Here is a 144,179-nt window from a genome sequence, read left to right as displayed (position 1 = left end):
TAAGGGCTTGCCACTGCTGACAATTCCAGGGTAATTCGCATTCCTTATTTTCTCTTAACCCTGCCTGTACCTCTGCAATACTCTTTTCATTAAACTCTCTTCAAATACCTCATTTGAGTGTGCCATTCTTTTCCTGCCAGGACCAGACTGATCCATTTAGAACATCCAGTGCCAAAGAATGCAAAGGGAGTCCCAAAGAAGTTTCTCCAATGTCCCTCTGATTTGGCGTGGTTGTCCTCCTCCAGCATGGATGAGTCAGGTCAATTAATGCTGCCCTGTTTTATCTGATGAAGTTTGTTATTGATGTCATGAAGATGTATTCCTTTCACTTCTGGCTCAGGAATAGCTAGCTGGGCACTGCACCTGTAGTTAATGACCCTGGATACAATTCTCAAATTAATCTGGGGTCAGCTGAATCTATCCAGCCTGTGAGGAGCCCCCCAGTTTCTTTTATTTTGGTTAAAAAAATTTTTTAAAACATCTTTATTGGAGTATAATTGCTTTACAACGGTGTGTTAGTTTCTGCTTTATAACAACATGAACCAGCTATAGGAGCCCCCCAGTTTCATGACCAAGGAAAAACCAAAGCCCCACCTGGGTTTCTGTGAATTCCTGGTGAATCGCTGCCTCTGGGATCCTCCTAACTGTATGCTATTTCTGCACCTCATTGCCCCAGGTGTGAATCATCTCAAATAATAACCCATTCACACGAAAGTGCTAGTGGGTAAATGTGGTGGGCAGCTTCTAGGGTGGCCCCCAATGACCCCTGCCGCCTGGTGTTCATACCCTTGTGTAACACCCTTCCCTGAGTGTGGGCTGGGTCCAGTGACTTGTTTTTAATCAGTAGAATGTAGCCAGATGTTGTCCCTGAGATAAAGTTACAAAAGACTGGGACTTCCTTCTTTCTGAGGCGCTGTGTCTTTGCTCACTCTGCTACATCCAGCCGCCATGTTGTAAGTGGCCCTAGGGAGACGCCCCGCGGCAAGGATCTGAGGGCAGCCTCTGCCAGCAGCTCATGAGAAGCTGCCTTCAGCCAACGACGTGTTCCCCAGCGTAGCCTTAAGATGAAACCTGGCTGACACCTTTATTGCAACGTGTGAGAGACCCTGAAGCGGAGGGGCCCCGTTAAGCCAGGCTCCAATTCCTGACCCACAGACACTGTGAGATAATAAAGATGTGTTGTCTTAAGCTATGAAGTCTTGGGGTGATTTGTTATGCACTGATATGTAGCTAATACAGTAATCTAAACTTTACTGATGATTGCAACGGAGAGACCAAAGTCGGATTTGTATTGCACATCTCGCGATGAATGACTGACTAACCCATCCAGCAGGCATTTCTCTGCATCCTCAGACCCATCAGTGCTGCAGAATCCTCTGGGTTTTTTTTTGCAGTACGCGGGCGTCTCACTGTTGTGGCCTCTCCTGTTGCGGAGCGCAGGCTCCGGACGCGCAGGCTCAGCGGCCATGGCTCACGGGCCCAGCCGCTCTACGGCATGCGGGATCTTCCCGGACCGGGGCACGAACCCGCGTTCCCTGCACCGGCAGGCGGACTCTCAACCATTGCGCCACCAGGGAAGCCCTGTCTTGTTCTCTCTTGATAGCACTCTTCAACTTGGCAGTGTCCAGCTTCGTTGACTGTTATCTTCCTTAGGGTTTTCAATTCTTCCTCTGTCCACTTTGTAGAGACTTTTAGTTCTTACTAACGTCTACTCCCAAACTCGTTGACAAACTCCTCCAGGTGTCCAACAGAACAATGCCTTCTCTGTCAACAGAGCCCATCTTTCTTGGGGAGCAGTGTGGGTTATAGATCTAGAAAATATCCGTACATAAGTCTCTCAGCTCTTTCTTGCATATATTGCTATTCAACAGCTCAAAGCTATTGAAAAATGCATGCAAACAAAATTTTCATCTAACAAAGAAAATGCCCTAATGACAGTGTTCGAATCATGTTCTCATGTTGCATGTGAAGAAGTACATGCCACTGGAGAAAAGCCTTTTAAATTCTATGCTTTTGGGGCTTCTCTGGTGGCACAGTGGTTAAGTATCTGCCTGCCAATGCAGGGGACACAGGTTCGAGCCCTGGTCTGGGAAGATCCCACATGCCACGGAGCAATTAAGCTCATGCGCCACAACTACTGAGCCTGCATGCCGCGACTACTGAAGCCCGTGTGTCTAGAGCCTGTGCTCCACGACAAGAGAAGCCACCGCAATGAGAAGCCCACACACCGCAACGAAGACCCAACGTAGCCAAAAATAAATAAATTAAAAAAAAGAAAATATGGTATATACATACAACGGAATATTATTCAATTTAAAAAATAAAGGAAATCCTGCTGTTTGCAACAACATGGATGAACCTGGAGGGTATTATGCTAAGTGCAGTAAACCAAACACAGAAAGACAAATACTGTATGATCTCACATATGTGGAATCTGAAAAAGTTGAACTTACAGAACCAGAGAGTAGAAATGTGTTTTCCAGGGGCTAAGGGTTGGGGAAAATGGGGAGATGTTAGTCAAAGGGTTCAAAGTTTCAGTTATGTACAATGAGTAAGTCCTGGGGATCTAATGGACAGTATGGTGGCTGCAGTTAATAATACTATATTGTATATTTGAAATTTGCTGAGAGTAGATCTTGAGTGTTTTCACTACAGAAAAGATGACTATATGAGGAGGTGGATATGTTAACTAGCTTGATTGTGGTAACCATTTCACGGTGTATACATCTATGAAAACATCACGTTGTACACCTTAAATACATACAATTTTTATTTGCCATTTATACCCTAATAAAGCTGGAAAAAAGTTTTACAAAAAAAGGGAAAAAAAAAAAAAAGAGTGGCTGACTAGTCAACAGATTGGGGCTTCTATTTGAAACCCGGCTGATTTTCTGTATTGACAGCATCTTGATGTATTTGCATGTGTCTCCTGATCAGAGAGGCCTGTCATAAAACTCCAGAGCATAACAATCTATCTCTTTGAGATTCTCCAGCAGCCCCTGAGGTGAATTCCCCATGTGCCCTGTGTCCTATATTTTAAATCGAACCTATCACAAACATAGCCCCTAACTTTGCTGGCAATCTGTCCAGCTATTTTCATATGATCCTATAAGACAGAAACTTAAATTCCAGATACTGAGGTTCTTTGGTGTTCATCTGGGCACCAGACGTGTGTTCATCTGTAATGTGACATTTTCTTTATCTCTGAAATAACTGTATGGTGCGCTTTACTGTATGTGTCTGTACATGTCAAGGGCTGAGTATTCCAGGAAATATCTGTACTTGAATTTCTAGGTAAAATAAGAATCAGAAAGAATGGGTCTTGAAATACATGGAACTGGAAGTTCAAAGTTGAAAATAAGGGTGAAGGCTGAGAGACAGTAGCAGGGAAGGGCTGGATCTGGGGACGGCTGTGGACAAAAGCCTGGTTCTCCCTACAGTGGAATGTGCATCACCTGGGGGTGGCAGACTGCAGGTGTGTGGAGTCCAGGGCCACAGCTGGCACCTATGGTTCTTCAGGTGAATTACAAAGAGGTACCACTTCTGTACAGGTGAATCAAAAGAAGTTCCTCCTCTCAGTAGAGTGGACCAATTACCAAAAGGCATCCCTTCCTTTGGCTGAAACTCCTTGGACCAAGCCAGGTGGCTTAACAAGTGATCCGAGGGAGGACTTGATTTCTGACCTCATTCATCACCTTGGTCAGGTGCCTTTGTGAAGTGCACACACAGTCCAACTGTGCTTGAAGGCCTTGCGGGTACCTTCTATTCCTCCTCATTACAAAACTCAGCCACTCAGCTGAGAGAAGCACTTTAAAATTTAAATGAAGTTAAGGTAAATTTGTGTATAAGTTACAAGGAATGCCATCCTGGTGAACGAGGTTAGATTGGTAATATCTACCTGAATCAGGGTCTAGAAGATTTACTTGAGTTTTCCTTCCTTAGAGAAAGAATTAAATTGTTTATCTGATTGAACCAGGGCTTGTGTGACATTTCAGCAGAATTTGAATGTATATGTGCATATTCTAAGGCTGATTTGGAAATTAACACTTGAATACTGTATATGTAAGAGGGGCCTACTTGGTTTGAAATAGTCTCTTTCATTCTTTTCAGCTTATTGGTAACTATGGGTTGATTTATCCCTAAATAGTTCAAAGCCTTTTCCGTTTTAGCTCTGGGAATAATGTTTTTCTTCTTTTCAAAGATGTAATATTTCTGCTAACAATACAGAAAGATAGCAAAGATAAGAACCTTCAGGGCTGTTTGAAGACAAAATGGTTTTCTGAATTGGACATTCATTAGACTGAAGGGATACACCTCTGAATCTGTGTTATATGATTTTGGGCTTGTTTGTTTAATGGATTTCTTTGCTTAAACTTCAGGTGCATGCGTGATAATTTTAAAGAGCAGAGAGATGGACAAATGCTATTTAATTTATAAATCTTTTCAAAGGCATTTAAAATTTCTCTCGAGTTTATTTTTCATAATCTTGGTTTAAGGCAAAAGTGATTGTACCCCTCCCTCCACATCTCAAAAGATGGGTTTTTTTTACTTATAAGTTCTCTGACCTCAGAGGAGGAGGCAAAGGTTTCCAGAAGGGTTAGAAATGAAGGTGGGGTGGGGAGACAGGCCCTAATTAACAAGGGAGTTGGAAACCATGTGGAAGAGCCACTGGTTTAGAATTGCTGGTTTAACAGTGGATTCTTTTTTTTTTTTTTTTTTTTTTTTTTTGCGGTACGCGGGCCTCTCACTGTTGTGGCCTCTCCCATTGCGGAGCACAGGCCCCGGACGCGCAGGCCCAGCGGCCATGGCTCACAGGCCCAGCCGCTCCACGGCACGTGGGAACCCCCCCGGACCGGGGCATGAACCCGTGTCCCCCGCATCGGCAGGCGGACTCCCAATCACTGCGCCACCAGGGAAGCCCCTAACAGTGGATTCTTTTATCTAACTCTTGATTGTGTTATGGGAATTAAGATGATGGACGTGCCCAGTGTTAGCTACTGTTGTTATTCTCAGTCCAGCTTGTGAATTTACCGGGCGTATTTGGGGACATTTGTACCAAGGGTTATGGGAGAACGAATTTGTGGTGGACATTTCAGTCCAGTGAACTTTCAGGACTTAGGCTGAGGGAGGTGGGGACGGCCCTGGGGCTGGCTGGCTTGGTGGAGGGCTCTTGCGTTGGGGTCCTGAGAGCCCCAGGGTAGGAGATAAACTTTGCCACAAGACCTGGGGACCACTGCTACCACTCAGGCTTCTGTGAGAATCGGCTTGAAACTCCGACTCTGTCAATGAGGTATTTTTGCTGCCTTGTGTCTGCCTGAGTGTTTATGTGACTTTCCATTCTGCTTTTGCAGCTTTGATGATCTGTGACGCATTTTGTTCCTCCTCAGAGCAAGCAGAAGTACGATGGCAGAGTGTTTCAAAACCAGATTTGCCATAATTAATTTTTTAAGTTGCATTTGCTTTTTCAAATTATAACCTCTCTTTTAAAACAACGTAAGATGTACAAGAGTTACAGATGTTCTGAATACTCGTCACCCAGCTCCCCCAACGATATTTATGTAATCCGATTACATTGTCAAAAACAAGAAATTGATGTTGGCATAATACTATTCCAATTGATTTTAAGCTTTAGTTATTTATTAATTACTTAATTGACTTAATTGGAGTATTGTCCAGAAGCAGCTACCACAAACTCTGTTAACTCCTGGCCCAAGGAGTTGCAATTAAGCTCTATGGGAACAGCCAACAACTTACATGTTAGAAATTTCCGTGATGACATCCCCTTGTTGTGAGGGAGCCGATATGATTTTCCTCATCAAGAGGGAGAGAGGACTCTTCCTTGAGAACTGTGTGTGGGCCATGAGCATATCCAGAATACCTTGTTGGAAGATATTTTATTCTTCATTTTCTTGAGTAAATAAATGCCCTAGCAACCATGATGGGACAAATCTAGCTGACCCACCTGCCATAAAAAATAATGAAAGATGAGGGACTGTTAAATAGATCATAGAACCTAAAGGACCTGCTGATGGTAGAGGAGAACCCAGCTCTTTGCTCAGCATCCCAGAAGAAATTGCCTTGGACGTGGACGTTGACGGTGGGGGCACTTAGGGACCGAGAAGGGGTAACCTCATTATTGCACAAATGGAATATAGAGAGGAGGTTTGGGTGGAGGTGAGTGGACGGGCAAAGAGAGGACAAAATCTAGCTCACCTGAAGAATAGTAACATTACAAAGGGCAAGGTTGACAATATGGGGCAAAAAGGGGATGATCATAAGAAGACCATTTTCGAGGATTACCCATTGATGCTCTCCGTTCATTATCCTCTTCAATCAGCACGACCACCTGAAGAGGTAAGTAGTGGTGTCCTCGTTTCATAGAGGAGGAAACTGAGGCTTGGATATGATGTTGGAGAGGGTCTGGAAGACTGGTTTCCAAAGGGGATGCGTCATATGCCCTGCTGTCATTCACGACACTCTGCCTCTCTCACTCCTCTGCTTCTGAACAGACGCTGTCTTTCCAAGTATTGTCTGTTGTCCCTTCAAAACCTACCTTTGATTCACCCACTTCTTTCTGTTTCCTGTGTCATCACTCCAGACTACGATCCTGTCTCAACTGTCCATGGCAGCAGCCTCTCACCTGATCCCTCCACTTTCTATTTTGTCTCCTGCCTGGACTGTTCAACAAAAACCAGAGAAACCTCAAACAAATAGATATCTGCTAAAGTGATTCCCTTCATTTTAACCATCAAAGTCTCCCTTAACGTTACCTTAAAACCCCAAACTCTAATCGTGGTCTGTGAAGCCCAGCATGGTCTGGTCCCTGCCAACCATGTGTTTCCAAAAGTGTTCCCTTCTGCTTCAACACTTTTCCTTCCACTTTGGACCAGTGAGATGACTTATCTTTCAAGTCTGTTGTGGACTAAATGTCTGTGTCCCCCCCAAATTCATATGAGACCTTACCCTCCAATGTGAGGCTATAAGGAGGTGGGGCCTTTGGGAGGTAACTAGAATTAGATGAGGTCAGAAGGGTGGAGTCATCATGAATGGCATTAGTGCCCCTATAAGTGTCACAAGAGAGCTTGCTGTCTCTCCCTGCTCTCTGCCGTGTGAGGACACAACGAGAAGTCAGCCATCCATAACCCGGAAGAGGACCCTCATGAGAATTCAACCATGCTGGTACCCTGATCTTGGATTTCCAGCCTCCAGAACTATGAGAAATAAATTTCTGTTGTTTATAAGCCAATGTCTGGTATTTTATCAACCCAAACAGACTAAGACATGGTCTCACTCTCACCTTAAAATATCACTTCTCTAACTTTCCAAATTAAAGCAGGCCTCCTATTCTCTTGTAAGAGTGATATATTTTTCTCGGAACACTTTTCACGGTATGTAATTATTTGTTTTTTGTGGTGATTTGTTTAACATCTGTATCTCCCTATTAGATCATAAGCTCCATGGGATCAGGGCCTTGTTCTTATTGCCCAGCATTGATTTTATTTCCAGGGCCCCAGGTAGCGCCCAGCATGTAAAGAGGCACTCGATAAATATTTGTTGAATAAATGAATGAACAAAAATATGTAGGATTGCTGACAATTCTAGCTTTTGGATTTCAGTATCATTTTTCATTTACTTTTTTTTTTTTTTTTTGTGCTACGCGGGCCTCTCACCGTTGTGGCCTCTCCCGTTGCGGAGCACAGGCTCCGGACGCGCAGGCTCAGCGGCCATGGCTCAAGGGCCCAGCCGCTCCGCGGCATGTGGGATCCTTCCGGACCGGGGCACGAACCCGTGTCCCCTGCATTGGCAGGCGGACCCCCAACCACTGCGCCACCAGGGAAGCCCTCATTTACTTTCTCAAACAGCAATATTTTAAAGTTATACTTTCAGCTAGAAGGTGTAAGAGTTTGAAGCAAAATCTCAAAATCAGTGACTTGTAACATGGAAGGATGGATGTCCACACAACCCAAAGTTTGTTTCTGACCTGGATACGATATGACTTTGCTTCTGAGTTTGCTAGTGAACTTGACCACAAAGACGCTGAGTGCACTGCCAGCCACAATCAGCAATCATCGAGTAGTGGGCGTTGGTGTCAATCTTAGAAACATGAGATATTCTTAGACGCTTATTTTTATAATTGGTTATATTATGGAGTTGCTAAAATGGGCCCAAACCATATGTCTCCGTCGAGAAAAGTCTGAGGACTGATTGCATGAAACAAAACGCTAGCAGAGACATTGAAAAACCAATTGTGTGACTTTGGAGGCAAAGCCAAGCACTCGTGTGTTTTGTAACTGAAAAGAAACGTCTTGGGTTGGAGCAGTACAATCAAACAGATAAAAAAATTGTCTCTTCATTAAAGGTCAGTTTAGAATCGCTGTGAAAGGTACCTGTGATAATAGAAAACCTAGTGGAGCCTGGAGCTGTAGAAATGGTTGAAATTATTTTGGGTCAAAAAGAGGCAGCCAAGAGGAAAAAAGTGCCCTTATTGAGTGACACCATCGAATGGGTTCAAAAGACACACTTGGGCAATTGGTGGAGAGACCCAGGGGCAGCCAGTGCTTTACATGGTGATGAAAGGGGAAATGTCAGTGGCTTGGGTGTTTCGCCATCTTTAAAATAATGAAGTCCATGACGACATGCTAATTTGCTCAGGCTGAATGGGATAGCAGCTGGTGAACACTTTTCATCAAGATATAATTTTTCTCCTTTTCTAGCAAGTATCGATACTTGCCATGTGGTTCAGAAATGTACTGTGTCTGTGTTCCTGGAGTCCTCTGACCCTGAGAGAAAGGACAGCACTGAACCTATGATGGCCCTGCACCCGGACAGAGCCCGCATTTTCTGAAATGGAAAGATCAGTGTAATGGTGTCTTGCTAATAATAATTCTGTGGGGAATTTTTAATTGGTTTTTCCTGATGGCAAGTAATTTATTCATTCATCAGAACAATTAAACAACCTCTTTAATGCTGTTCTTTTGAGAGGGGGTGTAATTACACGCACACGGCAAAAAATTTAAGCGGTATCAAGGATGTTCAGTGAAAATTAAGTCTCTCTTCTCAGCACCAGTGTTTTGCAGCTCCTTCCAGAGATTGCCCACACCTATCTGTGCACATAAATGCATTTCCCTTTTTATTAACCCAATAGTATCACACTCTGTTCTCTTTCTTTTTAAAAAAACATTGAGGTGAAATTCACATAGCAGAATTAACCATTTTAAAGTATACAATTCAGTGACAACATTGGTGGGCAACCAAGGCCTCTGTCTAGTTCCAAAACATTGTGTTCTCTTTCGCTCTTTATTATTTCTCACTTAACAATACATCCTGGAGACTGTTCCATACTAGGAAGTGCAAGTTTCTCTCTTTCTTCTTTATTTTATGGGTGACTCTTGCGCCAGACCTGCCTTTGAGAAAGGACTGGCTGCCCAGCTGCAAGGAGTGGGGAGCTGACAGCCTTAAGCTGGGACTTTTTCAGGGTCCCCCTTAGTGTCGAGTTGGGGTCACACTCTTCTTGGGGCAGCCTCCTACCCAGGACTGAGCAAGGTGGTGGTTCAAGGGCCTGGCTGTTTCTCTAATAGGCAATCTTGGCTTCCCTCTGGGCTGGTGGGGACCTAAAGTGGGCTCTGATGGCACCCTTCCCTCACCCACATGCTCAATCCTATTTCCTCTCCTTTTGCTTCATAACTGTCACTCCCCAATAAACCTTTTACACTCTGCCTGGCATCTGCTTCTCAGAGAACCCACCCAGAACCTACCGCCACATACCCACCCACTGCATCTCATGTATCCGGTCTTCTATTGATTGACACAGAGGCTGCTTCCAGTCATTTGCTATTACAGGTAGCGCTGAACACAATCCTTGCACACGTGCCTTTGTACGCACGTCCAGGAATATCTGGAGAACGAATTCCCAGAGGCTGAATTTAAATTTTGCATTTAAACTTTCGATACCTATTGTCTAACCACCCTCTTCTCCCACCAGGCTGTACCAGCTTACAGTCCCACCAGGCGGGGAGGAGAGAATTGTTTTCTCATACCCTTGTCAACAGAGTGTAGGATCACGTTTAAGAATGTTCCCAATTTTATAGGTGAAAAATATTATGGTATCGTAGTTTTAATTTGCTTTTCTTCTTCTTATGAGTGAGGTCGAACATATTTTAATGGCTTAAAAGTTATGGCGAACAAATGAAAACATTATTTCATATTAAAGCAAGCAGACTATGTAAACCGTTTGCATTGGAATTTTACAGATAAAATATAACACTTTAAAGAAATGCCCTGCTTGTGGAGGGCTACTTGGTGTTAAATCCCTAAACATCTTTGGGTACAAATTTTCTTTCCTGCCCACTTAAGGAAACTGTGATAGAAAAATTTGAGAAATCCTGCACGTTGGTGTAAAAAGAGCTTTTCTTAAAGTTCAGGAGACCAGCTGTCCACCTGTGTAAGGAATCTCCCGGGTACAGACTCTGTTTGGGTTAAGACATTAAGTATGTTTCAATTTAAAATGTAGAATGAGTTAAATATTTTTTTGGTATGAGTCATCATGAGTTGGTGATTAGAATGTTCTAATTCCTACCACTGTTAAACTCTGTCAGCCTCAGCAAGATAAAGGGTTATACCAAAAATGATTATGTGTCCTACTTTCCTGAGTGAGTCTTAGGAGGACCCAGGGCAGTAAGCTCTCACTCTAATGTAGAAGCTGCAAGGGAAAAGAACCACTGGAAATTTGTCATCTGATGACAGGAACTAGGTGGGGGAATGTGGAGAAGGAACATTGTAAGATTCTGCGCTCTGGTCACTGACCAAGACTGGTGGAGTTGATGTTCTATGTCCATCTCTTTCCTGACTCCCCCAGGAATAGGAGACTTGGTGAGGTGTATTGGTTAGACCACAGGCTGAGCTGCTGTAACAAAGAAGCCCTAAAATACAATGCCTCAGAAACATGATTAAAGCTTATTTGTTTTCCATGTTCAGGTCGAGGTTGGTCCAGGGTTGAGTAGGCAGCTTGGTTCCATGAACCCATCCAGGGTCTCAAGTTCCTTCTGTCTTATTGCTCTGCACCCCCTGGGGGTTCACCTTTATCCTTGTGATTAAAGTTGACTCACCAGCACCGCATCCTAGTTCCAGCTCATAGGAAAGGTGAGAGGAAATTGAGGACCAGTAATTTCCTTTTAAGGAAAGGGATGAAGATGCTGGTACATCATTTGCACTCACATTTCCTTGGTGAGAATTTAGTCATGTGGTGATACCCAGTTGCTGAGAAGTGAGATTCCAATAGGGTGGCCATGTACCCTGTTAAAACCCCATGGGGGAATATAAAAGGAAGAAGGAGGGATAGATGTTTGTGGACAATTAGCTTCCTCTGCTACATGGGTTCAGAGCCTGGCAGAATCATGGTCCAGGAAAGGCAATAATTCTATATCTGTCATCAGTCACATCCATTCCAAGCATCCTGAACTGGTGCCAGGAATGGATAAGATAGTAAGGAAGAAGAGGAGGTACCAATTTCTTCTTTGATCCTTCAAATAGGCTTTTATTTCTTTCCTTAAGGATCTGGTATTAAGGATGCCCAGTTGTCTAACTTGGAAGCCATCAGTCATTCATCAGATAATTAATGGAGCACCTGCTATGTGCCAGGCATTGCCTAGGTGCTGGGTACAGAGAGGTCCTCATGGAGCTTCCTGGAGACTGGAGGATGTAGACATTAAACAAAGAATCCCACAGGTAGATGTATAATTGCAAATTATGATGCATTCCTTGAAGGAAAAAGTAGAATATTCTGTGCAAGAGTATAAGATATGGATCTAATTTATATTAGAGATTGAGGGAGGTCTTGGCAGAAGGAGTATTTAAGCTGAGATCTAAAAATAGTTGTGTTAGAGTTGGCTGGTGGATGAGGGAGGGGAAAGAGTGATCAGGTAGAGGGATTAGAATAGTGAATGAGGGGGAGAGAAATGAAATATGTGGCTGGAGAGAGAGCAGAGAAAGTTCTCCTACAGCTTTGTTGGCCATGTGTAGCCGTATGCTGCATATCAAACTACTCCACAATGTAGTGGTTTGAAATGGCAGTAATTTATGGTTCATGATTCAGCAGCTTGGAAATTTAGGCTGGACTCAGCTGGGTAGTTTTTGTGATCTAGGCTGAGGTCCCTTTTGCATCTGCGGTCAGCTGTGTATCAGTAGGTGCTTCTGCTTCTAGGGGTAGGTTGGCTGTTGCCTGGGGCACCTGGGCTTTCTTCCATCTGGTCTCTCATCTTGCACTAGGCTAGCTCGGGCAGGCTTGTTCCCATGGTGGCAGGGTTCTAAGAGAAGGTGGAAGCACGCAAGACCTCTTGAGGCCCATGTTCAGAACTGGCATTCCATCATTTCTGCCACATTCTGTTGGCCAAAGCAAGTCACACAGCCACCCCAAACAAGGGCTGAGGAAATCGACTCTTGATGGGAGGAGCTGCAAAGCCACACTGTAAAGGGTGGGTTGCAGGGTGGGGTGCACAATTGAGGGCATGTTTGCAACCACGTAAGGAATTTGTGTGATTGGAAGGCACAGGAGATTTCAAAGCAGGAACTAGCAACAACAGGGCACATGGCCAAGGTGATTTGTGCTGCACTGTGGAAACTTTTGAGAGTTTATCTTGCCTACCATATTGGTGGCGGGTTCTTTGGAGGCAAGGTCTGTGGTATCCTTTCCCAGGGCTAGACACAGCGCCCATCTGCCGGCTCAACCCCTGCGGCTGGAAACAGGAATAAAAAGCTTTGTGTTCTCAGCAGCTCCAGGCTTTCCGGCGAGGTGCTGCCAGGTTTTGTACAGACAGCTTAGCTTGTTTGGAGTTGCAAAGCTAATACCCTCACCACAAGCTGAGCTGCGAAGAATCCCAGACTTGTCTAAATTATAATTTGTTTGTTGGGCCTTGAAGGGTTCTGGAAAGCGTGTTCCAACTACTCTCTCTCTCACAACACACGAGCATATTTGCCCAAACAGGCATTTATCTTCTGAGCATTTGTTATGGAAGTATTTTATTTTGCCAAGTGTGACCTGCTGGTTGTGAAGCTATTGTCTCTCAATTAACCCTTTCACTCAGCGATTCTGGGGCTGGGGATCTGGGAACCGCATTTCTCCTTTGCCAGCGGGAGGCTCTGTGAATAGGGAAACTGGAAGGAAGGAGGAAGGAGGAAGGAGAAGGGATACCTTTCTTCTTATTTGTTTTCTTTTCCCGCCAGTATCACTCCAGTAATGATTCTATACCTTGGCAGTGGCATTTGATTACACTAGCAGGTGTTCCAGTTTCCAGTTTCGTCGCCCACGCTCCCAGAACCAGCCTCGGGAGGCCCTTCACAGACACCAGCACTGTCTGGGCATCAACTCCTTCTCAGAGATCTGAGTCTCAGCTCCCAGGGTCTCTGCTCCCAAGCTTCTAGGTTCTCCATCTTCTTTTTAAAATTTAATTAATTAATTTATTTGGCTGAGCCGGGTCTTAGCTGCAGCATGCAGAATCTTTTAGTTGTGGCAGGTGGGATCTTTTAGTTGTGGCATGAGAACTCTTAGTTGTGGCACGTGGGATCTAGTTCCTTGCCTAGGGATGGAACCCAGGCCCCCCGCATTGGGAGTGCAGAGTCTTAGCCCCTGGACCACCAGGAAAGTCCCTCAAGCTTCTAGGTACTAATAACCCCATACACTTCCCTCTGTTCCTTCAGGATGGTAGCTGTTTCATGCAGTTACTATTTCTGTGTTAACTCAAGTGTTCCCTTTTTGCATTTTTAGTTCTCTGCTTAAAAAATTCTGATAAAATAAACTTGTTCAGTTTTTCTTGTCCTGCCTGAATCTTGACTGTTACATATGGTATGTAAGATTATCTTAAATGGTACTAAGTTGAACATTGAAAAAATATTTGAATGGGTATTTAGTATACTGTATATTAGGAAAAGAAATATATAACACACCAGACTCATTAGCTCTTAGATATTATTGCTTAAGATTAAAAATATAAGTCACAAATGACTTAAGAAACAAGGCTAAGAAAATAATAGAGTAAATGATACGTAGTCAAAATAGTGAAGGTGGTTTAATGGAAGTTTGAAAGCACTGAGTTAAGGCATGTGCACCTTGCCCATTGCCCTAATAAAATAACCCTTTAAGCAGGAAAATTACCTTGGTGCCAAAGAAGAATCAAGATAGAGGGCAGATTAGAAAAGCCGTAAAGTCAGATTTCCTGCATCTCTTAACAGTCCCATGTGTGCTGGGTTCCAATGGTAGCAGCCAAACCTGACCTTTCCCTTGGAGTACAGCCAATAGGTGACTTTTTGTTGGATCTAGAGGATGAGGTTTAGATATTCAGATCAACCAATGATTGAGAAGTTTGGCTGCCAGTTTGAAAGGCCGTCCCTTGGTTATGTGGAAGCAGACCTGCACTAAACAAACCAATGGGATCATTTAAGCTGGGGCCTCAGATTCCTGTGTTCTAGCATCATGAAGTTGCTGGACTCAGAGTCCCTTTTCTGTTGGCATTCTGGAGGTCAAATTTCAGATGTGGGAACACTGTGTAGCAAGGTCAGCAGAAGGAGGGCCACTCCAATGTCCTACCTGTAGCTAACAAGGGAATGACATCCTGTTCTGAGAAATTGATGCCATCCCCTCTTGCTTCAGTGACAAGGAGTTGAGGTAGTTATTTTTGTTCCAAGCAACCCAGATGGGGAGAAACTCAACCCACACAGTCTGGAGAGGGGGAATAAACCTTTAAATGAGAGACTTCTCAATGAATTACAGAGGTGGCTAGGCCTAATGAGGTCACTGCAGTGGAAGCTGTGTATCTGAAATACGACTTTTGGATTATGTGAAAGTGAGTAGAAGAGCAGCGCAGTGGAGGCTTGACGTCAGACAGGTGTCTCTGCAAACACTTCAGCAAAGGCAGACTTGGGCACATGTCCCTTCATGACTGACACTCAGTGTCATGGACTTTCATTTTATTTCACTTCTGAGAGACTAGTTGTCATAGGTGAACTACAGACAGGAAAGGAAAGGGATATGAAGAACTATTTCACTTATACCTGAATGTGACAGCAAAAACTTTTCAATTTAGACATTCGGTACTTTCCAGAGACTTCTTAATCTTTAGAGAGATTCTGATGTGCTAAATTTTTCTGGTTGAATGTTTTCCTTTAGGAAACAATCCTTTAGGAGTAGAGGTTCAGAGTTAGAGGTAAAAGCAATTCAGAACCACAGTCTTTCTAAGATAGCTAACAGTTCCACTGGAATGATCAATACGATATAGAAAAAAATGGTTCCTTGGTTTCTGCAGTGCTTTTAATCTTTTTGGAATTATTTCCACACATTTTAAGACACAGTGTCTTAAAAAGGATCAGGCTTGCTATTTATTGATAGGTTTTCCTGAATGTCTCACTACCAAAACTTTTTTAAAAAGCATTGTTCTCTTAATCACTAAAGTTTGCCAAGTGCAGGGACAAAGCACATGAGGGCAGCTTTCTCATTCCTGAATTCTGAAATATTTTTGACTTGTTCCTTTTCTCTGCCTTATGTCTAATCAGTTCTCAAATCCCCCATACTGGGGCCATCCATTCATTCAATAAATGTTTATTGAGCACCCAATATGTGCAGCCTTTTCCCTCGATCTGGAGATGTTTATCCTTTAAGTTTTCATTCAGTGTTTTTTATTGGGGGTTCTCAGGATCCTGTGACATGAAGTGTCTGCCATTGGCACGGGAAGTCTCTAACATCTTTGGCATCAAGGATAACACTTAGATGAATACACTGCCTCTCTTGTATCCAAGCATAAATATGATAACTATCAGGTTTACATATATCCATCAATTTAAATGGGGAAATAAAAGTAACACTAATTTCCATTTACTAAACACATAATGTGCCAGGTACTACTGTGGTTACTCTGTAAAGAGGACAGGGACTCCCCCCCACCCCCAGTTTAGTTCAGATATCAAGATTGATGAAAAAGGTGTATTGCTCACACAGAATGAGGCTTTCTAGGGAGAGCAGGGCAGACCCCCAGGCAGGTTCAAAAATGGCTTGAGAGTGAGGAAAGGAGACTGACAGTGTTTATGGTGGTTCAGGGCTGGGACTGGAGCGAGGGATCTTGTGTGAGGGCTGAGGCTGTGAACTGTGTACTGGCTCCAAAGGAGAGAGCATCTAGGCTTTCTTGTCAGCCTGCTTATCTGGGGCAGAAGGGGAAGAAGCAGGGGTGGGTTGGGAAGACGTCAGCAATCCAACATCAAAAATGGAGACAGAGTCTTTATTACAGTTCATCCTTGATGTTTGACTAATGACTGAAATGTGTTATATTTCATGTAATTGAATTTGAACTTGTTTAATTCAGCGATTGTGGTTGCTATGAGCCTGTATCTTGAGATCAGTAAGGGAGATGAAACTTACATTGAGTGACTCATTAAAGAGCCCAGCATTGTGTATGTTGAGAAGTGAAATGAGTTTTGGTCAAATTCTGAAGGGAGTAAGTTTCTTGATGAGGCCTTGTACTCTGGCTTTAGTAGGTACACAGACATATGGGACTTATATTTTGGGGATCTGTGAGGCAAGAGATTCATGGAGTTTTCTTACCCCAAAGGGGGCAAATATGGGTAAGGAATCATTGTTTCTGCCATCGGTAAGACCAGATGGCCGGACCATTGGCAGTGGTCCACGAGTCTGTAGAAGTGTGCAGATGGGGCTTCCAGCGCTGAAGTTCAACCAGTTGTACTGACCCTTGGGTCCCATCCTTTTGCAGGGATATCTTGGTTAGGGATGGAGACCAGCAGCTTTCTAGCATGTCCCATCACACACGTGATTATGACCTTGCCTGCAAAGATTGTGCACAATGACAGGGCTTTGTGATACCCCATGTGTAGACAGGTAAAGCTGTATTGCGTTCCTTTGAGAGGCTGTTAAAACAGGCACTGAATAGAAGAGATTTAGCCACATCTATGACTGCAAAGTATTTACCAGCTGCTGATTGGACGAAGTCAGTAATTGAAATAATACTGGGTGTAGGGGCCTCAATGGGTGGGATCATGAGACTAAGATTGCAGTATCCATGGTGAAGTACCACTCATTCCTTCCTGGGTTAAGAAAAAGGCAAATTGGGCTATTAAATGGAGCAGTAGTGGGGATAATCACCCCCTTCTCTACATAGGTCTTGTATAATGGGTTTCGATCTCAAATGCCCTGTTTTGATATATACTGGGTCTTATTAAATATTTTAACCAGGCGCAGAGAGGTCCATGGGGTCCCAGTTTTGTTAAGCTGATTGTATGCTTAAGACTTAGTTTAACTTTATCACACATTGAGTCAGAGCGTCCATGTCCCCTATGGGATATTTTAGGGCAATGGCACTTTGCTTATTAGGAAATCAGGCAAGGCAGTATTTCTGATGGGTTAAGGAGAGGCACAGCATTTTGTCTTCTATTTTATGTTCAGTAACTACCCTAAGATTATAGGGGTACCTTGTTTAAATTAAGTGGGATTCCCAGGTATGACTATAACTTGAGTCTCAGTGTGGATTAAGGCCATGAAGGTTTGCCGACCGGCGCACCTCTGTAGGTGTTATAGTTAATTCAGAACCTATGCTGTAGGGCTGCAAAAACCAATCTGCCCACGTTTATCTATTCATTGTACAAATTCTTGTAGTGAATTTTGGAATTCCAGTTGAGCCAAATTGTGGATCTCTGTTTCAGTTTCTTTGTTCCCTCCTCTCCAGGTGGCGCTGTTATTATTATTTGGTGGTGGTGACTAGATCTACTTTGGGAGGGGGTCCTCTCTATCTAGTTCATATTTAGAAATTTCTTCCTCCAGAGAATCTCAAATTAGTATCATCAGGTTTAGGGGTCTCCCCATGGAAGTGGTTGCTTTATTGGGTTTTACGGTCCACGGCTTAAGCCATGTTTGAATTAACCCTTTGGCTGTGGCATGGGGAGCCACGAGTGTTTTTTCCTATAACCATGAGGATAAAAATTTTTGTTTCATATGATGAAAGCAAAGGCATTTTGAGGGTCCTGTGGGCTGTTTACTTTTAGGAGTATGACCGTAACTCCAGATGAGTCATCACCCTGCAAGCATAGGGTATCAGTCTTGCCCCTGAGCCTTCCCTTAAATGGGAACTAAAGCCTGGTGGAGACATATACAACGGTCACAGGGTAAGAGCCGTTCCTTGCAGCCTAGTTGCAGTCATGTTTTATGCTGGGATTGAGACACACAATTCAATCTGAGACATGCAGATGGGTCCAGGCCAAGATCCACGACCCAGGGCTGCCTTAGGAAGGGCCCCAATCCCATACTCCTGTTCCTAAATGCCAATGAAATTTCTGATTTAGGTTGGTTAAATATAACAGAGGCTTGAAAGAACTCAGCAAAGAGCCCCAAAGCAGCTCAGCTCCAAGTATGAGCTAGCCAGGAGGCAGCAGCGCAACTCGGGAGCATGCTAGCCAGGAAGAGTTCCTAAAGCATGCGTTCCAGCAGGCAGCCGAGCCCGTGAGCAAGCCAAAGCAGGTGAGGATAGACCCTGCTTTGGTGGTGTCTGCAGTGGTGGTCATTGCCTAGACATCCCGTGTCGCCCTGAAGAAGTGGGATGAGCTCCATGACCCCAGGTTTGGTTCATATGTCACACCCCCCCCCAAGAGGTCTGACAGGTTTATTACTCACATGATGAGGCTTTCTGGGGAGAGGGGCAGCCTTCCCAAAGAGATCCTTGACAGCAAGGAAAGGAGACTGCTTTGGCCTTTATTATAGCTTGAGGGTAGGGCTGGGGTAGGTGTTCCTGTCCATATGTCAGGGCTGGTGTGGTTTCAACTTCTTACCATCACCAGAAGAAAGAACACCCAGGCTTTCTTATCAGCGTGCTCAGCTGTGCGGCCAAAGGGAGAGGGGAAGGAGTGGGGCTTGAAAGCTCTTTGTGGTCAAAAATAAAAAATAGAGTCAGACTCTTGATTCCAGGTATATTGTCTCCTTTAATTCCCATTTTGCAGCTGAGGTAACAGCCTTAGAAGGAGTAAATAGGCCATATAACTATTAAAGAGATAAAATAATAGTGGAAATGGGAGTCAAACCCAAGCCCATCTGACTTCCAAAGCTGTTCACTTGGCCATGGGGCAACACTGCCTCTCAGGAGGAAAGGGAAGAGCCCAGCTCTAACAACCTGGACTCCCCAGGATCCCAAAGGGAATCGCAGTTATCAGTGAAGAAACCTATAAATAGGGAGTTGGACAATACTAGAGTATAAAATGGTGGGAAATATGGGCCAATTTGGGCTTGAAATATATGTCGACTGTAGATGTCCGTCCCTCAGTCTGGTTGCCCAGAACAGCTCACCGCAATTCCATTTGATTATCCCCACTTGAAGGGCATGTCCCCATAGACTGTACAAGCATAAGTGGATTAGTCAATGTTAACTGCAGAGCTTCTTAACCTGGTGTAGGGAAGGGGGACAGATATGGGGCCAGTGGATGAGTGTCAAGTGTTCTATGAATGAGACACACACATACACACACATACACACACGCATGCACGCACATATGCACACAATGCTTTTCTCCCAGCTTTCTTTCTGTTACTTTGAAGTAATAGAAGACATCTCTGAAAAAAAATTTGCTGTCGAATTTAGTTGCTGTTTCATTCCAAACAATTGTGCCGTGGAATGGGATGCTTGCTTTGTAAGACAATATACAAAGTTTATGTTTGTTACATGTCAATGCCTGGATTAATTTCTCATTGATAGAAACTAAAGAAGGTACATTTTGTTATAATGCTTAAGGAAATCTTCAGCTTAGCTAGTTTGGGAAGTTTTGAGAAATAAAATCACAGAGAAATTTATGTATACCTTGGTTTCACTTTCATTACTGAACATAATGGGTCACCAAAGCCACAAAGTGTCTTGGAATGTGAATTTCTTGTCAAGGGGCCCATAAAACACACAACGCTGAAGGAGCAGCTTCCAGCCCAGCATCCCCCCATAGCATCCTGCAGTACAGGTGTGTTTCCTGAGGAGAAGGTTTGGAAAGGATGGAACTTCACCTGTATGTGCCTTTGCCTCTGCCCCGAAGTTGTATCTTGGAACACCCCACAACTTCATCTCTCACATTGCCAAACAACAGAGCATCTGTGCAACAAGGGATGTCTTAGAGAAGACCTGTGCCCTAGCAATGACCAGGCTGCATTATGACTTGGGGCAGAGATGCCAATCAAATGCCTCTATCAAATAACCTCACCTACTCTAAGAGATGACTCCTACTTCCTGATGTCTTGCAGCAGGAATTACAATTATTCCTCTTCCCTTCAGCCTGCAATTGATCAAAACTGCCTGTACTTTTCAGTGTGGATCTATGATTCTTCTTTCATTATATGTATATTAGTGTAATCAGAAGAAAGGTTTTCTTTTAATGGGTCACTTTGGAAACGTTAATGGCTGAAAACTCTTTTTTTCTGGCACGACTTTAACTGGAAAAAACATCTGGGCATGGAAGGGAGCATCTGGCATGCTTGACAACCCATGGCTTCCCTGCTTGGGTGGAGATGCTGCATGCTTCATTGCTGTCTGCGTTGACATCAAAGACTCCAACAAAATCTTTAAAGGAGTCTTGTCCAGTGGCATAAAACTGGTCTTTGAAGGAGTTTTTGTCACAATATGGATGCATAATATTACATTTTTATTTAAACACAAATGTGTGGCCTTTCCAGAAAACAAATCCCCGAGCTCTTGATTCAACACTGGACAGAATTTTCACTTTTAAAAGGGAAGGAAAAGCCCCCTTGCAAAATAATTTGGCAGCAAAGTCTTTCACCACTGGGCTCGCTTGGAGGAACTTATTAGCCACCTGAATGAAGCAGATGTTTCCATTCAAGGTCCTACCATGATGGATGTTGCAGAAAAACCCTGAGCTCTTTGGTCAGTTACCTTGCAGGTGGACAACACTCCAAACTTAACAAAGTTGAAAGAAAGAGCTTCTGCAGACTGGAGTTGAGAATGTTAGAGCCTTATCCATTTCTTGGTGTGTTAAAACCTGAAGATGTGGAGGAACTAAATACACTCTGGTACCAATTCCAGTGTGGAGGGGGTGTTCCCCACATCAAAACGCAATTCTCCAGACACAAGCTGGGTGTCCTACAATTATATATATATATTTTTTATTTTTGGCGACATTGGGTCTTAGTTGAGGCACGCGGGATCTTCGTTGAGGCGTGCGGGCTTCTCTTTGGTCGTGGAGTGTGGGTTTTCTCTCTCTACTTGTGGCGCAGGGGTTTCAGGGCACGTGGGCTCTGTAGTTTGCGGCACGCGGGCTCTAGTTGAGGCGGGCGAGCTCAGTAGTTGCGGCGCGTGGGCTTAGTTGCCCCGCAGCATGTGGAATCTTAGTTCCCTGACCAGGGATCGAACCCGAGTCCCTTGCATTGTAAGGCAGATTCTTTACCACTGGACCACCAGGGAAATCCCTAATCTTTTCTTTTCTTATGGATTTTTTGGTTTCAGGATTTTTGATCATTCAGGTGCCACTTAAATGAAAAATTGGAATTGATTTGGTATAGATACCAAAGACCACTCCACAATTCCAACTTTTTATTTAAGCCAAGAAATCATAGCAATTTCATACATGTGATTTGGAGAAAAATTGAAAATTTCTGTTTTATGTGCAATTTTAGATCTATTCCCTCTACCACTCAAATAGACCTTGAGTCTTAAAATAAGTTATAAAAAAAAAGAGACCAAGACTTTTTTTTTTAAAGATTGCTTTTAACTTCTCTTCACGTGCAGGAATACATTTCCAATGTAGAAAAAATTTAAATGCAAAAGTTTTGGTGTATGTATTTCTGTGCATTTTTCTGGGAAGGAGGGGCATAGCTTTCTTCAGCTTTTCCAAGAAGTCTGTGATGCTCAGAAAAGAAAGCATTGTAGCATACGGCCAGGTTGGGTGCTCTGGCCTCTGTTCCACCTGGTTTCAATCACTCCCAATCATTGGTCAGGCTGTTGAGTTCTCAGCACGCCTTTGCACCCCAGCCAAGCTACCCTTTAAAAACAACCCAGGAAGGTTAATCGATAGGGTCCGGGTCCGTGGTCCTTAAATCAATCACTGAAGTTATGCGTGAATTTCCCAAAGGTAAACAGATTTCTACTTAAATGTTATCGCTCTCATTAACATCAACTGTTTTCATTATAAAAGTGCTGAGATGTTTTCTAATCTAGTTCATAAGTTATGCTCATTACTTTGAGGTGTTGAAAAGAAAAGAATTTTTTTGGTTCCCAGTGTCCTTTTTCCTTTATGCCTTTAATTTATTCTTTTCATTCGTGAGGAGATTTCCCTACACTTCTCAGTGGTCCCTCTGCCTGTGTCCCCTCTGAGTCTCTGCTCTTATAAATGCCAGTTCTCCTTCTGCCCAAAGTGTGTCTGCTTTGACTCATTTACTGGCGTATTCTTTTTCCTTCCACAGGATTACATGGGTATCCTTCAAGATTCAGTACTAACCCTTCTGCTTTAATCTCTCTACTTTTTTTTTTTTTTTTTTGCAGTACGCGGGCCTCTCACTGTTGTGGCCTCTCCCGTTGCGGAGCACAGGCTCCGGATGCTCAGGCTCAGCGGCCATGGCTCACGGGCCCAGCTGCTCCGCAGCATGTGGGATCTTCCCGGACCGGGGCACGAACCCGTGTCCCCTGCAGTGGCAGGCGGACTCTCAACCACTGCGCCACCAGGGAAGCCCTCTACGTTTTTTACTGTAGAGAATTCGGCTACCAAGTTTCTACCATCCTTCACCTCCCCTGGACCTAGTCTTCTGCTCTCTCCACTACAAGCCGGCTTCTTGAGGCGTGGTAGGTATTTTTAGGTGGTATGTGGTTTGTTTTAATAGTTACATATTTATTTGATTGTTGGCATCCATCTATGGCAAGGAATATTGGTTTCCAGTTACATCAGTTATATGACGTTTCCTGTTTTAAAATGCATTTAGATTAAAAATGAGTTGATTGAAAGCAGAGGTCAACACACTTTTTCTGTAAAGGGCCAAATAGTAAATGTTTTGCAGGCAAATATCTCCATTGCAACTATTCATTTCTGCTGTTGTAGCTTGAAAGCAGCCACTGACAGACATTATGTACACGAATGGGTGTGACCTGTAGGCTTTGTTTGCTGACCCCTGATTGGAAGAAAATTTTTATGAAAACAAGAATTCAGGGAGTAAGTAGATACAGTAGAATTCATAAAGCTGGAATATAAATGCCTTAAGACTGAGACACCTTGGTTTAAAGCTGTCACTTTGTTCAATATGTGTTCTTTTTCACAACTACTCTGTCCATTCAGAATGCTGGGGGCACACATCGCCTCTCTTTAAAGAGCTTAGTCTACACAGAGAGACAGACAAAAGGACAGAGAGTTACAGTAGGCTGTGAGAGTGACCTCAGAAGTGCCGCTAGGGGTGTGTGTGTGTGTGTGTGTGTGTGTGTGTGTGTGTGTGCGATTTAGGAGGAAGAAGAGGGGCTGTGTTGGTCCAAAAAAACTGCCCTTTCTCATCTTCCCCAGACTATTCCCTCATACGTTATTCAATAATTTATGCCAGCCTGTGCCCATTTTACAGAGGAGGAAACAGGTTCAGAGAGGTTATAGAATTGCTGAAGGTCACAGAGCTGGTAAAGGGAGGGAGTGGGATTTGAACCAGACAGTCTGACTCCAAGACCCTTGTGCTTAACTACAATGCTACCCAGGCCCCAATTACCTAGATGAAAGAATTGGTTCCTCCCCTCGGGATGATTCTGTGTGACAGAGACCAGCCTCGTCTTTGGAAAGTTGTCAACTTACACAAATGCCCTTGATGCCCTCCTGCACACAGTCCCCCTGCAAAGGGGACTCAGGCAGCGTGCACGGGAGAACTGGGTCTCTTCACCTGCCCCAGAGGTGGACATAGGACTTACCAACCGGAAGCTCCAGGTTCTGTGAAGATGGGCGGTACCCAGTCTGTCCGTCTGTCAGCTGTTACTCAAATATGGTGAGGGATGCTTGCCTGCTTATGGGAAAAAGCAACCACAGCGATAATAATAGTAGTAATAATAATTAGTAATGAGAATGATGCTACATTTCTGTATGACTTGCTAGACATTAGACACTCTCGTGAGTACCTTGCAGGGCTTGTGTATTTAATTAATCCCCATAACGATGCTTTGAGGGTGTGTGTTAGTTTCCTGGGGCTGCCATAACAAATTGCTGCAAACCAGGGGGCTTAAAACAGCAGAAATTTACTCTCTCATAGCTCTGGAGGCCAGAAGTCTGAAATCAAGATGTCAGCTGGGCCATGTTCCCTCCGAAGACTGTAGGGGAGAATCCTTCCCTGCCTCTTTCATCTTCTGGTAGTTGCCTTGGCTAGTAGCTTCATCACTCCAATTTCTGCCTGTGTCCTCACACGGCACTCCTCCCTGCGAGTCTGTCTCCATGGCTCCAAATCTCTCTCTCTCTCTCTCTCTCCTCATAAGGACAGCAGTCATTGCATTTAGGGCCACCCTAACCCGGGAGGGCCTCATCTTAATCACATCTGCAAAGACCTTATTTCCAAGAAAAGGTCACATTCACAGGCCCTGGGGGGTTAGGACTTCAACTTTGGGGGATACAATTCAACCCACAACAGGTAGGTACTATTATTATTTCCATTTCACAATATGGGGGTCCAAGGTACTGAGAGGTTAAGAATCTATCCGAGGTCACACAGCTTTATTAGCGGAGCCAGGATTTGAACTCAGATATTCTGGGAGGCTGTGCCCTGAACCGCTGTGTCAACAACTACTTTGCCTGCAGAGCTGCCCGACATGGCACTTCAGACACTCGGCTCACCTGCAGCATCTGGTGACAACAGACACGCACTGAATTAGCTGAACATGTGGAAAGCCCCATGGCTGTGTCGGGTGGCTCCCAGGAGCCCAAGGACAGGTGAGGGGCTTGACAGTTGGTGGGGATTCTTGTTTATCTCAACAGGGAATCAGGCTCTCAGTGTGGCTGGGTGGGCACATGACCTCCTGCTGCCACCTGGGTAATTGGTTTTCTGTGTTCATGTCAATAATGAACAATATTAAAGGAGGCTGGAGATGCAGTGGAGATACAAGCATTGTGGAAGGAACAAAGGGATTTTAATGTGTTGAGTCTCGGTTGTGGGAAGATGAGGGGCACGATAATGAGCATGAAAACAGAAGCGATTATGCAGTGGTCCTCACACCATCCATCATGGCTCTCATCCGGGGCTGGTGGCAGAGCTGGAGACTTCCGAGATCTGGGCATGATCTCCGCTCTTTATTTACATCTCAAATCAGGTTGCACTGACAAGGAGAGAAAGGAATTCCAGGGAAGAAATGTAACTACATGATATATTTCCTACAGAAAGTGCGAACACAATACGGACTATCTGGTTAAATATATCATCCCAGAAACGATCCAACTGCCGAAAGCTTAAGTCTGCACTTTGTATTCTTGCTGAGAGATCATTAAAGTGGTCCCCCCTTAGCCACAGGGGATATGTTCCGAGAACCCCCGTGGATGCCTGCAACTGTGGATAGTACCCAACCCTATATACTGTTTTTTCCTATACATACATACATAGGTATTATGATCAATTTTAATTTATAAATTAGGCACAGTAAGAGATTAACAATAATAACTAATAATTAAACACAATTATAACAATATACCATAATAAAAGTTATGTGAATATGGTCTCTCTCAAAATAGCTTACTGTACAAGTTTAATGCCTTTTTTAACTAAGCACGTATCATTATTTGTGGCTGTACCTTTTGCAGTTTGTTGAGGTGCAATAGCAAAACCAGCGCGGATTTCTTTTTCTTTCTCACAGTTTCACGGATAGAAGATTTGTTCTTACCATAAGCAAACTTAATATATGATTTTTTTCCCTTGTTAAGTCAAGAACTTTCACCTTTTCACTTAAAGGGAGCACTTTACGGGTTCCCTTTGGCATATCCGAATTGCCAGCATCACTACTCTGTGCTTTGGGGCTACTATTAAGTAAAATAAGGGTTACGGGAACACAAGCACTGAGATACCAAGACAGGCAATCTGATAACCAAGAGCGCTTCCAGGTGATTAACGGGCAGGATATGCTGGGCAAAGGGATGTTTCTTGGGATGGAGCCGGAAGGCGTGAGATTTCATCACGCTACTCAGAACAGCCCACAATTTAAAATGTATGAATTGTTTATTTCTGGAATTTTCCATTTGATATTTTTGGACTGTGGTTGATCGCTGGTAACTGAAACTGCAGACAGTGAAACTTCAGACAAGTGGGGAAGACTGTATATACCCTCTGAGGCCACTGGCCTCCCCTGCTCTCCTCCTGACTGCACTGCATCTCCTCCCCTTCGCCCGCCCTGTTCCCCGGGTCTGTCTTCCACACCATTTCCTTCTCTCCACACCTGCCTGGACAACCTCATCTTCTTCGTGGCTTTGACTTGCGGCTGGCTGTGTGCTGATAATTCCAAACTGTACCTTCCCAGGTGCCCGACACCTGTTCTTCCCTTCTCAGTTCTTCACAGTCTTTATGACCAGGTTCTACATTTTCGTAGTTAAAACCGAGACAGTATAAACAGTCAGTATAAATTCTTCCTTCCTTCTTGGTCTTGCATCTGCCTAGTTCCTTCCTTCATCAGAGATCATTGCTGGTCTCTTATGACTCCTTCTAGAGGTACACATGTACCAGAAAATATAAATGGTAGTTTTTCCTCATTTTCCCTTCAAATGTGACACCAGTGAACTCTCTCTGTCTCTCCATGACCATGGAGGAAGGGCCATGTGAGAACAGAGCAAGAGGCAGCTGTCTGCAAGCCAGGAACTGACCCTGGCACCTTGATCTTGGAGTTCTAACCCCCAGAACCATGAGAAAATAAATGTTTGTTGTTTAAGCCCCCCAGTCTATGGTATTTTGTTATGGACCCTCAGCAGACTAACATACCCATATTGTTTCAATTAATTTTAGTTCTATAAGTAAGGCATACTTCCACTCTCCTTGTAAAAAAAAATTAAACATTAAAGAGTCTTTAACCAACACCTCCCATCTTGATTCTCCAGACCAGGAGTCGCAAACTATGGCCCACAGCCCCAATCTGGCTCTCTATCTGTTTTTGAAATAAAGTTTTATTGGAACGCAGCTCATTCATTTATATATTGTCTGCATTTGTACTCCATAAGAAGAGCTGATTAGTAAGACCTCGTAGGCCTAAAATATTAACTGTCTGGCCTTTACAAAGCAATACTGCTGACCACTGCTCTAGACCATGTCCAGAAATAAGCACTATTACCAGTTGGTGTGAATTCTTTCTGCACATATAGCACTGTATTATTTGGGGGTGTGTGTGTGTGTGTGTGTGTGTTACAGTCATGGTATCATCTCTTTCTGTACCTTTTTTTTCAGGCAACAATAAGCCTTGGATATTTGTCCACATTGGTAGACATAGTTCATTATTTTAACTGTTGCATAATATTCCAAAGTATGAACATACCAGGGTTTATTCCATGATTTTATTAATGGACATTCTGGTTGTTTCCAGCTTTTTCCACAATAAACAATGCTACAACAAATACCTATATACACCTCCTTACACATGTGTTTGAGCGATTCTCTGTGATTAATACTGGGATTGCTGGGCCATGATGCAGATACATTTTTAAATTTAGTCCTACTTTTTGAATAGGCCGTGTATTTACGTGATTCAAAAATTTAAAATGATGTACAAGATATACATTGCAAAGCCTCGCCTATCCCTCTTTTCTAATCTATTTCACCATCTGCCACCCCTATAGGTATTAGTTTCTTATACATCCTTTTAGGGTTTCTTTATTAAAACAAAGCAAAGAAGAATATGTATTTCTATTTTCTCTTCTTTCTTACCCAAAAGGTAGCATACTGTATATATTCTTCTTTATTTCACTATTTTTTTCGCTTGACAATATATTCTGGAGATCTTCCCATAACTATAAATCTTCTCATATCAGTATATAGAATGTGTGCTCATGCCTTTTTAATATAGCATTTGGTCTGTGTAGTATTTCTCTCCATCCATGTACCCTAGTTTATCTAACTTGTCCCTTACAGAGGCTCACTTTTTTCCTTTCTTTTGTGACTACAACGAGACATGAACATTTTAAGTGTCAGTAGATGGAGCCATGTTGCCCTTTAAAGGGGCTGTGCAGTTTGTACATCTACCTGGGCCCCCTTTTAAGGAGCCAAAACAGAGCAGACGCTTGCTTGTACCTTAAGCTCCAGCAGTTCCCAGAGCACGACATGTTTTGTCATGTGTCCTTACTATTCTCTTTGTTGGAAGCTCCCTTTCTACACCTTGTCAGTCTAGCTGACTCTAAAATCTTCCTCTAAGTTTTGACTTGAAAATCTGTGAAGCTATAAAGCCCTGTGGGAGAGTTGATTATTCCCTCTCTTGGACACTTGCCCACATCTCTATTTTTGCACTTCTCACATTGTTCATTTTCTTTTCTTTCCCAGTCTTGTCTCCCTTCCTTCGTGGTGGACTTCTTGAAGGATGAGACCACATCTTCATTCATCTTTTATTCCTGAAGCCTCAGGCAGTGTCTGTTGTGGAATAGTTGCTCAATAAAAGTTGGCTGAATGAATAAATTAACAGATAAGTGATCACTAAAAACAGAGATGAACCAACAGGATTGAATTTGGACAATGAATTCATGGGTGTGTTTATCCACTCATCTGCCAATCATGCAGATGAGCTTATCTGTGTCTGCCGATGGAATTTCGACGTAATTTGCATGCTGGAGGGGGAGGCTGCCAGTTCACAGAGAATTCTTCTAGGCATTTCTCATTCATTATAGAACATAAGCTTGCGTTGGAGTTTATGCAGCACAGCGTCAGCCAATTAGAGGAGATTGTAGCTTTGGAAGCAAACATCTGCTTGGTGCTGGGTAAATAATAGTTAGAGTCTGGTGTTTTACGACAGTGTGATTAATTGGAATCTCATGTAGTTTACTACTTGACCATGCGGGACTCACAGAGATCATGCCCATAACCCAAGTTACAGCTGCAAAAACCGTATCTGGGATTTCCTGCTATTGGCCTCAGGTACTCGGAGATGATTTCTGGTTGGTGTGACACCTGGGACGAGGGGTAAGAGTCCCGTTCAATGGGAGCTACCTCACTTAAACAATAGTAGAGACGGACACCTGTCTCCAAATTCTATCCTGAATAATCCTCTACAATCCTATCCCGAATAACCCTCTATCATTGTATCCTGGATAACCCTCTGTAATTCTATCTTGGAGAACCCGCCTGTAGACAATTCATAGAGTACTGGGAAAACATGAATGCATTCTGTTGGCCTTCGATCATTTGTCCAGGGGGAAGGAGGTTAAAAGAAATGTGGTAAAGAAAGTACCATCAATCAAGCTCCTTTTCTATGGCAGGTTCTTTTCCAGATGCTTTTCCCCCCCTTTTCCCCCTTTGCAATGCACAACAATATGAGGTCAGGATGATCAATTCTTATTTTACAAAAAAGCAAACTGAGTTGGAGGGACTGGCAGGTGGCCATGCTGGGAGTTACAGCTCATCTGCCAAAGCATGTGCTGCTCTCAGGACACCACCCTGCCTTCCCAGAGGTTGTGGCCAATGGTATTCGACAGAGCCGCTGGCTGTGACGTAGCTCCGATTCTCTGCAGATAGTGCTGGGTGGATTGGCTGTGAACTCTGCCTGCCTTGCTTCCAAATAAAATAATCAGATGCGCTGGCATCTTTGCCTGTGGGGTTCTCAATAACATCATCCAAATGCTTCGTGTGGAAAGATGAGGGGCCTGGTGAAAAGCTGGCTGCTGGCGGACTCGAGTGTGTAGCAAATGACAGCCAAGTGGCCAGGAATGCAGAGTATTTGCTAAGCTAATAATGCTGCCTAGCTCCATAACTACTACAGAATTGAAAAAATAATCAGGCCGCTGGTTTGCAACAGAATCATCTATGGAGCTCTGAAAAATCAGCATGTCTGGTCACCACCCACAGATATTCTGATTTCATAGGCATTTTAAGCAAGCCTTCCTTCTATTCTGATGCATAGCCAGATATTGGAATCTGTGGTCTAGTCGAATGGATCGTTTGAGTCCTCAGACCTTGAATAAGGATTGCTTTCTTTGGATACACCTTTTCTTTATCACATTAAGTCAATCTCTCTCTCTCTGTGTCTCTCTCGTATATTTTTTTTCTAGCAGTCAGAAATTCTTAAAAGCTTTTTGCCACTAAACCATCTGCTGGTGAAATCTCCCACTAGGTTTCAAACGCCAAACTGTTCCCGGTAGCAATTTTCTTTATTATTTTGGGGAAAAGAATGAATTACATTTCTTCCCTCTGAACGAAAAGCCTTTAAAAATACTCACATGGACCAGTAGCAGTTGCTTATATTTTTAAAAGAAATAGCTTTATTAGACACATGTTTTGTGAGTTTACTTCAGGTTTTCCTCACAAGCTTGATTCTTGCCTCGAGGACAGGAAGTGTGGATGGGTCCAGCACCGGGATGCCCTGGCCGGCAGTGGTGATATAGAGAATGGAGGCCAATTTGGCTCAAAGAATTACAGGATGTTTTATTGAGTTCCTGATGCCCGCAAGCTTTATGGAAGTAGCCATGCAATGCTATAAGCCTCATTTGAGGGTTTATGTGGCTGTACCCTTGTCACATTGTGTAATCCCCTCCCAATTCAAAACCTTTCCCCATTACTATAAAAACCCACATCCTGTGACAAGTAGCAGGAGTGTTATTAGAAGTCTTGGGAAAAATAAACCTGAACATGTTTCCTTTGCCTCCATTTGGAGATGGTTTTCTTTAAGAGTCTCATTAGATGATCTTCTAAGCCTTTGAAATTCATTCGTTATGGCAGATCGCCGGCTATCCACCCAAACCTCATGATCCCCTTTCTGTAGCATGAAGTTTTACTGGGAGGCAACTTCCCATCCAGGGACCACATGACGCAGCGCCCTGTGCCTCAGTGTGCGGTCCTCTGTTTAGTCCTGACCAATGGATATGAGCAGAAGTGATGTGTGTCACTTTTTTTTTTTTTAAAAAAAGAAGTGGGCACCTTTTCCATTTCTCTTTTTCTACCAACAGGATGCAGATAATTCCAAAGTCTTGGGGGGAAGTAGAATCATAACATGGAAAGAGGCTTGATCCCTGAATCACTGCATGGAAGAAAGTCGCCTGCTGACTAGAAATACCATCACTGGGCTTTCATGTGAATGAGAAGTAAGTTCTCAGTATGCTGAACTACTGGAGTTTGAGGTTTGCTCATTAACTATACTGATCAGCAGGGTGCTAAAGACCTTCATCTAGTTTAAGGCACTTTGACCTCCCGACACAGGAATGCTGATAAGAGCAACGGCTCCTTCTAATGTCCAGCATGGAACATCTGAGATCAGTAAAGAATTTTTATTCTGTGACAACCATTCTAAGAGAAAAGAGAATATTTGTTACCAGATAATGGTATGAATAGAAAAAGATATTAAGGATGAAAGAAGACTGTAAAAGTGATACCCACTGGGACAGGCAGGCAGATGAAAGATTTTTGGCCCTTAAGATGGAAAAATATTTCCTACCCTCATCCTGTTTTAAACCTCTGATAATAGGCTTTGTATCTTCCACTGCACTAACCCTGCAGACACAGTTCTGGCAGTAACCAGGGAAGAGGATCGCTTTGCAAATAACACGTTTCAGTACCAATAGCAATAAATATCCTTGAAAGTCTCCGCAAACTAGGCAGTAGGTTAGGTAGAGTGAGGACAAAAAAATAAGTCTGCCAAATTATGTCTTCAGAGTGCTTACAAAGCAGTTAGGCTGACAGAACATAATAATAAGAAATATTAAGGAACAAAGGCCAAGTATAAAATTAGTGGTAAGAAGGGAGCTGACACAGGCCTTCAGGAGGAAGCGACCACACTTGGGCGTGTGACATAGCATCAGGCAGAGAGTCCTGGGTAGGAATCTCATTTGGACAGCTTACATCTGGGTGAAATGCAAATAAGAATAAACAAGGTCTCTGAAGCACCATTTGCTTTAAGCTTTTAAAAATAATTTTTAGAATTTGTGTAAGCCTATAAAAGTGATTTATTAAATGTCATTTGACATGTGAGTAGTGACCACAATAAAAACTGCAAACCAGTGTCCTAATATTCTCCCTGCAGGAGAGTCATTATGCAATTCTGATTGGAGCCAAAGCCATGCTTTAAAAAAAAGGAATATAAATTTTTTGGTAAACTAGATATTTTAAAAATTAACAATGTGCCCAGCTTGCAAACTGACCAATCAGGATGGGCCCAGGCCTTAGAGGGGACCTGGAAGCTCCAAACTCTATGTGGTATTAACCTTTCACCTGCTGGATCATTGGTAGATTGAGGAAGATTCCTGGGGGAGGGAGTGCTTGGGAGAGTGGCTTTTTATAACAAATATGGAAGTATTTTATTATTTTAACAATCCTCAGAATTGCACCTATGCATACTGGACAAACATCAACCCAATAGAGAATCATTATAAAAAATGAAAACAGTGCTGACAAAGAATCTCACTCTGTTCCCACCTCTCAGAGATGATTACCGCTAACAATTTAGGGTATATCCTTCCAGACTTAAAAAGTTTTCTGTGCACACACAAACAACATCATACTATGCATTCTGTACCACAAGCTGTTCTTTTCTCCCCTCTCAAAAAAAGAATATAGGGCTTCCCTGGTGGTGCAGTGGTTGGGAATCCGCCTGCCAATGCAGGGGACACGGGTTTGAGCCCTGGTCTGGGAAGATCCCACATGCTGCTGAGCAGCTGAGCCCGTGCGCCACAACTACTGAGCCTGCACTCTAGCGCCTGTGAGCCACAACTACTGAGCCTGTGTGCCACGACTACTGGAGCCCGTGCTCCACAACAAGAGAAGCCGCCACAATGAGGAGCCCGCGCACCGCCCTGAAGAGTAGCCCCCGCTGGCCGCAACTAGAGAAAAACCCGCATGCAGCAACAAAGACCCAACGCACCCAAAAATAAAAATAAATAATAAAATAAATAAATTTAAAAAAAAGAATATATCGTGAGCACTGTTGTGTGATCACATGAAGAATTACCTATGTTCTTGCTTTTTCTTTATCTCCTGATGAGAAGTTGCAGACCTAAATCGATACCATTCTTGAAGTGTTTCGAGGCCCTCCCAAGCTTCAACCTCACACTCATGCAGCATTTTGTGTGTGCGTTGTTCTTGGTGCAGTGTTGCGGGAAGCCATAGCAAGGGTCCCCTCCTGCAGCTACTTCCCCCCCATTATCTTTCCCGGTTGTTTTTCTAATCTCTCTTATTCCATACCCTGCAGGGCTCACTCTTATCTTGACCTTCTAAGTGAACTTTAGTCTTTGGAAGGATCCATCGTGTGTCGTAATTTCTTGACCAGTTTCTTGTACTTTTCTCTCCCTTCATACTTTCCTTGTCCTAGTGTTCTTTCCTCAGTACCCTGTCAGATGCTGGAAAGATCCTCCTGGATCTCCTGCCCCTCTTTCTCCATAAGCCAGTCTCGTGGCCTTTCACCCAGGAGTCAGATGGTGGGTAGAAAACTTTAAGTTCAAGATTGCGCTGTTTGGGTTCCACGCTGCATGTAAAGGGAGCGGACCTACCTATTTTATGTTCCCGAAGTACTCTGTACATCTTCCCAATATCCAGTGAACTTACTAAAGTTTGTTTCCCTTATAGATTTTATTTCACAGGGAAGAAGCTGCATCTTTCGTGCTCTCCATGGTATCCCCATAACCACACCTGGCACATGGCAGGTGCTTAGTAAACATCTGAATAAACAACCAGGAGGAAAAGGACCCAGACTGGATGAAAACTGAGCTGAATGTCCTAGGACTCAGGATCCTGATGGTCCACAGGCTGAAGTGACCTAAGAGGCGAGAGTGACAAGTCTACAACAGCTGCATATTGCAAAGGAAAGGCCAGCAGATGTTCTGACTGCTTCTAGATGTTGCTGGTAGGCTGTGTCAGATGGGGCTGCCAGGCATGGCCTGCCATGTCAGGAGACCTTGGGAGAAGGAGCTGATCTCGAGCTATAGCAGATGGTGAGTGCTGTCTTTCGATTTTAACATTTAAGGAAAAGAACTGGGAATAGACGGTCGGCTCAGTGGCAGTTATGATGCATTTAAATAAGCCTTGCAAATCATTTACAGAAATGCAGATGCCTCAAAAATTCTTAATTGCCCATGGATGATTTTTTTTTTTTTTTGCGGTACGCGGGCCTCTCACTGCTGTGGCCTCTCCCGCTTCAGAGCATAGGCTCCGGACGCGCGGGCTCAGCGGCCATGGCTCACGGGCCCAGCCGCTCCGCGGCATGTGGGATCTTCCCGGACCGGGGCACGAACCCGTGTCCCCTGCATCGGCAGGCGGACTCGCAACCACTGCGCCACCAGGGAAGCCCCATGGATGATTTTGTAGGAGCTTCCTCTGGTCCATTTTTCTATCCTCAGTGTCTAGTAAGAGTGTGGCATGGAGTGAGCCCCCTGCACACTGGGGAGTGGGTAGAGGAAGGGGGACTGCCCTGCTGAAGGAATGCACATCCTGAGACATAATGGCATTAACTGACTGTGACTAACCTATCATCTTCCCAGGGGAGTCCCAACCCTAAGTGCAAAGACTGTGTCTTATGGTTTGTTTTTTTTTTTAGGTTTTTGACACTTAGCTGGATAAACAAGTTTATTTGTAAATTTAGTCAACATACATAATTGAGCTAAAAACTTCAATAGAAGGGTAAATTTTAAAACCACTTGGAAAGTCATCTCTATGAAGTGATTTTTCCCAGGACCTTATACCAGAGAACACCATTTTAACTGTCAGAGGTTCCATGAGCTGAAGCTGTGTGTCCCTCTCCCACAGCAAGTTTACCCTAAGGGTTATTATAATACAAACTCCACAAGGAAAAGAAGTTCGGTATTGTTCCCTCTTGGTAGAGAAAAACTCAACCTAGTTATGAGACCAACCACAACACAAAGAAAAGCTGCACTAACTACTATATTAGTAACAGATGATGCTGGTGTGTATAACTTGTATTATATTCTAGAGCCCTTATAAATAAATTCCCCCGTTAAGCGTCTGCATTATCAGCTAGAGGGTTAGTTAACATGTGGTAGAATGAGGACTTATGCAAGGTATAATGTGCAAAGCATTTTACTACGTATGAAGAACAAGTGCAGTCTAGTTAGGAGAAAACCAACCAGACTCTATATCACACACACCTTAATGACAAGACTCCCTACCACATGTGAATGTAAAACATTTAGTTTAAAAATGTTGACACTACAATATATAAAATAACTATTATAAATGCACATAGTGTATTCCATAGCTGCCAGGTTTACTTTGTTTTTTGTTTTTTTTTAAGGAGACTGTAAGTTACACTGTAGTTAAGACTTGTATCTTCACCCTTGAAAAAGCCCATATTCTGTCACAATGATGTATGGTCAGACTTAACAGCCTCAATTGTTAAACACTTGGATCAAGTTCTCAATCACTCCTGAACATATAAAATATTCATGAAGGGACTTCCCTGGTGGTCCAGTGGTAAAGAATCCACCTTACAATGCAGGGGATGTGGGTTCGATCCCTGGTCAGAAAACTAAGATTCCACATGTGGCGGGGCAACTAAACCTGCGTGCCACAACTACTGAGCTCATGCACCTCAACTAGAACCCGCGTGCTGCAAGCTACAGAGCCCACGTGCCCTGGAACGTGCGCACCATGACTAGAGAAGAGAAAACCTGCTCGCCACAACTAGAGAGAAGCCTGTGCACCGCAACCAATGATCTCACATGCCTCAATGAAGATCCTGCGTGCCGCAGCTAAGACCCAATGCGGCCAAAAATAAATAAATAATAAATCTTAAAAAAAATATCGTGAGGACATGAAATAAAACTGTTACTGTGCTGGAAGCATCGATCAAAAGGGTGATGTTTATGTAGCATTGTAAATTGGCTTTCTACAGTGAGATGTTCTGTTTGTTGGGGTCTATCTGATGAAATGTGGGTTGTGACAGCAGCTCCTGGCAATGACTTGGGGTGGCTTCATGGTCAGGGAACTGGGCAGCCATCTGACCAACAGGCTGGGGAGAGGAAGGAGGGTTGAAGAAGTCGCTGGGAGCTCTTGTGGTCCAAATTTCTTATCAGTGAGCTGTAGGGAGTACTCCGTCTCTCAGATTTATCAACAACTTTAATGAATGTCGTGTTTGAATAATGACCTGTATCTGGACTTGCACAAAGTCCCGAAAATACTTCTACAAATTGTGTTTTTATCTCAAGGACTGCAGTGATGTGTGACATTACCATTGATATCATCTACTGAGAACACTTTCCCAGGTTCTTTATTAAGATTTAATTAAATTTTATGTGTTATCAATTAGGATTAATCTACATTTAGTCTGAATTAGAGGGAGCCAATTATAAATAACACCACTTCTCATTTATTCGTGAATACAAAAGGAAGGTTTTTAAACTTCCTTTGGAAAAAAACCCCATAACCCTGATGAACCAAATATGCACTTTAAAGAGTTTTATGCCCAAGAGGTTAAGAGTTCTATTAAAATAAAGTGAAAGGATGAGAATTCCTGTAGAAAGGTGTTATAGACAGAAAATGGGAGTAGTGAGGGGAAAGAGAGGCAGCCCAAATTGTGAATAAAGCTGACATCTGGGAGGAGTTTCAAGAAACTTGCATTTTCTATTTTCACACTTTTAGAAAATATGTGAACACATAACCCCATGTATCGCAACATTTTGTTACTAATGGACATTTTGCTGTAGCTCCAGGAGTCCTTCAGACACCAGGCAATCTAAAGCATAATCCACTCTCCCACCCCTAACCATGAGTTCTACAAAACCCCTCCCCAAGTAGGTGCAAAGGACCTGCCCTGGTAGAATGATTATACTTGGTGGGAACACATCAAAACATTTTCCTTCTGAAACTCTGGCTGGATGTAGATTTATCTAAGTGCCATTAGCTATGAGAACAACAAAAGCAATAGAGATGTAGTCAGGTGTGTGTGGTCGAGGTAGAGACTTTCAGCTTTCCATTGTTAACCTGGAGTAGTCACAGAGAGAGAAGAAAGGAGGGGGCATCACAGTTATTCAAACTTCTCTGCTACTGGAAGAGGCCAGACCAGCTGTGCTTTGTGATTGTATTTGGTGAGACCAGTTCAAAGCAGTATAATATATTTCGTTATCTTTCTTTTACTTTTTTGTTTTGCGGTACGCGGGCCTCTCACTGTTGTGGCCTCTCCCGTTGCGGATCACAGGCTCTGGAAGCGCAGGCTCAGCGGCCATGGCTCACGGGCCCAGCTGCTCCGCGGCATGTGGGATCTTCCCGGACCGGGGCACGAACCCGTGTCCCCTGCATCGGCAGGGGGACTCTCAACCACTGCGCCACCAGGGAAGCCCCAAGTTATCTTCTTTCTGAGCACAAGTAGGATTGCACTCCACCTCTCCCTCCACCTTGGATAAGGGCATGAGACTTGTTTGGTCAATGAAATGCAAGGAGAAGTGATGGGTATCTGTTCCGTGTAAGAGGCAGCACACAATTCGCCGTGGTTTCTGCCTCCTGCTGCAGTAATCATGGAAACATGGTTCAGATAGAGCATCCACCAGCCTAAGGGTCTTCCCTGCCAACCTGCATTGGTTACGTAGCAGGAGCAATAAGTAAACTTTTATTTTGTTAAACCACTGAGAATGAGTTTCGCTGCTTTAGCTGAACATGCCCGATAGACCGTCTCTAAGCTTTGATTTCTTCTAAGCTTTGGTACCTACCTCATTGGGTTGTTATACGGGGGGAAAAAATGGAGTAATTCACAAAAAGTGTTTCACTCAATGTCTGGCACACAGCAGGTACTTAAAAAATGTTAGTGCTTGCTATTATTATTATTATTTTTAACATCTTTATTGGAGTATAATTGCTTTACAATTGTGTGTTAGTTTCTGCTGTATAACAAAGTGAATCAGCTATATGTATACATATATCCCCATATCCCCTCTTTCTTGTGTCTCTCTCCCACGCTCCCTATCCCACCCGTCTAGGGGGACACAAAGCACCGAGCTGATCTCCCTGTGCTATACAGCTGCTTCCCACTGCTTTCTATTATTGTTGTTATAATTGGGGGTGCCTATATATTATGCCTAAATGACCCCATTTGTGATACTGTGATAGTATGTTCCAAGTTTATTTAAACTATTAGCATTTTGGTATCTTGCCCTCCCACCTAATCAGAATTCCCACATCAGGCACCCTTGATTCCCCTCTGTTAAAATGGTTTCCAGAGTAGAGAAAGCCTTATAAGGCATGGTCCTATTTACTTCCTCTTCTCCCTACATCACTATCTAGTAATCCCACAATATATAGTTTAAGAAAGGACAAAAATAATCAACCTTATGATGACAGCCCATTTAGGGAGGCACTGTGTTTTCAATGAGCAGCTGGAGACCTAACCTGCATAGGAGGCCTTCTGACACATCTGTTGATTCAAGGACTCTTTTTCCACAAATATCCAGCAGTTCTAAGAGTAACTAGTGATTTCTTCTACAAATTTTCTGGCCTGGGTCTCAGTTAAGTGTGTCCAATCTATGTACAGATATAAACCAAGAGACTTGAATTCCATTGGTGACCAATAAACAGGTGTGCACTGTGAACTCTTCCCATGGGCTTGGTATGCAATTGTTCCAGAAAACCTTTATAGGTTGCCGTGTAGTAGGAAACCTGAGGGACACCCGGGAACAATGATCAGACCAGTTCAAATATTACCTGGACCCAGAATTTAGAATGTTCAGTTCTTTTGGATGGTAAGTTCTTGTTTCAGAATCAGACTGTGGTCCCAGTGTGTGCAAACTCACTACAGTCAGGAATGTTTTGGCTGCAAGCGACAGAAACCCAGCACAGACCGAAAAGGAAAGTTACTGGCTCTCTTTACTAAGAAATTGCAATGGCCCAACGCTCCAGCTTCAAGTATGGCTGTATCTGGGCATTCAGATAATGTCGTTATCTCTTTGTCATGCCCCACTCTGACTTACTTTCTCTGTATTTATTTTCTTTTCATCACTCTTTCACATAGTGACAAAGATGGCATCAGCACCTCTAGACTTTCATTTCTCTTATGCCAACGATCCCAGCAAAAATACTGTGCCTCTTTTTCGAGAGTTCCACGAAAAGTACTGAGGAGGGCTCTGGGGTTAATTTTTCTAATCTACAAAGAACTTCTCCAAATTGAAAAGATTTTTAAAATCCAATAAAGAAATAGGCAAAGGATAGGATTAGGCAATTTTCAGAAGAGGAAATGCAGATGGCTAATAAGCAAACTAAATTATGCTCATTCTTATGGGGGAAGGAAAATGTAAATAAAAATGACAATAAGATCATGTTAGAAATTCATCAGTTTGGCTTATGATTCATAATCCATGGCTTGTGATTGTGTGGGGTAAATAAGGGCTCTCATACTTTGCTGGAATGAGTAAGATTGCTTTAACCATTCAAAAAAGAAATCTGGAAGGAGCTACTGAAATTTAAAATATACATACTCTTTGACCCAGCCATTTAACTTGGGTAAACAGAAATAAAAATACCAGATCAGGAGAAAAATGTTTATTACAACATATCTGATACTTGCAAAAATCTGGAAGCAATCTGAATACCCAAAAATAGGGAATTATTGAAAAAATGATATTATTTCATGTTCTGGAGTTTTATGCAGCTATTAAAAAACAGTATATAGAGATACACTTATAATCTCTTTTTAAGTAAAAACAGCAAATTGGTATAGTATGATCCCATTTTTGAAAAAAAAAAAGAAGAAAATCCATTCCAGTGACTTTTTATGTATGAATGTTTGCATGAGCTCAGGAAAAACATGGAAAGATACGTACCAAACGGTTGATATTAGTTACTTTGAAGGGAAGGGGTTTTGTGAGCATATATTACTATTGTAGTTTGAAAAAATCATTAAAGTATATAAAAAAAGAACCAAGTGTTCCCATGTCCCTGAAACACATTATAACAAAGGACAGGTACAGAGTGGCATTAAATCTTCGGGTGGGCATATGGGCGTATGCATGTCTTGTCAAGGGTCTTTTCATGGAAAGTTGGCCAGTCTTGGCTATGGTTGTGTCATCCATTGACCTTGGTCATGCTGGACCTTCCAACTGAAGAATGGACACATTGGATGCATGGGGGGCCTGCATCTTACATTTCAGCAAATGTGATATATGCCATGCCTGCAGTTCATAGGTTCTTTTGCAGAGCTGTAGAGCCTGAGATCGGGCCCCGGTTGCCAAAAGGTCTTTGCTGTTCATTAGGTCTGAGCCTTGTGGTTTCATTTGGTTGTGTGAAGCCTCCTATTGTTGGTTAATGTTGTCTATAGCTCATGCATGGAGGCCTAATATTCAAACTGTGTAATGGACTAAAGGGCAGAGGACTTTTGACTCTGCTTATTTTCCCTTTCGCTTCATTGTTATTATTGAAATAATAATATAACAGCAACATTTTGAGACATAACTAGGGAGTTGACATTATTTTTGGGATTTATGTTTGTGTCATGATCAGTCAGCACATCCATCTAGCAAATATTCCCGGCATGTCGGGCACTGTGCCAGTGACTGGCCTTGTGATCTGTGTTTTTCACATTAATACTGAACAGCTATTACTATATGGCAATGTAGAAAAAAAGAACAATCTCCTAAGTAATTATTGAGTCAAAGGAGCAATAAAATATACAATCAAAGACCACTTAAAGAATAATGAGAATGTGAATAATACATATGAAAACATATAGGATATAACCAAAGCCCTTAATTTGCTTTTATTGTTGAAAATAAAAATGAATAAAGTTAGCTTTAAAATCAAGAAGTATGAAAATTGGCAAAAAATCTTAAGTAAAGAAAAATAAATCTTTTCAAGAACAAAGCAGAAATCCATGGATTTGAAAACACACAAGTTCAAGCTATGATAAATGCATCCAAGAGGTGACTCTTGGAAGAAAACCAATAATATGGATAAACCTCTGGCAAACTGACTGAAGAGGGGAAAAAACCCAAAACAAATAAAATTTAAAACAATGAGGAACTCTAGAAGGCACGTGAGAGATTTAAAAACCAAGATATTACTATGTACAACTCTTCATAAAGAAACGAAAAAAATCTCAGTGATGCAGATTCTTTTGTGAAATATGAATTACAAAAATTGACTCATGAAAAAGTATAAGCCCAAAGAGAAACATAACCATATAAAAATTAAAAAGTTAAAGTGTTACTAAATGCTAGCTCTAAAATAACCTCCTTGAACAGAAATTTTTCTATGTGTTTTTTTCACATTTTCCAGTAACAGATTATACCTATACTTGACAAATGTTCCAGATTATAAAAAAGCATGGAGAACTCTCTAATTCATTTTATGAGGATAAAACAACCGTGAAATCCAATCTCTTCTTTTTTTTTTTTTTGTAGTATGCGGGCCTCTTACTGTTGTGGCCTCTCCCGTTGTGGGGCACAGGCTCCGGACGCGCATGCTCAGTGACCATGGCTCACGGGCCCAGCCGCTCCACGGCATGTGGGGTCCTCCCGGACCGGGGCACGAACCCATGTCTTCTGCATCGGCAGGCGGACTCTCAACCACTGCGCCACCAGGGAAGCCCTGAAATCCCACCTTGAAGAATACAGTAGAAAAAAAGGAGAGAACAGCAGACCAAGGAACTAGATGAAAAACTATAAATAAAATAATAGCAAACAGAATTCAATAATACATTAATAGAATCATTCACCATGACCAAGTTGGGTTCAGCCAGAATGCACAGACTTTTGTTTTTCAGATCATTTTATTTAAAAAGAAATAAAATAAAATCATACAGGTTAGTTGAGGTGCCCTTTTGTGCTTCTGGACTCCATCCTCTCCCTCCCTTCCTCCAGTCCTTCTTGAATCCCTCCTCACCCCTTGCAAACACCAGCGATAACAACTATTTTGAAGTTGGTATTTATCCTCCTAATCTGAGTCTGGTATCTCTACAACTTTTATGTGTCCATAAATATTTAGCTACACATTATTTTGTATGTCCTCAAAATTCCATAACTGCTTTTATTCTAAATGTTTCCTTCCAGAACTTGCTTTTGTTCTCTTGGCATTACTTTCTTAAGATGTATTCACGTTGATACAAGCAGATCCAGCTCATTCATTTTATAAACGCACCATATTTTATTTATCTATTATTTTTTACACATGGACATTCATGTTATTTCCTTCTTTTTGGTGGTTATTATAAACAGTATTACAGCAAACATTGTGTACCTTTCGCCCTTGCTTGTTATAGCAGTCTCCTCTCCTATCAGCAGGGTGTGAGCTCTGTCTTTCTTCATCCTTGCTAACCCTTGTGTGGAATGGGATTTCATTCCCGTTTGAATTTGCATCTCCCTGATTACTAGAGAGGTGGAGATTTTTTCAACGTTCATTGATCAGAAGTGTATTCTTTTTTCTGAATTGTCTGTTTATATGCTTTTATCTAATTTATACTAGATTTAAAGAATCTTTTTCCTACTGATCTGTAGGATTTCTTTATATATTCTGAATGCTGATCAAGAACTATTTCATAACAGGAAATCTATTAACACATCACATCACAGAAATAGGTCAAAAGTACCCCATGTCAATAGATACCAAAAAGACATTTTCAATAGAGTTTGAGCTTCATTCCTGATAAAAAGCTCTTTGAACACTTAGGAATAAAAGCATGATAAAAATATTTGTTTTAAACAAGGTGCACATCAGACTTGCTGTTGAAACATCAGATGCATTCCCATTAGAGATAAGGTTGCTCACTGTTATGGGGTGAATTGTGTCCCCCAAATTCATATGTTGACATCCTAAGCCCCATTACCTCAGAATGTGACGGTATCTGGAGATACAGTCTTTAAAGAGGTAATTAAGTTAAAATAAGGTCATTAGGATGGGCTCTAATCCAATATGACTGATGTTCTTATAAGAAGGGAATATTAGGACACAGAGGGATGACCACGTGAAGACACAGGGAGAAGACAGCCGTCTACAAGCCAAGGAGAGAGACCTCAGAAGAAACCAACCCTGCCAACACCTTGACCTTGGACTCGTAGCCTCCAGAATTGTTAGAAAATAAATTTCTGTTGTTTAAGCCACCCAGTCTGTGGTACTTTGTTATGGCAGTCCTAGCAAACTAATACACTCACCTTTACATTGGTCAAGTGTGTTGTGACGTACTTGACCAATGACCATATGGTGTACAGAGAAATAAGAGACACAGCTATGAGAAAGAAAGAGACCAATGTACCATTTATAAGTGATATAAGATAAGAACTATAACAACTTCAATAGGACAGTTTAGGAGCGTAGTTGATATATAAATATCTAAAACTCAATAACCAGTAAGAAAACTATCATTAAATGTCTTACTTGCAGTAGCAACAAAATATAAAATAACCAGACTGTTTGTAACTGGAGATGGGCATGAAGAAAACTGCAAAAATGTACTGAGCAATACAGATGGTTAAAATAAAGAATTGTATTAATTCCTTGAATGAGAACCTAAAGCATTTAAAGATTTAAATTCCTCCAAAATTAGCTTACAGACTTAATCCCTGGAATTTACATTTTTTAGTAGCTTAATAAAATAATTCTATGGTTCAATTAGGACAGTGTGAGAAAAGAGTCATAACAGATGACTTGAAAGACCAGATATAATAACTTATTACAAAGCCCTAGTAATGAACCAGGATGTCACGGCTCAAGAATTCAGAACCCATGGACTTCCCTGGCGGTCCAGTGGTTAAGACTCTGCACTTCCACTGAAGGGGGCATGGGTTCAATCCCTGGTTGGGGAGCTAAGATCCTGCATGCCACACTGCGTAGCCAAAAAAACCGAAACCGGAACAAAACAGAACAAGAATTCAGAACGAGGTAAGTGGATCAGATACTTAACCATGTATAACTTTAACAGTCAGCAGAAGTGGTAAGTGGAAAACAAATGATGCAAAGATAATCTTTTAAAAAAATCAAAGAGGAGGGGCTTCCCTGGTGGCACAGTGGTTGAGAGTCCGCCTGCCGATGCAGGGGACGCGGGTTCGTGCCCCGGTCCGGGAGGATCCCACATGCCGCGGAGTGGCTGGGCCCGTGAGCCATGGCCGCTGAGCCTGCGCGTCTGGAGCCTGTGCTCCGTAACAGGAGAGGCCACAGCAGTGAGAGGCCCGCGTACCGCATCAAGGAGTGGAAGCTGGAGTAAAGGAACAACATAGAGCAAGTAAGGCGAGAACAGGGCGTGAGTACAGTTGCCCGACTCTGACCGCCATCTTTCTTTGCATCTATTCCTGTTGGCTTTGGGGCAGGGCTGCAAGATGGTCAGAATCACGCTAGTCGCCCTGTCCTTGTTTCCCCATCCCCCTGGCTGTGTGGAGTTTCTATGAGGAGCCCCCAGTGGAAAGGCTTCATGTAATAGAAATTTTGCTTGGGATGAGTGTTTCACCCAACTCACTCGGGTCAGGTCTTTATGGTTGGCTGGAAGAGTAAATCACGCCTGGGGGGTGTGTTCCCCCAAGTGAGTCTCTGGCTCATTCTCTCAGGTGTAGCACTGGCCTCAGAGGTGCAGGGCACTCACCCCACCTCTTCTCCTCTCCTTTAAACCACGGAGCAGGTTGAGGAGGAGGGATGGCAGGGGTTTTACCAGGCTAACTGTGGGAGTGGGAGGCAGCTGGGAAGTGGAAGGATGCTGGTTGCCTCATTCAATGATCTGAAACAGCCTCTAGCTTGTGAGTGGGGTGGATGGTGTGGAAGAGGCATGAAGGGTAGGAGGGTGAGTTATGAGGAAATACTCCCAGTGTAATGCATGATCTAGAATAGGGACTGGAAAGCTTTTTCTGTAAGGGGACAGATAGTGAATATTTTAGGCTCTGTGACACATGTGGTTGCAACTACTCAGCTCTACCTTTGGGCTGCAAAAGCAGCCATAGGGAAGCAAACGGGTGTGGGTGTGTTCCAATAAAACATAATTTACAAAAACAAGTGGCAGGTGAGATTTGGCCCTTAGGCCTTGGTTCACAGATCCCTGATTTAGAACTTGATTTTGTAGTTAAACCCATCTCCACAGCCTCCTTGCATGACATTGGCAAATTCTGTTACTTCTTAAGATTGTTTCCTGATGTCTAACATGGCGGTAATAATAGGTCTCTAGGATTGTTGTACATAGTAAGTGCTCAAGAAATGTGAGCTTTCTTTTTAAAATATTTTAATTAATTTATTTACTTTTGGCTGCGTTGGGTCTTCGTTGCTGCGCGTAGGCTTTCTCTAGTTGCAGCGAGCAGGGGCTACTCTTTCTTGCGGTGCACGGGCTTCTCACTGTGGTGGCTTCTCTTGTTGTGGAGCACGGGCTCTAGGTCCGCGAGCTTCAGTAGTTGCAGCACGTGGGCTCAGTAGTTGTGACTCATGGGCTCTAGGGCACAGCCTCAGTAGTTGTGGTGCACTGGCTTTGTTGCTCCGCGACATGTGGGATCTTCCCCGACCGGGGCTCGAACCCGTGTCCCCTGCATTGGCAGGTGGATTCCCAACCACTGCGCCACCAGGGAAGCCCAGAAATGTGAGCTTTCTTGTTGCTTTGTTGTTAGAGTCATCATTATAAATATTGTTTTTTGTGAGGAGAAAAAGTCACTCAGGAAGGTCACCCCAGGACAACACTGTCTCCCTCCTGGCCTAAAAATAAAATCAGATCTCCGATTCTACTTAACACTTCTGTCAGTAGGCATGAGTCTTTAACATTTCCAAAACTCTGTGACATCTGTTGGCAGGTCTTTGGATATATAATACTTCACATCAAATCTGAATTCCTGAAGGATCCATGCTCATTTTTTTTTTTTTTTTTTTTGCGATATGCAGGCCTCTCACTGTTGTGGCCTCTCCCATTGCGGAGCACAGGCTCCGGACGCGCAGGCTCAGCGGCCATGGTTCATGGGCCCAGTCGCTCCGTGGCATGTGGGATCCTCCCGGACCGGGGCACGAACCCGTGTCCCCTGCATCGGCAGGAGGACTCTCAACCACTGCGCCACCAGGGAAGCCCCCATGCTCATTTTTGTAACTTCAAATTGGAGGTGAGCTAGAGGTTTGCATGGAACTCAGACAGGTCAGGACTTTTTCATTGTTTAGGAGAATAAGTCATTGTCCCCAAGAGTAGAATTTTGACTTTGCAAGTGTCCATAATGTGGCCAGACCATCCTTCTACACATTGGCTAAATTTCTTTCTCGCTAGGTAGTCATTTGTTGCTATGGACATTCAGGAAGACATGCATTTTCTTTCTACCCCCTCTGCTGTATCAGAGCATCCCCGAGTCCCTCCTCTGGGGACTACTTCTGTGGCAATATTGTTTTGTCACTGTCAGGAGGCAACATGTGGTCTCTGAAAAGCTGGCTTTAATTTGATCAAAGGGCCTCTGGCATTAAGATCTCCAAATTATTTTATTTGAGTTTTTCAGAGCCAATAAATCAGTGTCTGAAATATATCTTGCAGCCAGCTCCTATCTGCATCCCCACTGTCTTGGTGGAGGCCATCACCATCTCACTCCTGGATTACGGGACCGCTTCCTGACTGGTCTCCATGCTTCTGCTCTTACCAGTCCTCACCGCAGCACCCCCATCTGTTTCTACACTCATCAGCCAGAGTGATCTTGGAAAAATGGAGACTAGATTATAATAAAACTTTTTAATGGCTTCCCATCAGTCTTAGAATAAAATCCAAACTTCTTCTGGTGGTCTACAAGGCTCCACCCACCTCTCTCACCTTATCACAGGGCCCAGACACACTGGTCACCTTCATATTTCTCAGATACACTAAAATTCCTCCTGCCTCAGGATTTTGTGCACAACTTCCCTCTATGACCACGTCTGTATTAGTTTCCTCTTGCTGCTGTAACAAATTAGACAAACTTAGTGGCTTAAAACGACACACATCTCTTATCTAACAGTTCTGGAGGCCATGAGTCCCAAATAGGTCTCACGGGGCTAAAATCAAGGTGTATATTCCTTCTGGAGGCTCCAAGGGAGAATCTGTTTCCTTGCCTTTTCCGGAAGTAGAGGCTGCCTGCATTCCTTGGCTCATGGCCTGATCACTCTGACCTCTGCTTCCACTGTCACATCTTCTCTGCTTCTCCCGCCTCCCACTTTCCCTTATAAGGACTGTGGTTACAGTGGGTCCAGTGAATGTGTGGGATAATCTCCCCACTTCACTGTCCTGGACTTAATCACAACTGCCTTCTGCCATGCAAGGTAACAGATTCATAGGGTCTGGGGATTACGACATGGACATCTTTGTTATAGCTTGCCAACCATGCTACTCCTCCTGATGGAGATGATTCCTTTCCATCTCTGGCCTTGAATTTAATGTACCTCCTCAGGGAGGCCTTTCTGCCCACCCCATCTATATAGGTTTCCTCAAATTTTCTCTCTCATAACACCCTCTTACTTCTCTTAGTAGCAAATTCCTCAATAAATATGCCCCTATTTTTTAAGCCTCGTTTAATTGGATATTCTGTTCCTTAAAGCTGAAGGCATTCTTACTGCATAGACCTTAACAGCCTGTACCCGCATCCCCCTAAGATCCTCTAGCCAGAGGGGCCCCCCTTCTCCCCATATATAAGCCTGGTCTTCCCCTGCCTTGGCCTCAGCTGAAATCCTGGAGAAGGAGCGGGTAGAGATGATCTTGCTTCCCCACAAGTCAGTCTAGCCAACAGGCTCCCATGCCCAGATGGGCTGGGATGCCAGGGGTCCAGCTTCCTGATCCCTTTTCAATGGGGCACTGGGTTATGGGGGTGAAGATTCAAACGTGAAGGGGGTTAGCATTCCCCCCTCTATGGACACGACTCCCCCTCGCCAGTTAGAGAGTTATTGGCAAGACCTATCCTCACGTGAATCAGCAAATGGTCTGGCTGCTTGGAGTGCTTTTAATCACAGCTCAGCGAGAACCTTTTCCAGCAGAAGGGTCTCTGTTTTAGGGTGGGTTTCCCAGAAACAGACCCTGAGATGAGGCTGTGTGTAAAAGTGATTTATTAGGAGGAGTTCTCAGGGAACACTGGTGAGAGTGAGTAAGTGGGATGGGGACAGGCAGAGGCCAGGAGAGTGTGGTGTCATCAAGCCAGGACCCATGGAAGGTTGGTGTGGCTCTGTCCCACAGGGGGGCCCTGGGGGCAGCAAGGTTACCCCTCATGGTTGTCCCATTAAGACAAGAGAGCAGGCAAGTTTATAAGCCTGTACCCATCACTAATTGGTTAAGGGTTTTCCCCTAAAAGGAACATAAATTCCTAGGCACTGCAAGCTCTTGGCACACACAGACAAAGTGAGACCAGTCCTTGACAATGAGATGCAGGTCCTGGCTGAGTGAAAGCACACCTGGGGCTGCATAGCTGTGCTTGTGTGCAGACAGTGGTGAAGGGATCTGGGGCTGCACACTTGTGCTTATGTGCAGAAATGGCAAAGGGATCTGAGGGCACGTGGGCAGGGCACTGAGAGCACTGCTATGTTCCCCCACTCCAAGTGGACCCATTAGTTCATTCAACACATATTCATCCATCTTCCACTCTGGGCCAGACTCTGGGGATGCAGGTGATAAAGACACGGTCCCAAACCTCATGAAGTTTATAGAAGTTTACAGTCGAGTAGGTGAGACAGACTTTAAGTCTGGTGAATGGGTGGGCATGGAAGGCTTGTCTGAACAAGTTATGCTAAGCTAAGAGCTGAAGGGTGATAAGATTGAACCAGGCAAAAAAGGGAGGAAAGAACATTATAAGCCAAGGGCGCATGTGCAAGGGTCCTGAGGCAGGAATCAGCAGGAGGAACTGAAAAAAGTCTAGGGTGGCAAGAGTTCCAAGAGCAAGGAGGAGAGTGGTAAGAGACAAGCCTGTGGCCTATGGATGAGTCTTTCCCGCCTGGTTTCTCTTCAGTTCTGTCCAATATCTTTCAGACTCAGATCTGTGGCCCATTCTACAGTATGTTCCCTGGAAGCCAAAGGGAAATAGGGACATAAAGAGGGTGTTAGGTGGGAGAGTCTATTTTCAACTCTTCATTTTTTCCCCCCCACTGAAGCTCACAGCTGAAATTAATACATAAATTTACAGCCGCGAGTCAGTTGTGATAAATAATCCCAAAAGTGTTCTGATTATTTACATTTTTATGGAATCTTGCCTGAGCAAACCCAGAGAGCTCACTAGGCACTTGAAGAATTATGTCTTGTTCAAAACCAATTTAATAGCAATGGAAAATAAAGCCATCTGTGGGAACTCGTAGAGCAGAGTAGTAATTCTCTGCCAGATGAGCAATATACAAAAAGCACCAAATCAACCCCAGCACTCCAAGCTCATGGAAAGGTAACAACTGCAACTTCAATGAACTGTCTGAGGACATCAGACCTTGGCGTGCCTCTTGCTTACGCACTATTTGGACAAATATTCTGGTCACGTGGGGATGTGAGTGGGCGCTGACTGGAGACAAGTTGTGTGATAAGGCGAGAAGGTTGGCTTAGTGGAGGGGTAAGGAGCATGGGTTTGGGGTCAAAGAGTTGAGGTTTGCATGTGGGTTTTGCCACTTGCTAGCTGTATGACATCAGGGAAGTTGCTGTTCCTAATTTTCCTAATGGGATAATACATGTGTGTTTTTCCCTCCCAGCCAAGCGTCCTTCTGTTCCCACATTGGTTTTATCTCCTTTCTTTTTTTCCGAGTTTATCACTAATTTTTTAAAGGCTTTATTGAGGTACGATTTACATAGATTAAAATTCACCCATTTAAAATGTACAGTTCAATGAGTTTTTAGCAAAGTTATATAACTGCACAATTATCTTCACAAGCTGGTTTCAGAATACCTCCATCACTCCCCTAAGTTTCCTCATTCCCATTTATAGTCGATCCCAGTTGCTACCTCCAGCTCTAGCAACCACTGACGTGTTTTCCATCTCTATGGTTTGCCTATTCTAGCAATTTCATGTAAATAGAATCATATAGTATGTAGTCTACGTGTCTGACTTCTTTCACTTAGCATACTCTTTTTGAGATCTATGTCACTGCATGTAGCAATAGTTTGTTCCCTTTTATTGCTGGTATGGAAATAGCACATTTTGTTTACCTATTCATAAGTAATTTGGATTGTCTAGTTTTGGGCTGTTATGAACTGCTGTGAGCAATTGTGTGGATGTCTTTGTGTGGACACATATTTTTCATTTCTCTTGAGTAGATATCTAGGAGCGGAATTGCTGGGTTGTACGGTAAGTAACTTTTTAAGAATCTGCCAAAACATTTTCCAAAGTGGTTGTACCATTTTACATTCCCACCATCAACATGTGGATTGCGGTTGCTTTATAGTCTTACTAACACTTGATTTGTCAGACTTTTTTATTTAGCTATTCTAAAGGGTATGTTGTGGTTTAAATTTGCATCTCTGTTATGGCTAAAGGTGTTGAGCACCTTTTCATACTCTGATTATCCATTGGTATATCTTTTTTTTGTGAAGTGTTTATTCAGATCTTTTGCCAGTTAAAAAAAATTGGCTTGTCTTCTTCCTACTGAGTTATAGGCATTCATTATTCTGGATACAGGTCCTTTATCAGATATGTGTTTTGCAAATATTTTCTTCCAGTCTGTGGCTTACCTTTTCATTTTTCATAGTGGTGTCTTTTAAAGAGCAAAAGTTTAAAATGTTGACGAAGTCTAATTTGTTAATTTTTTTTATGGATTGTACTTTTAATGTCATATCTAAGAAATGTTTGGCTAACCCAAGGTCACAAAAGTTATCTCTTATGTTTTCTTCTAGAAATTTTAGCTCATGATCCATTTTGAGTTAATGTTTGTGTGTGGTGTGAGGTAAGGGTCTAAGTTCATTGTTTTACACGAGGATATCCAATTGTTCTTGCACCATTTATTGGAAAATTATCCTATCCTCATTGAATAACTTTGGCCCCTTGTGGAAAATCATTTGACTATATGTGGATTTATTTCTAGACTCTCTTCGTTTTCTTTTGAGGACTAACCTTTCTCTCGTTTGATGCATATTCATGGGACAGTAACAGAGTGGGCACAGGAAACAAGCTGGGGTCTTCTGATGCTTTCTACCTAGGATTTGAATGCTGAGCAGCAAGACAAAGTGACTGATAATGGGTGGAGTTAGATTTAGTTATAACGGTGGTTTCCTACCCAGACTCACTCCACAAGACTCTCAATAATAAGAACTAACACCCATGTAGCACTTACTAAGTGCCCGGCACTGTGCTAAACACTAATTATATAAACTCATATAATACATACAACAAAGCCATCAGACACATACTATTATTATCCTCATTTTACAGGTAGGAAAACTGAAGCATGCAGACTCTAAGTAAATTGCCCAAACTCAAAACTAGTAAGCAGCAGGGCTGTGATTTGAACCCAGTGAGTCTGATTCCAGAGCTCATGCTTTTAAACATCAGGCTATACTATCTTAGTTGTGCTTCTTCTTTCCTAGACTGTGGAGGTACCTTTGTCCCTGCCTACTTCCAGCCCTAGTTACAGTCTAGAGTCTACCTTAGAGGGTCTGGTCCCCATTTCCTTCCAGGAAATTCCCTGTGGCTTAAGTTACCTACAGTCAGTTTTTATTTCTTGCAACCAAAGTACCCTTCCTTATAAGTTCAGTTCACAAGGTCATTGTGAGGATTTAAGGAAGACGATGCATGTCAATCACTAAGTGCAGTACCTAGGACATAGCACATCAATAGATCTTAGAGATGATGATGATGAAGATGGCAATGATGATGGAGAAAATGATGTCTATAAAAATCTATGTCTTATCAAGCCCTAAGCCTAGGGATCCAAATCCAGGGCTGAAAAGCAAGAGAGAGGATGTCTAACTAGCACTTGCCCTTATGGGAGGGTGCATTTGGTGGCTGTATTCATTATCTATTAGTGTACAACAAATTATCCCCCCCATTATCAACTTAACAGGACAAACATCTATCTCACAGCATCTGTGGGTCAGGAATCCATGTGCAGCTTGGGTAGGTGCCTGTGGCTCAAGGTCTCTCATGAGCCTGAAGTCAAACTGTTGACTTGGGCTTTGGTCTCATCTGAAGGCTAGACTGGGAGGGAATGTGGATCTGCTTCCAAACTCACTAATGTGGCTGTTGGCCAGCCTCAGGCCCTTGGCACATGGGCTTTTCCACAGAATGCTGTGTGACATGGCAGCTGGCTTTCCTCAGGGCAAGTGATCCAAGAGAGAGCAAGAGGGAGTGCACAAGATGGAAACCTCAGTCTTTCTATAACTTAATCTCAGAAGCGACATGGCATCACTTATGCAATTCTGTTCGTAAGAAGTGAATCAGTAAATACCACCCACACTCCAAGGGAAGGGATTAAAGGAGGTCATGACTACTGGGAGGGGGGGACACTGGGGGCTCTCTTAGAGGCTGTATATGCCATAGTGACAGCCTTGCGGGAACCAGAGTTAGGTGAGACTGTACCACCCAAGGAAGCCAAAAGAAAGAGCTTGAGAATTAGTTTGAGTAGAATTCCTTAGAGAGATGTCTACTCTCTTTAATCTGGCAGATTTCTTAGAGCCTTCCCAGCAGTAATCTTATTTGAGATGGATCAAGATTGGCTTTATAGGGCTTCCCTGGTGGCGCAGTGGTTGAGAGTCCGCCTGCCGATGCAGGAGACGTGGGTTCGTGCCCTGGTCCGGGAAGATCCCACATGCCGCGAAGCGGCTGGGCCCGTGAGACATGGCTGCTGAGCCTACGCATCCGGAGCCTGTGCTCTGCAACGGGAGAGGCCACAACAGTGAGAGACCCGTGTACCACAAAAAAAAAAAAAAAAAAAAATTGGCTTTATAGTTTTTCATGGGAGGGAGAATAAGCTAACCTGGATTCAGGCGCTCTTTCACTTATTGCATCATTAAACATCCACTGAACATCTACCCTATGTCAGGCACTATGCTAGAGACCCCTAAGTAAATTAGGCACATAGTCTGACCTCAAGGAGTTCGAAATTCTAATGAGAGAGACATGAGGGCAAACAATTAGAATGTAATATAACAGAACTGTGTACAAGGTGTGGTAGTGGCACAGGGAAGGAAATATCCAACTCTGCCTGGGCAGTTCAATGAAAGCTTCAGAGGAAATACCGAGGCTGGGTCTTGCAGCATGCAGAGGAGCTCACCAGCAAAGTGGGATGGGTGAAAGCATGGCAGGAGGAGGACATAAGAGCTGGCAATAGTATATACAAAGGCCTGGCATGTTTAGGGGAGTGTGAAGTTTGTTGTGGCTGGACAGAGGGTGAGAGTGGATGGGGTTTCAGAAGGTGAATTTGGAGTGTTATTTTGGAGGGCCCAATATATCTTGCAGAGGATGTTTGACTCTATCCTAGTGGGACAGGGACTCCCTGAAGGAGATTACATCCTGGGGTGATGTTGTCACATGAGCACTGAAAAAGCAGCTGTGATTTCCACCACAAGGTGGGGTCTTCTTCAATAGTGTATTCATCCACTAGGTGTCCTGTAACAAAATACCACAGATGAGGTGACTTAAACAACAGAAATATACCTCTCACAGTTGTGGAGACTAGAAGTCCAAGATCAATTTGTTGACAGGTTTGGTTTCTCCTGAGGTCTCTCTCCTTGGATTGCAGATGGCCACCCTGCTGTGGCCTCACCTGGCCTTTTTTCTGAGTGTGCCCATCCCTGGTGTCTCTCTTTCTCCTTATAAGGACACCAGTCATATTGGATTAGGACCCCTCTTTTATGACCTCATTTAACCTTAGTTACCTCTTTAAGGCCCTATCTCCAAATATTGATACAATCACATTGGGGGCTAAGATTTCAACATATGAATTGGGGGGGGCACAATTCAGTCCATAACAAATAACTACCATTTTACGAAACATGTATTATCTCCTGGCCCTGTGCTAAGTAACTCCCATGCAAGCTTTCATTTCATCTCCATACCATTTCAACCTTGGAAGACTAACTTAACCTCTCTGTGCCTCAGTTTCTTCATCTGCAAAATGGGGATAATAATAGTACTTGCCTTATAGTGTTGTTATGAGAATGAAATGAATTAATATATGTAAAGCATTTAGAACAGTGTCCAGTCTAGAATGTTTGTTAAATATATGAATAAATCCTCCCTGTGATGTTGGTAGAATTCATATCCTCACTTTACAGATGAGAAAATCAGGACCTTGAAGGAATAGAGGTCAGCTGGCAGAAACGCTTTAATTCAGTGCTGTCATAGCCACAACTCTATCATTTTGGATCTTTGAAATGGGCTCAGGGGATCCCAGAGTTGTGGTAGATTATGGTGTGTTTCTCAAGGGAAGAGAGCCTGGCTAATCTCACACTTGGAGAGCAGGGTTTATCAAAAAGCAACTGCTGGATAACAAGCCTGTCTTCACCAGGACTGGCACCCTGATCCGCCACGATCTGCTGCCCCAAATGATCAGTAGGGACTTTTTCAGGTGACATAGGTGGGAACACAGCACAGAGGTGTATACGGATGCATCTGGAGAAAAAGCAGAAATTCTAGCGGTGCTGAAGCAGAGGGTGCCTGGTGGGGACGAAGGGTGGGAGTGAGGGGGTGCCGGCCTACAGGTTGTTGGGACTTACATGTCCTGTCTGCTCTTTGTATTGTAGGCCACAGGGAGATAGTGGAGATTTCTAAGCAGGATCCCTTCATCAGTATCAAGTCACAAAAGTAGATTCTGGCCAACTTAGGCTAAAAAATATCAATTAAAATCGAAACAGAGGTCAAATAATCATACCTTTGAAAGAATTGCCCTAAAGAGCTAGACAACAGGTACTATCAGAAAACCCGATCAAGGCACCTTCACTATCTATCCTTGTCTGCAGGACCCCCTCCTGCTGCATTCCGGAGAGGAGTAATCTGATTGGCTTAGCCTGGGTCACATGACCAAAACATGGTGGGGCGGGACCTCTCGATTGACAGTCCCAGCCGATGGTCTCCAATGCACCAGGGGAGGGTCCCCAAGTAAAGTGGGTGCTGTTACCTGAAGATGGGGAGTTGTTGAAAACACCAGAGGAGAAGTTGGAAACAGACTGAGAGCAGGCCTGAGAACCAAACCAGAAAAGGGTACTTCTGTGAACTTTTCACCGGATAAATCTGCAGTTCTCAGTGCAATGGAGCTGTGCTTAAAATCTGTCCCATGCCTAATTTTAGGTTGTGATTTTAGGATAAATATCGGTACTTTTCAATAGTAAAAAAAACTCCTGATGGAAGGCAACTAGATACATTTCTATCCGTAGAGAAACAGAGGGTGCTTTATGAAGTAATGTATTTACTAATTTTTTCAAGTAGCTAATACTTGAGTAATATATTCCTGTGGTTCAAAAACCAAAGTGATATAAAAATGTATACACGTGAAAGTCTCATTCCCACTCCCAGGCCTATAGATAAGCACTTACTAGTTTCTTGTGTACCCTTTTGGTGTTTTTTTAAAAATTCTGCTACAAATACAGATGAATATGTATAGGAAGGTCTTGTCCAGGTCTCCTTTCTGGAAGGTGTTCGGGGCCCTGAGGAGGCCTGGGGAAGCTGGAGGTCTATTTTATCAGCCCAGCTTCAGCTCTGGGAGGCTCCCCCTGACCTGAACATCTCATTTCAACGGAATACTCCAGCTCACTGGGACTGGGGAATCCAGGAGGTCAGTCTAGTTTTCACATTCCTCTAGGTTCTCTTGGGCAGGGGTCAGCAAACTACACAGCCTGAAGGGCCAATCCTATTGGTCATTTGTTTTTGTGTTGGGACATAGCCACACCCATTTGTTACATATTGTCTGTGGCTGCTTTTGCTTTTCAACAGCAGAGTTGAGTAACAGACAGGTTTGCTTTCAAAGCCACACATATTTTCTATCTAGCTCTTTACAGAAGACTTTGCCAGCCCTGCTCTAGGAGCCGGAAAGGTCATGAGCATGCTGCCCTGCGGTGCTTCCCAGTGGAGAGGGAACCCCGTGGTGCTCCCAGTGAGAGGCCATCACTTCAGAAAAGCGGCGGCTCAGTCAGGAAGTGTGGGATCATCCTTGTCTCCCCTTCTCCTCAGCCTACCCCCGCCCCACATTCAATTCAGCATCATGCCTGTTGATTTCTCCTCCATTCTGTCCACTCTCTCCTTCTCCAGCAGCATCATTGCTTCATCTCTTGCCTGGACCACCCTCCTAAGCCTTCACCTTCTTCTTGTTTTTGCTCCAAAGCTCTTTCCATCTGTTCATCACAGAGCAGCCAAAGTGATCTTTGTAAAGTGAAGATCCGATCAGGTCACCCTCCTGCTTAAAATCCTGTAATGGCTTCCTGTCGTTCTTAGGATAATACCCAAATCCACAGTCGGGCCTCTGCCTGCCTCTCTGGAGCCCTCTGGAGCCCGGCCCCCCATCTCTCTCTGCACTGTGGCCACACAGGGGGAGCTGTGCTCCCTCCAAAACATGGGTTTTGCAGACACTACTTCTCTGCCCAAGTGCTCCCTACTTTTCCAAAACGCTCCCCATTCTTCTGGTGTTACCTTGACCGTCACTTCCTCGGAGAATCTCCCTTGACCTCTCTCACTAGGTAGATCCCCTTATTAACCGGCTCCTGCAGCCCTGTCCCCACCGCCCCGTGGCACCTTGCCTGTCACAGCTGCAGTTCTACACTTATTCGTGTGAGGCTTTTTTTTGGTGGGGTCTGCCTTTTCCACGAGAGGAGGACCCCATATCTGACCTTGCTGACCAATGTCCCCAATGCCTTGCACGCCTGGAACACAGCAGATCCGCAATGAATAGTTATCAGATAGATAAAGAATGAATCTCATTCCATCCCAGCCACCTCTGGGCGATGGCAGAGATTCTGCTCTGCAGCCTACTGAGGTTTTAGGTGCTAGAGTCTCAACTTCATCCCTCCAGAACCGTATTTAACAGAGTGAGTTGGCAGAGCCAACGGAGGCTGGTTGGTGCTGATTGAATGCCACTTCAGTCCGCACCAGCAGCTGCTGAACTCCTTCCAGTTGGCGTCTCCAGACCCAGACAGGGTGTACACAGCATGCTTTCCTCCAGACTGTGTCCCAGAGATCGGTCAGACCAGGAGGGCTGCTTGTCACATTTGCTCCCAGCTTCTGTGTGCCTGGTCTCCCCAGAACCCAACGAGTGAAGATGCTAAATGAGGAAAAACAGACAGGTGAGTCAGCGTCATCCTCTCCCGCTCCCTTCACTCTCTGTTAAGTATTCCATGGGATCCAGGCACAGAATTTTATTTGTTTTTCTGGACCTAAGCTGCCCCTTGACATAGCCAGTGATTGCTTTTTTAAAACCACGAAGGGAAACTAGGTCCTTTCATCTACTGATAAGGTGCCAGGTGATAGAGAGATCAACATCCCAAAACATAAATCTGCAACTAATCCTTGGGAATCAATATTTTTCATTAAGAACCTGTGAGAGTTAGGCCATTATGGGGAAAATCTGTTTAGGTTGACACCTTGATGAAGTTATTCAGTTCAGGGGCTTAAGTCATTGAAAGGTAATAAAGAGCACAGAGCAATCTCGGGGCTGGTTAGGAGAGAAAACGATGGGAGTATTGAGCTTCAGTTCAGTGAAAAATGACCTACTGATTTGTTGGGGAATGACGGGGTGCTGGCCTCCTGAGCGGGCCGGGCCAGACACAATCAACATGGCAGCACCTCACTCTCACTGTCTCTCACCATCTGCAGTCACTGCTATGTATAATTTATCTGGCAGTTAAAAAGCAGTGGGGAAATATATAGGGATATATATTTGGGGGTCTTGGGATATTTCCAACATTTTCTATGTCCCCACCTTCATAACATTCTTTCCCATTTGGGGCTTTCTCCTATAGGTCATGGGAGATAGGGGCATTGAAGTATTCTAATCAGTCACTAGCCTGCTTGACCCACCATCCTGCCCCCCTGTCTTTGGTTTTTCCCCCTGGTTCCACATGCTGGGAGGCCTTGTCATTTGGGCAACTGATTTGGACCTTGCAAATCAGCTCCCTTAGTTATGCAAAGCTTCCTATTGGCTCCACATTCTCCCCTTTCCACTCTCAGCTCTGCACCCCATCTTGGTTTCTATTCAGGGGCAGCTCCGTGGCCTTGGGCCCATCATGGACCTTACGCCAACTGGGCTGTCTCTGTGGTTTTGCCCATCTTGGAGGGGGATGGAGATGACGTATAAAGGTTGGGAGATACAGATGTAGAGAAGTTTGCTGGTGGAGTGGTAGACGCTTTAAACTCTTCCTACTGCTGGCCACAATTTTCTAGAAGGAAGACATGGGTTTTTAGGAACTGGCCTTGAAGATGTGGAAGAGGGAGCTGATCAGGGACAATTAAAAGGATAGCCTAGCAGGGTGAGAGCCATGCAGAGGTTGGGGGTTTGCACATAGAGTCTCAGCAGTCCACACTGTGGTGTGATTTCCTCCACCACGCTCAGCCTGCCCTGGGGAGGGAAGGAGAAGACACGGTTGTGGGGAGACTTGTTTATATCCAGCCCTGTGTTATTCTGCCACATGTTACAGGTATTTACTTGTCTCTCTATCTGACTAATCTGTTGGGGACATTAGAATACACATCTTATTGATTCTCGTGTCCCCAGAGCCAGACACAGAGCCTGGTACCTGGGCAGGTGTTTAACGGATCCGAGTCTTCGATGAATATTTCCTTTCAGCTCTAAACCCTGATGGTTTTATCTTTGTCCAGTGGATCTCAACCTTTTATGTTCTGGGTACCCCTCCATAGCCCCTCCCCAATCCTCACTTAAAAGATTTAGTCTTTTTAAACCATCTATTTATTTATAGCCATTAATTCATTTAGCCATTTAAAAATTAGTCAGGCATTCAGTAAAACAATAAATCACATGATGAAATAGCAGGAACATAAAAAAACCCAGCATGTACTTACTCAACTGGTTGATTGGCTTCTGTCAGCCTATCGTAGTGTCAGTGTAGCTAAACGTCCCAGGTTTCACTAGGGATTTGTGACCCACAGGCAACAGCTTGTGGGTTCTCTTCCCTCTTCCTCTAGGTGGCAGCATGGAGTAGCGGTTAAACCCGCGGATTTTGGCATCAGATTTTCTGGACTCAAATCCTGGCACTGCCACTTACTAGCTGCTTTACCTTGGGCGAGTTATTTAACCTCAGTTTCCCCGTCTATAATAAAATGGGAGGGAGGGATAAATACCCATCTCATGGAGTTGTTACAAGGCCTTTTACAAAGGGGCTAGAATATACTGGGCACTTCATAGCCTGAGTGACGGAAAAATCACCCAGATATCTATGCTCTGACAATCTAGGGACCTCCCCATAGACGGCAAGAAGCCCATAGCCATCCATTCCCTCCGCGGGGAGGAAGGAATATTGCTTCTTAGTGTTGCTCCCCGTGATTTCCAAAGGCAGCAGCGTTTCTGAGTGAAAACGAAAGCTTGCCTGCTGCTCGTTGGTTCTGTGTATCGATCAGCGTCGCGGGGGTCGGAATGGGGGTACTGTTCTAGAAACACTCACTTTGATTCCTCAAATAAATTCCCCCCCCTGCCCCCCGGGGTCCTGCTAGGAAACTATTTGGGAGTTGATTCTGATGAATAAACGTGCTGCCGCCGCCTGAGGAATTGACCACGCCGTTAAGATGGCTGGAGCAGCAGAAAAGCTCTGTCGCGGCCTTCTAAGGGGCCCATCAATAATAGATCGGCTCCGGCCCTCCGATTGGGAAGCACTTCTACTGCAGCTATGAATTATGGATGCCGTCTAGGGTTATGCGGATCCGTCTCAGAGGTTCCGCTCAGTTTATGCGCTTGTAAAAGCCGGCAATTTGCTTGTGTTCCAGCTATAATTTGCGCTACATTAAGGGACCCTCCTTTCCTTAATGGATGGGCGGTTGGACGCAGGCGCGGTCGGGCTTCGAGGGCAGGGCCTCACCTGGCGGGACGCCGAGCACAGCCAGGTGTGGTCCTGCGCAGCCAATCGCCGCGCCCGAGACCCTTCGCCGCGGAGGCAGAGGGAGGCCTTAGCTCTTTTCCGAGGTGCTGGGAAGAAGCCGCACTTCAACCCAGAACCCTTCTGTGAGTCGCCGGCTAAATGCAGTGGACGTTTGTACTGAGAAGCAGAAAAGGAAGCGATGGTCTGGACAGAAAGACACCCAGTTTTGCAAGAGAAGCAGTAGGTGAGAAGGTGAGGGGCCCAGATACTGAAGGCAGACCGCCCGGGTTTGAATTCTGGCTTTGGCATTTCCAAGCTGTGCGCTCTTCTGTAAATTACCCAGCCTTTCTGTGCCTCTTCCCCCCAAATAGCAGTAATGATACTGACCAGAGACATGCTGAAACAAGAGCAATCTCATGAAAGCCAACTGTTTCATTATCAGGAATGTTGTGAGCTGGTTGTTAAAAACAGCCACTATTAAAAATTAAATTTTATAAACTTGTAGTTAAATAACATATTAAAACCAAAGTAATAAGTCCTTAAAACTCATCAATTCCTAATCATTTGACCCCATTTTACTGTTATGTATGCCCTTGAGGCTCTTTCTGTGGGTCTCATTTGGTTGGTGGCAATGATAGGACGTGCTACCGGGCATCTCTTCCCAACGCTGAGGTCCATGACATCACGCTGGTATCCTGAAACTGGCCATAGTGGGAATGTTTATACCGAGGACGTGGGCAAATGTTCCGCCTGGGAGCTGGTTATTAAACGTTTCAGAGCACATCACGAGTATTGACCTAATGATGTTGTTTGGAGGCTTAGATAGTTAATATGTTTGTAATTGCTTCGAACAGGGCCTGGCACATAGCAAGCACCACATAAAACTTTGCTATTACTTTATCATAGGTTCTTACACAATTTTCTAGCAAAGATCAAAGGGTGTATGAGTGGAGCCCTCTGAGGAACCGCAAGCCTTTCTTTCTTTCCAGATCCCGTGATACAACAGCCTAAGGAAAGACTTACTAACTCTACCCTAGGGGTGAGGATGAACTCAAATTTTGGAGAAAAATGAGGTTTAGGTTTGCATGTTTTCTTTAGCTTTTCAAGTACTTTACTTTGGTGTGGGCAGAGATTCTAGCAAGCTTGACCTTGGTAAAGGGTGAGCTTCTGTTGCCTACTAATTTGAGGATATTATTTCACCTTTTCAACTCTTTGCTTGCTTAGCTGTAAAAAGAGGGTAATAACAGCTGACTTGTGGATTTAGTTGTAAAGGTGCTATGAGAACTAGTACAGTCTCTGGAATCTGATTGCCTGGGTTCAAATCTTACCCCTAGCACTTGCTGGCTCTGATTTTTTTTGGAAAAAATACCCCACAATGTCTGTTAGCTTTAGTTTTCTTACTTGCAAAAGTGGGATAACAAGACTTCTGTTTCTTGGTTCTTGTGAGAAGGAACGGAGTAGTGTGCTTAAGGGGGTTAGCACATTCACCTGGATATAATAGGTGCTTAATAAATATTAACAGTGACCATAGCTCCTACCTAATATATGAGGCCTCTCACCACCCCTGATAACCTGGGGGGTTTAGGTAGATCTGGATGATGCTGGGGAAAGACTCCCCTTCCTTCTTCTCTCTTGTATGTATTTTCCTCTTAAAGCTGTAGCTGCCCCTAGCTGATGACCTTCCCACACTGATTCCCACCCTGAGGAGGAGCCCTCTTGGATGGAGTGTAGCAAAGTGGTGCGCCCCTACTCAGACGTCCAAAGAAAAACCTCCCTGGAGCTGGTGTGAGGATTAAATGAGATGATGTAGGTGCAGCAGGGCAATTCATTAAGAATTTAATGTGGCAGAATAGCCTGTCCAAGAATGAATTGTGTCTTCTTTTCTCACCTGGGGGTTCATCAGAAAAGGTTGGGATTTTTTTTCTTCTCTTGCCCTGGAGGATAAGTGGGTCTTTGTGTCTTTAAAGTTTAAGTTTATACAGGCAGACCTCATTTTATTGTGCTTCGCTTTATTGCACTTTGCAGATAGTGTATTTTTTGCAAAGTGAAGGTTTGTGGCGACCCTGGGTTGAGCAGGTCTATTGACACCATTTTCCCAACACATTTGCTCACTTTGTGTCTCTGTGTCACATTTTGGTAATTCCCTCAAAATTTGAAACTTTTTCATTATTATTATGTTTGTCATGGTAATCTGTGATCAGTGACCCCAATTTGCAGAAGGCTCAGATGATGGTTAGCATTTTTAGAAATAAAGCATTTTTTTAGGCCATACCGGTAAAATAGTTTTATTTAATTTAAAAATGGTCCTCGACGTGAAAATTTCCCAAAGCTGGGTGTCTAGAGCCAAGAAAGCATTTTAACTTTAGGTGTGTACATTGTTTCTTTAGACTAAAGCTATTGCACACTTAATAGACTTCAGTATAGTGTCAACATAACTTTTATATGCACTGGGAAACCAAAAACGTTGTGTGACTCGCTTTATTGAGATATCTGCTTTATTGTGGCAGTCTGGACCGAACTCATGATACCTCCGAAGTATTGCTGTACTGCTCCTTAGGCTGTCAGATCTCAGTTATCTGGGAAGGAAATGTGGACCTTCAGAGAGCTTTGCTCAAAAGCAGTGCCTGGAGGTTGTCTCTGAAGAGCTGGCACTATGGCAGGGCCTGGGAGTCGTGGGGAGGATACCCTGAGGCCAGGCTCCAAGGAGTGGGGTGGGAAGTGGTGGGTGGTGGCCAGTGCCCCACCTCTTCCAGGAAGAAGTGCAGATGGAACCACTGGGTGCTCAGTGGGAGGCCAGCCACTGCTGTGCCTTGGGGCTTTCCGGGTCCCCAGAAAGAAGAGGGGCTGGAAAAGTGATGGAGGGGAGGGCCTAAGGGATGGCTGTGAACTCAACTTCTTGATAACCCTGTATTCTTGGGGGGTGGGGTGGGATTTGAACGGGATTATATTGGGTCTAGACAAAGAAACATAATATTACTTTCAACTTGAGAGCAATTCATATTTGTGATTTCTGTAAAGTGCTTGGCTCATAATAGAGGCTCAGTAAGTGCTCCCTCCAATCTCCTGTGTGTGCTTTATCACATTTAATCTGAGTCCCACCTCAGTTCAGAGGTTGAGACCTAGGGCTCTTGAGCCAGGTAGACCCAAGTTCAAATCCCTGATCCACCACTTACCTGGCAGTATGAACCTTGGGTAAATTACTTAAACTCCAGGTACTTCAGTTACATCATCTGTAGAATGGGCATGAAAACAGTGCTGTTTATGAAAATGAAATGACGCTTAGTCCAGTGCCTCAAACACAGTAAGTTCTAAGTAAATGGTGGCTGTTATTATTGTGTGCTCTATGAGTCAAGTAAGGCAAAATAAATTTCACTAAACAAAGGAAGAAACAGAGGCACAAAGAGGCCAGATGTCTCCTCTGAGGTCAGGAAGGACTCAGAAACCCAGTGCCTGGCTCTCTTGAATCTAAGCCAGGAGGGAACGCTTTGTTCCCTCTACCTCTTAGAGCCAGGATTCCACCAACCTGAGTGTTCAGTGTTCCTCAAAGCTTTCCAAAGCTGTAAATACTTCTTTCGGAGAAATTTGCTAGATCAGGGCTTTTGTCTAAGCAGACGCCCTGGCTCCTTTCCTGATCACCCTGTTCCATGAATCCATTATTTCAGTTCATGCTGTGGTTTCTCCTGGAATCTTCCAGAACCACGTTAAGCTTAAAGAGGAGAGGAGGTTGGGAGGCCAAATCCAGCATAACACAGACAGTGAAAGGACCAGTCTAATTTGGCTAGAGTTGCCAATGAATCTGATGGGCCTGTTGCTTTTAAAATTTAAGTGGTATGTGTACTCATTTAGTTATTTTTAGAGTCAGTTTTCTGATTATCAAAGCATTATGTGGCAATTATGGAAAATTTGGAAGTCAAAGATCCCATACTTTTTTTTTTTTTTTTTGAAGGTAAGCAGTCTGGTAAAAACCCAATTTCCCAAATCTCATTGAATTTGGAAAACACTTAACACCTTATAGAATTTATAGTTTTTCCAATTAATTAATCAGTAAATCAATTAACCAGAAGATCTTTGAGTGCCTTTTTTGTGTGCTAAGGCCAGGCCTGGGATTGTGGTGAGATAAGGAAATAAAAGCTCTGAACTAATAAAGCTTGTACAGTCCCAGAGGGGAGACTAACGACAATGTGATTAGTGATCAAGGGTTTGGTGCTTAGAGGCGGCAGGAGTTAGGACAGGCAATGTGGTATGAACAGGGAGACAGATAAAGCCCCTAATGGGATAGGAAAAACATGTTGAAAAAATTCAGTGGGGAAATGTCCTGTTTCTTAGGCTTCAAGAAGAAAAGATGACCCCATCCACCCATCCACCCACTCATTCACCCACCCATCTATCCATCCAGTTAAAAATTTTTATTATACTTAACCTTTTGAGGTATAATTGACATACAACAAACTGCACATACTTAAAGTGTGTAATGTGATAAGTTTTGACCTGGGATTACACCAGTGAAATCATCACAATTGAGATAATGGACGTGTCCATCACCCTCAGAAGTTTCCTGTGCCTCCTTGTTGGTCTTCCCACTCACCTTCCCAGACAGCCACTGATCTTTCTTCTGTCAGTGCACATTAGTTTGCACTTCCTACAATTTTATAAAAATGGAATAATACAGTAAGCACTTTTGGGGGGGGGTCTGGTTTCTTTCACTCAGCATAATAATTTTGAGATTTATCCATGTTGTAGCATGTATCAATATTTTATTCTTTCTTATTGCTGAGTAGTAGTCCATTGTATGGACATACCACAGTTAGTTTAATTCACCTGTTGATGGATATTTGGGTTATTTACAGTTTTTAGCTATTAAAAATAAAGTTGCTATGAATATTCATGTACATATTTTTGTATGAATATATACTTTTATTTGTTTTGGGGAAACCCCTAGGAGAAGAATGGTAGGTTCATATGGTAGGTACTTTTTTTTTTTTTTTTTGTGGTACGCGGGCCTCTCACTGCTGTGGCCTCTCCCGTTGCAGAACACAGGCTCCGGACACGCAGGCTCAGCGGCCATGGCTCACGGGCCCAGCTGCTCTGTGGCATGTGGGATCTTCCCGGACTGGGGCACGAACCCGTATCCCCTGCATCGGCAGGCGGACTCTCAGCCACTGCGCCACCAGGGAAGCCCAGGTACATTTTAAACTTTTTAAGAAACTAACAAACTGTTTTCCAAAGTGATTGTGCAATTTTACATTCTCACCAGCTGTGTATGAGAGTTCTATTTTCACCACATCCTCATCAACACTTGGTATAGCCAATCTTTTAAGTTTTAACCATTCTAATAGGTATTGTAGTGGTGTGATTTTAATTCACCTTTCTCTAAAGACTAATGACTAAATCTTTTTTCATGTGCTTATTTGCCAATTGTATGCCTGCTTTGGTGTGGGTCTGTTCTATGAAATATTTTGACCATTTTTATTGGCTTCCTTGTTTTCATATTATTGAGTTTTGAGAGTTCTTAATATGTTCAGGATACAAGTCCTTTATCAACTATGTGATTTATCAGTTATATGATTCTCTCACTCTGCCCCTTGTTTTTCATTCTCTTAACAATATCTTTAAAGAGCAAAAGTTTCTGATTTGATAAAATCCAGCTTATCAGTTTGTTGTTTTATGGAACGTGCTTTTGATGAGGAATCTAAAAAATCTTTGTCTAGATCAAGGTTACAAAGATTTTCTCCTGTGTTCTAAATGTTTTACAGTTTTAAGCTTCATATTTAGATCTATGATACATGTTGAGTTAATTTTTATATATGAGGTGAGGTATGGATAGAAGTTCATTTTTCTTTTTGCAGATGGCTGTCTAATTGTTCCAGTACCGTTTATTGAAGGGACTATCTTTTCTCTACTGAATTGCCTTTGTGCCTTTCTTAAAAATCAGTTATCTGTACATATGTGGGTCTGTTTATGGACTGTCTATTATGTTTCATTGATCTATTTGCCTATCTTTATGCCAATCCACACTGTCCTGTTACTATAGCTTTACATTAGGTCTTGAAATCAGAGAGTATTAGTAGTTTACTTTGTTCTTTTTCTTTCAAAGGTATTTTGGCTATTTTTGGTCCTTTGTATTTCCATATACATTTTAGAATCAGTTTTTCAATTTCCACAAAAAAGCCTGCTGGGGATTTCTATTTGGATTTCGTGGGATCTACAGATTAAGTTGGGAGAATTTACATCATCTTAATAATATTGAATCTTCATGAACCCATGAACATAGTATATCTCTCCCTTTATTTAGGCCTCTTTAAGACTTCTTTTAGCAATGTTTTATTATTAGCCTGTAAGTCTTTCACATCTTTTGTCAGGTTTATCTCTAAGTATTTCATATTTTTGATGTTATTGTGAATGGTATTGTTTCATTAATTTAAATTTCTGATTGTTCACTGCTATTATATAGACATCTAGTTGATTTTTGTGTATAAAAATTGTATCCTGGGGCTTCCCTGGTGGCGCAGTGGTTGAGAATCCGCCTGCCAGTGCAGGGGACGTGGGTTCGAGTCCCGGTCCGGGAAGATCCCACATGCTGTGGAGCAGCTGGGCCGCTGAGCCTGCGCGTCCGGAGCCTGTGCTCTGCAACGGGAGAGGCCACAACAGTGAGAGGCCCGCGTACCACAAAAACAACAACAACAACAAAAAAAAAACAAAAAAAAAATTGTATCCTGCAACTTTGCTGAACTAGTTTATTGGTTCTAGTAGCTTTTTTGTTGATTCCATCAGCTCTTCAGCATAGAAGATACTGTCATCTGCAAATAAAGACAGTTTTACTTCTTTTGTTTCTATCTGGATAGGGCATTCTTGTCTTGTTTCTTATCCTAGGGGAAAAGCATTCATTCTTTCAGCATGAAGTTTGCTGTAGTTTATTTGTATACACTCTTTAGCAGGTTGAAGAAGTTCCCTTCTAGTCCTACACTGCTAAGAGTTTTTATTGGAAATGAATGTTGTTGGATTTTTATAAATGAGCTTTTTCTTTTCATCTATTGAGATGATCATATATTTTTTTCTTTTTTAGTTTGTTAATATGATGAATTACCTGATTTATCTTGTGTGTGTGTTTGTGTGTGTGGTGTGTATGTGTGTGTGTGTGTGTGTTGTGTGTGTGTGTGTGTGTTTCCTTCTACACAGCATGGTTTGTGGGATCTTAGTTCCCCTACCAGGGATTGAACCCAGGCCCATGGCAGTGAAAGTGCCGAGTCCTAACCACTGGACCACCAGGGAATTCCCTACCTGATTTATTTATTTATTATTATTTTTTTTTTTGAGGTACACAGTCCTCTCACTGTTGTGGCCTCTCCCGCTGCGGAGCACAGGCTCCGGACGCGCAGGCTCAGCGGCCATGGCTCACGGGCTCAGCCGCTCCGTGGCATGTGGGATCTTCCCGGACCAGGGCACGAACCCGCGTCCCCTGCATTGGCAGGCGGACTCCCAACCACTGCGCCACCAGGGAAGCCCAGCAGTTTGTATCTCTTAATCTCATCCCCCTCATTTGCCCCTGCCCTCCTCCTTCTTCCCTTTGGTAACCAGTAGTGTGTTTTCTGTATCTGTGAGTCTCTTTCTGTTTTGCATATACATTCATTTATATTCTGTTTTAGATTCCACATGTAAGGGATATCATACAGCATTTATCTTTCTCTGACTGATACCACTAAGCATAATACTCTCAAGGTCCATCCATGTTGCTGCAAATGGCAGAATTTCGTTCTTTTTTATGACTAATATTCCATTGTGTGTGTGTGGGGGGGGGATAGAGGGTAGGGATTTGACATCCTGAGGACATTCTGAGTCTAGTCAAGCCAAAGGAAGAAGGCTTAGGGGCAGGACCAGCACTGGGATGATGTCTTTAAGAGTTTTAAGCCTCTTAGAGATGGGTCTTCTATTCATAAAATGTCATATTATTACTCTAAATTTGGGCATGGGTAAATGAATCAGATTGCTCTTACCTTCATTTATTTGTTCACCAGAAATTACTGAGTGCCTATTTTGTGATGCGTGGTGAAAGATACTGGCAGCACAGCAGGGAACGTAAGTCCTCCTGGAGCTCGCATTCTAGCTGGGGTAAACAACTAAACAAGTAAACACATAAGAGAATTTAATGGAAAATAAAATAGAGATGGGGCAAGTGTGCTCGAGTGGTCAGGAAGGCCTCTCTGAGAAGGTAGCATCTGAGATGAAACCTGCAGGGTGAGGAGAGGCAGGCACAAAGATAGGGGAAGAGAGTTCCAGGCAGAGGGAACAGCAGGTGCAAAGGCCTCATGGAGGGAAGAGCTGGGAGCCAATCAGATAAGAGAAGAGTGAGTAGCAGCCAGAGCCTGTAGAGAGCTCTTCCCCCAGGTGCCCGGTTGCTGTTGGACGACTCTGAGCATGGGAGGGACAGTCTGGGTTGAGACGTCATTTACATTTCAAGAGTGCTCAGAAATCTTTGGAAGCAATTTTCTCTGCTGATTTAGGAGAATTAATTAGTTAATATCTGCATGACACTCAAAACTCTTGGAGGAACAGGAACATATTATTATTATTTCCCCATTGAGGCTTTCTAAATGGAGGTCTGAGTACCTGGGATTTTTGCCCAAAGGAGGCTGAATGAGAAATGGCCCGCGGTCCCCTGCTAAAGAAACATTTCTTTCTCCTGCCCTGCTGGGAAATCTGACTGCCATTTTTATAAGGCGAAAGAGGGACTTGGAAACAGGGCCAGTTGTGACTCTGTAATTAATTTCAAAGAAAGTCTTTTACCTTCACTGCCTAGAAAAAGATTAAAAAGTAACTTTTTTTAGGCAATACCTTTCTCTAGAGAACTCACTCAACTCCACAGCAAAGAGTTTGATCTTCTTGCCTTGCTGTGAAGTAGGCAGGAAACCCATTCCCTTTTCACTTTTATTTTTTCAAACATGCAAGATATTACACCAAAGGTTTCCCAGCAACCTTGGGGAATCCAGCTGTCAGAAGCTGCACCCTTCACTCTATTCCAGATCCTTAACCTCGACTCCACTTTCTTCCTTTTGATAATTTGGACTTCCGCTGAGGATTTACATTCAGTTAATCTCTCTCTCTGCTTTTTCCAAATAATAGCCACTCTACATGCATCAACTCATTTAACTGAAAATGTACAGAAGTAGGTACTGCTGATACCATGAATGTCACAGATGAGGAAAGTGAGGCTCTCAGGAGACAGCTAACTTCCTGAGATCACGTTGCTTACAGGAGGAAGGGCTGGGACTTGGACCCAGGCAATTTAACACCACCGTGCACACGCTGAAACATTACCATCCACTGCTCCTTTGAATTAAAACCCTAAGAAGAACTTGGATATCTTTGCAGAGTCTTTGTGCAGTACCACATTCAGGGCATCGAAGGCATACTTTTCCTTTCTTTATTTTTTGGGTGGCAATACTGTTTTTTCTTTTTTGTGTGTGTGAAGCAGTGGGTGTGGGAGGGAGGTGGGTGCAAAGTGGAGAAAAATGCCTTTTATGGATCGTCTGCTAAACCTTGTGAAGCCGTAGCTGAGTCTCAGTGCCAGACAACAGTGCCTGCTGACTTAATGGCTCTGAAGGATGACAAGGCTTAAAAAAATCGACTGTCACTGCAGAACTTGGAACAGATTGGAACAGAGCACTTGAGTCATCTGTTAAGGATGCCAATCTGGGCCCCTGTCGTGCAATGCCCAGTTAGAGCCAAGAACACATTAAAAAATGACTGCTTTGGTTGTGATGCCTAGGGGTCTCTGTCCCGTGTGAGGGGACTGCAGGATGGACACTGCTGCTTGGCAAACACCTGCTTTTGGTGACCGCTTGTCACAGAAGGGTGCAGCTAAGTTACAAGTAAGGCCTCCAGTTCAGCAATTAGTAAACAGGGAGGTTCCCAGCAGAGCTCGTGGCAAGGGCGATCTCTTACCTGCAAGGTCTCTGTGGACTCTGATTCAGTGACCCTATAAGTCAGGCACGCCACGTAGCCAGGTGCCCCGACGTGCGTTCCCAGTGTGTGAACACCTGCACCCATAGCCCCACTCCTCCTCAGCGTCCTGCCAGGCGATCTCCAGCCCAAACTTCACACCAGGCCTGATTGAGAACTCACCCTCACCTCCAAATACTATGGAAATGATTAAGAGCCCTGGGTTCGGCACTGGAGAAACCCTAAATAGAAAGTCTCCATCATTCCAAACGTGTGTAAGACAAGCCCACTTACACTGAGGAATTCCTGACTGCGATCAATCAGGATGTCAGAGGAAGCCAGCAGAGCTCAGACAGCGTGAGCTGGTTCCCTTAAGTGTTACTGTGTCAGGGGTGAGATGTGCATCTTGTTTCGCAAGGTGGAAGAGGGCCTTTTGAAAAGTGGAGGTGGGTTTACAGGTCTGATGGCAGGGAGGGTGGAGGGTGAGTATACTGATATTGATGACGGAGCAGGCCGACTGGCTTTGAATCCTGGCTCCACTGATTACCACTGTGCGACCTTGGACAAGTTACTTGATCCCCCTGTGCCTTGGTTTTACCAACTTGAAAATGGAGCTTAATAATAACATCTAATTTGCGGGTTGTCATTGAAGATTAAACCGTTAGAAGTGTAAGCTCTTGCTCGATGAATTTTAGCTAAAAAAGAAAACTGATAAAAAGGGATCCAGGATCTCATTTTCACCCTGGGAAGATGGAGAAAAGTGGAAGGATCAGAGGCTGCTGGATGGGGATGGAGTAGGAAATCCTACTCCATCCCTGCAGCCCTGCAGCCCAGGGCATGGTGACTGCTTTGCGGGAAGTATCGTGACTACCCCGTGGGTATATTGATCTGAAGGAAAATCTATAATATTAGAAGAGGGAAATCTATTAGGGCCAATAATCTGTATGTAAAAAGTATTTAGCTTATGCTAAATAATAAATGTGGTATAATAAATATATTTGGTCTTTGTCCGGGGCTCCTGGCACAGAGCTCCTAAAACCCTTGGAATTTCCTGAGTGGGAAGAGTGTCTTTTGTTATTCATAAGGATTCCCGTTAGATCACCCCTGAGCTTTTGCTAATGAGGTGACATAGGGAGGGGCTGGTCACCAAGAAGCCCAGGTGATTAGAAGGCTGACACTTTCAGTTCCATCCACTGACCTCCGATAAGAGGAGTATGTGTGTCTGTGTGGGAGGGGCCAGAGATTCAGATCTATAAAAACTCTTGAACAACGAGATTTGATGGGCTTTCAGGTTGGTGAACATATCCGCAGGCTGGAGGCGTGGTGCACCCTAATTCCATGGGAACAGAAACTCCTGTGCTTGGACCAGGAGCGGGACTTCAGGACTTCTGGACTTTGTCCTGTGTGTCCTGGACCTTGTCCTCTTCATCTAGCTGTTCATTTGTATCTTTTGTAATATCCTTATAATAAACTGTAAATAGTAAGTGTTTCCCTGGGTTCAATGAAACATTATAGCAGAATATTGAACCCAAGGAGGGAGGCACGGGAAACCCTGATTTGTAGCCAAGTTGAACAAAAGTATGGGTAACGTGGGAACCCACTACTTGTGATTGGCATGTGAAGTGGGGAGGCAGACTTGTGTGACTAAGACCTTGACCTGTGGGGTCTGCACTAACTCTGGGTGGTTAGTGTCAGAAATGGATTCCAGTGGGGGAAGTTCATTATCCACCCAGATTTCATAGGGAAGTGTCTCATCCAACCCAAATCTGTGGACACTGCTTCTGTGTAGCAAAAGAGTTGACAAGAACACTTAACCTACAGGCTAGGAGTGGTGTCTGGAAGCTGTAACCTGGTAGAGTCATTTGCAAACTAAAGGATAAAGCAGGTGGTAGCATTCTGTAGCATATCTTGGAGGGCAGCCTTACTGGTGTCAGGTTTTACACATATATATTTTACATATATTTACACATATTTTCTTACACATATATACACACATATATTGTGTATATACACACACACACAGACACACACACACATGCACATATTGGGTTGGCCAAAAATTTCGTTCTGATTTTTTGTACCATCTTATGGAAAAACACGAACAAACTTTTTGGCCAACCCAATATAAACACACAGAGAGACACACATATATAAATGTGTAACTAGATTTTTTTTTAAATTTAATTTTATTTTTTTTTATACAGCAGGTTCTTATTAGTTACCCATTTTATACATATTAGTGTATATATGTCAATCCCAATTTCCCAGTTCATCACACCACCACCAGCCCCCCGCCACATTCCCCCCTTGGTGTCCATACGTTTGTTCTCTACATCAGTGTCTCAATTTCTGCCCTACAAACAGGTTCATCTGTACCATTTTTCTAGGTTCCACATGTATGCGTTAATATACAATATTTGTTTTTCTCTTTCTGACTTACTTCACTCTGTAAGACAATCTCTAGATCCATCCACACCTCTACAAATGACCCAATTTCATTCCTTTTTACCACTGAGTAATATTGCATTGTATATGTACCACATTTTCTTTATCCATTCATCTGTCAATGGGCAGTTAGGTTGCTTCCATGTCCTGGCTATTGTAAATAGTGCTGCAATGAACATTGGGGTGCATGTGTCTTTTTGAATTATGGTTTTCTCTGGGTACATGCCCAGTAGTGGGATTGCTGGGTCATATGGTAATTCTATTTTTAGCTTTTTAAGGAACCTCCATACTGTTCTCCATAGTGGCTGTATCAATTTACATTCCCATCAACAGTGCAAGAGGGTTCCCTTTTCTCCACATCCTCTCCAGCATTTGTTGTTTGTAGATTTTCTGATGATGCCCATTCTAACTGGTGCGAGGTGATACCTCATTGTAGTTTTGATTTGCATTTCTCTAATAATTAGGGATGTTGAACATCTTTTCATGTGCCTCATGGTCATCTGTATGTCTTCTTTGGAGAAATGTTTATTTAGGTCTTCTGCCCATTTCTGGATTGGGTTGTTTGTTTTTTTAATATTGAGTTGCATGAGCTGTTTATATATTTTGGAGATCAATCCTTTGTCCGTTGATTCATTTGCAAATATTTTCTCCCACTCTGAGGGCTGTCTTTTCGTCTTGTTTGTAGTTTCCTTTGCTGTGCGAAAACTTTTAAATTTCGTTAGGTCCCATTTGTTTATTTTTGTTTTTATTTCCATTACTCTAGGAGGTGGATCAATGAGGTGGATCATTGCTGTGATTTATGTCAAAGAGTGTTCTTCCTATGTTTTCCTCTAAAAGTTTTATAGTGTCCGGTCTTACATTTAGGTCTCGAATCCATTTTGAGTTTATTTTTGTGTATGGTGTTAGGGAGTGTTCTAATTTCATTCTTTCACATGTAGCTGTCCAGTTTTCCCAGCACCATTTGTTGAAGAGACTGTCTTTTCTCCATTGTATATCCTTGCCTCCTTTGTCATAAATTAGTTGACCATAGGTGCGTGGGTTTATCTCTGGGCTTTCTGTCCTGTTCCATTGATCTATATTTCTGTTTTTGTGCCAGTACCATATTGTCTTGATTACTGTAGCTTTGTGGTATAGTCTGAAGTCAGGGAGTCTGATTCTTCCAGCTCCGTTTTTTTCCCCTCAAGACCACTTTGGCTGTTCAGGGTCTTTTGTGACTCCATACAAATTTTAAGATTTTTTGTTCTAGTTCCATAAAAAATGCCATTGGTAATTTGATAGGGATTGCATTGAATCTGTAGATTGTTTTGGGTAGTATAGTCATTTTCACAATATTGATTCTTCCAATCCAAGAACATGGTATATCTCTCCATTTGTTTGTATCATCTTTAATTTCTTTCATCAGTGTCTTATAGTTTTCTGCATACAGGTCTTTTTTCTCCTTAGGTAGGTTTATTCCTAGGTATTTTATTCTTTTTGTTGCAATGGTAAATGGGAGTGTTTCCTTAATTTCTCTTTCAGATTTTTCATTAGTGTATAGGAATGCAAGAGATTTCTGTGCATTAATTTTGTATCCTGCAACTTTACCAAATTCATTGATTAGCTCTAGTAGTTTTCTGGTGGCATCTTTAGGATTCTCTATGTATAGTATCATGTCATCTGCAAACAGTGACAGTTTTACTTCTTCTTTTGCAATTTGTATTCCTTTTATTTCCTTTTCTTCCCTGATTGCCATAGCTTGGACTTCCAAAGCTAGGTTGAATAACAGTGGTGAGAGTGGGCAACCTTATCTTGTTCCCGATCTTAGAGGAAATGCTTTGTTTTTCACCATTGAGAATGATGTTTGCTGTGGGTCTGTCATATATGGCCTTTATTATGTTGAGGTAGTTTCCCTCTATGCCCACTTTCTGGAGAGTTTTTATTATAAATGGGTGTTGAATTTTGTCAAAAGCTTTTTCTGCCTCTATTGAGATGATCATATGGTTTTTCTTCTTCAGTTTGTTAATATGGTGTATCACATTGATTGATTTGTGTATATTGAAGAATCCTTGCATCCCTGGGATAAATCCCACTTGATCACAGTGTATGATCCTTTTAATGTGCTTTTGGATTCTGTTTGCTAGTATTTTGTTGAGGATTTTTGCATCTATATTAATTAGTGTTATTGGTCTGTAATTTTCTTATTTTCTAGTATCTTTGTCTGGTTTCGGTATCAGGGTGATGGTGGCCTCATAGAATGAGTTTGGGAGTGTTCCTTCCTCTGCAATTTTTTGGAAGAGTGTGAGAGGTATGGGTGTTAGCTCTTCTCTAAATGTTTGATAGAATTCACCTGTGAAGCCATCTGGTCTTGGACTTCTGTTTGTTGGAAGATTTTTAATCACAGTTTCAATTTCATTACTTGTGATTGGTCTGTTCATATTTTCTGTTTCTTCCTGGTTCAGTCTTGGAAGGTTATACCTTTCTAAGAATTTGTCCATTTCCTCCAGGTTGTCCATTTTATTGGCATAGAGTTGCTTGTAGTAGTCTCTTAGGATGCTTTGTATTTCTGCGGTGTCTCTTGTAACTTCTCCTTTTTCATTTCTAATTTTATTGATTTGAGTCTTCTCCCTCTTTTTCTTGATGAATCTGGCTAATGGTTTATCAATTTTGTTTATCTTCTCAAAGAACCATCTTTTAGTTTTATTGATCTTTGCAATTGTTTTCTTTGTTTCTATTTCATTTATTTCTGCTCTGATCTTTATGATTTCTTTCCTTCCACTAACTTTGGGTTTTGTTTGTTCTTCTTTCTCTAGCTCTTTTGGGTGTAAGGTTAGATTGTTTATTTGAGATGTTTGTTGTTTCTTGAGGTAGGATTGTATTGCTATAAGTTTCCCTCTTAGAACTGCTTTTGCTGCATCCCCTAGGTTTTGGATCATCGTGTTTTCATTGTCATTTGTCTCTAGGTATTTTCTGATTTCTCTTTGATTTCTTCAGTGACCTCTTGGTTATTTAGTAACGTATTGTTTAGCCTCCATGTGTTTGTGTTTTTTATGTTTTTTTCCCTGTAACTGATTTCTAATCTCATAGCATTGTGGTCAGAAAAGATGCTTGATATGATTTCAATCTTCTTAAATTTACTGAGGCTTGATTTGTGACCCAAGATGTGATCTATCCTGGAGAATGTTCCATGTGCACTTGAGAAGAAAGTGTAATCTGATGTTTTTGGATGGAATGTCCTATAAATATCAATCAAATCTATCTGGTCTATTGTGTAATTAAAACTTGTGTTTCCTTATTAATTTTCTGTTTGGATGATCTGTCCATTGGTGTAAGTGAGGTGTTAAAGTCCCCCACTATTATTGTGTTACTGTCGATTTCCTCTTTTATAGCTGTTAGCAGTTGCCTTATGTATTGAGGTGCTCCTATGTTGGGTGCATAACATTTATAATTGTTATATCTTCTTCTTGGATTGATCCCTTGATCATTATGTGGTGTCCCTCCTTATCTCTTGTAACAGGTTTTATTTTAAAGTCTATTTTACCTGACACAAGTATTGCTACTCCAGCTTTCTTTTGATTTGCATTTGCATGGAATATCTTTTTCCATCCCCTCACTTTCAGTCTGTATGTGTCTCTAGGTCTGAAGTGGGTCTCTTGTAGACAGCACATATATGGGTCTTGTTCTTGTATCCATTCAGCAAGCCTGTGTCTTTTGGTTGGAGCCTTTAATCCACTCACATTTAAGGTAATTATTGATATGTATGTTCCTATTACCATTTTCTTGATTGTTTTGGGTTTGTTTTTGTATGTCCTTTTTTTCTCTTGTGCTTCCCACTTAGAGAAGTTCCTTTAGCATTTGTTGTAGAGCTGGTTTGGTGGTGCTGAATTCTTTTAGCTTTTGCTTGTCTGTAAAGCTTTTGATTTCTCCATCACATCTGAATGAGATCCTTGCGGGCTAGAGTAATCTTGGTTGTAGGTTCTTCCCTTTCATCACTTTAAATATGTCATGCCACACCCTTCTGGCTTGTAGAGTTTCTGCCGAGAATCAGCTGTTAACCTTATGGGAGTTCCCTTGTATGTTATTCGTCGTTTTTCTCTTGTTGCTTTCAATAATTTTTCTTTGTCTTTAATTTTTGCCAATTTGATTACTATGTGTCTCGGCATGTTTCTGCTTGGGTTTATCCTGTATGGGACTCTCTGCACTTCCTGGACTTGGGTGGCTATTTCTTTTCCCATGTTAGGGAAGTTTTCAACTATAATCTCTTCAAATATTTTCTCGGGTCCTTTCTCTCTCTCTTCTCCTTCTGGGACCCCTATAATGTGAGTGTTGCTGCATTTAATGTTGTCCCAGAGGTCTCTTAGGCTGTCTTCATTTCTTTTCATTCTTTTCTCTTTATTGTGTTCTACGGCAGTGAATTCCACCATTCTGTCTTCCAGGCCACTTATATGTTCTTCTGCCTCAGTTATTCTGCTATTGATTCCTTCTAGTGTATATTTCTTTTCATTTATTGTATTGTTCATCTCTGTTTGTTTGTTCTTTAATTCTTCTAGGTCTTTGTTAAACATTTCTTGCATTGTCTCGATCTTCGCCTCCATTCTTTTTCCAAGGTTCTGAATCATCTTCACTATCATTATTCTGAATTTTTTTTCTGGAAGGTTGCCTATCTCCACTTCATTTAGTTGTTTTTCTGGGGTTTTATCTTGTTCCTTCATCTGGTACATAGCCCTCTGCCTTTTCATCTTGTCTATCTTTCTGTGAATGTGGTTTTTGTTCCACAGGCTGCAGGATTGCAGTTCTTCTTGCTTCTGCTGTCTGCCCTCTGGTGGATGAGGCTATCTAAGAGGTTTGTACAAGTTTCCTGATGGGAGGGGCTGGTGGTGGGTAGAGCTGGCTGTTGCTCTGGTGGGCAGAGCTCAGTTAAACTTTAATCCGCTTGTCTGCTGATGGGTGGGGCTGGATTCCCTCCCTGTTGGTTGTTTGGCCTGAGGTGACCCAACACTGGAGCCTATCCTGGCTCTTCGTTGGGGCGAATGGCAGTCTCTGGGAGGGCTCACGCCAAGGAGTACTTCCCAGAACTTCTGCTGCCAGTGTCCTGTCCTCATGGTGAGACACAGCCACCCCTCACCTTTGCAGGAGACCCTCCAACACTAGCAGGTAGGTCTGGTTCAGTCTCCTATGGGGTTACTGCTCCTTCCCCTGGGTCCCGATGCACACACTACTTTGTGTGTGCCCTCCAAGAGTGGAGTCTCTCTTTCCCCCTGTCTTGTCAAAGTCCTGCAATCAAATCTCACTAGCCTTGAAAGTCTGATTCTCTAGGAATTCCACCTCCCGTTGCCGGACCCCCAGGTTGGGAAGCCTGTCATGGGGCTCAGAACCTTCACTCCAGTGGGTGGACTTCTGTGGTATAAGTGTTCTCCAGTTTGTGAGTCACCCGGGTGGGTGACAAACTGCTGGGTAGCAGTTATGGAATTTGATTTTATTGTGATTGTGCCCCTCCTACCATCTCATTGTGGCTTCTCCTTTGTCTTTGGATGTGGGGTATCTTTTTTGATGAGTTCCAGTGTCTTCCTGTCAACGATTGTTCAGCAGTTAGTTGTGTTTCTAGTGCTCTTGCAAGAGGCTGTAATTAGATATTTTGATCAACACGTTTTTAAGTCAAGTACGTTAAGTATTTTGTTGAAACTTTCTGGGATCCTTTGGGAGGGAGGTAACACTTCATTACAATACCATTAATAAGCTTGGTCCTTCATCAAACCTTTAAGCAAGTGCATGGACAAGAAACAAAAATGTTACAAATAGCAATAAAGCCTGAATTAAAAACAAAAGTGGCGCCCACCTTAAACAGCAAAGTTGAGGATGCAGTAAACCTGGACCATGTAGCAAACAGAATTTAGATTGGACCTCAGTTATAACAACAACAGGTAATATTGAGAGCCAGGCACCATATAAGCCTTTAACGTATGAGCCCTGTGAGCCTCATAACAACCCAATGACACACGTATGATGTTGTCCCCATCGTATCGACGAGGAAACCGAAGCACAATGGCTGATAGGTGGTAGAGTCACAACTGAAATAAGCCTGAGACTGAGGATGCCATTGTTGCCCTTACTATTTCCTTTATAGAAACTAAAATCAGAACTGCAGGGGTAAATCATTCATGCTTTGTTGATTCTAGTTATTCCTCCATTTGCAGTGAAATGTATATAGTTCCCATTCCTTGGTGGGGGCTATATAATTCTAAATAAATCATTTTATGGTCTTCATAAAGTCTTGAGCTTAAAAAGTCCCTCTAGGTGTAGTAATTGCAGAAAACCTGCAGGGCGGAGTCTATCCTGTAACTGCAGTGAAAATTCTGTTGCCCAGGCCGTATGTCTAAACAGCCTACTTCTTCATAGATCCACTGAGGTGTCTCAAACATATCAGATTAACATGCCCAAAGCCAGACTGATACTTTTTCTGAGTCTTCTTTTTCAGTTAGTGGCACCAGCATCCTTCTGGTCACCCAGACTATCGACCTGGGATCTTCCATTTCTCCCCTCTTTTAGTCCCCACACTCATGTCCAACTGGCCATTAGGTCATCAGGTGCTATTTCTTAAAAAGTCCTCAAATATGGCCCTGGCTGCATCCCTGCTGCTACCACCCTAGTGACGTCCTCAGAAGATTCTGTCATATTGTAACAGCCACTTTCTGACTGGTGATCCTGCTTGGTTTTTGTCATCTGGTTTTTGTTTCCTTTCTTTTTAATTTTATTTTTTCCTCTATGAATAGTTTGGATTTCTGGGATCTTTTGTGAAAACTGGGAAGGCAGACACTTTGATTTAAATTCTATTAGTAGCTACCTTAAAGATTTTAAAGGAAATTCTTTTTTAAAATTGAAGTATAGTTGATTTCCAATGTTGTGTTAGTTTCTCGTGTACAGCCAAGTGATTCAGATATTTATATATAAATATATGTCCTAAAAGAAATTCTTATATCTATATTAAATGATCAAAATCCACCACAGAAATGCAATTTTGGGGTGCTCCTTTCTGTGGAAGGTGAGAATTTCATTTAGGGATTCTTTCCATGTGAATTTAGCCCCATCATTTTTTAATGATAAAAGACCTTTTGGGGTACAATCAACCTTGTATCCATACTAAAACAATGTTTTAGAGTTATTATCTCGATTCTATTTAACTGGCTTCAATAGACAAACACATGATCACTAGCCACTGTTCCCGTATTCTTGAGCATTTACCTCTGATTGCTATTTCATTTTTCTGGCATGAGTCTTCAAGTATTTTATTCAGGATGGGTCTTTGCATGTTTGAGAAAATCTTTCTCACAACTTGGCTGGATGTAGACTCTTACTGCTTGTAAACGATGTTCCACTGTTTGCTACCATTTAGTGTTGTAAAGTGCAAAGTCTGAAGCCAACATGGTATTTCCCCCAGATACTTAGAGGAATTAAAAAAAAAAGTTTGCCTCAGTATTTCTATGTGTGAATCTTATTTGTCTAAACAAAAGTCCAGTCTCCATTTTTAAACTAACTTTATTTAGATCCAAAATTTTTCTTCTGTTATTCAATAGTGTGTCTGCTCCTTTGGAGATTTCTACTCTTTGGTTTTGCTTCCTCTCATGATTTTTTTTTATCATTTACCATTTCCTCTGAGTTTGGTGGGGGAGGGAAGCAAGATTTTCCAAGATTATCTTCCACTTTGCAATTCTTTCCTCCACGTGGCCTTATCTCCTACGTGCCGCCTCCAGAGTGCCTTTTAATTTAATTATTGTGTTTTTCATCTTTAGATAATCCTTCTTAATAAAAAATTAATATCTTACTGTGACCACTTGTTCCCGTTTTATAGATTAAAAAGACTTTTGGGATCTTGTTGAGATCACAGGTCAGGTATTTTAGAAACATTTTTCTCCCTTTCTTCCTCCCCCTCATCTTTCTCCTTTTCCTCTTCCTTCTTTTTCTTCTTTTTTGTCTGGCTGTAAACAAATTTCCCTGACTCTGGAGTGAGGCTTCTTCCTTTGAACCGCAGACGATTTGCATACACCTTGTGTTGCTTGTCATATTTGCCCAAATTTTTATAAAGAAGGACCTACAGGCGCACACTTCAAGAGAAAAAGTAAAGAAAGCCGGAAGATTATCAGTCATGGCCAATTTTAGGGATCCAGAAGCGTGTGTGTGTGTGTGTGTGTGTGTGTGTGTGTGTGTGCGTGTGTGTGTGTAATGGGAGAAGCAGAGTCTCTGGTAGCCTCCCCTGGGGGCTTTGTCACAGACACTAGAAACAAAACCCAGGGACTGTCTGGCACACCTAGGACTCAGCTGTACAATACGTAACGGAAAGAAGAGGTTATTTTCACCGATGTATGATCTCACCAAATATTTATCTGCAAGTAGAAGGTTTTACTCTATCAATCGCCAGTTGAGAGTTGGTTTGGCTAAGAAGTTCAGAGTTTGAGTTCTAATACACCCTCCCATCCCTACCTTAACTAGGGAGGCTGCTTCCAAGCTTAGTCTTCGCTTGATTTACACTTTGAAAATAGGTTCAGTTACACTGTTCTGGGTGCCGGGTTGCAATGGTGAGGAAAACAGACATAGTCTTTGCTCTCATGGGGTTTGTAACCTATAGGGCTATAGGGTGGTGGTCATATGTTAATCCCACAAGCATACTAATAAATGCAAGGGAAGGGTAATCACAAACTGAGCGTGTGTAAGTGGGAATGGGGAGGGGAGCAGGGGCTGCTTCCTGGAGGAAGTGGCATTTGAGCTGTGCTGTGAAGGATGAATGGGGATGAAGCAAACCAAAGTGGGCGCAGCTGGAAGCGCAGGGCAGGCAGAGGGAGCATGTGCAAAGCTTTGCGTGGGAGGAAGCCTGGACTCTGAAGAATCTGAATGAAAACTGCTTCTGTGATTGGAGTGTGAGCTGGAGGCATGGGGACTGGGGAGTGGTACCAGCTGAGGTCAGAAGAGTGGGCTGGGTCATAGTTAAGGGCAAGGGGAGCCCTGGGAGGGTTTCTTTGAAGGATGGAGCTGGAAGAGGTAATGGCAGGATCAGATTTGCCTTTTGGAAAAGTAACTCTGGAAGCAGAGAATCTCCAGGCTGGGGGAGGGGGAGGGGGATGGAGGAGGGATAGATTAAAGATCCACCAGGACCTGAGAGGTGATCCCACTGTTCACCTGCGGGTGTGCGCACTGAGGGTGTGCCCGCTGTTGAAGGGAACGGTGGTTTTTGTGTTTGTTTTTCCTGTGTGAAAACCAGCTACTTATGTAGGGTGGTTTGTCCCAGTGTGTGTGGGGATAGATGGGGAAAGTTAGTTACTTATTTGGGCTTGTTTATCTGTCCTTCCTTCATAGTGTGTGGGAGGATGACCTCCACTGGTGAAATCTATGGAGTTGCGTCCACCAGGTTGGTCATGGCCCAAGGAAGCCAGTCCTGCAGGCTGTTCCAGGGCCTCCCCAGGCCTCCAGGAAGGGAACAGGAGCCCAGCCTCTCAACCTACGGGTTCCTGGAGCCCACACCCCTTTCACTTGGGGGACACAGTGGGGAGGTTCTACCAGGTTCTCCTCTTCATTGCTCTAACAGGGCACCTCTCCAAGGAGGGTACTCCCATGTCAGACTTCAACGAAATCTTTTCATCTGGTCCTGTCCATGCTGCACTGGGCAGAAATTTCTTGAAGCTCCTGACACGTCAATTGCATCCCATCTGTATCCTCTCTTAGGCACCAGTCAGTGGAGGCGCTGGAAATCTGTGCTCAAAACATTGAGAATTATGAACACAAAAAAATATTCCTCTTGAAACACGCCTCTAAATAGCCTTTCCTAAAAGGTAAACCAGTTTACATGGCTCAAGACAGGAAACAAGCATGCCTTCACTGCTCCTTCACTGGGTGTTTTCTAAAATGTCTGCTACTTTTCTGGAGGAAAAAAATGTCTGCTACTTTTTTGGAGGAAAATGCAGTGAGGATTTGCTAGTCTTTTGTGAGCTCTCTTATGATTTGCATTTCCTCTTTCATTGATGTCTGTTCAGGTCACAAAGGGTTAATTTTAAATGGCCTGATTCCCCTCCCCCCAGAGGGGAGCCCTACCTTGGAGATACAACTAATTACACTGGCTCTGGGAGATCTCCGAGCTCATTTCAAGGTAGATCAGAGATGATTTCTGAAAATGTATTCATCGCTGCGTGGCTTTTGTGGGAGAAGTGAGGGAGGGGACGGTGCTTCCTCAGGACTAATTGGTTGTTTGTGTGCAATGAGAAAAACAGCTCTTGGAATCTGTTCCAGGTTTTTATTATTTATTCTATAGCCAAGATTTGTTACCACTAGAAAATTCAATAAATGCATGTACTCTGCAAATCAGTAAAATGATTAGTAGGTCATCTGGATGAAAAGAGTTTTTATTTATTTTAAAAAATTTATTAATTACTTTACTTTTGGCTGCATTGGGTCTTCGTTACTGCGCTTGGGCTTTCTCTAGTTGCGGCAAGCGGGGGCTACTCTTTGTTGCGGAGCACGGGCTCTAGGCACGCGGGCTTCAGCAGTTGTGGTTCACGGGCTCTAGAGCGCACGGGCTCAGTAGTTGTGGCTCACGGGCTTAGTTGCTCTGCGGCATGTGGGATCTTCCTGGACCAGGGCTCGAACCCGTGTCCCCTGCACTGGCAGGTGGATTCTTAACCACTGCGCCACCAGGGAAGTCCCAAGAATTTTTAAAATTGAAATTAATATGACTGACTAAGGGGTCAGGCAGGTGACAGAAGGAGGCTAGCCAGGGCAGGGAGGCAATAGGCAGGGGTGGGGCTGAGAATTGGAAAACCAGGTCCCCATCTATAGGGGCTGCTGGTACTTACCCCTGGCTGACTTCTGTCACGTGAGAATATGGGCTCAGTGTTGCCCAGTCGTCCAGCTTTTTCAAAAGAGGCTGAACATCTGGATTTTTATGTGGAATTAGCAGCTAAATTCGCAATACCTCTGCAGGTCACACAGGACATAAATGCTGTAACCCACCTGCTTGCAACCTTGGGTCTAGATTGTGAAGTGAAGAAATTCTTTTATCTCAGTGATTTACATCTACTGGGGACCCTCACAAAAAGAGGGAAGATTAAGTATTGGGTCCCAAAACTATGGGTCTTTGTTTCTCTTTTCTTATTGGGAGGAGACTGCTATTTTCAGAGCTTGGCTCCTAAAGGACTCTATGGTCAAAGTGGGGAAATATAATGCATGTCCAACCCACTGACCCAAACAGAGAATGACCACCAGGGAAACCACCAAAGGTAGCCATCAGGGCTGACAGTTCCAGCCTATCACTTTCTCAGCCCCACATGGAGTCCAGTGGAAGCTGCCGTGTACGGTTGTATAGGTTGTGTACTGTTCAGTTGTAGAGGGTCTCATTCACGTTGTAGACTCTGCGAATGGCAACCCCCAGGGTTGTGGAGTGTTATCACACAAGCCCTGTCAGAGGCCAGATGTCACGTGTTCCAGAATGGACAGTGATGTCGTGTTTGCACTTCTCTGTATCCTCCTTGTGTCTGTAGGGTGCTGAGACTATAACTTGATTACTTTTACATCAGCCTGCACAGTAGTCTTAGTAGTGTGGATAGTGGGGTGTTAATAAAAAATTTTTAATAGTGATAACTAAGGAAAGAGAGAAAACTAACTTCTGTACAGTATAATAAGACTTGAGAAATGCAGGAATCTAAGTGGATGTAAGGTGGAGGAAGAAATAGGTTATTCCTGGGAGGGGCATTATTGAGGTTTCACAGGGAGATGGACAGAAAGCCTTAACATTAGGCAGGACCAAGGGGAAAAGGTAACTATTTTGAGGTTCTTAAGACACTAAAACAAAGGGGCATTTTTTCCCTACTTATTTCAGGCCCAAGAATTAGACAGAGTACTTAACAGTAAGAGCTCTTGAGGTAAGTAATAAGAATGAGAGAGGTCTGGTAAGTCCCACTCTCAATAAAATGAAAAAAATTTCATTTTATTGAAATGAGTATGGTCAGATGTCCAAAGGGGCTTCTAGCTCCACGTAGAAGTATTTATCAAATGTGGAAAAATGTTCACAATATATTGCCAAATGAGAATCAGGCTAGAAAATGATAGGTACAGTGTTTATTTATAAGAAAAATGTGTTTTTCTTTCCCTTTCTAAAAAAATGAGTTTTTCTTAGAAATAAACAGATGTATAGAAAATAAAAGATTGCAAGGGCGTTGACTAAAGTGTTTACCTGGTTACACTTTCTGGGGTGTTTGCATGAAGAATTATTACTCGAGTAATTAAAAAAACACAATAAATATAATTCAGTATGAACGGTCCCAATATGAAGTTTTGAATAACATGCTGAATAACAGAGAAAATGATGATGATGTTTGTTAAGTGAAAAAAGTAGGTTGTAAAATTTGTCATATGTGGAATGATATCATGTTTATAGCAGTTTATGTGTCTGTGCACAGGAAAAAACTAGTTATCTCTAGTCAGTAAGCATAGGGATGACTTTTATATTCTTTTTTTCTGTATTTTCTGTTATAATAACTATAATTAATGTTGTAATAAATTTTTTAAATTAATAAAAATTTCTGTGACTATATCTACATCATATTTATTATATTTGCATTACATGTTTATTATATCTATATTCTATTATATCTACATTGTATTGTTATATGTACATGACGTTATATCTACATGTTACTTTGTAATGAAAATTATTTAAATATGAATACCTACAAGGATGTCAGAAAAAGCATACAGGTCAGGAAACATCTCTGGAAACATTTTATACGATTTTACAACTTTAAACTCTTCATATATGTTGTCTCTTTTTGTTTCCTATTTTCGTTTGGTATTTACAGTAAAGCCCTTAAAATAGTAATAATGAGAAAGCACGACTTTGATCACATCACTCCCCTGCTTAGAATCCTTCCATAGCTCCCTATTGCTTTAGAATCAAGTCCAAATTCCCTAAGCAGATTTACAAGGCCTTCAATGAGCTGGCTTTGCCTACCTCTTTGTCCTCTGCTGTCCCCTGCCCTTCATGCCTGTGCCACTCCAGTCACGCACCCACCCTTCCCCGGCCATCCTGGACTCCTGCACACTCTGTTCTCTCTGCTGGGACACACTTCTTTTGTGCCTCACAAACTCCTATACAGAGTTGAGGTACCAGTAAAATGTCACTTCCTTTCAACTCTCTCTACTGCCCAGTTTAGTCATCTTCTTCATATACTCTCTCAGCACATTGTGCATCCTCTATTCAAGGACCCATGACACTGTTGTCCTCTCTTGTTTTGCGGTCCACGTTTCCCATGAGACTGCCTCAAGCATCTTGCTCACCGTGGTATTTCTAATGCTTAGCACAGTGCCTGTGAAACCATAGGTGAAGATTTGCAAAATGAATGAATGAATGAGTAAGTGCTTACCTTTGGGGCAGCACAGAAAAGGAGAGCTCTGAGGTTCCCATTCATCAGGCAGCCTTCAGGGAGCAGGGCAGGTGACAGGAACAGAGAGTCTAAAGCTTCACAGAAGAAAAGCTCAGGGAACCAGCCTGGGCTGGGGACAGTGTCACTCGGCTTAGCAGTAGACACTGCTTTTTACTTAGTCCTTGAAAGAAGAGATCACCAGGCAGAGGAGGCTGCATAGGCAAAGTCCTGGAGGCTGGAAAGTGCTTGCTGTCCAGAGCGGCGAGGATCTAGAGTGAGCTGGGGTGCAGGAGGAGGGCGCGATGGGGGAAATGGGAGTTGTAGGAAGGGACACAGGAGAGATTTTAGGTCCATTGCAAAAGCCGTTTAGTCCACACTTTGAACTTCGGGCAACATGGAGCCAGCCAGGATCGGTTTTGTTTTGCATGAATATTTAACAAGTGGATTAACACAGCAAACAATGCCAAGTAGCTCTCTGTCACAGCCTCCATGTGACGGCTATACATTCCACACACACAGATATGCTATGCTCCGTGTCAAAGAAAACCCGAACGTGCAAACAGCTCATTTGGTCTGAAGTACTCAGCTATTTCATTCAAAGTATGTTACGGGAAGCAAAAGCTTATAAACGGTGTTTACAGGCAGCGTCATTTGGGGGCTAAAGCATTTCTGTTTTGCTGAAGCCCTTTAAAAAATTTATAGCAAGATCAACATTATAATGCTGATAAAGGGAATTTTTTAAAACCCAAACAAATAAAGAAATGTAACCACCAGTTGAACATAGGAGGATGTAACGAGTCCTGTGTTAGAGATTTATTAGTACAGAAGAAGAGCCTCTTAAAATTTTTGTGATGAAAATAATACATGCACATTATGTTAAAATGAAAAAAGAAAGGAAAAAACAAAGAAAACAGAGAGTGCAGAATAGCTTTTAATGAAAAACGATATTCTTGCCCTACTCCTTCCCACTCTCAATCTTGTTTCTCAGAGGCAGCCAATTTTAAATCTTCTTAATTATTTCTTCTAGTGGCTACCTCTTCATCGCTAAATAACATGCAGAAATGGCTATTTCTTGGTTTATCAACTGTAGACCCTGTCTACTGACTGCCAGTGCTGATGGACAGGAATTTAACTCATTTTTCACCGCATCCCTTCTTCTCTCTCCCATCTTCCTGCTATAATTATCTTATTATATGTCCTTTCCTTTGCAATTTTAGGAATAAATCTAGGCTACGATTTTAAATTCGAGGCCCTTGTAGATGTGAGGCCCCTGACAACCCAGGAAAGAGGTCTGGCGGCCAAGGGAGGAGTGAATGGACCGAGCTTTGGGGGTGTCCGTCATGCCCCATTTTGTCTTATAGCTCACATCTGAAGCACCAGCAGATTCTCTTGGCTCTGCCTTCAAGACATAGCCAGAGGGTTTTGTTTGTTTGTTTTATTCATATATATATATGAATATATATATATTGAAGTAACATTGGTTTATAACATTATATGTTTCATGTGTACAACATTATATTTCTACTTCTTTATACACTACAGCTAAAAAAATTAATAGAACTATCATATGATCCAGCAGTTGCACTCCTGGGTATCTATCCAAAGAACACCAAACATATCCAGAGTTTGACGGCATCTCCTGCTGCCCTGGGTGCTTCCGCTCTGGTGGAGCCCCGTCTTCTCTTCCTGGATGATGGTAATCGCCTTCCGATGGCCATCCTTCTTTCTGCTCTTGCTTCTCTATGTAAGGAAGCTTTTCAAATGGAAGTCGGAGCACATCACTTCTCTGCTCAAAAGCCTTCGATGATTCCCCGCCTCACTCAGAGTCAAAGTCAAGTCCGCACCACACCTGGACCACAGCTTCTGCCCTGATTTCACCATTGACCACTTGCCCCATTGCTCACTCTGTTTCTCAGTGGCCTTGATGTCCCTCGACCAATCCCAGCATACTCCCACCTCAGAGCCTGTACACTTTCATCCTCCGTCTGGAGCATTCTTCCCCCAGCAATCTGCGTGGCTCATTCCCGTTCCTGTGTGGCTGTAGAGGGAGTGGTAATAAGTATGTGAAATGCTAGGGGCAGACCATTTGTCGAGGGAGTCTGGCGGGGGAGGAGGAAGGACAATGGGATACTAGGAAAAGGCAGGATGGAGGGAAGCTTTTAACAATAAAATGGCCCCAGGCATGATTTTTGTTTAAAGTAGAAGGAGCTGTGGGGAAGGGAGAGAGAGAAAGAGAGAAAAGTTAATATGGAGAGAATGTCCCCAAGGAGAGAGAGGGCACAGATCAAAAGCATGAGTGGATGAAACAAAATTATTTTAATATTAATTATTAATTATTGCTTTAACAAGTTCATGCCTGAAAGCCATAATTTTCTCTCTGAAATAGAAGGTAGGGTCTAATCCAAAGGGACTGGGCTAATTTAGGGGCCAAGATGAGCTGGTCATGTGGGTTTGAAGCACATCGGCTGCTGAGGGGAGCGGGAGAGGGAGATGATCAGGGATGTGTGAAAAGGTTGCCTTGCTTGCTGGGGGCCAAGCAAGGCTGGAGACCTTGAATTTGAAGTGTCCTCCTGTACATGCATGTACGGTTTATTTTTCTCCCCTAGTAATGCTCGGCAGTCCTTGTGTTGTGATGATAAAATAATAATAATAACCAACATTTAGTAGAAGATTATCACTTCTCCCATTTTAGAGATGAGGAAACTGAGACACAGAGCGGTTACACAGCCAGTTAGTTGTTGTATTAGTCAGGATTCTCTTGAAAAACAGAACCAATAGGGTCTCAGTCTCTCTCTCTCTCTCTCTCTCTCTCTCTCTCTCTCTCTCTCCCTCTCCCTCTCCCTCTCTCCCCACCTCTCTCTCCCTCGGCTAGAGGGAAAGCATTAAGGGATAGAAAAAAATGAAGAGAAATGTTGTCTTCTAGATGAGGCAGGAGGGAATGGAATCCTCTCTCAGAGAGAGAGAGAGAGAGAGAGAGAGGTTGACTGATTAATTGATTATAATGAATAATCGATTCACATGATTATAAAGGTTGACAAGTCCCAAGATCTGCAGTTGGCAAGCTGGGACCCAGCAGAGCTGATGTTTCAGTTCGAATTTGAACTCAGGGAAGAACCAATGTCCCAGCTCAGCAGTCAGGCAGGAGTTCCTTCTCTGTCAGGGGAGGGTCAGACTTTTTGTTCCATTCAGGACTTCAACTGATTAGATGGGGCTCACCCACTTTAGAGAGGGCAATCTGCTTTACTTAGTCTACTGATTCAAATGTCAGTCTTATCCAGAAACACCCTTGCAGACACACCCAGAATAATGCTTGACCAAATGTCTGGGCACCCCAAGGCTCAGTCAAGTTGGCACATAATCTTAACCATCACCGTGGTGGAGCCCAAGTCCAAACCCAGGCAATCTCTATCCACTGGTGTCCAAAGTTGAAAAGGTGATGACATGGTGAATAACAGGCTGAGTACTAAGGAGTGGTTGATGTAAAGCCCCAAGGAAAACGTAAGCTGAGACATACTAGTACTGATGTTGTTATTAATAATAATTAGTGTTTTTGGAAGTTAAGGCACGACTGGGAGGTAGTAGAAGCCTCTGGTGGATGTACTGGTTAGGGTGTAGGCTGAGCCTGGAGGTGCATTAGTTAGGGTATGGGCTGAGCCAGGAGGTGTACTAGTTAGGGTACAGGATGAGCTGGGAGGTGCATTAGTTAAGGTATAGGCTAAGCTACTGCAACAAAGGGCCCTGAGAATACAGAGGCTTCAACAGGATGCAAGTTTATCTCTTTCTCACATGACGATATAAAGGTGGGTGTGGCTCCATCTCTGGGTCCACCTTTTCCGGCTGCCACCACCTCCCAGCCAGAGGGAAGAGGGGAGGCAGGGGGGTGCATGCCTACCCTTTTTAGGATCTCCAGGTGGGTTATCCAATAAGGTGGGCAAATGTGGCTGTTGGGACTGAGGGAGTGAATTCTGGATTTAATTTAATTTTAATTAGTTTAAATTTAAATAAAAAACTGATACTCTGTTCAGTTATTGGAAGACTTTTAAGTATGTTTGGAACAACTTGAATAAATGAATATACTTTTTCAACTGTGAATTTTCTGAAATCTAAATACAGATCAACTATTTCCAGTGAAAGTTAGCATGACTATAGAGATGTGCTAGAAATATAAAATAGCCACTAGATTTTGAAGACTGAGTATGGAAGAAAGAATGTAAAATATCTCATTAATAATTTTTAAATATTGATTCCATGTTGAAACGATAACATTTTGGATATACTGGGTTAAATAAAATATATTATTAAAGTTAATATAACCTGTTTCTCTCTACTTTAAAAAAGTATGCCTACTACAAAATTCAAATATAATGTGGCTCACATTATATTTCCTGGAAAATGTACATATCATTTAAGATCACAACCCATTGGCCAGAAATCAGTCATGAGGTAGTTATCTTCCTGTTTAGAAGAGAAACACACATTCAGTTCTTTCCGGTAACTATATAGACACTATTGCTAAGTCTCACCTTAAATTCTGACAGGGCTTTAGAATTTCATACACATCATTATATGATCCTTACAAGAACCAGCTCTCAGCACAAGGCCTGGCTTATTGTAGGTCCTCAACAAACATTTGTTGAATAAATATGGGAATAAATTAGGCCATTTGGATGAAGATAAAAGAAGAGGTAGAATACGTAATTCATTCATTGAACAAATACTTTAGTGCTTTCTCTTTTGGGCACTGGGAATACAGCAGTGAACAAAACAGACAAAAATTCCTGTTCTCTGGAGGAGTGGGGCTGAAAAATGAACATACAGGCCTGTAGTAAATAATATGATATCAGTTCATAATAAATATGATAACTAAAAATATAAGAGAATAGAGACATTGAAAGTGATGGGGGGGTGCATTTCAGATTGAGTGACCAGAGAAGCTTCTTTGAGGAGGTGACATCAGTCGAGAGACATGAGTGAAACAGACAAGCTGGACTTGGAGATGTCTGGTGTAAGAGCATTACAGGCGGGAGGAACAGCGAGTGCAAAGGCCCTGAGGCCAGAACGTGCTAGTAGTGTTAGTGGAGTTAACAGCAAGTAGGCAATGCAAGGAAAGGCGAGGTTAAGAGTGAGGGAGACACGGATAGAGTCAGAGCAGGGGGCAGGGGCCAAATGACTTAGATTTCATTAAGTCTGATCCTCGGTGGGAAGGTGGCCGCCAGAAGAGTGTTCTTCTTTGAAGCTGTTTAAAATTGTTACCGCACCTTTTGTGAGCTCTTCCTGCCACAAAAGGCATGGAGGCGTGCATAGCATTGTGGATATGGGCCCAGGCAGGGCTACAGCCAGGTTTCCTCTGACTTTTGCTAAAGGGCTTTCAAAAATTGGTTTACTTAGCTGTGTTTAGCATCCCCACACTTTCTCTTTAGCTCACTGAAGAGGGAGCAGACAGATGTTTTGGGCTTCCTTCCAGACTTGGAATTAGTTTGTTTTCTATCTTTTATCACAAATATCCTACTGCCCTTTGCCAGTATTCCTGGTAATGGAAGCTTTTTGTTTCGTTATATTTTAATCTGCTTAGTGCGTGTGGCTTGTCTATCTGGACCCACAAATCACTGGTTATCATCACAGTCAATGGTCTGTGTCCAGCCAATTTCACAGACAAACACCTCTCTCCTGGTCACAGTCCCTGACATGGGGAAGTCTGATTTACAAAGTCAATAAAAATACAGTCAGGGAATTACTGGGCCTGCTGGCTTAATAGATGAGATTAAAATCTCCAGGTTTAGGACAATAAGAAGTCATTTAACACACATAAGGCGGCAAGTGGGTTATGGAAATGTCAGCTGGTCAGGGACAGGCACCACTGGAAGGGGATTTATTGGAAGACAAAAGGACTAATTGATTAATTGCCTTCAGTGCCTTTCCCAGCATGACCTGGGGAACAGATATCATGTATATTTCATTGGTCACTTTGGAGAGCAGACATTTTTTCATAGTGGAAGATCACCTAGAACAAAAAAATAATAAGGCATATTATATGGAATTTTTAAAAGATCAAAGTTTTCCTCATGACTGAATGAATGTGTTCATTATAGATGCTGTAACATGGCTTATCTGGAAAGCAGAAGTGAGGAAAGCAGGGCTGGGCAGAGGGAGAAATTGGGCCATGATGCGGTCACAACAAAGACCTCAGCCAAACCCATGGGAGCTCAGAGCTGGGATGAAGGCGAGGGACCAGGCCTTTGTGTGCCAACAGGGACCAGCCACTGGATGCAGATGTCCCCAAAAGTGTGTGTGCGTGTGTGTGTGACCCTGGGTGAGGACAATTCTTGGAAAGTGTCTCGGAAGCCAGGGGCAGGAGTGCCTCAGTCCTGGAGCAGGGACCTGAGTGCTGCATCACAGTATCCACTACAGTAGGCATTTTAGAAAATAGAAGCGAAAAGAAGAAAACAAAAATGACTCCTGATCCCACCAACCTGAGAAAAGGATTAACTTTTTGGTATATATCTTCTCCATCTTTTATATCATACAGATATATGTATGTATATGAAATGTGTATTGGGTGTGCGTGTATGCATATATACACATGCACCCACATATATACTGCAGAAATGAATCGTACTATTTCACATCTTGCTTTTTTCTGAATATATCATAAATATAGTCTCTGTGTTAATACAGATTAAAATAAAATATACAAGATATTTATTATTTCTAACCAGCATTATTTATACCGGTTAGGAAAAATCCAGAACAACCTAATGTCCAACAATAAGGGTTTGATTAAATACATTATGGGATAGCTCTACCCAGACCATTGTAATCAGAAGCCTATTTTAATGATGTGAGAAACTGTGCCCAATATATGGTTAAATATTGGGAAAAAAACCCAGGATACAAAACACAAGCATTTGGTGGGAAAAAAAAGTATACCTACATTGGAACAAATAGAAAATCCACTAAAATGTTACCAATGGTTATATCTGAATGGAATCACAGGTGCTTTTTTTTCTTTTTTTTGTTTTCTTCATTCTTTTTTTCAAAATATTTTTTAATTAGAAAAGCATTAAAAATATTCTTGGTTAGTCCCCCAATATTTTTAACACTACTCTAAAAATTAAAACAGTAATTCATGTATACGGCAAAATAGTTGATAAAACAAAATGGTATACAATGAAAAGTTACTTCTCTCCCATTCCAGAAACCTCTCTCTTCCCCAGTTCTCTCCTTTTTTTTCTTTTTTTTGGCCGTGCCCTTACTTCCCCAACCAGGGATTGAACCCGCACCCTTGGCAGTGAGAGCTCAGAGTCCTAACCACTGGACCGCCAGTGAATTCCGCCCCCCATTTCTCTCCCTAAGAGGCAACCACTGTGTGTAGTTTCTTTTACATCCTTGTAGTGATGTCCTATGTAATATAAACATACACATATACAAACACACACACACGTGTGTAAGAGAGAGAGCATACTCTATACACCATGCAACATCCTCCCAACTTACTATATCTCGAGAACATTCTAAATCACAACATATAGATCAGCTTCATTCCTTTAGTGTCTAAGTAGTGTTTTTCATGCCCCCCCCCCCCCCCCCCCCCCCCCCCCGCGATGGGGGGGAGGGAAGGATAACTCCTAACATCACAGTAGATGTACAGGAAGTATTAGTTGGATGAACAAGCTGACTTAAGAGGCCAGGAGGGATTCCCTCCCTCCCACATCAACTGGAGGCTGCTTCCCTTCATTGCCTTCTATCCCAGTTATTCCTGGGCCCTTTCCCTCCAGCCTCTGTACATATGCTCATCTTACCCTCAAAGGAAGGAAGAAGGAAGGGAAGGATAAGGAGGGTGGTAGGGAGGAAAAGAAGGAAAATCAAAATACAAAATCTCTCAAGTTGACTTGTTCGCTGCCCTTCTGCGTAACCGACTCATACGCTCGCTCTGTGCCTGGTGTTCTTCTAGGATATTCCAGAAAACAAAAACTTAAGAGTGTCTGTCCTCACTGAGTTACATTCCAGTGACATTCGAGATAGACACTAAACAAATATGTCAGATGCTGGTAAGTGCCAAGGGCCCACCTCTCTGCACACGACGCTCAGTGTCCAGGCCTCCTTGAGCAAGTCTCTGTTACCCGCTGAGGGCACAGGTGGGCCAACTGCTCTGGCCTGCAGGTTGCGGGCAAGGGGCTGCTGTGTCTTCCTCATCTTCCACTGGACCCTCTCTTCCTGTGCACCCCGCTGTCCTGTCAACATCTCCCTGGTGACATAGGGCAAGGGCTGGCATAAATAATATCTACTGTTAGGTAGTTAGACATTAGCAGCAAGGAGGTGACAGTGGCGGAAAGACAGGAGGGGAGTAGTCAAGTCACACCCCAACCATCTGGGGACCCTCCCCTGACCCCACCCAGAACGGGTGAAACTATATTCTGGTGGTGGGCAACTTATCCTGCGAAAGAGGGAGCACGGTAACACGAGGGAACTTCCCCGGGCTGTGCATGCCCAGACTAGACAGGCGTATAACCTATGGTAAACACAAACCCACTATACCATCACTATAATAAAATCTGCATGTGGTTTGGCCCCCCCTCCCCGCCCCCCGTGGGCTTTTCTTAGCGAATCAAGGGTAAGGGCATGCGCCATAGTGAACTTGTTACATAGCTCGGGACTGTCAATCAAATAATGATCCCCCTGTCACTCACCCATGATCACGCCCCGCCTCCTCGCAGAACACGCCTTACAAACACCCTTAAACCCGTACAGAAGTGCTAGCTTCACTTCGCAGAAACAGTCTGCTCTCCCTCTGAGAGCGTAAGCTTAAGCCTGAAGTGGTAGTCTGCAATTCTTTGCTCGCTATCACAAGGACCGAGATTGCTGGTCCGGGTCTTCCGTGACCTCCACGGTTGAAGCTATTTGACACGATGCACGCCAACCCGGTAACACTACCATTAACTGAGCACCTAGTTCTATGTGCCTGGTGCTAAAATAAGTATTTTACGTGTATGAACTTGCATGAAACTTTTGAGGTAGATGCTATTATTATCTTTGTTTCATAGATGAGAAAACTGAGAACCACAGAGAAGAGGAGGAATCAGAAAATTTGAACCATGGCAGACTCTCAGGTGTCCTTGATATCTTAACTGTGACATGCTAAATGTGTGTCAACAGATAGGCAATGCAGCACTTTTCTTTCTTTTTAAAAGTCGGGACTCTTGCTTTTGGGATAAATATTCCCAAGATTTTTGATTTTTCACTCGCCAGCTCTTGATTTTTTTGCAACTGTTAATCAATGAAATTATTCAGCATATGTTACTAGCACCTGCTCTGTTCCAGGAAATTTCTAGGCGTTGGGGATACAAAGATTAGGATGGACGGGTCCTCCGGTGAACAAATGACCATGAAAGAATGCAGATTGGATTATATAAATTGTAAATGTAATAACAGTAACTTCGCCGATAACATTTGTTGAGCACTAATAGATTACTAGACAGTGCGTTATGGGCATTGCCTGACGTGAACCTCATAAGAATCGTGAGATTTTCCAGGTGAGGAAACGAAAGCTCAGAGAAGGTCAGTCCCCTGCCCCGGGGAGTCTTGCCAGATCCAATGTAGGACGCCCAGTTAAATTTAAATTTCAGAGAAGCTTGTTCCATACTTAGACCAAAAAATTATTCATTGTTTATCTGAAATTCAAATTTAACTGTGTGTTCTGTATTTTTATTTGCTAAATCTGACAACCCAAGCTCAAGGTCATCCAACCAGCATTTGGACTCAAATCTCACTTTGGAAACGAAGCTGGCGAACACGGCGTACTGAAACTGATCACAAGGTCAACAGCAGCATGCCCTTAAACGCCCCCCACCCCTCCCCTGTCAGAGATTCTTCAGACCGTACTGGCCTTCAGGATGTACCAGAATGGTACAGGCCCTCAGAGAAGTTAGTGGTACGTGTGTGCCTGTGCGCGCGTGTGTTTAGAGATGGAGACAGGAGGGAAGGGGGAGTCTCGCCACCTTTGCCCTCCAGGTGCGAGAAGACAGCAGCTAAGCAGCCAAGTGAGTGGCTCGCATCTGTGCTGTTCCTTCCGGAGGGAAATCAATGATTTCGTTAAAGCCTCACATGCCCCGTGCTGCGGATCGGGGCCATCCCAGCGGAGCCGCTCTACAGAGCCTTTTTATAAACCAGCAACAATTTACACTCCAAATGAAGTCCTAATAAACTACCGCTCAGCCCTGCCAGGAGGAGGCCGGGTAAACACTTCCTTTTAATAAAACAGTTGAGCGCTGGTCTCAGCAGGGCTGAAACTCTTGCGCATCCAACATCCTGGCCTTGCAGCCTGGACCCAGGGGAGCAAGGGAGGGGTCCTCGCACAGCCCAGCTGCTGTAGGGTTTATCTGCTTTTATTCACCCAGGTCTCTGCTCCTGGTCTTTCGATTCCCAGGGTGGGAGGAGCCTTAGATTTCAGCCAGGACAGTCTCATGCTGGGTGCTGGAATTCTAGAGTTTCCCAGCCATGAGTCCATGATTCCTCACTGCTGTTCCGGGGGGACAGTGCTGCATGATTGTTGGAACTCTGGCCTGGAGTCGGGCTGCTGGATCATGTACCGCTTCCTAGATGCGTGACCTTGGGTACGTTTAACCCCTTCATGCCTCACTTTATCATTTACAAAGTGGAGATAAATACAGTGCCTCTTATTTAAAGTTATGGCATAGTGCCTGGCCTAAGTGCTCAATAACAATCATTACTGTGATTTTATTATTAAAATGACATTATATATAATGACTGTGAAGTTCTCAGCACATAACAAATGCTTAACCAATGGTCTGATCGTTATGCTATAATATTTAGTATGACTGTAAGTATTAATAAGCTATATCAGAAAGATCTTGATAATTTTGAGAAAAAGTTACATTGCTGTAAATCCTACCCCTTGTGCTCACTCCATCCTCAAAAGGAACTAAACAGAATAAATTTAAATAAATTGAATCCTGACAACCCTCAAATATCTGCCCCACTCCCAGATCTCCCCAGAGTTGTGTTTATTTCAGGTACAAGTACACCAGTTCTTTTAACGATTCATCCAGACATCCTAGTTCTTTTTCTATCAAGCCTCAGGTTTAAAATGGGGACTAGAATACTTGCCTTTCAGGAGGGAATACGTTAGTGGATGATAAAGCTCCTAGCATGTTTGTAGCACAGACTAGGTGCTTTTCCCTCCTGTTCCCCACACGAGAGCAGCGTGTCACTGTCCCATGTCCTAAGAGCCAGCCTAGCTAGTGACTGTGAGTACACGATCTGCAGTCAGATTGTCTGGGTCCCAAACTGGCTCCATCAAAGCTGTGTGACCTTGGGCAAGTTACTTAACCTCTCCTTGCCTCACCCACTTCACCCGTATAGTGGGAACAATAACATGGTGTGCTTGTGTTGATTAACCAGGATGAACCAGGCATCGCACAGTGCCTGATGTGTGGTAGGCACTCAGTCAATAGTCTTAGGCTATTACTGTGTCAAGTGAGCCACACAGAACTGGAGGTAGTACTCAGGAAGAGGGCACTATTCCCTAACCCTCTCTTTAGCCAGCATCAGACCACCGTCCTTGGCCATCTCCTCCCATTACTGGCTCATTCTGAGCTTATGATCTTTTCCACGAGAGCTACCATGAAGCGTCAACCCTCTTATCTTGTTCTCCACCGGCTATTATTTCCTTTGGACTCAAGTGTAAGCCTTCACATTAATCTCTATTTCATTTCATCCTGTTCCTTTTGTGCTGTGATTCCAATTGTTCAAAAATCTTTTGGATGCTCAGCCTGTCGTCCAGCATTGGCCAGAGCTCCTGCTATCCGGGCTTATGGACAAAGCAGATGTTATAAAACCAGGAGGAAGAGCCAGAGCCTGTAGTGGACTTTTGTTGCTCTCGCCTGCCCAGAATTCATGCCCCATTTTTGGGCAACTGCGCTTCAATATTTCTTTAAGGAATCACCCCTCTCCCATGGCATGTAGTTTTGGAGGGGTTGTCAATCAAGGTGTCAGAGGAGGGTACAGGTCCCAAACTGGACCAATCAGATTCTTTCTCTGGGACCTAACTGTTGAGAATGATACAAGGAACACTTCCCACCAAAGAAAAGAAAAGAAAAAAGTCAGAGTTGGTTCATCCTGAGAACAGCTACTTAAAGAGATTGTTCACTAGATCCTATTCAATGGATCCTTAGTGCTGCCTTTTTCCTGTCCTGTCAAGGCCTGGTTCTTCAGCTTTGCCTTTGATGGCATGTATCAGGTATTTATTGCCACAAGAATGATGTGTAACAAACTTTTATGGGCTGAGTTGTGTCCTCCCCAAATTCATAGGTTAAAGTCCTAACCCTCAGTACCTCAGAATGTGACTGTATTTGGAGACAGGGTTTAAAGAGGTGATTAAGTTAAAATGAGATCGTTAGGATGGACCCTAATCCAATCTGAATGGTATCCTTATAAAAAGAGGAAATTTGGACACACAGAGACTCAACAGACATTCACACACACAGAGGAAAGACCATGTGAGGACACAGCCAGAGGACAGTCGCCTACAAGTCAAGGAGAGAGCCCTCAGAAGAGAGCCAACCTGCTGACACCTTGATCTTGGACTTCTAGCCTCCAGACTGCAAGAAAATAAATTTCTGTTATTTAAGCCACCTTGTTTTGTGGCATTTTGTTATTGTAACCCCAACAAACTAACAAAAGCCATCTCTAAATTTAGTGACTTAAAGCATTAAGCATTTAGTCAGCTCATAAATCTGTGGATCATGTAGGTGGGTCTTCTGGTCTACTTTAAGTTCACTCACGTATCTGTGGTTAGCTGAAGGTCAACTAAACAACGCTACTGGCCTTGGCTGGACCCTTTCACACGTCTGGGGGGTCAGCTGGGAATTGAGTGAATTCTAGGATGACCTCAGCTGGGACAAATGGGGTGACTCAGTTGTGTTCAACGTGTCTCACCCTCTAGCAAGTTAACAGGGCATATTCTCAGGATAAGGGCAGAGGAGCAAGAGAGGGTGGGAAGTGCCAATGCTTTTTCAAGCCTCTGCTTCTGTCACAGTTGCTAAATTCCTATCGGCCAAAGCACGTTGCAGGGGTGGGAGGAGCTACAAAGCCACCTTACAAAGAGTGTGGCTACAGGGAAGGTGAAGAATTGGAGATGTTATTGAATCAACTACGTACCATGAGCTAGTTCAAAACCTCTTGGCAAATTATTTTTTACCATCACCATCACCTCAGCCCAGACTCCCCACGCCACCCCACCTCCAAGTTGGTTTTTGTTGCTTTTTAAGAACCTCATTGATAAAGAGCTGGAAGGTAGCATGGACTTGTATCTACAGCCAAGTCTTGGAAGCCAGTGGAAGAGAGAATTTCAAGATGGAAATCATGGTCAACAGTGCCAAATGGTGTATAAACATCAAAAGATATAAGGACTGAGAAAGGCCCATTGGTTTTATGAGCAAGTGGGTTACCTATCACCTTAGTAAGAACGGTTTCTAGGGAGAAGCGGGGGCAGAGGCCAGATCAAAGTGGGTGAAAGGTGAGGGAAGGGAGACTGTGAGTGTAGACAACTCTTTGAAGAATCTTGTGTGATATAAAGCCTGGAGGAGGATGTGGGGTTAGGAAAGGGTGTTTTAAATTTGTGTTTGTAGAGGGGAGAAACGTGTAAAAGAAGCCGGTTGGGTGCAAAGTCTAATTCTAAGCAACTGAACTAAGAGGAAGCAGCCCAGCCTCCAGAGGGCAGGTCCTTTCCTTCTGCTGGGTCCAGGCATGCTTGTAACTCCTACTGGCTTTCACTTCCCTGGGTCAGCATCTAGCAGCTGGCCAGATGCCCCAACAGGAATGTTGCCCTTCTTTACCAGAAATTCCCTGTCTCTGTCTTATTATACCATGTGAACATTGTCCTTCTCACCCCTTCACAGTACCCTGGGACAAACCTACCAGGGTTGGGGTCCAAGATACTAATGGAGTGGGGGTGGAGTGAGGATAGGGTTACTTGACTTTCCCAGCTTGAGACCACCTCCATCATCCATCCAGTTGGGATGGCAGTCAATGACACCCCAGTTACATGGAAATCCTGGTAAACTCAGAAAATCAGAAAGAAAAACTTACATCTTATATAACTGAATTACACCTGGGGCACGTGCAGCCTCTCTGGAAGATGAAGTAGAATGGAAGTCAGTTCCAGGAAAACGAATTAGAGAAGGGAGAATAACATCCTAATTTGAGTCCTCTGTGAGGGCTGCAGCCAACTCACGGAATAAATACGGACTTTATGCAGCACCACCACTTTCTGTGTGACCTTTCACAAGTGAACTGACCTCTCTGGGCTTCAACCTCATAGAATTGTGAGAATTAAATAAAATTCCTCTTGTAAAGTAACATGATGCCCGTTTAGTAAATTCCTCTCTTTTAAAAAAACCATTGGGCAGTTATTAAATTATGTTCTCTCAGCTTTAAACCCAATGCTCTCTTTTCAGCTTTGTGTTACTGGGACTGGGACTCCGTATATTTCTGCTGTGCCAGCTGCTCCCTGCTAGGCTCTGTCCAGAGGGGGCGCTAGAGAGAGGCCGTGAGGTTGGAAGAGAAAGTTGAGACTTGCTTCTTCCCATTCGCATAAACCTTTCCTTAATATGCACATGATCCAGTCTGTGGCTTTCCCCAAACGCACAGGACCAGTTTCACTGGAGACACCAACACCAGTTAGCTGGCACCCCCTCCTCAGGGATTTGGGTTCCAGACCCACAGGACCCCTCCTCTGAACTGCTGAGTTTTGATAATTCCAACATCTTCCCTTGCTGCCCCAACTGGAGTGGTGGTAACTGCTTCCTGCAGCGGCTGTCTCTGTGATACCGTGGAGTTATTTTTTCCTCTTTCAGTTAATTAGTTATCAGTGCTAGACCTTGTTAGAAATTCCTCATAACAAAGGGCATCATTCCAATAACTTGTGTGGCTCCTGTCTCCAGACTGGACCCTGACTCATAAACCCACTGTCACAGAACCCCATACACAGTACTACCGTGGGCTCAATCCCATTGTCCTGAATTGTTTCTGTCCCTGTATCCCGGTTAATATGGGTTTTCCCCTTGTAGTGATCAGTAAACCTGACTGTGTCAGAATCTGCTGAGACTTTTGTTAACATATTTTGGGGGCCCCACATCTAGAGCCTCCGACTCACTAGGGAAGCTGAGAATCTGTATTTTTAATAAGTGCTCCTGGTTTGGGAAATCACTTTTTTGCAGTCAGCAACCAGCTTTTCCCATCTTTGTTCCCGGAAACCTGGCACTGTGCAGGCCTCCACGTGAAAGCTTGTTCAAAGAGTGCACGGTTGTTATGTTTGCATTATTCCGCAGCCACTTCCTCTCCGTGGAACCGAGAACCAGGGAGAGCAGCAAATGGTTTTATGTTTTTCCATTAGGCAAAAGAGGGTATAATGCTGGTCAGTAGAAGAGAAGGTCCACTCAATTCTGCTTGCTTCTAAGGTCAGAGATTGGACAGAAGATCCAAGCCTGAAGTATATTAAGAATGAAGCTAGCATATGGTGATGGATGTTAACTAGACTTATTGTGGTGATTATTTCACAATATATGTAAGTATCAAACCATTATGTTGTACACTGGAAACTAATACATTATATGTCGATTATAAAATTTTTAAACATGTTTTTAAAGTAAAAGAATAAAGCTAGCAAACATCTTGAGAAAGTGTCCTGTAAAATAATGACTCATTGCTTTCAGGAGGTACTGAGACGATCTCTTTAGAGAGTTTAGTTAATGGGTGTGAACAATTTTGGAAGTTTTAAATAATTCTGGTGGGAAAAGGTCTTTTTTTCCCATAGTTTTACTTCACTTGAGGTAAAATCCAATGAGAGTAGATTACTAGTCCCTTCTTTGGTAAAAACTGGTTTGGAGAGAGCTGTTGGGAGGTCATTATGGTGCAGGGGCTGGGAAAGGGAGGATTGATTTTTATTCGTTAGCCATGAGGGGTTAAGTATTAACCAATATATACTTATCCCTAAGTTAAATAGATAATGCTTACCCGAGATTTGTTCTAACTACATAAAATGGAATTAGTAGGAACAATGGCTCTTAGTTGGTGAATCAGTGTTACCATCCTCTAGAGGAGTGGTTCTTGAAGATATAAACCTCCACTTTCTTTTTTTTCAAATTGAAGTATAGTTGATTTACAATGTTGTATTAGTTTCTGGTGTACAGCAAGCTGATTCAGTTATATATTCTTTTTCGTTATAGGTTATTACAAGATATTTAATATCTGTGCTATACAGCATGACCTTGCTGTTTATCTATTTTATATACAGTAGTGTGTATCTGTTAATCCCAAACTCCTAATTTATATCTCCTCCTCTTTTTCCTTTGGTAACCATAAGTTTGCTTACTATATCTGTGAGTCTGTTTCTGTTTTGTATATAGATTTATTTGTATCATTTTTTAGATTCCACATATAAGTGATAGATATCATATAATATTTGTCTTTGTCTGACTTACTTCACTTAGTATGATAAGCTCTAGGTCCATCCATGTTGCTGCAAATGGCATTATTTCATTCTTTTTTATGGCTGAGTAGTATTCCATTGTATATATGTACCACATCTTCTTTATCCATTCGTCTGTCGATGGACACTTAGGTTGCTTCCGTGTCTTGGCTATAGTGCTGCTATGAACATTGGTGTGCGTGTATCTTTTTGAATTAGAGATTTGTCCAGATATACACCCAGGAGTGGGATTGCTGGATCATATGGCAACTCCATTTTTAGTTTTTTAAGGAACCTCCATACTGTTTTCCATAGTGGCTGTACCAATTTACATTCCCACCAACCCTCCACTTTCAAATGTCTCCAGGTAAAGCTTGGTCAACATGGAATGCAGGGTCTCAGGCATAATTATGCTAGTTATAGGTACATAGACAACGTTAAGAGCAGAAATTCTCAGTTGACATTACCTAGAAAGTCTCTATTTGGCAACCTTGATGGGAGGAGAGATGCATGTTAAAGTATACCCATTAACCCATCTACTGGGGCATTAACCCAACTACGATGACTCAGTTTCCTCTTGTAATGTGGAAATCTAGGCGTTCAGAGATAGACACTCTGCATTAACTATGATCCCTTCAGCCAGCCTATTTCTTGCATATTTTTTTCTTTGCTGTCAAAGAAGAACCTTGACAGGGAATTCATTTTCTAAAATATAGCCCTTTTCAGATAAACCTGACAGATCAAAGTGTGCTTGTAAAACCTTGTCCACCTGCTACATTAGGAGAGAGGCCTCTTGGCCACAGGGAGGTAATACCTGGGGAGCTACAGAGTCTAGGAGATGGTTTAGGATTTTGGAACTGTGGTTGGTGCCTGAGGGATGCCGTTGGAGTTGGGGAAGGCTCATTCTTCTGAATTAAGCTAAGTCCACTAGGCCAGCCTAGTCTTTGGGTGGGAGAGTCTGTAGGCTTTTGGGACCTGGCTACCTGCGTAAAGAGAAAGCTCAATTCGAAGCCAAAGAAAAGGAATGTGTAGTTTGCTTGAGGCAGAAGAAACAAAAGGTAAGAAATAGCCTCAGGGTCCAAGCTTTTGGCAGAGGGGAAATCTGAAAGGCATCCTAACCATGAAAGAAGGCCGTGGGGAAGATGATCAGTTAGAGGGGAGATAGTTGGGTAGATCCCACAGGTGTTTGAAGGATGGCTTAACTGGCCAGCACATTTGTGCAACTGACACAAAGGTCTCAGTCCTCTTAGATATTATTTAGCCTATGATGTAAGGACTCACATTTGCCTCAAACGTGTTGCCCCCTCCCCCTGAGGGAGCAAAGCAAAGGAGTGTGGGCAGAGCCAGCTCTTCTCCAAGGCAAACACAAGGGCCTAATAACCGGCTCCTGCCCCCAAAGGATGACTCTCTTGTTCTCGACTGACCTCAGTCCTGCAGTTTGCCCAAACTTGATAAGAATGTGCCCATATTTCAGTCTTTCTGAGGGATGCATGTTGGGGGGGCGGTGGAGAATATTTCAGCCACAGAAGCTATTGAACTGGGCATTGCTCAGTATTTACTTAGAACAGACAAAGTGAGTATGTATGATGCAAATAAAACAAAACAAAAGATGTGATGATATGGCAGCAGTGGTCCCCAAAGCCATGCTGTGTGAACGTCCCTGACTGGCTTTGGAACAACTGACCACAAATCCCTCCCACCGAAACTCTATAATGTCCTGACTCTGTGCTGATCATCCCTACATATCGTGTTCATTTCTACCAGCTAGAAGAATCTGGGTACCAAACTGTACAAGTAGTTGCTGTGGCACTTTGTAAGGAACATAGATCTACTGAAGAAAAGCAAATTACCTAGGGGTGGTGAGTGATAAGAAAATAATAAGGTTATATTTGTAATAGGGCATTGTAACCAGCTGATGCTGGTAAAGAGAATATTCCATCTCTCCTTTACCATCCCCTCCCGCTGCTGTGCCCCATCTGTCTATGTCCATTCACATCCACAGAAGCTTGTTTTTAAAGTGGAAAAGGCGAAAGGAGTTTAGAGGGGAAAGAAGCCAGAGAAAGAGGATGAAGGGAATAGAAGTCCCCTGTTCCAAAGTTTAGGGTTGGATTTGGGAGGTAATAGAGCTGCAGACCGCATCACATTTTTCAAAACTGACATTTTACGAAACTCTTGACTCAAGCATATTACGTCTGAGCCTTTGGGTCAAAGGGTGTTGGCCAGAATTGGGAAAGACACTCTTCTCCTTGTTTTTTTGCAAAGAACCCAGTGGCATCCTGGAACACCCAAGGACAGCATGCTTGGCATGGACATTTTTACAGAGAGCTGGGATGGGGAGACACTCTTCAAGCACCTCTGTAGACAACAGGAACTGAGGGAGGGTGGCAGATCTACATGCTGGCTGCAGCTGTTGGCCTGGTGCACGAGTATACACTGGGCATCCCCCTGGGGACTCCTGGAGAGAAATGGCCAGGGAGTGAAGTGCTGTTGTGGGATGGGCGCTTGTGCTTCACACTCATGGCTGAAACGTTTACGAAGTGGAGACACCGGGACAGAGCCTGTTAATGAGACCACACACAAAGCACACAATAGGAGACTCTGGAAAAATTCTAATTGGTTCACTGGTGATGCACTAGCTCTAGCCAGATCTTGGCTAATTCAGTTGTGTCTGTAAAAGGAAACGGGTGCTCAAGATCGGGTAACGAGGCTGAAGCCTATTCCCATGGGGCTGGGCTGAGGTGCTTATAGGAGTTTGGGTTTGGTTTGCTTGGGGGCCCAGTCACCTGAATCCTGCCTGTAGGATCTGTGTATACCCAGCCAGCCAGCGTGCCTCCCTTTCTCTCCAGGGGGAGAATTACACAGGCTACGTTACAAAATGGGTCATGGGTACCTCCTGGGCTGTCTTTTCTGGACGTATTTATAAATTTATTTATTTATTTACTTTTGGCTGTGTTGGGTCTTCGTTTCTGTGCGAGGGCTTTCTCTAGTTGCAGCGAGCAGGGGCCACTCTTCATCGCGGTGCACTGGCCTCTCACTATCGCGACCTCTCTTGTTGCGGAGCACAGACTCCAGACGCGCAGGCTCAGTAGCTGTGGCTCACGGGCCTAGTTGCTTCGCGGCATGTGGGATCTTCCCAGACCAGGGCTCGAACCCGTGTCCCCTGCATCGGCAGGCAGATTCTCAACCACTGCGCCATCTGGACATATTTAGATCACTTATTTTGTCCACAGAGGTGGCTCTCAGCTGCTGCATTCCTGCCAAGTGCACCTCACCCCCTCATAGCAATAGCTGATAGGTCCAGGGGTGGACACCTTCACCCAAGCCAGACTGACCATCCTCCTCTGGGAGTTTGAAATCTTGCGTGGACAGAGGCTCAAGGTCAACTATATCAATGGCAGTGCTCGAAAGCAGCGGGTCTCACTCTTGCATGCCAGTCAGTGGGGGTCTTGTTAAAATACAGATTGTTTCAGTAGGTCCAGGGCAAGGCCTGAGATTCTGCATTCCAACGAATGCCCAGGTGATGCCTATGTTGCTGGTTCTTGGACCGCATTTTGAGTAGCAAGGCCCTATAGCATATTCCTTTTGCTAAGAGAAAATTTTCAATCATATACCCCAAGAGGTGTACATTTATTTATTTCTAAATTATACAAATATGATGCTATTATGTATATTACAAAGCATACCCAAATAAGAAGAAATTAAAATGAGCTAAAGCTGAACAGAAATAGACATTTGAGTGTTTTCGTCCTGTACCTCAGTGGATAGACCTTACAGAATTAAGGCACTGGGATGAAAAGAAAGGAAGCAACAAAGCAAATGCCAATAAGCATCTGTGTGCTGAGGCCACTGGGTTAGGGGGGTGTTTAGATTTGATCTTATCATCAAAATGTAGCCAAAAATGGATGCAGAGCTGTCCCAGTTGGATGGTGACAGCAGTCATGTTCGCTTGGCCTGAGAATGTTCTCAAAACGATGCCCATGGGACTTCCCCGGTGGCTCAGTGGTTAAGACTCTGCCTGCCAATACTTGTCACTCTTAAGAGTGTGTACACACCGCTTTGGGGGCCACTGCTCCAGACGGAAGGTGCACAAGCCCACTGCTGAGAGCCCCCCATTTTCCTGGCTCTGTCCTTGATAAGGATGGGATGTCTGAAATCTCCACCAGTTCTCTGATATCCTAGCAGCTGTCTAATGATGTCCCCAGTGTGTACTGTTACTTGCAGGCAAAGGCAGTGCAGTGGTCTGAACATTTGTGTCCCCCAAATTCATAGTGAAACTCTAATCCCAATGTGAGGGTATTTGGAGGTCAGGGTTGCGTCTAAGAGGAGAGGTGAGGCTGTATTTGGGAAAAATGAGCTCAGGAGCAGGAAATTGGTCAGGGCAAGCAGTCTAGTGCTATGGCCCTGACAACGCAAGGATGTCAGAGGCCTCTTTTCATGCTTTGTGCTGCTTACAGGAATGGTTGGCCGCCAACAAAGAGATCTGCCTCTGTCCTACAGGAAACTGATTAGAGAGAACCCCAGTGCCAGCCCAGCTCTCCTCAGCCTTCATGGTCAGGGAGGAGACATGGGAAGACCGACGTTCTTACAGACTCCTCTGAAATGATGCCTGGTAGGAAGGTATATCAACTTGGTACTAATTCCACAGGGGGTACATTGGTATAAAAGAAAATTTGAAGTCTAAGAGGTGAACAAGCATAGGGAGAGATGTTCAAATCGTTTAATAATAAGAGAAAGGCTAACTAAACAAGAATAAGAGATCACTTCCCACCTAGACTGGCAAAATTAGAAAGCTGATGTACGAGGCTCAGGTAGGGAAGAGAGGTTCCGGGAGCCTCCTTCATGCTGAAGGAAAGGTGGCTTGTGCAGTGGACTGCAGGGCACCCTGGCAGGGCTAAGGCAGATCCGCTATCCACGAGTACCCTCTAAGCCAGCAAGCCTGCTCCTAAAGGAGGGGACATGGGAGAGAGTGTTCCCCGAAGCACTCACTGTGGGGTGTCTTGGTGTCCGTCACTGGGAGGGCGACAGGCAGAGCCTGGAGGACCCGGCAGCAGTCACACTAGTTGCACAGAGAGCAACACAGATGGATCCTGAAACCACAGGCTGCGTGGTCCATGGTGTGGGAAAGGGGGCGGGGCTAAAAGGGGACGGGAGAGGCCTTGCCTAGACCAGTGCTGATATCACAGGTTGGAAAGAAAAAAAAAAAAACGAGAAAAAAGAAATTCTGCTAGCTAGCCAAGGCCACTTTGAGGTGTTTCTTCCACAGAATAATGCTGGGGACTCAACAACTTGCCTGTTGGTTCAAGGTGAATCCAGCAAATAACACAGGAGCTAAGGGCTTTCCCTGCCCCCATGTTCACCACACACACACATGTACATACGTAACACACATACAACATGCACACACACGTATATACACATACACATGCACGTATACACATACACACAGATATACACATGTATACACATACCCACATAGACACACGTATACAAACACACACATACGCATACACACACACACATACCCATATGCATATAGACACACATATACTAACATACACACAGATACACACACACATGCATGCACATGGGTGCCATTTCCCCGCTATTTCCGGGATGCTGCTGCTTCTTTGATCCCATCTCTTTGTCTTAATACATGATGTGGACTTGCCTTCCTGGGAGATAATTCTACCTTGCGAGTTGACTCAGTCAGCCGTCCCACTGGATATTGTAACTATACCTATTCCCAGGGCCTTCCCCAGGCCTGTCCTACCAGAATCTTTCAGAGTTGGAGACTGTGAATCTGTGCTTTGGTTAGTCTAGATGGTAAAATTGGTATGATTCCAATCATCGGACAGTTTTGGAAACCAAGGGATTCTCAACACGGCTGCCCCGTAGGATCACCAGTAGAGCTAAAAACAAACAAACAAACAACAACAAAAACTGGTGCCTGGCCTCATCTCAGACCAAGAAACTAGAATCTTTCTGGGTGGGGCTCTGGGGTTTTGTTTTGAACCTTCCTGGGGATACTACTGTGCAGCCAACGTTGAGAGCCAGGGTCCCCAGGTCATACTTCCCCAAATTCCCTGCTTTTGTGCATCACCTAAAGTGTTTGTTAAACACACAGCTCCCGGGCCCCTCGTCTGGAGATTCTGATACCCATGCATCTGGGTTGAAGCCTAGGAATTTGCTTTTTCAACAAGTACAAGGCTTGACCTTACCTCCAGTAGTGGGATAAAAATAATCCATTTTGTTCTCAGTGTGGAAGGGAGTTCCCTTCATCATTCCCTTCCCCTTCTCCCTACGTCCAACTCTGGGCAACACTCCTCACTAGGAAGAAATGGGCACGTTGTTGGACACATGTTTTGTAGTCTGTTTTCTGGTGTTCATCACTGAGTTCTAAGTAGTTTTCAGAGAGGTGCTTCTTTCCGCAGCGATAGCTTTGTGCATTTTCCCTAGTGGAGGTCCCCTGCATTTGTTTCCCATACCAGGACTGTATTCCATGGAGCTGCTAGGGGAGGTGTGGAGGCTAGGGAGGTAACATGACATGCTTGCCACGTACTAGAGGGGTCTCAAGATGCTCTTTGTCTAGCCCTGCTGGCGTGTGTTCTGCTTGTCAGCTCTTCCTTGAGAGCATCAATCAGATGAGGGCTCCAGATTGAATCCATTCTCATCAACCAAAGCCACCACATCTGAGAGATCGCTGTGTTCTCTCTGGACCAGAGACTCTATTTGTGGTTCCTTTTGTCATCATTCTCAATAACTCTTGACCTCATCTGAATTGAGATTTTCAATATATATGATAGATAAATGGCTATTTCCCTCCCCCAAATGAGGAAGGGACATAAACAGAAATAATAGGAGAAAAATACAAGTGGCCAGTAAACAAGTAATAAAATAGTAATAATAAAAATAAATGCAAAAATTACAATAAAGTATCAATTTTTCACATGGTCTGGCAAAGATTAAAGATTAATAATAGCATGCATTTTTAGTGAGCCTGTGAAACAGGCATTTCCATTGGTGGGAACTGTGAATTGGTCCAAAAACTTCAGAGGAAAATCTGGCAGTAGCTATCAAAATTTAAAATATACATATCATTGAGAAAGCAATTCCAGTTCTTATAATTTACTTTATAGAGTTATTCACAAAAATATGCAAAGATATCTATATTTATGTCTCCATATCTATATCTATCTATAGGGATATAGATATCTATTGCAGAACTTTTCATATAAGTGAAACATTGGGAAACAACCTAAATGTCCACCAATAGGGGAGCAGTAAAATCATCTCTGGTTCATCCAGATACTCTGCAGCTATTAACGAGAATGAGGTGGACCTGTACACACTGATCTGGAAAGATCACTTAACTAAAGAAAGCAAAGCTTGTATTAACTAAATAATGAGGAATACCCAGCTTGCTTAGAACTCTAAAAAGTCTTTGTTCTGAGATAATAAGAAATAAAGAGATTAAAGCAAAGACTTGACTCTCATTCCCATCACTTGCAAACTATACAATTTGGCCAAGTTACATAATTTTATTGAACCTTAGTTTCTTTATATTTGAAATGGGAGTCAGAATAGCTACTTCATAGAATTCTTATAATGTTTAAAAGAAATAACATATTAAAACTAAATAAATGTTAGTTCCCATTTCCCCAAAGGTAAAAATAATGTGATATAAATGAGGGTTTGTATATAACGTAAGATTAGATCAATTCCTTATCAATCTTAGTTATCCTCTGTAAACTCTGACTAACATTTTTAGAATTGGCCTAGGCTTTTTTCTTGGAGTCTGTGTTTCAGGAAGTTTACAGCTCAGGGGTGGGGTAATGAGAAGATGTGGGGTGTAAATGGATTCATTATAAAACCCACCTAGCCCACCTTAGCTTAATTCAGTCCTGATTCATTTATTTTCTCTGTCACTCTGAGCTCTCATTTGATGCCTTTAAGACAGAGATTTAGCTAAAGCCGTATTTCAAAGCCAACAAATGCTTATTTGAGTTTAGAAAGTAATAAGAATGAGCGAGGCAGGCAGGGGATTCACTAGTAAAAAGTAGGAATCATCTTTATTTCACAAAGAAATCTGCTCATGTCCTGCATCCCCACCCCCACTGTTTAGCTTTTATTTTCCCAATTTTTAATAAACATAGGAGCAGAAAAAATTTTGTTTCTCTCTTAACTCTAAGGAAAACAAGTACAACAGTGAATAGTAGGTGACGTGCAATCTCATTATCAAAAAGGCTATAAGGAGTGGTGGAGACTGCAGCACATAAGAAATTATGCTCTGCTCCATGTTCTATGTTCAGTGGGCAGCTAACACTTACTTCTAGATCAGTGATGCAGAACCATAGGTCTAGGGTGGCCAGAAATTCTAACTTTTCAAGAGAAGCTGGAAGTTTGGCTTTTATGTGAATTACCTTGATTTTTTTAGTTATGGCAACTGTTCTTCCAAATATAAAAGCATATGAGGGCCAAAGTGGTGAAGGCTCAGGAAGACTCATCTGGGAGCCAGAAGTGGCCTCAGGAACTGAGCTTGTAACCTTGCTTTTAGCTTCTTCACAGAGAGTCTATGAGAAAAAAATGGGGAGAAGGAGTGTATCAGTCAGGTTCTGCTCAGAAAACAGATGGCACCTTCAAATTAGTACAACTTGAGAAGGATTTACTAAGAAAGAAGCGGATTGCTAAATTGTGAGTAGGACTACAGGGAACCTCAGGAACAGTGCAGTACCTGGGGCTGGCAGTGGAGTTGTCACCACCCACAACTGAAGGAATGAGGGGAAGGAGAGTTGTACACAGAAAGCCTCTCTGAGAGGTACCTTCTGCTGAGGGACCCAGCCAGCCTGAACTTACCTCTCAGAGGAGTAACCTCCAATGACCTCCTTCTGTTGCTTCTGGTGCCTCCCATTGGCCAAACCCAACTGGAAGCAAGAGGAAGTGGAGGCTCATGGATGTAATACATATAGCCCAGTATCTGGGGCAGAGAGCAGGTGAAGGGGGGCACAGCGGAGATCTGGGGATCTGGGGGGACAAGTGGAGACATCTGTCATAGGGAATGGAAGCAATGGATGTTGGAGGATTTCTGAGGCTTCTTTTGGGTCAGGCTTCTGTTGGGTTAGGTCCAAACTCTCGGAGCTGCTGTTCACACAGTCAAGTCACTAAGCCTACCCAGATTTTAACTAAGGAGGAAGAGGGCCTGGGAAGAAGGTATCACTGCAGGCAACCCAAAGAAAGGCTGCAAGGAACTTGGCTGGGTGAGCAATTCAGACCCAAAGAGAGGATCCATCCTCTCCTACAGGGACAGAACTGAGAGTGCAGGAGGCTTGCTGGCAGCTCCACAAAGACAGGGATCTTGATGTATCCCGAGCAACTCTAGCAGTGCCTGGAATGCAGTAGGTGCTCAATAAATATGTGCTGAATGAATGAGGTGTTTGTGCAAGCTGTGGCAGTCTGATTATATTCTCAATGTAGAGCCATCCTGCTGCAATTCTCAGCACCCAGATCTCCCAGGGCTGTTGGAGCGTCCTCAGCTTTTTAGAAGCCACTCTTGGAGGAACCCCAACAGCAGAGGGTCCAAATGGGGAAACTATAACCCAGTATTACTCTGGGATTTCCTGGATCAGAGAAGAAAACCTAAAGCCTCTTCCCCAGCTGCCTCCTTCTCAACCGCTGGAAATAACTCTGGAAACTAGTGGCTCACGTCTCTGCATATTTCTCACTTGGCAAATCAGCAAGCAGTTGGATTAGAGGATTAGGCACTAAATGAATGGCTAATGGCTTCTTTGAGATGCTGCGCAGAGGACATGAAGCAGGTAACAGGGAATGACCTGACCTGTAGAGTTTCCTGAGGCAGGTCTGAGAAATGCTGAGAAGGGGGAAGAGGTAGATCTCGTCCTTTTATTCCTTAAGGCCCATCTTGGTTGATGTCTTAACCCCTGCCCTGTGGATTGCTAAATCGAAACAAAGGACTCATTCAGTCAACTAATATCTGTTAAAGATTTACCATGTGCCGGGCTAGTGCCAGGCACTGAAGACAGGCCCATGGATAACACTGGCACGCTTCATCCCCTCCCCTGAGCTTCCATTTGAGAGTGTATAAACCACAGCCACACGGAATTTGTAGTAATGCAGATTCTGGGGCCACATGCCTCGATATTCTGAAATAAGAGATCTGGAGTGGGGACCAGGAATCTACACCTTAAAAAACAAGCATCCTGGGACTTCCCTGGTGGTCCAGTGGTTAAGAATCTGCCTTCCAATGCAGGGGATGCAGGTTCCATCTCTGGTCGGGGAACTAAGATCCCACATGCCGCGGGGCAACTAAGCCCATGGGGCGCAACTACTGAGTCCACGTGCCACAACTAGAGAGCCCATGTGCCGCAACTACAGAGCCCATGTGCCTCAACTAGAGAGAAGCCCACGCACCACAACTAGAGAGACGCCCACGCACCGCAACTAAGAGCCCGCGTGCTGAAACAAAAGATCCCACGTGCTGCAACTGAGATCCCAATGCAGCCAAAAATAAAATAAATAAAAACCAAACAAACAAACCAAAATAACCAAGCATCCTGGGTAATTCTAACGCAGTCAGACCAAGCCACATCTTGAGAACCAACTGGTCTACCTGGGATCTTATGCATTATGAAAAAGAGCTCCGGGGTCAATTAGCACCTGCCTTCCTAAACTGGAATTCTGCCTCCTGATAAGGACCTTAGATTCATAAGTAGGCAGAAAAGGAGAAAAATTTCACATTGTCAAAATTACTCGTGAATTGCTTAAGAAGTTACCAAATTGGAGGTTGTTATATCATCTTTTTAAAAGACCAGCCCAGCCAGTTTTCCTCCACTATAGGGAGAAATCTTCATTTCTTCGGTGTCTGGCTTGGCGGTCCTGCTGTTTAAAGAGCACCAATCTTTAAATACTCCTCACTGCACGATATTCTATCTGTAAGAGGCACACAAGGAATAGCAGGTTTGAGGCCCCATTTCAGTCTCGCTTTGGGGTGTGCACTTATTAAATGAAGTGGCAGGAAGAATTGTCTGTGTTATTTGTTATTATTTCTTTTTCTTAATTTTCTTTCAAATCCAAGTAGTTAGATTTTCAGAAATTCAACGTGCATTTGATAGAAGCCCATAATCCTAGACAGACCATGAAAAGCGCCTGCCACTTGCATTTCCCAATTTTGAGAAAGCTGAGAGGGCCTCCAAGCCCACTACTTCCTTTGGGGGGATTTTTTATGATTAGGTCCCAATATTTGTACCACGTGACCCACAGGTTATTGCACCTAGGTCGTGCACTGCACAACCTTCAGCAGTAAAATTTACAAGGACTACAGTGTAAATGACACCCTGGAGTTGTGCAGTACACAACCTGTACAACCTGATGTGATGGCCCTAATTGTACCCAAAGGCAGTCAGGCAACTCCAAGATTCTGTTCCAGCCTTTTATTGGGTGGGTAAGGAGTACACTTATTTTATTGCTTTCAAACAATACAGCAGTGAAAACTGAGACAAATGAAACACCCAAGAGAATCTGCATATCCGTATTTCCAATTACACTGAACATGCATTCTTCACCCACGAGTGCCAATTTGTATTATTCTGAGTTCCACTGAAATTGGAGTTCCACTGGGGAGCTTCTTGCCTAGTTTTACTTGTTACCCTGGGATAATTGGTTTAAAACTGATTACAGGGTCACTAATTATGGGGCCTATTGACAGTGTATTTCAGCTTAGGGAAGCAATTAAAAAGTTTACCCTAATTAATCAGGGGTAATTAACAGGTCTTAAATTTTGTCAAGAGATTAATTATCAAGAAATCCAGAACAAATCAATGTACATTCCAGGAGGGTGAGAGAAGACTCAGTCATTGGAGCTGGTGGTTATTTCGGCCATTCATTCATTCATTCATTTAATGTTTACTGAGCACCTATATGGTGCCAAGCACAGAGCCCAGGGACTCCAGTGGCTTTGCTGATGTAGCTTCCATTTGGCCAGGGAGTGGTCAGACATGAGACCAGATGGTTGTCGACAGCCTCTCTGAAGGCATAATAATAGTAATATTCCTAGCTACTTGTTTTGAGTGTTTATTATATGCTACATGCAATAGTAAGAGTTTACATCTTTTATTTCATTAAGTATTGACAGTGACCCTACTAGGTAAATAGGTAAATATTACTGATTGTTTAACAGGTAAGAAAACCGAGGTCCAGGTAGGTTAAGAAACTTGCCCAAGAACACCCAGTGCTATGCTTTGTTGCACCTCTCCATGTGTCAGTGTTCTGAGAAAGGAGACGATTAATTGAAGTCTTCGCCCAAGGGTAGCTACTAGGAAGGCAGCATAATGAAGTGAAGGGCAAGGGCTCTGGAGCCAGACTGCCTGAGTCAAATATGAACTGACTAACTGAGTTCAGGCAAGTTCATCCCACCTTTCTGTAACTCCACTTTCCTCTTCTGTAAAATGGGCATGTAATAGTACCAATCTCGCCCTATTTTAAGATGATGCATGTAAAATATATTAAATAGTTCCTGGTACGTGGTAAGTACACAGTGTTAGCTGTTAATACTATTTATTACTGCTTTCTTACAGAACCAGGAGATTTTTGCCTTCAAGCTCTTGTTCTACCAGCTTGCATTATTCTGCCATGGGGTTTCAGGAGTGGATTTCTGTTGAGTTTGGGAGTGTGCTATCAACTGAATTGTGTCCCACCCCCCAAGTTCTCATGTTGAAGCCCTAACCCTTGGTGTGAGGGTATTTGGATGTAGGGTCTTTGGGAGGTAATTAGGTTTAGATGAGGTCATGAGGGTGAGAGCCTTTTGATGGGATTAGTGCCTTTATAAGAAGAGAAGGAAGAAGGGAGAGCTTGCATTCTCTCTCTCGCCCTCTCTCTCCCGACCCCTCCCTCCCTCCCTGCCATGAGAGAAGACAGTGGCTGTCTACAAGCCAGGAAGAGAGTTCTCGCCAGAACCTGACCATGCTGGCACCCTGATCTCAGACTTCCAGCCTCCAGAACTGTGAGAAATAAATTTTGTTGTTTAAGCCACCCAGTCTGTGGTATTTTGTTATGGCAATCTGAGCTGATTAATACAGAGTGTTTACGAATTTTCTAGAATTGATTGCTTGGGGCCACTTGGGGGGTTAAGTGCTGTGTAGTGGGGGTCAGTCCCATCTCTCTGATACAAAAATGCTCTCTTGCCTACAAGACAGCTTTGATAACAGGAAGGATGGCAGGTCCGGGGGGGGGGTGTCCCATAATAGGTTCCACAGTTACATCTTTTCTGGGGCAGAAACTTAGAGATGGGGGCATCAGGCTCTGCCCAGTGCAATGATGATGTGCAGGGAACTATAAGTGTGAGAAATAGTGATGCCAGGATGGTAGGAAGAGAAAACGTGGGCTGCAAATAGAGCCCAGATGTCACCCTAACGCTCACCTCAGCCACCAGCCTGAGACTCCAAAGATAAGAACGCATTTCCTTTTATGTCCAACTAATAGCCCCAGGAAGCCATATAAGGTGTGGAGGTTAGGAGTGTGGTTGCTGAAGTCCAAGGGCCTGGGTTCAGTCCTGGCCCTGGCACTAACTAGCTGGCTGGCTTTGGGTAGATCACTTAATCTCCATGACTTAGCTTCCTCCTCTCTTGTTTTTTATTTTTATTTTTTTTAACATCTTTATTCGAGTGTAATTGCTTTACATTGTGTGTTAGTTTCTGCTGTATAACAAAGTGAATCAGCTTTAGGTATACATATATCCCCATATTCCCTCCCTCTTGTGTCTCCCTCCCACCCTCCCTATCCCATCCCTCTAGGTGGTCACAAAGCACCGAGCTGATCTCCCTGTGCTATGCGGCTGCTTCCCACTAGCTATGTTTCACATTTGATAGTGTATATATGTCCATGCCACTCTCTCACTTCGTCCCAGCTTACCATTCCCCCTCCCTGTGTCCTCAAACCCATTCTCTATGTCTGCGTCTTTATTCCTGTCCTGCCCCTAGGTTCTTCAGAACCATTTTTTTTTTTAAGTTTCCATATATATTTGTTAGCATACAGTATTTGTTTTTCTCTATCTGACTTACTTCACTCTGTATGACAGACTCTAGGTCCATCCACCTCACTACAAATAACTCAAGTTCATTTCTTTTTATGGCTGAGTAATATTCCATTGTATATATGTGCCACATCTTCTTTATCCATTCATCTGTCAATGGGCACTTATGTTGCTTCCATGTCCTGGCTATTGTAAATAGAGCTGCAATGAAAAACAACCCAATCCAAAAATGGGCAGAAGACCTAAATAGACATTTCTCCAAAGAAGATATACAGATTGCCAACAAACACATGAAAGGATGCTCAACATCACTAATCATTAGAGAAATGCAAATCAAAACTGCAATGAGGTATCACCTCACACCAGTCAGAATGGCCATCATCAAAAAATCTTCAAACAAAAAATGCTGGAGAGGGTGTGGAGAAAAGGGAACACTCTTGCACTGCTGGTGGGAATGTAAATTGATACAGCCACTATGGAGAACAGTATGGATGCTCCTTAAAAAACTAAAAATAGAATTACCATATGACCCAGTAATCCCACTACTGGGCATATACCCTGAGAAAACCATACTTCCTCCTCTCTTTAATGGGCATAACAATAGGTTGTCGGGAGGATTCAATAGCTTTGTGCATGTAAAGTGAATAACTCAGTGCCTGGCACACAGTGAGCGACCCCAAATGGTCCCTTGTTACATAACAACGCCAAGCACCATTTGCTAAGACAGGGAGAAAGTTCAGTTTGTTCCTGGACTTACTTTCCCAAAACATTCCCAAAGGTCCTCAAGGTCCTCTTCTTGCTGTTCTCTGCCTTATGCATCAGGGAATAGTTGGCAAAAAACTTTTGAACAGAGGAGGTCAGTAAATGTGGACTGACCTTAAATTCTGCAGTCTCTAAACCTTTGTTTTGATGCTGTAAGGGAACAATTACTTCTGCTTACTCTCTGTGTAGGTGTTTTATGTGACTATAGTTGCTGCAATGAATTGACATTATCGTAATGCTGAGCTTTGGTGGGAGAAAAAACTCCCTTTTTGTAAAGCAGGGGGTCTCGTTATAGGGTTTTTCTGGTGCTACCTGCTCAGGAAAGAGGTGTGTCTTGCAGACCAGCAGAAGGAACCAGGGGAGAGCTGGAAGGGTCCTTCAGGGTTGAGCTCAGGATCTCTTGCCCTGTACAGTGAGGATGTCCAACATGATGCTCTTTGCTGGGGGATGGGACCTACCGAAAGGAGACTCCGATTTGCATCAGCCTTTGGAAGCAGGAGCGTTGTGTCAAGACGGCATGTGAAATGGGGCAAGGCTTGAGAGTTCTGGAAGCAAGCCGACTATGGCCAGTTGATAAACTTCGCTTGGTTGGCCAGAGTGCTTTTTCTGTTTTTGTTTTGTTTTCTCTGTGTTTGCTTCTCTTTTGTTCTCTCTTAGCATTTAGCAATTTGAATATCCCAGCTAGTTTAACTCTGCCACAGGATGGGATGGAAATATTCATACTGGAGCAAAGCTTTAAAGGGGAGCATGTTTCTTTTGGTTAGAGGTGAAATTCATTAATTCATGCTTTCATCCGTCTAACTATTTATTAATCTATTCACTCTTCTATTCATCCATCCATTTATACATCCTTTTATCTATCTATCCATCCAACAAATATTTATTTACACCTGCTCTGTGCCAGGCACTGTTCTAGGCATGGAGATACAGTAACGGACAAGACAGAGAATTGCCCTCAAGGAGCTTACTTCCTAGGGACAAAAGATAAGTGATAGGGCTTCCCTGGTGGCGCGGTGGTTGAGAATCTGCCTGCCAGTGCAGGGGACACAGGTTCAAGCCCTGGTCTAGGAGGATCCCACATGCCGCGGAGAAACTAGGCCCGTGAGCCATAACTACTGAGCCTGCGCGTCTGGAGCCTGTGCTCCGCAACAAGAGAGGCTGCGATAGTGAGAGGCACGCGCACCGCGATGACGAGTGGCCCCCGCTTGCCACAACTGGAGAAAGCCCTCGCACAGAAATGAAGACCCAACACAGCCATGAATAAATAAATAAATATTTAAAAAAGGTAAGTGATAAACAATTAAAATAATGTAGTGTATCAGTTGCTGATAAGTGCTTTGGACACTCTAAAGCGGGGAAGGGGACTAGGGAGTGCTGAGGGGTGAGCAATTTGACAGGGAATTGGGCAGAACCAAGGCCTCAGGCTCCAGCAGTCCTTCCCTAGCAAGAGACTTTTAAGGAAATGCAATAGTATTTTAGAGACCTCCCAAGGCTTATTGTATTGTAGCAACTGAGGTAACTCAATGGCAGGCAATTGCCCCCTCATGCAGTCATTTAGGGTGTGCACATATACTTGAAGAGGGCATCCGTTATTTTTGCCTGTGTAGCATCAGTCCTCCTTATTCCTGCAACTGCATCCTGATATTTCCTTGGGGAACCATTCTTCTCCCTTTCTCTTGTCCCTTGGTTTAGGTGGGGCTGACCTCCCTCAAACTCCACAGTGCGCATATGACCCAGGTCTGGTCAATCAGTATATTCATTTTTCCTGGTCACGTTGATTGGTTCAGACAAACCCCTGACCATGTGGCTCTAATGAGAGCCTTCCCCTGGACTTTGCCTGGTGTCACTGGGGAAGAGGAATCTTCTTATTTGATGGATATAATGTGATGAGATATAATTTAAAAGGCTACAACTACCAGTGGCCGTCTTTGCCATCTGGGGAAGAGTCTGCCTGAGCTTGAAGCCAACAAAGAGAAGACCTGAGAAATGGAGAGATTAAGCCCTGATGACATCATTGGGTCCCTGGACTTAGCTGAGTCTGGTCCACCTACCCCTAGACTGTAAGCTTTGTGAGATCACCATTTTCTCAAAAAACTTGTCATTTTGATTTGGGATTCTGTCACGTAACCCAAGAATCCTGATTGACATGGTGTTCAGTGAATATTTATTGAATAGATAATATCAGAACTTTCGCAGGTAGGAACTTTAAGAGATCTGAATTCCATTCACTTTGTTTCTATTTTTCACATCAGGAGGTTCAATGTAACACCTACTGTGTCACCTACTGATTCTTCATATTGACCTTTGAAGCTTTAAAAAGGAATTTTATGTATGTTCGGAGTCATGAAGCATAGGAAATAAGACATGCCCTCTAAGTATGTTTAGATATTGATTTTAGTATGTTTCAAAAGTAATACATGTTCACTCTAGAGAATACAGAAAAGCACAAAGAAGAAAATAAAAATTATGTAACTACTCATAAATAAATAACTTGGCATGCCCGTTTTTTCTTTGCAACCATGTTTTTAAAATAAAATTGGAGTTATACTGAAGTACTCATAACTTGCGTTTATTTTCATGAAAAATATTTTTTGACTATTTCCCCACGTCAATAATTATTCTCCTCTAACAACATACTTGACCACAATTTGGAAAGGATTTAACATTACAGAAAAGTACAAAGAACAACATAATAGAAACCTATACTACCACCATGTACAATTAACAACTGTTAATGTTTTGTTATATTCGCTGTCATTTTTAAAAGAAAAACATTATGTATGTATCCAATCTTCCCACCAGTGAGTCCTTACTTATTTTTCACCATTGTGAAAACATTATGAAGAATATCATTATTGAACTATAACTTTGTGTACCTCCATCATTCTCTCAGGGTAAAGTCTTAGAAATAGTGAAACTATATCCTAGCCAACACTAGATTATTATAATTCCCACTATTTTTAACAATTACATTGGAGAAAGGTGACATTTTGTTATTGTCTTAATTTATATGTCTTTGATTCCTACTGATGTGAAATATGCTTTTTATGCACACTGGTAAATTTGTAATTTTTCTTTTGTGAATTACATTTTCAGGTCCTGTGTCCTTTACTCATTTGGGGTGTTTCATCTTTTCTTTTTGAGTTGAAAGACCTGTTTCAATATTAAGGATATTTTCATATAGCAAATATATTCTGCTGTGCACCATTTGCCCTTCAGTTTTACTTCTGATGGTTTTTGACATAAGCAGATTTTTACTTTTTCTGTAATAAAATTCATCTGCCTCTTCCTTTATTTTTTCTGCCTTTATGCCATACTTAGAAAATCCTGTCTTATTCCAAATTCTAAAATGATTCACCTCACATATTTTCAAGTGCCTTTATGGTTTTGTTTTTACATAAAACTTTTAAAACCACCAGGAATTAATTTTGATGTATGGTGTAAGGTAGGGACATTATGAATTTTTTTTCTAAATGATTATCATGTATCAGAACATCGTTTATTGACTAATCCCTCTAATGAAAAATGCCAATTTTACCACAGTTTCTGGAAATTTTATTCTGTTCCATTTATTTATATATCTTAGCTCCATTGGAATTTTAATTATCATGTCTTTATAATATAGTTTCCTGTCTATTCTCACAAGTGTCCTCTCTCCTTAAAAATGTTGGTTATTCTTGTGTTTTTTTTTTTTTTAGATGTTGGGGGTAAGAGTTTATTAATTAATTAATTTATTTTTGCTGTGTTGGGTCTTCGTTTCTGTGCGAGGGCTTTCTCTAGCCGTGGCAAGTGGGGGCCACTCTTCATCGCGGTGCGCGGGCCTCTCACTATCGCGGCCTCTCTCGTTGTGTAGCACAGGCTCCAGACGCGCAGGCTCAGTAGTTGTGGCTCACGGGCCTTGTTGCTCTGCGGCATGTGGGATCCTCCCAGACCAGGGCTCGAACCCATGTCCCCTGCATTAGCAGGAAGATTCTCAACCACTGCGCCACCAGGGAAGCCCCTATTCTTGTGTTTTTATTCCTCTAAATGAATAATTCCTAACAGGCGTGAACATGAGAACAAACTGTGGAGGTTTTTCATTATAAACCTGCCCAGGGCTCCCATTCCAAGAAATTCTGATTCGGTGGGCTTGGTGTAGGGCCTGGGCATCTTTCAGAAATAAATAGATAAATCACACATATACATGCCCATGTAATCTATGCATTGTACATAGAAGGCTCCCTAGCTGACGGTGAGTACTGCCCCCCCCTCCCGACACACACACCCAGGTTAAGAATCACTGCTCCAGCTCCAAAGGATTAAAATAAAAAATTTTAAAGATATGTTTAAAAATGTTGACAAAATAACTGTTATAATTTTGTAACACTGTCACAGTTCCCCTGTTCTCTCACTTCTAGCCTGTTGCCAAGTGCAAGATGCTCCCTTGGGACCACCTGGGGTGCCTTATGTAATTGGTCTGGGGGTTTAGCAGAGGCTTCGGGATTTTTAAAACTCCTCCAGGGGGGCGGGATAGGGAGGGTGGGAGGGAGGGAGACGCAAGAGGGAAGAGATATGGGAACATATGCATATGTATAACTGATTCACTTTGTTATAAAGCAGAAACTAACACACCATTGTAAAGCAATTATAACCCAATAAAGATGTTAAAAAAAAAAAAAGAAAGAATTGAGGAATGAGAAAAAAAAAAGCTCCTCCAGGTCATTTTAATGTTTAGTCAGAGTCGATGACCACTGGTTAGGAACTCCTTAGTCTTGCCCCACTCTACAGCGCACGTAGAATTCTGTGAGTTAGTGAGGATTTCGATTTGCGCTGTGTGTCACTATCACCTGTGGAACTTAAAATACAGACTGAGTTGAATATCTATGTTAAATACTGGTCACTGGTATCAGAGAAAAAGAAATACAATCCTACAGGTGATTCTAATATACAGCCAGTGCCGGATACCTATTCTCCACGCAATTGTCCTTTTTTAATGATCGGCCTTACTTTTCAGGGGAGAGCCCACCTATTTAAACACATGGGTGTAGACTTGACTCCTATAGACCCAGTGTATCATCATTCATCATGTACTAATAGAAGTGCTTCTCAAACTTGAGCATGCATCAGAAACACCTGGAAGGCTTGCTGGGTCCCACCCACTGCCCGAGTTTCTGATTCAGTTGACAAGGGCCTGAAGGTTTGCATTTGAACAGGTTCCCAGGTGATGCTGCTGCTGCTGGTCCAGGGACCACACTTTGAGAACCATTGAGCTATAGCATTTATACAAATATTAGACTTGTTCCATGATGGAGAGGTTACTCCACTGTAGTGAGCTTAACCATGGGCTCCAAGCTGTAAGCTGCAGACCCCTGAGAAGTGATGGCAAGAGGTGTACAAAAGGCTCCATGCACCTACATTGCTGAGAATCGCTACAAAAGAATTTTATTAAACCTCTAGCATTATAATCTTCAGTCTGACGTTATTGAGGTAACTTGTTACATATCCCCCACTTCCAATCCTGCCCCATTATCTTGGGTGTGTAACTCCTGATGCATGACTGCAGTGGTTGTGGTGCTGTATTCAGTTGACATTACACCGTGCATAGGGTGAGTGGCAAGGTGTTCCCTGAAGGGTAAAGCCTAGTGACTATTATTTAGGGAAGGACCTGTCTCTTAGGATTGGGTGGGCCCATCACTTAGATGGCTAGAGAACCCTCACCCACTTGCCAACTGGTTTGGAAGCAATACCTTTCAACTGTTATCTACAATGGAGCCAAATGATCTTCTAAAATGCAACACAGATCATGGCACTGCCCTGTGTGAACAATTCAATGGCTCCCCGTGACTGTTGGGATAAAATTCAAAATTCTTAACATGGTGTTACAGGTTGAGTTCCCCAGAAAATAGATTCTAAGATGGAGTTTAGCATGAACCCTGCTTATTAAGGGGTGCCCTTGGGAGCAACACCTGTGGAAGTGGGGGATGGAACACGAGCAGGCAGAAAGGGTCAGGCCAAGATATGGGCCCAATGACAGTCTCAAGCTGACTGCATGGGGAGCTCTGGAGTTAGACTGGTCCATCAGAGTGGTCCTGAGTTGAGCCAAGATGGTCAAGCCTGTATATCCTCAGTGGATGTCAGCTGCCCTGTGAAGGGTGTGACATGGGCAAGGCAGCTCTGTGCAGCTGGGGCAATACCTGCAGGGCCTGACAGCTGACGGCTGGCTGTTGACAGCAGGCCCAGCATCTGGGGTATCAAGTTTTTCCTTAAAAGGGGGCTTGCAGGACATGGAAGCAACCTAAGTGTCCATTGACAGATGAATGGATAAAGAAGATGTGGCACATATATACAATGGAATATTACTCAGCCATAAAGAGAAATGAACTTGAGTTATTTGTAGTGAGGTGGATGGACCTAGAGTCTGTCATACAGAGTGAAGTAAGTCAGAAAGAGAAAAACAAATACTGTATGCTAACACATATATATGGAATCTAAGAAAAAAAAATGTTCTGAAGAACCTAGGGGCAGGACAGGAATAAAGATGCAGATGTAGAGAATGGACTTGAGGACACAGGGAGGGGGAAGGGTAAGCTGGGACGAAGTGAGAGAGTGGCATGGACATATATACACTACCAAATGTAAAATAAATAGCTAGTGGGAAGCAGCCGCATAGCACAGGGAGATCAGCTCAGTGCTTTGTGACCACCTAGAGGGGTGGGATAGGGAGGGTGGGAGGGAGGGAGACGCAAGAGGGAGGAGATATGGGGATATATATATATGTATATATATATATGTATAGCTGATTCACTTTGTTATAAAGCAGAAACTAACACACCATTGTAAAGCAATTATACTCCAGTAAAGATGTTAAAAAAAATAAAAGGGGGCTTGAGTGGTGTAGCACAGCGTTTCCCACACATGGCCACACCATTCTTTGCAATCTGGCTGTTGCCTACCTCTCTAGTCCCTCACTGTCTACTTTTCAGGTGCCTTGTTTTTTCTTTCAGTCCCTCAAATTTTTCCTGCTCCTTTCTGTCCCAGGACCTTTGCACCTGCTCTCTCCTCTGCCTGAAATGTTTTCTCTGCATTCCTGACCTCTCCTCCCACCCCTTGTTCAGACACTCCAACTCATTCTTCAGATCTCTGCTCCAGTGTTGCTTCCTCTGGGGAAATTTCCTGCCCCTCCACCTAGGTTAGGATGTCTGGAATGTACTTTCAAAGCTTAGGCACCTACTAGATGCAGCCAGGAAGTGAGGGATTCACTTCTGCTTCTTTCCTTCGGGTTCCATGTGGAAATAGACAGGCCTGAATGCCATGGTGAACTGGCTAGATGGGGTAAGGGAGGTGCTTTATATGTGGTGTGCTGATTTCCCTTAAAATTTAGCCCAGACTTTTGGAAAATTTTGCCCTGTGTCCCTTATGCTAGGTTGGGGCTGGAGTTTCAAAGGAAAGGCAGCAAGGGCCAGAATCAGAGTGAGGGGCCTCAAATGGAAAGTGAAATTTAGGACGATAAACTCAAGTGTCCTTGATCAGACATGCCTCTTAACCAGGGTTCCTCCTTCTTGTGTTAATCATAGAGATTCACAGTTTCATGCTATTGAATAATAACAATATAATAATAGCAGTAATGCTGCCGCATGTTCACTATGTGATGTTATGCTTTGTATTGAATATTTACTTGCCTTATCTCACTAATCCTTATATCAGCTCTGGGAGGAGGACTATCAATTCTTTCTGTTGAAGAGACAGGTGCACAGAAGTTAACTAATTTGCCCAGAATCAGACTTGTAATTAGTGACAGAGCTGGGCTTTGAAGCAGGGCTGTCTGCTGACAGAACTACCAGGCCAAAGCAGCGTGCATGCAGCCTCTTTGATGTGGGAGCCTGCCCAGACCTCCCTGAGGGGCTGGAGCCTCTGGGCCCGGGCCCTGGTCCTCAGCAGCTCTTCCAGACCAGCCTCTGCTGTTGGTTCTTGTTCCCCACCCCATCCCCCATTGGCCTCCCCCTCCCACCAGCCAGGCCGCTGGAGTCCCAGCATGCCTCAGGCTGCAGCCGGCCTGAGTTACGACATAACTCCCCTGAAAATTCCCCTGTAAAGGGCAAGGGGCCGATCAAATGTGAGTTATTCTTATTGTAAGCTCCCCAAAGCCAGGGACCTTGTATGATTTATCTTGGTATAACCCACAGCATTGGGAACAGGGCCTGGCACATAGCACACAATAAATGTTTATGGAATCGACTGGAGTTTTTGGAGAGATGGGGGACTAAACACATACACACATACACACACTGACACACCCTGACACACACATTATCCCCACACAAGTACACACATGCACATACGCTACACCTACACACCCTCCACACACAAACACCTACCCTCTCTATGCACACAGACACAGCCTACACACACGCACACAGATCTTTTTCTGTGGGTGTGAGTTTGCATCTGTGATCTTTGTCTCCCGTGACACGTTATGTGTATAACTCCATCATTCATTTTAATTATATTATTGTGGGCTCTATTTGGCCTTTGGGTATTTTTGAGACCAAATTAGAAATTTAAAACAGCCATCTTTCTTCCCGGAGAAAATTGTAACAGCCATTGCCCTGGGTGGGGGGCTTATTTTCATGGGAGTCCCTTTTGTTCTGTTCGGAATATTTTTAACCACGTGTGTATATTATCTTTTCAAAGCATAAAAATAGAGACATTTAAATAAAGAAAATCGCCACCTAGCTTCAAAAACAACCACTGACTTACATAAAAGCTTTTATAACTGGGTTAGTTAGAGATTAAAGTTGAGGCTTGTTCTGGCCAGGTTCACAGGCCCCTGGGGACACATTGCCGCCACCCCCCAGGGAAAGGCAGTCAGCACAGCGGCTGACACCGTCCAGGGCCTGGGCTCAGCTCACCGTTCTGGATGAGCCCAGATGGATATCTCCTCTCAAGCCTGCACTGAGAAGCCTTCTTAGAAGTCCCTCCATAGAGACCCCGCACATTCCTTTAGCTATTCTCTTTGCTGGGTCAGTGACAGATCTACAAGGATTAGGGGAGGTAAGCTCTGAAATCTACTCAGTAGGATGAAAATCTCAGGCTCAAGTGGAAATGATTAAACCTGAGGAGTCAGGCTCAGGGGCAGGGGTCTGGCTGTAGCCTTTGAGTTTGAAGTTGTGTCGCATCCTTTCCTGTGATTTTAGAACCACTGGCATCTGGTCCCCAGACTCTGTGGCAGCTGCTTGGAGCCTTGGAGTCAAGCTCAGGGAGGACTGGGGCCTCCAAGGTGGACTGAGTACTTACAGCCAGCTAATGAGAGAGCCGGGGCTTTCTTCTGAGTCCAAGATATTCCTGGAGGGATTAATTTTTATCAAATGGCTTCTTAATGAGAGTCTGCTTACCTCCAAATTTGGAGACTTTAAAGCTCCTGAAATTTAAAACTAATCAGCAAAGCTGGTTCTGCTTTGAATGTGAGAAGTTCACACAATCAGAAGCTAAAAAGAAAAAAGAACAAGTTAGTAAGAGCCAGGAGCTAGCAGAGTGGAAAATATTAGCTTGAAATTCAGCAAACGGCCTTGCTCTGTATCCCTGCAAGAGGCACAGATGTGCCAGGTCAGGATCTGAAATTGGGGTCCCGGGGGCTGGCTCTGACTTGTAGATGTGTTTTGTGTAGTCCACATATAATTTTAAATTTGGGGAAATGTCATTTACAGATGTGGTTTGGGGACTTTGTGAAATCAGAAACTCTGGCCTGTGTTGCAGCAGAGGGGACTGCCTGGAGGCTGCCCCTTCGCAGAGGGCTGTGTGAGCCCTTTCACCACAGTCCCCACCTTTCCCTACGGCCCTTTCAGCTTTGTGTATCATATTACCTGCCTGGCCGTTGTGGGCATTTGAGTTTGAGTTTTCTGCCCCAGATGAACCACACACATGCTTAGAAACACCCATAGAAGGACCATCTTGCGAATTTGGGGATCATTTAGTAGACAGGTGAGGCCAGGTCTACTCCACTGGGCTATGTTTGGGGAATTCCTTCATTCTAACCCACACTGCTGTTCTGGGTTGGCTGCCCCTATGACTCAAATTCAGTGACTAATGCTTCTCACATCCTGTGATAGACTCTTAAGACGGTCCCAAATTATCCCCATGTCCTGTTACTCATGCCATTGTGTAATCTTCTCCTCTTAACCTGCAACTTACTTCTAACCAACAGAATATAGCCAAGGTGACAGGATGTCATTCCCATGACTACATTACATAAGCCTATAGCATCTGTCTTGCTAACAGACTGTCTTCCCTTGCTGGCTTTGATGGAGCAAGTGGCTGTGCTGGGGAGGCCCATATGAAAGGATCTGAAAACGGCTGATGGCCAACAAGCAGCTGGGAACTGAGGGTGACTTCTGGTCTACAGCCGGCAAGAAATAGGCCCCGAGTCTGACAGCCCATAAGGACCCAAGTCCTGCCAATAAACACGTGGGCTTGGAGGCTGATTCTGCCCTAGCTGAGCCTTTGCCTGACATCACAGACCCGGCTGACACCTTGATTGCATCCTTGAGAGACCCTGAAGCAGAGGACCCAGCTAAGCCCAAATTCCTGAGCCATGGAAACTGCGAGAAACTCAGTAACTGAGTCGTTTAAGCTGCTAAGTTTGTGGTAGTTTTTGTTTGTTGTGTAGCAATAGAGAAGTTATGCAGGCTCCCCTTTGGATCTGGAGTTTCAGCAATGACATTCCTTCTCAGTTTGATCCCATCTATGTCTATAGTCATTTTACTTATTATATAGGACTGCTCAGTGCTGCTATTGATTCTCCGAAATCTGGATCATGGGCCAGCATAGACTTTCCTTGAGGGGGGAAGCGGAAGTGTATGCCACATTCAGTTCACACCTCTTTTGTGTCATTTGCCAATGTATCCCACAGTGAAATGTGTGTTCTTTGATGGCTGGGACTTTGTCTGGTTCATCTTGATATCAGTGGTGCTAGACATATTGAGTACGTGCTCAATAAATGGGTGTTGCATGAATGGACGCAGCAGAAAGGTTGGATTATCCTTTGCAGGCCCTTCTTCCTCCAGTTTCATTCTTAATGACAGATCATGTTCTTTGTTTGAAGGTACTAGAGCTTAGAGAATTGACTTCCTTCTGGCATTCGTCTTGTTTCCAGATTTTTTGCTAATATAACCAATGCTTCAATTAAGCATTCTACTAGCCAAATGTTTGTGCCCATGTGTGATTACTGATGGGTCAAAATTTGTTCATGATATTACGGTTTTTAATAGTTACTGGAAAGATATTTACTGAATATTCCTAAAAATGTGGTATGTGGGAATGCTAACTTTCCTGCACACTTGTCAATACTTGATAGTATTTTTCTGGATAATCTTTGCCAATTTAATAGCTGGGAGTGGTAAGTTATTGTTTTTATTTGTATTGATTTGCTTATGAATGAGGTAGAATATTTTAATTAGCTGTTCCTATTTATCTTATAATTTATATTTCACGTTCATTAACTATTTCTCCATTGGAACAGTTGATCTTTATCTTATTGATTTGTCAGGGCTCTTTACGTGTTATCTACAAATGATTCAAGCCAGTTTTTAAAATTTAGTCTTTTTAAAAATATGTTTTGAGGAACTTCCCTGGTGTTCCAGTGGTTAAGAATCCACTTTCCAATGCAGGGGATGCGGGTTCGGTCCCTAGTTCGGTTGGGGAACTAAGATCCCACATGCCACAGGGCAACTAAGCCCATGCACCACAACTACTGAGCATGCGAGTCACAACTGGAGAGAAGCCCACGCAACTACGACCTGATGCAGCCAAAAATAAAATAAATACATAAATAAATATTTTAAAAAATGTTTTGAAACATATTAATAAGCTTTTACTGGGTGAAATTTACCAGCCCTTTATTTCGTAGTTTCTATCTTTGTTATCTCACTTAGAAAGTGCTTTTCTACCTTCAACATTATATATTCATCTTCCAACCTTTTTTTTCTAGGGAAGTGGGTGAACTTCAGAGGACAAACTTTTATTAAGTTTGGCGCCTGATACATAGACTTGCCCTGGATTAGTAACGTTTTGGTCAAGTATAACTGAAATCTAGTCATGTAGAATCAGACTTGGTTCTTCAGCAGAATCAGGCTTGGTCCCCCAGCAGATCCATACTGATAAATTTCTAACTAAAACCTGTTTCTCCACCCAGGACTCCAGAGACATCCTTCCTCTTGCATTGGTGGTAGCCACTTCATATCTCACGCTAAGCCTTAGGAATAGACAGATTCCTTGGAAGACAGACTCAGCCATGGGTGTCGGGAGCCAGAATTGGGTCAGTGACATCATTAGACATCATTAGACAACAGGTGATAGACTGAACAAGTAATCAAAGTGGAGGGTCCTACAGGAAATGGGAGGTCCTTACACATGATCAGAAACATAAAATGGGATTAGGCATTGATTGAGTACCGACTCAGTGCCAGGTACTGTGTTAAAGTCTTAACATCCACTGTGCAATTTAATTCTCTTAACTCCACGGTGTAGATAATATTATCCACATTTCAAAAATGAGGGAACTAAGATTCAGAATTTTGACTCAGGTTTGCCTGACTTTGAAGCTCTTTCTACCACTCTAGACTGCCATGTCATGTTTCTCTAGATGAATATAGAAATACTCAAGGTGCAGGTTGGCTGCAGCATCAGGAACAGAAGGTCCAAGCTGTGGGGCTAAGCTTCTGGTGAGATGCTATGTGAGCACTGATTGGCTATCAAGGTGGACATAAAAAGAAAGAATCTGTGGGAGCCTCACAAACTCAGCCTATGGCAGAGATGTACAGTCAGCTGCTCTAGCTTATAACTGCTCATTGAGATTCTTGCTAGAGCTTTCTAACACTCTGCATTTTCTTATCCAGGGATGAGATTGTCCTGTGTTAACCTGAACTCCTTGTAGCAAGCTTGATTTCACCTTCCCCCTCATTTGTCTGTAGGACTTATGTAATTTGTTTCATGCCTTGGAGATGATCCATAAATAGACCCAATATTCTCTTTAGTGTTGGGTGTTGGAAGTGCTCTGGTGTATTTTCTTGGGCTTATGAATAGGTGTTTCACTTCCCAAGACTGCAGAGGGATAAGATAAATCCACCACAAGAAATCACTGAGAGCAAATATCTCTGAAACCATATTTCATTAATTTATTCCACAAATATTTATTAAGCACTTAACTATATGCCAAGAACCATTCTAGATTCTTGGAATATATCAAGTGACTAGTTGCTTTAAACATATGAAATGAACCAAACTGAGAAAGAACTTGCCCTCAAGGAGCCTGCCTTCTAGCTGGGCAGGGGAGAAATAATAAAAGGGAGATGAGGTTACAAAGGTCATGGGGTGAGAAGAGCACGCAGGACCTCGTACGCCATCATAAGGACTTTGGTTTTCCCTTTGAACGACATGAAGATCCATTGTAGGGCTCAGAGCAGAGGAGTGACATGATCTGGCATATCTTTTAGTAGCATGTGGTGGCTGCTTTGAGAATAGACTATAGTTAAGCAAGAATAGAGGCAGTGAGGTCAGTAAGGAATCAAATGGGAAAATCTTGAGATGATGATAACTCAGACCAGGATGATAGGAATAAAAGTGATGAGTGATTTCGGGTGTATTCAGAAAGTAGAGCCAATGGGGTTTCCTGATGTATTGGATGTGGGATGTAAAAGAAGGAGAGCAGTCAAGGCTGACATGAGCAGTTTAAAGGATGGAATTGCCTTTAACTAAGGTGAGGAAGGCTGTGGAGGGAGCAACTGAGGGGGAGATAAGGAGCTTAGTTTTGGACCTTTGAAGGCTCTTATTTCTTATGCCTCATAATATTCTTCAATTAGTGGCTTGAGGTGATGGGAGCTGAGATGACTTAAAAGGGAACTGGGGATGTGTGCAAAGAAAGAGATGGGCTTTGCCCGTATAATCCTTCTTAGAGAGTACTCCATGAGTAAGCTGTGAAGAATCCCATCACACTGCTGCCATAGTGCTGTTGGGTTTCATAAGGTCAGTAAGATTTTCTGAGAGTCTTAAAGCCACAACCATCTTTGACCTCCCTCCATGGAACTCTAAGGACTCTTTGCTACTAAGCTAAGATGCGACAAGTGTGCCACTGATGGAGCAAGTACAGACCGAATGGGATTTGGGACAAAAGACCAAGACTGAGTCTCAGGCACAGGAACTAAGACTCGGATTCAGGCTTAAAAATGGTGGTCTCCTCTTGCTGGGGAGACTTCCCGTGCTCACCTTATCTGGTCCTCCTCTTCTCCTGGGCACACCAGAGGATGGCGCAGCCCTACCCCCATGAAGTTGGGCAGGGCCACGTGATTAGTTCTGAACTCTGGACTGGAATGGAAGTGACATGTGTCGTTTTGGGGACAAGGCACTTAATTGCCATGATAAGCCTGTCCCTCTCTCCCCTGCTGTGGTGACCAAGGAGACCTCATGTTCTTGATGGTGCAAAACAAGATGTCAGAGCCTCCATCCTTCTGGGTCCCTAAGTGTCTGTATGGAGCAGAGCCCTCACTGACCTTGCCGCATATGTACAGTGAGAAGGAAGGAAATATAACGTGTGAAGCTACTGAGATTCCAGAGTTAATATGTTACCACAGCGAAACCTAGACTGTCTTGGCTAGAACACCTTCTTTAAGACAGAAGCGAATTACACCTTACTCTATTTCCTCTTTCATCTCTCATCCTTTTAAGAAATATAAAAGCTGCTAACACTCTTCTGATGCTCCTCACAATACATAAGTATATCAGAACTCCCACCCATCCTGAGAGACTCAGCTCTGTGGGAAGCCTCCCCACGCTCACCCCAAGCAGGGTTAGAGGAATCTTCCTTTCAGCTCCCACAACACTCTCATCATACCTCTGTTAGAGCACTTACTACAATGTATTGAAATGATTTGTGTACATCCGTCTCTCCCTCTAGACTATAAGTGTCAGAAGCTTCCTCTATTTCCCCCTTAAAAATTGGGGGAAAATACACCAAAGGAAGGATAAACACAGATAAAAGCAGCTGCGCGGAGGCTCTCATCTACCTTTATCTGGCAATGTTTTAGTTAAGGCTCTTTTGATTGCAGGTAACAGAAACCTAGGCTTGCTAGTTTAAGTGAAAAAGGGAATTTATTGGAAGGATATAGTAGTTCTTGGAATCCAAGGAGGAGATGAACAAGCAACTCAAGGAACGGTAGGAACCAGGGCAGCCCTGGGGACCTCAGTGCCAGGACTTAATCATGGTCCCTCTACAGCGCTGCCGTGGCCCAGCACAGCTTCCAACTCCCAGACTCAAGGTCCAGGAGAGAGAATCCACTTGGGATAGCTTGGGTTAAGTGTCTGCTTCCCACCAATCACCAATGGCTGGGAGAAGTGTCAGACAGTAGAAACATGAGCTGTGGCTTTGCAATATGGGTGATTCTCAGAGAGAATGGGGCAGGTAAATCGTCTAATAGATGCTCATGTCAGATGATATCTAACCTTCAGAAAGAGCATCTACTTGCCTCACAGCTCTGTAGACTCTCTCTCGACTTGACACTTCCTGATAAATTCCAACCAATCACCATTCCTGGATCCTGCCTTAAATGTCCCCAATCACCCTGAACTTCTGCAGAAATACCTGGACGCACAATCTCTTTCTAGATACCAGAAAGTGCCCAGGAGTTTGGGTGATCTTACTTGCCCTTATGTGGCTATTCTCTTGCCCCCAGTTGCTCTTCTCTTGGATGGCTCTGAACATCCAGGGCCCTGGGCTCCACTCATGGGCTTTACCAGCCTCAGCGGAGGCTGATCACTCAGCCAAGCTTGACTGTTTAGCTGGGCCTGAGAAGGAGCTTCCCCATGTGAGGCCCATAGAAAGTGCTTGTTGAACTAAACTGAAATGGATTACTCGAAGCTAGATTGTGTCTCCTCTTACCAGCCTTTTCTGGAATGGAAAACCACATGCAAACGGGAGTCCTACAGGGAAGAGGGTCTGCAGCATTCATTGTGGAAACTAATCAAACCCCTCCCCCCTCCAAATCCTGGCCATTTATTCTCATTTATTCATTCATTCATCCATTCAACAAGCATTTTCCTATTATGTCAAGCATTTTCCTAGGTCTGGGGATATTAAAATGAAAAAGATCTTGTCTTGCCATTAACTCAGGTCTAGTGGCGGGGGGGGGATGCAGACATTTAAATAGCTAACTGAATTTCTTGGTGCTAAAACAGGCAGTGGGGTCTTATTTAAAGGGTGTGCACTGTGGAGAGGCCTCAGTGTGAATCCTGCCTCCACTACTTCCTAATACATGACCTTGGACAAGTTACGTATTTGACCTTTTTGGATCTTAGTTGCTTTATGACAAAAGAAGGCAGAAATCATGTCAGCTTTGCAGTGTTGTATTAGATATACATACAAAGTATCTAGCATATAATAGATTGTAATTGTAGCTATTAATATCATTACGAAATCCTGGGTTTTTTTTTTTCTACATACTTATGCTTTTTGCATACTTTCCAGGGTCTACAACATTGTCTGGCACATAGTAAGTCCTCAATAAATATTTTTTGAGTGAATGAACCCATTATTTCTTGTGCGCTTACTTCATATTAGGCATTTGTGTGTGTATCTGTAAAATAATTTTTAATTTAGAGAAAGACAGTACAATATAAAAGTTAAGACTGTCCTTCGTCTTTGGTATTAGAAATACTTGTGTTCTAAGCCTTGCTATGAATCTGGGGTCTGTTCCTAGAAGCAGAACCTGTGAAGGGGCTTCTTGTGCAAGTGCTGAGACTGTTTTCAGGAGGAACTTGAAAGAAAGAGAGGGAGGCAGGATACAGCAGAGTGAGTAGCTAGACAAAGATGTGGTGGTTTCTGGAGCCTCCGTCTGGCCTCAGTGCAATCCTGTAGAGAGCTCTGGAGGCTGAGTTGCACCTGAGTCAGTTCTGTCTTGAAGAAAGGGAGCTGGCTTTTGTACGCCCCACATCAGTCAGCTATTGGCTGCAGGTGGCCGTGGGGAGGACATAATCTCTGAAGCATCTCCAGGCAGGCTGGCTCCCACTGACTTCAAAAAGAATGTGAGTATGAGGCTGTAGCATCAAGGTCAGGAGCTGTGTGCTGTCGAGGAGACCTGGTGGGGAACTGAGAGCATATGCTGTAGGCTTCTATGTACCCTCATTAAAAGTGAGGTCCCTAAAAAAAAATGAGGCCCCTGCAATTTATGACATAGGAGGGAACTGAGGGATCAAGAGCTTATAACTCATCTGAGATTATCTAGCTCTAAACAAAAAGTGAATCCCAACAATGACTATGTGTTCATAAAAATAACTACCAATTATTAATTAAATTACCATATGCTAGGTAGTGAAATGAATGCTTTACATGCACTGTCTCATTTACTGCTCATAACAAACCTACAGGGTAAGTAATCTTATTATCCCCCAATTAAAATGAGGAAACACACGCTAGGAAGGGTTACGTAACTAGCCCAAATCACATTACTAGCAGTGGCATGGTCAGGATTTAAAATTAAGCGTGTCAGACTCGAAAACCAAAGAATATTAACCACAACTCAAGGAAAACATTATGAGGTATTAATGCTTATTTCCCTTCCCACAATTCCCCTTCCCCTTCTCCCATTTCTTTCCCTCTATTCAGTCAGGGAGCAATCTCTGTGCTTTCCTCATGAGACATTTGTAGAGGAGTGGAAATCAGAAGAGAGTTTCCTTTTGGGCTTTCCCCCCTCCAAAGCCTAAGCCTTTTATTAGGGAAAAGAGATTTAAGACCACAGGCAAAGTATATTGACTTGAAGAAATGGGAAGATGTCATTTGTTCCATTAGACTTAAGGTTTGCTACCCTGGAGGAGGAAGGAGAGAATGAGCAGCAAGGTAGGGAAAGGAGAGAGAGAGAGAGAGGAAAAAAAAAAATATTTGATCCCTGAGCAGTAGAGATGAACTTTATTTCATGGCAGCATCACTGGGGGAGATTGCAAAATCCCAGGAAAGAAAGGCTGTGTGATGTTTCTAGGTAGATGGGACCACAGGAAGACTAACAAAAGACTCTTATTCTCCAAGCATTACAAGGAGGCATGGAGAGGGAGTGGATGAAAAGAAACCATGCAGACAGGGACAATGGATGTATCAGTAGCCACCTGTGTAGACCCATGACTGAGAACCAAATGCAGCCACTCTTCGGATGCAAAAGACATAGATGTGACTGACCCCAGGAAGGACCAAAGTTAAGCTTTTTATATAGATCAGAGGGGTGGAGAGCATGAAGTCAGATAATCAAGTTGAACTGAAAAAAAAAAAAAAAAGAAGGAATTTTTATTGAGTTTATCTGAGTTTGAAATTTGAAATGTATACCTATGATGAATAGAAAAAGAATTGGCCTTGGGGAATGTGGAGACAGTGGCCTGCATTATGGTGAGTGGAGAGAACTTTCCTGTACCCAAGTCAGCATGGCTGGTCACTGAAAGGCAAACCCTTACATATCTGTTTGGGTTGTTCTACCCACTGTCCCTACCAGGATGGTGGGAGGTATTGAAAATTGAGGTCTAAGTAAGTAAAGCTAGAATCCTGATAGGGTTACTGCCTCAATAAAAGGGGGGGGGTTAGAAAATTTTTACCCATCAGCCCAGGGAAGCAAATTGGGGAATTTGTCACTAAGCAGGGCTCTGGATTAGAAAATTACAAAATTAACTCATCCATGAGAAACTGAAATGCTGAGTCCTCACCTTATGGTGATGTTAAAAATCAAATTTACACTATTGATACCTGGATTTCTAAAGGGATAAATTCACATGAAAAGCTTGTTCTCTACTAGTAAAACGTCAAGGGTTCCTTGCAGTTACAAATGCAAAATTACTCTGTAATAACATTACCATAACCTTAGGTTTCATGGGATTTTTATGATATAAACAATCCCCACTAGGAATTCACTGTCATTAAAAAATTACAAATAGTAGAAAGAAATTGTCAACCATGAGGAAGAGTCAGCAGACACCACAAACAATAAAATTAGCAACCCCAGGAATGTCAAGTAGCTGAACAGCAATCTGAAAGACACAATAAGTTCATTTAAATTTTTAAAGAGATTAACAAAATAGAAATCATCCTGAAGGAACAGGATACTATGAAAATATTAGCAGCAGATTTGAAAGAGAATCAAATAGAATGCTGCCAATAAAAAAGTGTAGCCACAGAAAATAAAAGCTCAATAAATACATTAGACAGCAGATTAAACACTGAAAAGAGAATTGTTGAAGTATAAGATAGAGCTAAGAATACTACCTAGAATAAAGATCACAGAAAATAAGAGATGGACAAGATGGAAAAAGATGTGGAGCACAGAATATGAGAAGAGTCCTAGAGGGAAAAAAATAGAGAGAATGAAAAGTAGGCAATATTCAATGAGAATTTTCAGAATTTAGGAAGCACAATTAGTTCTGAACAGGATAAACATATATCCATATCTGGACACATCAAGTTGAAACTGAAAAATAACAAAGGAAAGGAAAATTTTAAGACAATGAAATTATCTGCAGAAGGAAAAACAGATTGATAACAACAATAGAGGCCCAGAACAATGGAAGAGTCCCTTCAAAATTCTGAAAAAGAAACCTATCAATCTAGAATTCCATACTCAGTCTAAATATCAATAGTGGAGATAATAAAAAAAGAAATCTCTAGACAGAAAAGATGAAGAGAGTTTAATGCTCCCAGGAATGTATTGCAGTAAAAATATATTGAACACAGAATGAAACAGTAGGGTACCAGAAGCATTACTGAGCAAACAAGCTGGTGATATCGGTGGGTAAAGAAAGCATTTCTCCTAAAAACAGTAACTAATACTGGGGGAGAGGGTAAAAGCAAGGTGAAAATAAAATAGACAACAAAAATGAATCAGATGAAAGGGAAGTGCTGAGAGTTAAAGGTTTCTAAGGTCTTTGTATTATTTTGGAGGAGAGTAGAAATAGCGATGAACTACAGAGATGAAGTATGCATATTAAAAACTTAAGAGAAACTACTAAAAGAATAGAAATAAAATGTATAACTTCCAAAAACGTAGAGAGGAAAGAATATCTAATTAATTCAATGTAAAAGAAGGAAATAGAAACTATATAAAATGTAAGATAAAATCACAAAATAAGATGGTCAAAATGAACCCAAATGTGCAATCACAATAAATGTAAACAGACCATTGTCATCAATTAACACAGAAGGATTCTTGCATTGGATTAAAAAAATAATGTATCCAAATGCTATTTATTTTTTTATTTTATAATTTTTTTTGCAGTACGCGGACCTCTCACCACTGTGGCCTCTCCCGTTGCGGAGCACAGGCTCCGGACGCACAAGCTCAGCCGCCATGGCTCACGGGCCTAGCCGCTCCGCGGCATGTGGGATCTTCCCAGACCGCGACACGAACCCGTGTGCCCTGCATCGGCAGGCGGACTCTCAACCACTGCGCCACCAGGGAAGCCCTCAGAGGGAAATTTTAATAAACATTTCTCAGAAACTGATGCACAAAGGAAAATGAAAAATAAGAACACTGCCATTTTGAACATCACAACTAATAAGTTTGGTCTAATGAGCATGTTTAGGATATAAAACCTAAAAATTAGGATATATTCTTGTTAAGCCCCCACAGAATATTTGTCAAAGATATTCAAGGCTACAAAGCTAGTCTCAAAAAATACCAAAGAATCAACATCATGTAGACCACTTCCTTGACGATGCAATAAAATTGGAAAAAAAGGGCAGAAAGGCAGTCCAACCCTCTTCCCGCTCCATTGGGAAACTATTACACTTTTAAACAATTCATGTGCCATAGTAGAAATTTGGGGCTTCCCTGGTGGCGCAGTGGTTGAGAGTCTGCCTGCTAATTCAGGGGACACGGGTTCCAGCCCTGCTCTGGGAAGATCCCACATGCCGCGGAGCAACTAGGTCTGTGAGCCACAACTACTGAGCCCGCGCGTCTGGAGCCTGTGCTCCGCAACAAGAGAGGCCACGATAGTGAGAGGCCCGCGCACCGTGATGAAGAGCAGCCCCCGCTCAATGCAACTAGAGAAAGCCCTCGCACAGAAACGAAGACCCAACACAGCCAAAAATAAATAAATAAATAAATAAAATTAAAAATAAAATAAAATGCTTTATTAAAAAAATTTGATGAAAATTAGAAAATATTTAGACATTAATAACACTTCCTATTAAAACATTGTGGATACTGAGTCTAAAAATGCATATGGAAGAGTAAAAGGTCAAGTTCAATAGCGATGGGGGAAATGCAAAGAGAAATAGCCATGAGATTCTTTTACATCCATCAGTGTGGCAAAACGTTTGCAAAAAAGTCTGACAATGACAAGTATTGGCAAGAATGTGAGATGATGGAAAGCTGCAACACTGCTGCTAGTGCTGTAAACGCTAGAGCAGTTCTGAAGCATCAAGATAAACTAGCACCTGCATACCCTCCAACTCGGTATTCTCTAGGCATACGCACCACCCATTAGTGGGCTGTGAAGTCAAAAAGCTCCCAAACAGCCTTCAAAGTAAAAGAAGAAAAAGAAAATACTAAGGTGCATTACACATAGTAAGGTTAGGTCTTGGTTTTGTAAAAAAAAGTGGAGTGTGTGTTGGTGGCAATGTAAACATATGCTTTCTAGGGGTTGGTCATGGTAAAAAAAAAAAGTTAACAGATGATGCCCTAAAGAAATTCACTTTTGTACACAAGGAAGTGGAGATAAGAGTGTTCACTGCAGTGCTGTTTGTAATAGTGAAAACTGAAAACAGCCTAAAGTGCAATGAAAACAGTCATATTTACCTACTTAGTGGGATACTGTCCTGCAGTTAAAAGAACCTAGGTCTACATTTTCCAGCACTGAGAAATCTCAAAATCATAATGTTGAAGATATGGAGAGCATGGCCTCATTTCTCCAAATTACTAAAGATGCCTCCATATGTAGCCAAAATCCTGAAATATTCATGGAAAGAATACATATCAGCTTCAGGATGTGTTTACATCTGAGGAAGAAGGTTGGGAGGGGACTCAGATAGTGCACATGGGGGAAGGGATGTCTTTTGTTTTACCTGTGACGTTCTACATGGGAACAAATCTTTAGCAAATGTAGGAAAATGTGAATACCTGTATAATTTGGGTGCCAGGTACATTGATGTTTGTTATTTACTGTATGTCTGACACAGTTCATAAATGAAAATTTTAAAATTAAAGTGATCACAATAAAAATACCTTCAGAGCATCACTTAACCTAGCAGAGACTCCCAAACCACAGGGCCAGCTGAAAGTCTGGTGTACTTGGCTGTTTGGAACTATGATTTAACTTGCAGGCAGGGAGACAGAATGTAAATTTGCATCACACAGTCCGACAAAATCAATAGAGGTAATTTCCTGATTCACACCCATAGATGTGCACAAAACCACCCCGATCTACAGAGAGCTATCCACGTAGAGGGGGGGTCCGGGGGTGACTTGGGCCCTGAATTATTCAGCATCTGTCTCACGGCTCCGTTGCTCGGGCTTCAGTTGGGGCACGATGGAGAAGCCTGAATTCGGCTGCTGGACTGGCCTCCGCTCAGATGCTCTGACAACCACAGACCCATGATGAATGATAATTGCGTTTTCTCTACATCAGTGTATGGAAATCTGTTTACAGATTTGGATTACAAATTCTGGAAACTTAATATGTCTAATGATTTTTTGCTGATCTTAAAGGGCTCTGCACTAGTTCAACCATGACTGTGACTAAATTCTGAGCATTGTGGAATTAACTCTGATTTTGCCCTCTGGAATTAACTTCTGCTATTAAGAAACACTTGAAATGTCATTTCTTTCACCCCCCAATTCCTTGTTCTATTCAGAAGAAAAGTGGGAAAGGGAAAAGGCTGGCCTTAGGTAAAAGACTATACCGAATGACTGTTTTTTTCTCCTAGGCTTATAGGAGACCAGTAATTTCAAACTTCATAACCGAAATCCCTGCTAGGCAGAGGGTAGCCCAAAGGGTCTCATTTGTGCCTCTCTAAGACTGAAGCAACTGGTCATGAAGTTCAGTTCTAACAGGATTAAAAAATACAGCAGCAGGTGGAGGACTACAAAATCAAAAGGTGCTGAGTGACATACACATTAGAAAAAGAAAATTGAATTAGCAGTGACATTTTTTGGCCTGAGGCCTTTTTCTGGGGGCTGTGGAAATGAAGACAAACTTTGATCTATTCTACTCAGAACCTGACGAAGACATCAAGAGCAGAATATTGCCTCTAATCTTATTTGTTATTTCCAGACTGTGTTCCTTTGGCTCCTCTGGTCCTTGAGGATGGGGCTGTGTGTATCTCCAAACGCACAGCTCATGCTTCTGTTACAGCAACCCCATAAGAGAAGTCACGCCAGGCACTCTAAAGTGGTCCCCGTGATTGTGGAGGGAGGCCGCCACTGGTCTGGCCAAGGCTCTCGATTCACGAGATTTGCGTTCTTCCTCACTGTGGCAAAACCGTAACTAGTGGAAGTAAACTATAAATGAGGGCAGGGAAATAGCAGCACGGTGAGTATAGAACTATAAAAGACAGAACAAGCAAAATCTTTCCTGTTCTTAAATGAAAAACTTCATTATGTTTTCAGAGGAAAGAAGTTAATGAAAGGAGACCTGTCACTAGACACGATCTAGAAATGTCTTTTACATTTTGAAGATAAAGAAATTATGCAGCAAGCATCCAAGCAGGAAAAAAATGATCTTCAAAAAAAACACAAACACAAAAGGCAAAGAAAACAAAATATATATTAAAGAAAGGATGCTGGGAGCTTCAGACCTTTCCGCTTCAGAAATAGCCATGAGCCATGATTGACTCGAGTGGTGCCTGTATCACTATAAGCAAAGAAGACTGACTCCACATGCATCCACGCTGGTATTCACGTATGAAGACAATAGAAAACACATCACAGATCCTGGCAGAGGGAACCGTACTGCAAAGATCTGCAAGTGAGGGCTTCCCTGGTGGCGCAGTGGTTGAGAGTCTGCCTGCTAATGCAGAGGACATGGGTTCGAGCCCTGATCTGGGAAGATCCCACATGCCAGGGAGCAACTAGGCCCGTGAGCCACAACTACTGAGCCTGCGCGTCTGGAGCCTGTGCTCCGCAACAAGAGAGGCCACGACAGTGAGAGGCCCGCGCATCGCGATGAAGAGTGACCCCCGCTTGCCGCAACTAGAGAAAGCCCTCGCACAGAAACGAAGACCCAACACAGCAAAAATAAAAATAAATAAATAAATAAATTAAAGTACCCTTAATTAAAAAAAAATATATCTGCAAGTGAAAGGATCTTGGCATGTAGAGCTTTGAAGCAGGAAGTGTTTGGACTTTTTCTAAGGGTTTTGAGCAAAGGAGTGATGTGATTTGATGGATGTTTAAAATATATTAATCCAGTGTGCTGTGTAAAGAACAGACCAGGGGGCTAAGAGCGGGGTGGGTATATGGATGGGGAGGTTTATGCATATGCTGGGCAAGAAGTGATGCAGGCCTGGACTGGCACGTGATAGCTGGGGAGAAAGAGGTACTTGAATTGGAGGTATCTTTTATAGGAGGGTGATGTCACAGGGATTGGGGATAGGTAGCCGTAGGAGTGGGGTGGAGAAGGGGAGGACTTAAGGAAGGCTTCCAGGTTTCAGGTGTGAGCACTGGGAAGGGGGCCACCATTTACTGAAGTGAGAAATGATGGTGGAGGCACACGTTTAGGGCTGAAATATCAATGGACTGATTTTGAACCTGTTAAGTTTGCGTGACCAAGACTGCCAAGTGGTGTGGCCAAGGAAGCAATTGGATAGGCAAGTCTGGAATCATGAAGACGTTCTCAGCCCCATATTTCTCTGCATCCCCTACACCATTCTCCCAAACCTTTCCACTGACTCTCTGGAACTCCTAAACTGTGATCACTAAATGCCCCATATCCTCAGTCTCCTCCACGCCAAGCCCCCCTGCTCCTCTCTCAGTCTGCCTCATTCCAGTCAATGGCACGTCCACACTGAACTTTTTTTTAAACATCTTTATTGGACTATAATTGCTTTACAATGTTGTGTTAGTTTCTGCTGTATAACAAAGTGAATCAGTTATACATATACATATGTTCCCATATCTCCTCCCTCTTGCGTCTCCCTCCCTCCTGTATCCTGTATCCTTATCCTGTATCCTGTATCTCCTTATCCTGTATCCAATGTCTTAACTGTTAGACAGAAAGATTAGACATTTTCATAGGCCATAGTCCCATGGCCCAAAATGCAAATCAGAATATGTAGAACTCAATAAAGGAATGTTGGATGATTTCCTATATAATTCCCACAGGGAAAAAAAGAGTCAGGGCCCTAGCCTAAGAAACTAGCACGTTCTCACAGGGAATTCTTTGGCAAGTTGTGATCTTAAAATGATCAGTACATAAAGATGGAAAGGTGAGCACAAAACCAAAGGTGAATACAGAAGAATGTTAAGCATGGACAAGAATGGTTTCAGGGAGGCTGTGGCCAAAAAGAAGCTAAGGTTTGCAAAAACGTTAAGGATGAGAAAAATTGATTTGGGGGCACATTTGAAGCAAGAAGATGAATGACAGGATTGTGCCAACACATGACAGATTAAAAGCAGAACTCGGGTCTTAGTTTGCTTCCAACAAAGAAAATGGTCTTTAGATTTGAAATAAGAAATCCTTAAAAATGAGACTTAAAGAGCAACAGAGATACAGAAAGAGACAGAACTCTGCTTCATTAAATGAGGTTAAGCCTCCAATGTAATTGCCAACCCAATCCCCCACTTCATTTCATGGGTCTTTTTCTACTTCTCCCCAAGCTTAGCAATCAGGTTACCCATCTAGTTCTGGGCATATTCCCACCTCCTTCTACAGCTCAGTCTGATGAAAGAGACAACTAGGGAGCCATATCAGGTGGGTAGAGGAGTCTGTCCTTATCCATGACCAGACTAGAAGGGGCATGAGCAGGTAGGCACCCACGTGCTTGGTTGTATTGCATATATGTACAAGTGCATTTCTTTACTAGGGGAGTCAAGGTGGTGTCTTCTGATGACAGTGAACTAGGCTTTACTGTAGCCAAGCATCTCCTCCACCAGAGATAGGAGAGTTTGGGGTGTATAAGGGCTATTGCTCCCCTGCTGTTAATAAGTCAAACAGAGACATACTTTTGGATTTTCCCACTTCCCATTAAATACTCCAAGAACGGCTTCTAAGACCTTACCTTCTCTCTGGGAGCCCCACAAAATGTTCCTGAGATGCAGGAAACCCTGGGACGTTTGTTGGAGAGATGTCCCAAATAACAATGGCTGACCATATCTTTCAAAGTGATACCCTCTGCATCATTCTGGATGGATAGCAATATTCACCATCCCAGATCATAATTCTGGCCTAATACAATACAGCAAATGGAACCGTTTGCTTCACATCCTAATCCTGCGTCCAGATCTCCCTCTTCTCCCATTCTTTCTATTGCCACTAATGGAAAGTATTTTTCAACACTTGATTATTGCTTTGATTAATATGCTTTAATCCACGTACAAATTCTTTCCTCTAGAATCTGCTGCCCCTCTCCCCACTGACCTGTCCCTATCATGCTCTTCTTGACCTCTCCTTTTCATAGGCCAAACTCATACTTTCCCCATTGTCTCCCTGCTAGACTGATCTTGACTATTGTAGTCTGGACTGACCACTGGGTTTCCATGTGGTCATCTAACCACTGGGATCCAACTCTGTCCCCCAGTATACACCCCATTCCCAGTTCAGAGGCATGGCTTCCGTTTTGACTTCCACTCTTTGTTCTGATTCTTACAAATAGTTTATGCCTTTTATCTCCCAGAAGGACACTGTCTTCATTCCAGCTGGGGGCTGGGACCTGTCACCCACGAGGAGCCTTCTCAGATACTGCCTTTCTGTCTGCCTGGGCTTCTGAGCACTGCTCCTCTGGGGCCTCCCCCCACCATATGTCGTCACTCTTCATAGCCATTGTGTCAACCAACCACGCACTTAAACCATGACCGCAGCTCGTCATAATCCTTGGAAACCAGACCTACTGATTCAACCTGGGAGGCCAGCTTCCCCACCTACTTTCCATGCCTTTTTCTTTCTAGGAAAATCTATTCCAGATCATAGTCTCTCTAGCCGACCTACTATATTTTGCTGTGAATTCTTTCCTTCCTGACTCACGTTGAAATACAGTAGTTCTAAAATAC

The sequence above is a fragment of the Aethalodelphis obliquidens genome, unplaced genomic scaffold (assembly GCF_003676395.1).
Source record: "Aethalodelphis obliquidens isolate GAN/ISIS:26980383/991018 unplaced genomic scaffold, ASM367639v1 scaffold30, whole genome shotgun sequence".
Lineage (NCBI taxonomy): Eukaryota > Metazoa > Chordata > Mammalia > Artiodactyla > Delphinidae > Aethalodelphis > Aethalodelphis obliquidens.
The sequence above is the reverse complement of the archived record's forward strand: the minus strand, read 5'-3'. Positions refer to the sequence as shown.